The 121,896-nt window shown below is 37.9% G+C and overlaps 1 long non-coding RNA gene across 1 annotated transcript; it reads right to left on the bottom strand.

Annotated features, from left to right (window-relative positions):
- Positions 1-32,666: 32,666 nt before the first annotated feature.
- On the bottom strand, positions 32,667-117,480 carry LOC147913985 (uncharacterized). Its single transcript, XR_015555923.1, has 2 exons — positions 117,429-117,480; positions 32,667-32,862 (listed from the first exon to the last, which is right to left on the bottom strand). It is a non-coding gene; the product is annotated as an uncharacterized LOC147913985 (long non-coding RNA).
- Between the last annotated feature and the right edge of the window lie 4,416 nt (positions 117,481-121,896).

Genomic DNA, 121,896 nt, shown 5'->3' on the forward strand with positions numbered 1-121,896 from the left:
CTAATATTAAGACAGTTATAGTTCATAGATATGGGTTTTATGCCACTTAGTGGCTTATGACTGGACATGTTACTTAGGCTCTCTATCTAATGCTCCAGCTTCCTCATCATTAAGATGAAGATAATGATAACACCTGCTTCAAAGGATTTCTTTTAAAGCTAAATATGATGTGTGTAATGTACACACTGGTATTGTTACATAATAAACATTCAACAAGCATTATTATGATGATTATTAAATATGAGGTATTGAGGCTTTGAAAAGTCAATAATAACCCAATTACACACAGCTTGAATGTGTCAGAATTGCAAATCAAACACTCACTCTCTGATTCCGGGGTTTGTGAACTTAATTGCTATATTGTATCTTTCTCAAAGTCTGTGGGCTATATCTCCACAAGGAACAAATCCAGAGTTTTGGACAGAGCCAACAAGGATACCAAATTTGGGTAGTGGGTTAAATGGTGGCCCCAAAAGATATGTCCATTTCATAATTCCCAGAACTATGAATGTTACCTTATTTGGAAAAGGGGTCTTTGCAGATATAATTAAATTAAGGATCTTAAGATTAGGAGATCATCCAAGATTATCCCAAAATCCAATGACAAATGTCATCATAAGAGTGATGCAGAGGGAGATTTCACACACACACACAAAGGAGAAAGCCATGTGATGACAGAAGCAGAGATTGGAGTGATGGGGCCACAAGCCAAGTAATGCTGACAGCCACCAGAATCTGGAAGATACAAGAAACAGAATATTTTCTAGAAGCCTCTGGAGGGAACATGACCCTAGCAACATTTGATTTCAGATTTCTGGACTATAGAACTATGAAAGAATAAATTTCTGGTAATTTGTTATGACAACCCTAGGAAACTAATACATCTTTTTTCAAGATTGATGTAAATTTAAATTTAAAAATCATTTATTAATTACCTCAAGTCCCACTTCTTCCATAATCTCATCTAATAAAACTAATATATATCAGGCTTGTTTTCCTCCAACTCCTTTTTTGATGTAACTAGTATCAATGTACATGTTCCTTGATGTTTAGCTATGTGCATCACATAATTTGGCATTCAATCTTATCTCCTCATTTCGTCATAGTTAACTTTGTCTCTCTAACTGGGATGCAGGTTCCCCTGAGCTGGAACTATCTAGTAGTTTGTTTACAGCACATTATATCATATCATGAAGGTGGGTCCCATCAGCCCTCCAAAACACCTATCTTTGATTGACTAATTGTGATTGATCAAATAAATGATAGACTAAGTTCCATAAATATAAAAACAATGGGATACGCAGGAAGCAGTAGAGACTTCAAAGTCAAACAGACCTGAGTTTCAATCTTGTTTCAGCCATTTACTAACTTTGTGACCTGGTGTGAGTTACTTACATGCTGAATTGCAATTTCCTCATCTGTAAGCAATGATAACACTTACTTTCCAACCTTGTTGAAGGGAATTGCAACAATGTCATGTGTATCTACACATGGTTGTTCTTTTCTTCCCAGAATACATTCACACCTTCTTGTGATAGTAGTACCTAATTTTGTCCCATTAGGTAAGGTCCCCATGTAATGATAGTCAAGGTGCCATCTGCTTCTGATCAATGGATGGTCAAGTAACCGAAGCTAGGCTGTCAGACTTCCTTCTTGGAATTTGAATCGCAGAACCAGTGATAATTAATCCTGAAAACAAGGTTCAAAATGACACCCTAATGCATGAGCCCTGAGATAATTCATCATTTCCTGTGACCTAGAAGACAGGAACTTCCTAAATGACAGAAGCTTCATTGGTGCCTGTCCTTTCTAATACCTGGTTCTTTAGCTTTTTCTTTGATCCTAGGATTTCTTTCATAGGACTGAATTTCCTATAAGATTTTTTGTGGCTTATGTTTACCAGAAGAGTCAGTTTTTTTGCTTTTAACCAAAGATTCCTGAACGAGACATGTTTGTTCAGCTACTGGGACATTGTAGGAACCCAATAAATTGGAGCAATTATTATTGTTAGTGGTGTATTCCATGTAGAACACAGAGTCACATACAAAATAGACTGGCTGGTATAATTTGCAGTTGGTATTTCCTTCTTCTCTGTCCCTACTGGGGGTGATTTTGTGTTCCAAGGGACAATTGGCAAATGTCTGGAGACATTTGGGGTTGTCACAGCCAAAGAGCTGCTATGTAGGCATCTAGTGGGTAGAGGCCAGGGTGCTGCTGAACATCCTACAATGCAGAGGATAGGGCCTACCGCAAAAAATTATCTGGTTTAAAATGTCAGGAGGGCTAAGACAGAAACGTTGCTTTAGAGGCAGCAGGACAGCATACTGTAATTTCCAAGGAGTAAGTGGTATTATTTAGAGCAATTAATACCTGTGTTTAGAATCAATTAATTTACTCCTGGAGGCGAAAAAATGAATCAAGACAGCGATTGCCACAAAAGTTATAAATATTTTAAATTCTTTCTCAGCAATGTGCCCACCAATATCAGATCAATGTGCCTAAGCCATTTGTTGTCTTGGGTCTTTGATTTCTTGAAACGTTACATTAATCAGCAGTGTCCTTCCTCTTTTCCTTAGCTCTCACTCTGTCCTCAATTTCTTTGATTGAAGAAACCTCTCATCGTTGAATGTGCTACCACATCTCTAATGAGTCTCTGGCATCAATTGTTCTCCCTTTGGGAAATGACCTAATCAGCAAAATCAGTATATATACATAAAACCCCCCCCAAAAGGGGAGGGGATTTAGGAAAAGTCAGTTAGAGTCTCAGCCAACCAAATGATCTTTTACAATCCAAGTAATCTGTTCCCTATTTTCCTTTCTTTGTAACTATATTGCCCATAGGCAATACATGGTTTTGATAATGATGAGGGTAATGAGATGAACTTGGAGACGGGTTACAAAGTGAAGAAATAGTCAGAGAAAAATATAAGACCTTCACTTTGGAAGGGATTGATTTGGCTTGTATAATAAAGGAGCTTAATTCACTCAGCTGGTGATTGGTAACCAAAGGACCTTTATTAAAGATGAGCCTCAGGCACAAACTTCAGTTCCTGCAGTGGAGAGAAAAAGCTTTATATTTTGGGTCCTCTTGCTTGAGGATTTTTTTTTTTTTTTTGTAATTACTGTGTTATCTGGCAAACTATAGTGATCTACAATTTACATGATTAAGAAGTCCTTTAAGGGCTGTCCCTAGGGGGTTTCACAAAACTCTGCCAGTTTTAAATGAGCCACTCAATAGAGAAATACCAAATGAAATGGCAGGATAAAAATAGCTTTAAATAATATCCCAAAGCCAGGGACATCTCCCACTGAATATTTTCAATACTGGGATGCTTGCTACCTTGATTCTTTTTTTTTTTTAAAGATTTTATTTATTTTATTTTTTTCCCCCCAAAGCCCCAGTAGATAGTTGTATGTCATAGCTGCACATACTTCTAGTTGCTGTATGTGGGACTCGGCCTCAGGATGGACGGAGAAGTGGTGCCTCAATGCGCACCCGAGATCCGAACCCGGGCCACCAGCATTGCAGCGCGCACACTTAACCACCAAGCCACAGGGCCGGCCCTACCTTGATTCTTTTTAAAGCACAACTATAAACTCATTTTAATTCTCCCAAACAAAGTCCAGACTTGCGAAATGTTTGGTTATTTTCTGAGCTAACTATACCCAAATGAAAATTTATTTTAACCAAAATGATCTTTCCCTTCATAATGCTCTGTCACAAATTCAAGAATGTAAGAAAGCAGTCCCACATTTTCTGTCACTGTTAATAAGAATAGACAATGAGAAAAGAACATTTTCTGGAAATTAAACTTCATTAGAGCTACTTAAGCTGCAGTAATGTGGAGTTTATCAACGTAGTTCTCCATCCCTGTGAAGAAGAAACAGCTAGAACATTTGTCAGCATGTGGTCTTCTCAAAAAGACGGAAAGAGGAGGGTAGGGCTAACTCATTATTGCTTCTAACTGCCACTCACCTGTTGTGTGATCTTGGGAAGCAACTAAGGCTCTCTGAACCTCAGTTTCCTCATCTATAAAATGGGAATAATAATATATTAAATAATAATGCCTATCTTGTTTTCAGTCTATGGTTGTTGCTAAGTTTAAAAAGGAATGTAATGTTTGTGAAAACACCTGTAAAAGCTGTACCAAGATAAATTTTTGTAAATATTAATAGCCATGGGTGAAAAGAGGGCATATCTAGATGCGTGTTAATTCATCTATTTTCACTGAGTCATATTTCAGTTACTGTAGTCCAATTATTCTCCCATGAGAATTAAATCAATTTAGTCATTGTTTTGTGCATGTACAGATTGAACAACCAGATTACCACTGGCATGCTATCATTTTCACTGGTTGCTTTCCACTATATCATGAATTTGGGAATCAAAAATTCTAGGGTTAAATCCCAAATCTGTCACCTACCAGATACAGACATGACATAAATCAATTAAGCCTTCATTTCCTCATATGTTCATGATATTTAAATGTACAGAGTTCTGTGAGGAGGATCAAATGATGTAAAGAATGTAAAGTGCTAGCATAATAGTGAACACTGAATTCATGTTAGGGTTTTGCAGAGAAACTGCCAATATACTCAGACTTATTTCTAATTCTATTTTCTTCAACTTCCCAGTGCAGAGATAGTCCAAATGCCATAATGTTATGAATGGGCAATAAGAAAACAATGGATAATATTGATCAGTCTTGTGGCTACTAAAAAGAAAATATCAATCAATATATAAACTTGCTTGCGGGCCGGCCCTGTGGCTTAGCAGTTAAGTGTGTGCGCTTTGATGCTGGCAGCCCGGGTTCGATCCTGGGCGCGCACCGAAGCACCGCTTCTCCAGCCATGCTGAGGCCGTGTCCCACATACAGCAACTAGAAGGATGTGCAGCTATGACATACAACTATCTACTGGGGCTTTGGGGCAAAAAATAAATAAATAAATAAATAATTAAAAAAAAAAGAAAAACTTGCTTGCTAAACTCTAGTATTTGTCCTGATTGATTGCTTTCCATTTAAAATTCCTGGCCTACCAACATCCTGATTCTACTACCAGAACCCACAGTTAATTGAGCTTATAATAATAGCAAGCAACTACCAAAAAATTACTTCTTGATTAAAAAAAACAATGCCACAAATGCCCACCACAGTTGAACATATCCAAGCATTGTTCCCTGATACTTTACAAAATCAGACTAAACATAACAGCTGAGGCTCAAGAAACCCACTTTCTCCATGGAAAGATCTATTTTGGTGGAGTTTGGGGTTCTACTGCACAATGCTTGGCTTTGTTTTACTAACCACATGCTGTCTGTTGCCATCCTCTCTCTTGAGTCCACCCGCAGACACTGGAATGCTTCCATTAATGGTAAACCACCAGCATCGACGCAAGCACAGCAATAATTCCGTGGCCGGCCTGCATCTTAGGACTCTAAAGAGAAGAAATCAATAGGTCTTCAAAAAGTAATTTTTTCACAGATAAGGTTTTAACCACCAATGACATGTCTACATTGGCCATGAAAGCAAGAAGACTGAGCAAAACTCTTTTTTTCCACCTCTACATATTGTGACCAAATTAATGTTAAAGGCAAAAAAAAAAAAAAAATGTTGGTGATCTTTATTTTTTTGTCACAGGATAGATAGCAAGATGACATTGATAACATCTGGGTAACATTTGGGATGTTTAATTTCTCAAATGATTTCAGAACAATCGTCCCCATAATGCATAGAAACCTGGTCATGTTTACTACACCTGACACGCAGATAAACTTGCCAACTATCTAGATCAAAGTAAAAACTGATATTGTTATCTTTATGTGCTCCTGGTGAAAATATTTTCTGCTTTTAAGGATTTTAGGAAAAATCTAAAAGTCAGAGAATGTTTTATTTAGTGTCCTCCGTTTTCATTCTTCCCCCAAGCGGGCATAGTTATATAATCACCATAATGTTTCTCCCGTGGTTGCCAATATAAGCATCCCTCACACACACACACACTCCTCTTTCCTTTCAAAACTCAGCACAAGCCTGCATTTACTCAAACTCAACATCTCTAACATTTAGGTATAATTTACATAAAGTGAAATGAACAGGTCTTAAGTGTACAGTTCCATCAGTTTTGGTAAATGCAGACAGCCATATATTCCAAACCTCTATCAAGATATGGAATGTTTCCATCATCTCAGAAGGTCTCCTCAAGTCCCTTCTCAATCAGTTCCACCCTTCCTCCAACCAAGCCACTGTTCTGGTTTCTATCATCACGGATTAGTTTTACCTTTTCTAGGATTTCATTTAAATGTAATCATATAGTTAAGTATATAAGTAAGAACTCTTTTTGCATCTTGCTTCTTTCACTCAGCCTATGTTTTCCAGATTCACGTTGTTAGGTATATCAGAAGTTCTTCTTTTTTATTGCTAAGTAGTTTTCCATTATGTGAATATTCTTCAGTTTGTTTATCCACTTTCCTGCTGATAGACTGATTGGATATTACGAATAAAGCTGCTATGAACAGTCTTGTACTAGACTTAGTGAATCCATGACAGCACTGGTGTGGTTAGTTTTTTACCCTTTCTAGTGGGAATGTATCTCATTGTAATTTTAATGTCTTTCCCTGGTAAATATTGACATTGAGAACTTTTTCATGTGTTTATTAGCTATTCATATATATATATTTTTTTTGTGACATGCCTGTTCAAGTCTTCTGCCAAGCTCTCTCTCTCTATATGAGATATATATATAAAATGAGTCATTTGTCTTTTCATTATTGAATTTTAGGGATTCTTCATATATTATGGAAAAAGTCCTTTGTTAGATATATGTTTTGTAAATATTTTCTCCCAGTTTCTGGCTTACCTATTTATTTCCTTATTGGTATCTTTTGATGAGAAAAAGATTTTAATTTTGTTGAAGTCTAATCCATTAATTTTATCACTTCAATGATTAGTGCTTTCTGTGTTCTCTCCATGCAATCTTTGCCTAGCCCATGTTTGGGAAAATAGTCACCTATCTTTTCTTCTAAAATCCTTATGGTTTTAGCTTTTATGCTTAGGTCTATGATTATCTTGAATTAATTTTTGTGTCTTGTGTCTGCATCAGATTTGACTTACCATCACTTGCAGTAAACCCTACTTTTTACAGGGTTCACTATCTGATTGTTTGAGAACTTGGAGAGAGCACTGTTTCTACTAACTTAGTGAACCCTCCATCACATCCGCGTGCTCCTTGAACTAAAACAATTAAGATAACTTTCTGTAAGATAAGTTCCAGAAGAAACAAGTTATGTGGAAAAGGGATAATTGACTTGAGAGGAGATAGCAAGACTTACCAGGATCTAAGGCTGTGTGAAATTAAATAAGAAATATCCATCTGGGAAAATAAAGATTTCTTAAAGATGTGGTTTTGTCAGCAAATCAGAATCTTGTAAAAATTTCAAAAGTGTAAAATACTGCAAAATAGCCCAGGGCTGATTAAACCTTGGAGCATGGTAGTGTTTAAGGTTCACAGACATTGAAGTTTAGAGTTTAAAAAGAACAGAGTTATGGTGCTCTTCTATTCCCTTCTGGGAAAAACACATCTATAATGGTGTTTTAGTGTATTGTAGCCCACCATTTCTCATGCTTGAGAGTGTCTGAGAATCACAGGAGTGTGTGTAGATGTGCAGTGGTGGTAGTGGCGGCTGGTCAACAGTGAAATTCCAGTACTTCACCCCAAGAGGTTCAGATTCATAGAGAGAATTCTGGAGAGAGGTTCAAGGATCTTCATTTTGGGCTGGCCCCATGGCTTAGCGGTTAATTGCGCGCGCTCCACTACTGGCGGCCCAGGTTCGGACCCCGGGCGCGCACCGGCGCACCGCTTCTCCGGCCATGCTGAGGCCGCATCCCTCATACAGCAACTAGAAGAATGTGCAACTATGACATACAACTATCTTTGGGGGCTTTGGGGAGAAAAAAAAGGAGGAGGATTAGCAATAGATGTTAGCTCAGAGCCAGTCTTCCTCAGCAAAATGAGGAGGATTAGCAAGGATGTTAGCTCAGGGCTGATCTTCCTCACAAAAAAAAAAAAGAAAGAAAGAATCTTCATTTAACACTTTTAATCTTCATTTTAAAAGTGGGATGTGTGCTGCCACTTTTAGAAACACTACTCTAGTCACAAGGGGAAGCTCAAAACATCAGGGGCCCCACTCCATTCAGTAATTTATCCCCATTCGAAACCTCTTTCACTCCATCTTAAAGCAAAAGCCTCCCTGATACGTGTCAGATACAAATCAGAGTCCATGTAGATATATAATAGGAGCACCACTTGAGTAGGAGGAGGTTTCAGAGACAGAATTTATGCTATGGATATCAGTAGTTGAACATTTACTATTTGTTGGCACTATGCTAATCGTTTCTGATGAATAATTATTCCTATTAGATTCAAGACTTGCAACAATCCAACCAAGTGACTATCATTGTCCAATTTTAAAGATGTAGAAACCAAGTTCATGGAGATTAGAAGTGACTTCTCTAAGTCCATTTTGAAATAAGGATTTGAATCTGGATTAATCTGATTGCAAAGAGCATGCTCCTAGCCTTTGAGATAAAATGTTTCTCAAAGACATGAAGGTTATAAACAGAAATAATCAGGTCCAATTTTTATATGTATATCTTACTATTTCTAGATTTATGCAGTTTTTCTCCAGTTTTTCTCCCTACCAAATTGGTGGTTTGGGTAAGACTGGGAGCCAGATGCTGCTCCGAAAAGGGTGGCCTCCCACACCAATCAGATTCAGCTGCAAACAGAATGCTATCCCTAGCTAAGTAATGAACTTGATGTCATTGGAAATATTCAAGAAGGGCAACTTTCCAGGGCTTTCATAAGATAGAATCCTTGTCTTAATTTCAGAATAGAAACAAGTGACCTGTTTTACCTCTAAAATTTCAGTGATACTATGAACACAATTTTTAAAACAATCCAGGTGGTTTTCAGTGTTCTGGCTTAAAGCTGAGCCAATTCTTTTTCTTTTTCTTTTTTTTTTCTATCGGGAAATGATTCCTTCTAAGTGGCTCCCAAACTCTTGGATAACCTTTGCTCCAGCTGCTATGGTGAAATAAACTGCCTGCATACCAACAGTGAACATGGTGCAGTGTGGCATACCCTGAATGCGATTTTTTAACCACTGAGGACCAGTAGTCTACACTAGGCCTGTCCTTCAGTAGTTCATCAGATAAGTCAAACTGGTTCCAGTGGAAAAGAGAGAGTAACTAATGGAGAAACCCACCTTTTATGAAAAAAAGAGTTGCTTCATAGCCACCTGATGGTGTTGGCTCATTTGTTAAACACTTATTCATCTGTCTATAACAAAGGATGTAGAGGAAAGCAAGTGGACTTGAAAATCAGGTGCAGATATTAATTCAAGGATCTACTACTTGCCTGCAACTGTAATCTTGGTCAAATAATTTTGATTGATTGTATTTCAGTTTCCTTGTCTGAAGAATGAGGATAATGATGCTATTATATGACTTAAACGAAGTAAGCTGTAAAGTATCTAGCAAACTTCTTCACTTTAAAGTGTGCATTCAGGGGGGCCGGCCCAGTGGCACAAGCAGTTAAGTGTGTGCGCTCCACTGCGGCGCCCCGGAGTTCTCCAGTTCTGATCCAGGGCGCACACCGACGCATGGCTTGTCAAGCCATGCTGTGGCGGCGTCCCATATAAAGTGGAGGAAGATGGGTATGGATGTTAGCCCATGGCCAGTCTTCCTCAGCAAAAAGAGAAGGATTGGCAGATGTTAGCTCAGGGCCAATCTTCCTCACAAAAATAAATAAATAAATAAAGTGTGCATTCAGTAAATATTCATTTTCTTCCTATTCCCTTCCTACTTCCTGAAAAGGAGTTGCAGTGTTCGAATTATTCCACCTTTCATTTCTGTATTGGTTATCTATCACTGTGTAACAAATCACCCTATAACATAGTTGTATAAAACAGCACACACTTATTATCTCACAGTTTCTGTGGGTGAGGAATATGGGTGCAGATTTCATGGGTCCTTTGCCTCAAGTCCATCCCGAGACTGTGATCAAGTCGTTGGCTGTAGACTTCTCAAGGCTGAACTGGGGAAAGATTAACTTCAAAGCTCCCTTATGTGGTTGCTGGCAGGATTTAATATCTCATGGGGTGTTTGACTGAGGGCTTCAGTACCTTGCTGGCTGTTGGCTGGAGGAAGCCCTCCTGTCCTTGCCACATGGGCCTCTTCATAGGGTAGCTAACAACATGGCACTTGTTTAAGCAGAGTGAGTAAGCAAGAAGAGCAGAGAAAGAAAGAAAGATGGAAGTTACAGTCTTTTATAACCTAATCTGAACATGACATCCTATCACTTTTATCATATTCTCTTTTTTAAAAGCAAGTTACTAGGTCCAGCCCATACAGAAGAGAAGATGATTAAACATGGGCATCAATACCAAGAGGTGAGATCATTGAGATCCATTTCAGAAGCTATCTGCTATAATTTCTATGGTACTTTACGTTTTACAAAAGGTCGTCAATAACAATACTTTTTTATATATTCGTCATACTGTCATAAATGATGTTAAATCCAAATCCAGAAAGAAGATTCAGCAGTATATTTAAGGTGATACTTTACGGCTGTGGCGGAAGAAAGACTCAACCCTGGGAGGTATACTAGTTCAGTTCCAAAATGCTCTCTATAATACCACGTTGCCCCTGTACCAGCGCTTCTCAATGTTGGCTGCACAGTAGGATCCCCTAGGGAGATTTCAGAAAGCCAGTGCCAAGGCCCCAATCCAGCTTGATTGAATCAGAATCTCTGAGGGTAGAGCCTTGACAATTACCTTTATTTTTAAGTTTTCTAGTGCTGCTGATGCCAGGGACAGCTCAGAACCACTTCCAGAAAACCAATAAGGACCCCCTCTAATCCTGTCTCCATTAAGTCCTTCCTTTTAAACTCATCTCCCACCACCTCCCCTTAGAGAACCCATTCTAGTTTTCTCAATATAATCCTAAACTCTGCCATTTCCCTCCCTCCCTATATTTCCTCAGGTTTATCCCTCCATCTAAAACTTAATAAATTTAATAAAATTTAAAATTCAGGTAATTATCCTTTCATACAAGTCATGATAAATAATCTGAGCCAGAAGAATTAGGAAGGGATACGATATATTTCTGGTCTATTATATAACTTTCAAAAGGCCAGGACAAAGTTGGAATCTGGCAGAAAGCCAAAGTAAAAAGATAAAAGAATCTCTAAGGTGACTTTGATAGTACAGCAGATGATCTCCCATCACTGGATCCAGGCATGTTTCAAGTTAGTCCTGGAAAAGGTCAAAAGCATGCGTCTCAGGCCAACACCAGCTAAAACCAATATGCTCTGCAAGATTCTGAGTCACCACTGAAAAGACTAAATATACCACCAAAGACAATGAAATTCTATGAATTCAGTGAAATTTGCCAGTTAATCACTTGTTTAGTTGACATGATCATTCGTCTGGAATGGTTTCAAGTCCTATAGCGGACAGTTAATAGAGTTCACTTTGATGTAGGTTTCCCTTGTTCAAGTCTCAGTTCAACAATTAGCTGATTGCATGGCCTTAGGCAAATCATTTAACCTTCTGGGACTCTTTCTCCCCCTTTATACCATTGGGATAATAATAGTACTTGCTTCAAAAGGCTATTGTGAAAATCAAATGGGAAAATTCATGTCAAGCGATTAGCACAGTGTTTATTGTACTTAATACACCAATAAATATTAGAAATAACTACTACTTAATCTCTCTGTGCCTCCAATTCCATTTAGGTAGAATGGGCATCATAATGGGACCTCCCTCAGCAGGCCTATACGGGGCCTTCTTCAGAAGGATTATATGAGGCAGGATGTGTCTTGGCACACAATGAAGGCTATGAGAGTCTGCTGCTGCTGCTACTGTTGTTAATACTGTTCATTTAAACACATTGAGTACTTTATTTTATGCAGACTTAGAAGGTCTAGGGCCTTTCCAGATTGGGTGCACATCAGGGCCCCAAAGCTACAGTTGGATAGATATGAAGTGTGAGTCCATCTTTGAGGGATTCTCTAGATGGGGAATAATGTGGAGCCAATCCAGACATATAATCTTAAACTAGACCAATATCCAGTGTATTTTCATCTCAGTATTGGCCTTTACTGCTGAATAGACTACACACTCCCTGAGAGCAGGACCACGTCAGCCCTTTACATCTGCAGGGTGGCTAAGATTGGGGGAAAGTGGGAACTGCTTTTATCTAAGATGAGATTCACTTTTGTAAGAAAAATATATTAGTTATAATTCCTTACACATTAATTTGCATTTATTCTCATTTAATCTCAAAACAACTCTGAAAGATAGATTTGCAAAAGATGTTTCCCCTTGAATTTACAAGCAAAGAAACTGAGACTTGGAAGGGCTACAATACCACCCAAACATTCATAGGCTTATAAGTGGTCACTGTGAGACTGGAATCAACTTTTTCTAATTTTAAGACCTGTTGTCTTTCAACTATACTGTCAGATATCCTAATTTGAATCTGAACTTTTCTATCCAGTGGCTGCAACTTAACCTCTCATAATTGTCCTCAGGATGAATACATAACGTATTTGAGAGCACCTAGCTCAGGATCTGATATTACAAATGCTCTTAAATTATGAGCTAAATCTGAATCTCAGTGGCTGAAGGACAATAGGACAGACTAATATTTAGTTAAACAAAATGTTCTCGAATAGAAAGTTCCAGTTATCTATATTTCCTGATTAACCAAAGATTAACGAGAAAACCTTTTTCTCAATTTGTTTTAGGTGCTTATTTTTGTTTGTTTTATTTTTTTTTTTTTTTTTTTTTTTTTTTTTTTATTTATTTATTTATTTATTTATTTATTTTTTTATTGCAGTAACATTGGTTTATAACATTGCAAAAATTTCAGGTGTACATCATTGTACTTCTATTTCTGCATGGACTACATCATGTTCACCACCAAAATACTAATTACAACCCATCACCACACACATGTACCCAATTATCCCTTTCACCCTCCACCCTCCCCCCTTCCCCTCTGGTAACCACCAATCCAATCTCTGTCCCTATTAAGTAGTAGATATTTTTGTTTGTTTTAATAACAAGTCATCTACCTTCCTGCCTCAAGTAGTGATCTCCAGTGCTTTATTTTTTTGTCTTTAAAACTTTAAGCTTTAGTTTGGTGCTTCTGAGTGTTAGTAATTCTGCTGTCCAAAATTATACATGAAGAAGATGTAAAAGTTTGAGCTTAGTGTGAATAGGACCCAAGGTCCATCTTTTTTTTTTTTTTGTAATAATTTTCTGAAATGTGTTTGTTCAGATTGACTTTATTCAGATGCTGTGAAAAAAAAAATCCAGGCAATTAGTGGTTCAGTTTGGTTGGTTTCATACGATTAATCAAGGCTTTACTATACTGAACAGATAGAGGACGAAGGATAACATTTCAAGAAATGGTTCATTGACATTGCGTATCTTTCAACTTGGAGGATCCTGTTTTGAATTTTAGCATGTTTAGATTCCCAGCCTTGAATGAAGTTGTTTCAAAAACTCAGGGTCAATGTTCTCAATAGCAAAAACCCTCCTAGAGACTACGCAGCTATTTTGACTTTGAAAAGCAGACTAACTGATTTCGAATCTAAAACCTCAAAAATTTCGCTTGGATCCATCACTTATCTGAGTTCTAGGAATCTTCTGTTGCTGGATCCAAAGGCCAGAAATGAATGGATTCTGGTTCTTCTGTACCCAAACCATACATTAGCCGGACAGCAGGAAAATATTCTGTGGGGATTTAGTGGAAACAAGTACAGAGGGAGAGGAAAAGAAAAAAAAAAATCATAAAGCAAAAGTAGAAATAAAAGAAAAAAATGTTAAAAAGTTCTCTAAGTTCCTCTTGTACTTGAGATAAAAATGATTTGTAGTATTTTTCAAAGGGACTTCATAAACTACAGCAATTATTCTTAAAGTATAATCCTAATACCAGCAGCATCAATGTCACCTGGGAACTTGTTAGAGATGCAAATTTTCACTTCCCATTCAAGGTGTACTGAATTAGAAACTCCAGGGGTGGAGCCCAAGAATATGTGTTTTTCCAAGCCCTCCAGGTGATTCTGACACACCCTAAAGTTTGAGAACCACTAAACTAGAGAAATTTCAAATATATAAGTTATAAGTTATAAGATCATAGAGGTGTTACATCCTAGGTGTTAATTAGGACCACTGCCAAATCCTGGTTCTTGTGCTGGAATAACATTTTCCAGCAGAATTTCTCCATTGATTGAGGCATAAGCAAAATAAAGAGAAGCTGCTTAGGTGACTAGAGAAGATGACAAATCTGAATGGGGTTAATGTTAGAAGCACAGTGTCAGTGAGCAAGCTCTACTTAAAATAAAACAAAACTAGGAATCACATGAACAATCACCCCACAACAAAAACAAATATCTGACAAAAAGACAAGATCAGGAACTAAGATTTGTCCAGGGTTATCACAGATGAATTCACCTGGGCACAGACTTATTTCCAAGAGACTTTCTGTGAGGATCTAAGTCCCCACTCCAAGGCCTCTTCCTAGCAATGGTAGACAAGCCCCAGTCTGTCTTGAAATATATAGCCCTGCAATCCAAGATTTGATATTGTCGCAAGCCTTCCTAGAAGTAGCAGTTCCAGCTGGAAAATCAGAGGCCCTCCTCATAGGAGTTTATGAGCTGTGCACTACGCTTGTTGCCCTGACACTGAAGTCCTCTAAGAGCACTCAATTTACACATCTGTAAAAAATTACGATATGACCTGATTTACGTAAGCTTCACCAAACTGCAGGTAGTCCATATTGTACACAATATCCTAATTTCTTGCCCCTGCATAATCTGCAAAACACATCCCCCAGCCAACTGAAAATTCCCTGCTATCCCTACCAACCTCTCATTGGGTATGTCTAGAAATTCACATGTCCATCTGAAATGTACATATCTTCCTCTGTTCTGCCACTTCCCTACCACAACTGAAATCTATTGCCACTGTGGTAGATCATGTCTACGAAAATTCTGTTTCCCAAGGTCCCCAGTATTGTACACCCTCTGGGTGCCTTTGGGGCAAATTTGTATTTAGGGAACCTAAATCCAAAGGTGATCACTGAAGCTCTAGAAGCACTGAGACAAACCAGTGGAAGAGAAGGGGAGAGGAGAGAGAGAGGGAGAGGGGAGGGGAGAGGAGACAGGAGGAGGGGAAAGGAGAAAGGAGAAGCAATCAAGGATCTCATCATCGGAAATAAAGTTTGGGAATGGGACAAATTAAATGAAGTGCAAAAGAAACCTTAGGAGGAATTATAAAGCACACAGAGTTCAAAGAACCAGGAGAAAGTTGTGTCATGCAAGCTAAGGGAGAGGATAGTTTTAAGAGAGTTGAAATGATTGGTCAATAAAAGCATTAAACTACAGAAAATTCAAGTGGTATTACTTTTAGGAAATAAAAAAAAAGACTATCAGATTTATTGATAGCAGATACTTGATTAATCTTGCAAAAGTAATTTTTGAAGAATGATGAGTTTGGTTGGGGGTAGCAGAAATCGGTATTGAGTGCACAAAGGGGTGAAAGAGAAGTGCGAAAGTGAGTAAAACCTACTATTTCAAGAATTGTGGCAGTGAAGGGAAGGAAGAGAAGGAAAGGTGGGGGAGACTTGTAATGTAAGAAATATTTAGAAATGTTTCTAGGCTGAGAAGGAAAAAAACTTTAAAGATGGGATGATTGAGGAAGCAAGAAAGAGATGAACATCTCTGTCTCTGAAATACCAGAGAAGAAAGAAATACTACTCAGCCATAAGAAATGACGAAATCCAGCCATTTGTGACAACATGGATGGACATTGAGGGTATAATGCAAAGTGAAATAAGTCAGAGGGAGAAGGCCAAATACCGTATGATTTCCTTCATTAAGTAGTAGATAATAACAACAATAAACAAACACATAGGGACAGAGATTGGATTGGTGGTTACCAGAGGGGAAGCGGGGAGGGGGAAGGGTGAAAGGGATAATTCGGTACATGTGTGTGGTGATGGGTTGTAATTAGTATTTTGGTGGTGAACATGATGTAGTCCATGCAGAAATAGAAGTACAATGATGTACACCTGAAATTTTTGCAATGTTATAAACCAATGTTACTGCAATAAAAAAAAAATAAAAAAAATAAAAAAAAAAAAAAAGAAAGAAAGGATGGGTGTGGATCTATCCAAAAGTCCAGAGGAGTTGGGAGGGAAGTTGAGAGAGTTTGTGCCTGAAAGCCGTGATTAATTTTCTCAGCAGAGTAAACATTCTGGACAGTCTTGGCACCAATGCACACTGGAAGCTAGGGAGTTGGCGGAAATTATTTTTTAAGACACTAGACAGAAAAAAACTAATTGCCTGGCTTCATAAGGCCACAAGGATCTGACAAATATCAAAATGATTAAGAAAGGCTGGGGAGAGAGAGGGGAGGGAGATGGTTGGGGCAGGGGTGAGAGGGAGAGGCAGAAGAGAGAAAAAGAGAGGGATGAGGAAAGAGAGATAGAAGAAAGGAGAGGAGGAGAGGGAGGCGGGCTAGAAGGAGAAGAGATAAATGGGGTAGAGAAGAGAGAAGCTGCAGGAAGAAAGATACAGACACCAATTCAGAAAATTGAAATGTCTCATTTTGTGCTTAAATTCCTAGAAAGGGGAAAACCAAACAAAGACTTAAACTCTTAAATGTTCTTGTTGCCTAGCTGGCTTTCAACCAATGATAAATTCTAGGTCAGAGGTTTGGTAAAAGCTAATGCAAACCAGGGAGAGAATTTAGATCACAGAAGGAAATATATTCCCAGGCGGAAAAGTGGTGGAGTATTTCACAGGGGAAATCATGAAAAATTTTGCTTGTAGTTGCAGTGCACATTATTTATAAAGGTCAGAGGGAAAAAAAAAAACATGATAAGGTATAATTTTCCTGTCTTCTTACTACAAATAAACCCATACACAGTGAATACGTCATTCTGAGCAGATAGGAGACAGTTGCTGTGCTGCAAAGATTTGTTTTTTCTTTCATGTGCATTCCAGCCTAAAGCAGATCCCGAGGTGGTCCTAGACCATTTGACAACTGCCTTCAATTTCACGCTCTGTCCAAGGTGAAGATTGTTCTCGCAGTGGTTCCTCAGTGCCCCTGTGGGGAACTGCTTTAACTTGCCTCCTCTCTCCCAGATCACTAGCAAGAGCTTCCCTGGACAGTGATCTCAAGCCTAAAAACTTCTGGAATGGAGTCTCTCCCATCTTTCTGACATTTGGGCTGTTGTTCAGTGACTTGTAAAAGTGCTGTGAACAATTATAAGTGTTGGTTGTATTTGCAAGGTGGCCCAGTTCCATGGTATTAAACACAGGGTTACTAAGATAAGTACTTTCCTAACCATCAAACATATTCTGAACATATTATTGTGGTAAGGATTGGAGTCAACATGGTATAGTCAAAGGATCAAACTAGATGAGTTGTGAAGGCAGATATATTTAGGTTTGAATCCACTTTCTAGCTCTGTGGCCTTAGGCAATTTACTGAAATTCTCTGAGTCTCAGTTTCAGTGTCTGGAAAATGTTGCCAATAATAGTATCTATCTCAGAGAGTTGTTGTGAGGATATACATCAAATAAAAGGTTTGAGTATTGTAACGACATGAATAGTGTCCCCCAAAATTTGTGTCCATCTAGAACCTCAGAATGTGACCTTATTTGGAAATGGAGTCTTTGCAGATATAATTGAGTTAAAATAAGGTCATACTGGATTAGGGTGGGCCCTAAATCCAATGACTGGTGTCCTTATAAGAAAAGGAGAGGACACACAGAGACGAAGAGAAGAAGGCTATGTGAAGACAGAGGTGGACATTGCAATTATGCTGCTACAGGTCAAGCAATGCCTGGGGTCCCCAGAAGCTGGAAAAGACAAGGAAGCATTTTTCCCTGGAGCCCTCAGAGGGGACATGGCCCTGCCAACACCTTGATTTCAGACTTCTAGCCTCCAGAGCTGTGAGAATAAATTTTTGTTGTTTGAAGCCACCCAATTTGTGGTACTTTGTTGCAGCAGCCCTAGGAAAATAATTCAAGTGTATAGTAGGTGCTTAATGAAAGTCAGCTCTGCCTCAGGGGGAGTTTACTCTATATTCTGATGAGTACCTTGCTATCCTTGGATTGGTAACTTAATTTGGTCCCATTTTACCAGTTTTGACCCCTCCAGGTCTCAATTTCAGCCATTCATCCACTTTTCTTATTCTCCAGACCTGGGCTAAAGAGCATCCTGCATATTCTCCTGTAAGCTTTGCCAGTGGCTCTGAGTCCCACATACCTGACCCAGCCAATCCAGCTCATTCATCTATTCCACACATATTAACTAAACACTTACTATGAACCAGTCAGTATATAAAGAACCGGGTATAAAACAGTGAATAAAACAAAGTCCCTCTTCTCATAAAACATACTTTCTAGTGAAAGGAGAAAAAAAGATAAGTAGGAAAGTGAATATATAATATGTCAGATAGTGTTAAATGCTATGAAAATAAAGGCAGAATGAGAGTATGTAGAGCTGGGGCAGGGTATATATCAGTGGGTCAGAGAATGTCTCTCTGACAAGGTGGTATTTTAATATTGACCTAAATAAACCAAGAGAAGAATGCAGTCATCCTGACACCTCAGGGGTAAGGTGAAAGAGGAAATAGGGGCTTGGTCACCTACAGCCTTGTAAGCCATGACTTGGATTGGGCTTTATAATATAATATGATATGATATGATATGATATGATATGATATGATATGGTATGATACGATACGATAAGATACGATACGATACAACACAATATAATATAATATAATAAAGAAACCATTGGAGGATTCAGAGTAGAGGAGAGCATGATGTGCCTTGTATATTTAAAGGATCCCTCTAGCTACTGTTTGAAGAATAGCTTTTAAGAGGGCAAGTTGGAAGCAAGATCAGTTAGGACGTGATTGCAATAAGTCCAGGCTAAATATGACTTCTCACTTCTTTCTCACTCTTTCTCCAGAGCCGTGATAAAAGGTGGAAGTGGAAGCCTTGATAAGAAGTTACTGGAGTTTGTTTATATTTTGCAGATAAAACCAACTGGATTTTTTATTTTTTTTATTATTTATTTATTTATTTATTTGTTTTATTTATTTATTTTTTTTGTGAGGACGATCAGCCCTGAGCTAACATCCATGCCAATCCTCCTCTTTTTGCTGAGGAAGACTGGCCCTGGGCTAACATCCTGCATCTTCCTCCACTTTATAGGGGATGCCGCCACAGCATGGCCTGACAAGCGGTGCATCGGTGAGCGCCCAGGATCCGAACCCAGGCCGCCAGCAGCAGAGCACGCGCACTTAACCACTACGCCACGGAGCTGGCCCCCCAACTGGATTTTTTAATGAATTGATGTGGTTTCTAAGAGAAAGAGAAATAAGGAACGCTCCACGTGTTTTGCTGAATTAGGAAAGACTGGAGGAGAAGATGTTTGGGAGTGGAGAAAGGAAGTAGATTAAATGTGTGGAATCCAGCAAGCTGTGAATACAAAACTGATGAATTTCCCTTCCTTCCCCTGTAATCATGGCTTGGCGCTCAGCTGGTGGAATCTGAAGGTGTCAAGCAATGTTAAGGGAACTCACCTAGTTTATAAAACCTGAGAGGCTGAGCTGTGCCTTCCTAAAGCACACTGTCTTAAACATATTTTTAATTCATTAAAATTATATTATTGTGCAGCCATTGATAACATCAAATACATAATGGTCCCCCCAAAACAAAAGCACAACAGGAATCAGAGCACCTGTTTTTTCATGACTGTTTGATTCCCACCTGCATGCATGAGCTATGTCAAGTAATACTGGCAGACCATTTTAAATGAAAGCGGACCTCCCAAAACCCACCAAGCCAGACTCAGGTCTATAAAGACAGCACTTGTGGAAGTGACAGGGTCAATGTGTTGATGAATCAGAGCATCTTGGATTGCCACTGAATTCTTTTAACTGCTACTGTAAAACAATGAGGCAAAGAAACTCACTCTTGTCCAAAGTTGCCAATTCCTTTTTCCTGACAAAGCAGTCAATACGAAGAGCATAAGCAATTAGAAAATAAAACATAACCAACTCTTCTGTGGGCAAGCTGGGGAGGGAGAGGGAGAGAGGGAGGGAGATTACAGAATGTGATTTTTCACACCAACACTGTCTTTAGTGGATGATTCCTTTAACCATGAGAAATTCTTCAGGGAAGCAGGGCTACCAGTACAAGGTCCTAGGGGGTAACCTTTTATGACTCTCTCTGCAAAAAAATGGGTAGAGAACTAGGGGAGTCCTTAGAAACATATGTTCTTCAGGGAATCTTGCAAGTCTTGCTCTAAACTCTGAGCCAACACAGCTGTGATGGAGCAGAGGTCAAGACTTCACAGAAAGCCAGATGCTGCAGTGAGCACATATTGTTTTACAGACATATGTGTGTATGGATATGTGTGGTGTATAAATATATACATCGACATGTGTGTGTATACACTGGCAAACCCCCCTCCCCACTTCCCATCCTTTTAGGTAAACTGAAGGAGGAAGGGAGGATTTCCTGTGAAAACAGTGTGTAACCCTGCTCATCTGATTAATGTGTTTGGCTGGATTCAATACAACCAAATGAAAAGGAGGAGTAGGAAGAAAATTTACTGATAAGACAACTTCACAGAGGATATTCAACCTAACTCAATTCACTTCCCAAGTACTTTTTTTTGCACTATTCAATCTAACTCAGTTCAATTCCTAAATACTATATTTTTGCACTGTTAGGTGCTATGTGGGATGTAGAAATAAGTACAAGACCAGTCACTCTTACCCATTTATAAGGAACATGACCTTGGGAAAGGTGCTTAACCTCTCTGGTGAGATCATTTTGAGCGGCAGCATTCAGCTATTCTACCCTCTAACACACTAGATTCTTAGCAGAGATACCCACAGTATGATATAGTAGAAAGAGCAATGGGCTGGGATGCTACTCCCAACTCTGCCACTAGTTTGCTGTGTTACTGTGGCCAGTTCTTCTCACCCACTTCTTCTCTCCCAAAACTATCTCCTGAAAGAGGTGGTTTCTTCATTGTGAAATGAAATGATGAGATTAGAAAAAGGGTAACAAAATAACTGCCTATAAAAGAACTGAATGGGTTCCAAGTATTCCATCAAGGAGTAAGGGAGGCAGATATTCTCCTCTGTTGACTCACTGCTGCCTTGTGACAATGTGGCCTGATCAAATTTTTCAAGAAAGATTGACTCTTACTATTCTTAGATGAGATTGAACAGTCCTTAAAATATTGTACAAGATGAACACATCTGGAAGCCCAATCCTTGCCCACATGCTGCCAGCTTGTAATCTTAGGATTGGATGACTTTTAACATCTCTTGTAGTTCGAAAATGGGTGAGTGTACGGCACAGCTATCCCAATGATGCCCACCATATCTCCTGCTGCTGGCAGAAATTGAGCCTGTGAGTCCTCGGTCTCTGGACTGAGGCCTTCCAATGGTTACTTACTCCTTGGTCTAAAGCTTTTCTGAAACCAGGTTGCCTAATTGCAAGTCCAGAGGAATCTCTAGGCTGTCTCACGGCATTCACAGCTCTACAGAAGGCGGCAACACTGCCTAGAATTTACAAGAGGACATCTCCTGACCTGGCCAGTGAGTCTTCTCTCTAAGTCTCTAACTCTATACCCACTTACAAGGATTGAAGGCTTTAGCTCTGTAGGCCACATTTGCCTCTGCAGGCAAAGCCAAAAACCTACAAATGACTCAGCAGCTCTCAGATCCCATAAGATCTAGACTTTTTGTATATCAGTATTGGAAAATGAAGAAATAGAATCTATTATTATACAGCATGGATCACACACCCGGCCTGATTCAAGAAGCTTTCATACAACCCAATGCATGGAAACCACACCTAAGTAAAAGTAAAAGGAAACCATATATAAATAAAAGTAAGTAGAATATTGTCACACAAGAGAATGGTTGGATAGGGGTATAATTAGATATATGAGAGTGGCAGATATCTCCTAGAGATGATGATCAAATTTTTTCTTTACTTTTAATCAATGTATACTTCACTTAGTTCCTATCTATTACATGCCAAGCAAAACCTGTCTTTAAACACTTAAAGTCTAGAGAGACAAACCGACATTGAAAAATGAATTATAAAAAAAAATGTCAGTAATAGAATACTGGATTGGTGAGGAAAAGTGTGGTTTCATAGGATCATGTAATCTAGCTTGGATGTGGCGGCTTCGTTTAGAACGTTCTTTCCCCTTCTTTTTGTTGGCTAACTGCTACTCATTACTAAACAGAGAAACCAGTCATCCAGAGAAAGGAGAAAACAAAGCAGCTTCCAGTTACTGAGAGATGGAGAGACAGTGGATTAAGGAAGGGAGAAAGTGGATGAGCTAAAAATAGAGAGGCAACTACGGGCAAGATGGAGTGTGGTCTTCCAGAGCATGTTAAGACTTTCTTCGCAAGTCAATAGGAAGCCATTGAAGGTTTTAAGCCATTTTCAGTTTGTTGGATTTGTTCCTTTTACTCCAAGGAGACTTTCTACATAGTCCCAGTGGGAAAAGATAGTGGTTTGGTCTGGGATGATTACAACGAAAATGGAAAGAAGTGAGTGAATTTGAGAAATATTTAAATTTGCAATTTTTATATTGTCATAGACCAACCTAAACCCTAGCATGTGTTTCACAATTTGGGTTGCTTGAGTTCTTGAACTATCATATTCCATGTTCTTCCACCTTTCAATATATAATTTTCCACCGGTGGAATATTAGACAACTTAGTAGATTCTATGGCTATGGATATTAACATCTGATGGTATGTTCAAACTATTCTTCTGTATTAATGACATTTTCTTTCCTTCATTTTTTACCTCCCCAGCTACCAATTCACTGGAACCCTTGATGTGAAAAATTGAAGTGGGGGAGAATGTCTTTTTCCTTTTTATGTTGTAGTTGGTTCAACTTCAACAGCTTGGGTCCAATATCTTACAGAGTTTGTAATGATTTCTTTATTTTAATTTATTTACAACACCGCCATTAGGAGCACAAGCGAATATAATTTTGGAAAAAGCCAGGAGACAAATTGGAGAAACACATTTTTTTTCCATAATCAGAATCACCCCTCCACTTCAATGGCTACCTCTGTTACAGAGTCATGCTTAGCTTATTCTTTCCTTAGGATGAGTTAATTGCCACGAGAGCCCTCAGTTGTTCATTAATATACGATTTTTGATAAGACTGCCTCCTCCCTATTTACCTCCGACCCTTAGTAGGGTTCACAGGGCAGCTCAAGCTGTCTCCCCTTCCCAGGTGTGTGACAATCAGATGCTTTATCTACTTTTATATGCCTGAAGAAAGACTAATCACATTTATACTGCATAATCAGGCTGAGTGTTGCATTTTATATTCAGTTTTATGGCATAGAGGAAAAATTGTGAAAAACTTTGAAATGAAAAGATTACTGAGGATAGTGTCTGACAGCTTTCAGATGATCTCAATCTATCATTGTCTTTGAGCTATTCTACAATGCTATCCATTAGAGAGAACTGATAAAAAGGCAAAGGATCCATGTCCATTGAAGTGGAAATTGTATGCAGTGGAATGCAATTGATTATCGTCCTATGAATATTTAACAATTTTAGCAGTTTTGCATCTATTTGTAAATTTTTTGCAGTATCTTTGATAATTATATATTTGTATGTTCTTTGGATTCATCTTTGAACTGGTTGTAATATCTTATTAATTAATGAGTTAATTAAAATCTGTGACCTATGTTCATTTTATATAGGTATGAGTCCTTATTTTATCATTTAAAAAATTATCTTTTAACTGTGGCTATCCATTTGCGTTTCTTATTACTACTATATAAGGCTGACTTTGATTTGAACTCCAAATATTTTATAATATCTGGCTAAAACCTAACAAAACTAAAAGGAAGGGTAGTATCATATGTGGCTAAGAAGAGTTCAGGGTCACTCAGTTCCAATATATTATTGAGTTTAGTTTATTATGAATCTATTTCCCCACAAAACTCTAGAAAAGGAGTTGCAAAAACTTTCCGTAAAGGGCAGATAGTAAATATTTTCGGTTTTGCTGTCCATGCAATCTATCTTACAACTACTCAACTCTGCCATTGTAGCACAAAAGAATCCGTGAACAATATGTAAACAAATAAGCAGACTCTGGCTCAATAAAACTTTATTTACAAAAACATGCAGTGAGTCTGGATTGGGCTAAACCTGTTGTAGGATATCTATTTCTTGAATCTCATACAATCTGTTATTGAAAGAAATTAAGGTTATCTCCAATTTTTTTGCTATTACAATGATGCTGCAATGAAAACTTTTGTTCACATTCCTTAGAAGACTCAACAGAACACAGCTGGACCATAAATTCCTAGAAGTTAATTGCTTGGTCCAATTTTAAGAGCAATTGCTAAATCCCCCTCCAGAAAGGTTGCACCAATCTATATCCTAGGGGACAGATGTTAAATCATTTAAACAAAATAACATTTATTGAGTCCCCAGTATGTGCAAGTTATTTTTTGCTAGGTTCAAGGAACACAAGGATTAATATGATGTAGACCCTAGCCTATCAGAGCAGGAATTACCAAACTATGGCCCCCAGGCCAAATCCAGGTGCCTCCTGTTTTCTAAAATGTTTTTGTAAATAGGAATGAGACCCATTTAGGACATTTGACCTTCAGAATATAAGATAATAAATGTGTATGTTTTAAGCCACTAAGTTGGTATCAATAAGCTACAATGGCCATAGGAAACTAACACAGGGAATGAAGAGAAATAATGAAATTGGTGACTATTACTCCTATTATATCTAAGTTACATATGAGTTAAGGAACCATATGGCATATGCCAATTATGTGAGAGGGAAAATTCTCCTAGCAAGGGATATCACGTGCTGTATTTTATCATTCAGTGAACTTGCTTTATCTTCCAAGGGAACCCCTCCACAATTCTTATAAAATGGATGAGGCTGTTTGGTTTAAAATTCAAACTACTACTAGGGAAGGGGGCCTCTTCTTACACACTCGACCTCATTCTGTTGAAGGTTCCGAAAGAGTTTTCCAAGCCAAAGGTATGAACAAGGAGAAATGAGAATGCCCATTATTAAACTGGTTTTGGAATGGTGTCATCCCTCTTTATGAGGTTGGCAGCTTCCTTTTTCGTAAAGTAGAATGCTGAAATCATTTGAGTCCTGGGAGCTAAGGACAAACAAATTTCTGAGTCCTTTAGTGGAGGAACATTTCATTAATTTACATGTTGTCTGGTTTCCTTCTGGAGAGAAAGCATAAAGGCAATGGTTAACACCAAAATGCCTGAAATAGCTGTTAATTTGGTTGAAAACAGAAGATAAACCCCAGTCCTCCCTCCTGTTGTCTCAGCTTAAAGTTGCTACCAACAGAATAAATGAGAGAAATTTCTTACATCGTGTTCTTGGAAAAATATTTATATGAAGTAACTTGCTGAGTACTCTCCTGTTCAAGTCCAAACTCTCAGCCTGAGAGAGACCCTCCCTAATCCTGCCCATGGGTACACGTTTTATACATACACACACATCTTTCATTTATTGTAAGGTCTATCCACTTCATTTAGTACTTGTCTTTTGACTTTAAGTGTCTATTTTGGCTAATAACAGTAAGAGATTACTTTTTTTCTTTTTGCAATCCTGCTATAAAAATGCTAATTCTTGAAGCATAGTTTTGGACAACTTGGGAAGCATGGGAAATTTTTAAAAAGCAAAAAAATAACACTTTAAGAACTTTTCTTGTAGTTTTAGCACAGCTCCTTCCTAGAATATCTAGCTATCAACACCACCACCATTACCACCACTTCTATAAATTTTTTACATGATCACTCCTGTTTTGAAAATATGTGCTCCAGTCCTAAGACATTTCTCAACAGCTCTATAACCTACAACCTTCCCTCCATAATATGGTCATCCCCACCCATTGTCTAGGGTTAAGGTGTCCCAAATAAGAGTGGGTTCCTTAAGACAATTTCTCAGGATTCCAGTGGCCCAATCCTCCTAACTACTGAACTTTTACACTATAAATTCACATTTGTACTGCCTCTGAGATAATTGGATACCCCTTTTGTTTAAGTTCATCCACACATCCTACTGTAAAGGGTCCTAAATTTGCTATGCTACTGACTTGTATAACATAGCTCTAGAGGCTCCGTGTATGTCTCACCATGCCAAAGTAGAGGGTGTTTACCATTCTTTACTTATCTGCCACTTGCACAGCTCAACGTAGCAGATGATGCAAGAATGAGATTCTCTTTCTGCTCCGGTCCCCCAACTCATTAAACTGTAGCACAGCTCTCAAACATTTAACCATGTAATATATCAGCTGTGAGCCTTGCACATGGTAGATGTGCAGTAAATGTTCTCTTTGATTATTTTATCCTTCTCTATAAATTCTTTACAGTGAGAAGAGCTTCTGATCTTCTCTATATAACTTTTTTAGTTGCCATAAGAAAATCTTACCCTGCTTTAGTGGCATAACACAAATACAATGAAGGTTCATTTCTTAATCATGTGACAGTATGTAAGTGTTCGTAGTGGGCAGATGGTCTTCCATAAGGTTCAGAGACCTACAGTTGTTCTATCTTGAGACTAAGTTGTCAGATGGGGGCTCAGAATCTTCTGCATTCGCTGGGCAGGCGAGCAAGAGCAGGTGGAGAAGGGATATCCGCTTCTCAAGTAACCTGGCCTGAGCCACAGCACATCTCTTCTATTCCTTTCTATTGGCAAGAACTAGTCACTTGGCATCACCTAGATGCAAGGAAGACTGGAAAATCGAGTTGCTGGATGTGCAGCCACTTCCTAGCAACAATTCTAAATATTTAAGTGGAAGCATGGATCTTTGGTGATCAGTTAGTTTCTGCCATAGAATTCAACTTACATTTGATATAAGGATGTTTGTGTATATGCACATAAACACACATCTCACATAGGATCTTTTACATATTTTTCAACCACATGTCACTCTGGCAAAAAGCAATGTGTTTTATTTTACAGGCCACATATAAAACCTTGAAGCTCATCCAAATCTATAATTATCTGATAAACTCTTTTCCTCAATTCAGGATACAAAGTATGTTCACATCTGTTGTAGATTCAATTATTGGCCTTGATTCTTCATGCCTTTGCCATATAACTTTTTGTTCCTCTACTAGAGGAATATACTTTCCTGTGCCTTCACTTTGAGCTCAGCCATGTAACATCTTTGGCTAATAGGATGTTAGAAAACATGTCACAAGCAAGGGCTTAAAATGTACTTGTACATTTGAATATTCCCTCTGGCACCTCTACCACCGCCATTCAAAGAACATACCACAGCTAGCCTGATGGTCCAAGAAAGATGAGAGACATGTAGAACAGGGCTGTTGCAGCTGACCCAGAAATCTGCACTGAGAAGCACAGTGGCCTAGCTGAGTTCAGCCGAGATCAGCTGCATTCTAGTGATCTCATAAATCTGTGAGAATGTTTATTGCTAAATGCTACTGAAATACCATGATTATTTGTTATACAAAATTATTGTGGCAATAGCTAACTGAGATAATGTATTTCAGTTTTAAAATTTTTGCTCAAGAGCCAACATTCCCATATTATCACAAAATCACCTTTTCCCCTTCTAGAGGCATACTCCATGATGAATTTTCCAAGAACATCTGGACTTATGTGGTTTAAATGGTGATTATTTGGAAGGAAGTTGTCCTTCCAAATGCAAGGTGATGAGAGAATTGAAGAGGGAGATCAGTCCACTACGGCTATTGTTGCTTGCTGCTATTAGGTGTTGCTATAGAAGAGTGCCCCACACAATCCTATAAACATTTGTGACAGCATTGTTGGAGGATATTCCTGCACTGACCATATGATTCTTGAGGTTTGGGTTTTAAGAGTATTAATCTTTATTCATACTTACCTCCTTAGCCTCTGTCCCACAAGCATACCTCCAGTCAATGTGGCTACAACCACAGCACATTGTATTATAACTGGCATGCTCCCAAAACCGTTGTTTGAGACCAGGTCTACAATAAGCACTCTTTATGCTTTTTGGGGGCATTTTCTGCCAGCCAAGTCCACGCCAAACCACCAGAGAGCTTCTAATAATGGAGAAGATCAAGGTAAAGGAGATGCTGATAGTCATCTTCCTTGAAGTCATTGTCACCTCTGCACATTTCATCCAGCCTTCTCCAAATTCCAGCTCTGATAAGCAAACAATACTTTAAGAATTTGTCTTTTTTCAGGCCACAAAATTTTCTGCAATGCATTTATATATCTGCTCCCATTCAAGTGATTGCTACCTACTAATAAATCAGCTCCATGCTAAGATGTTATCTCCATCTATGAGCACAGAGCTGGTCAGTGTGATTCATAAAATTATATGCCATCTTCCATCACATTACATGTACTCTGTTTTAAATATTATGTAAGGGGAAATTATTCAGAGGAAAGAGCTGTAACACAGAGGGACTTAGGGTTTACGGAATGTCAGGGCTTAAGGTATCATACAGCTCACAAACTGTCAGCCAGTCAGTCTTCAGCCAAGGAGCTCGTAGATAGATTTAGCTGAGCCAGCAAATGTCTTTAGGTAGGGCATGCCTTCTTAGTTTTAAATCCTTGTCATGCCCAGTTACCTTATGGCAAACAGCTCCTCTATTTAGTAGTTTCTCCTTTCCTTGATCTGTAGGTATCTAACGACATTTGAATTCAAAATCTCTGTTACAGATCAGTACTCTCATTTCACAGATGGAGGAAGTGAGGTCCAACTTGATGATGTAGTTTATTTGATGGCTGATGGAGTCAAAGGTGAACCCCAGGCTCTGGACTCTGAGCCTCGGATTATATACTGGGATTCAAGATTCATACACATTGAAAAATGAGTTGACGAGAGTTGAGCTCAGAAGTTATTATTCTCATTCTAAAGCAAAAATCAGTGCATCCAGGTGTCAGGCAGGCTAGAGTGCAAGGATGATGAAATAGCTATGGCCAGAATAAGGGAGAACAGGCCAATGGGAAGAGGAACAAGACTCTCCGCTTCCTCCTCCAGGACTGAACAGCTGCTGAGGGATGGTAAATGTTTCCTTTCTGGAGCTAACTCTGAATTAACTAAAGGTGCCAAAAATATAGATGAGAGGAAAAATATGTAGACATTAAAACTGGCTTTCTTTGCCCAAGTAAAACAGATGGCTGGAAAAAAGTCAAAGAAGCTGGGTTGAAGACTAAATGGGTGGTCCCAGGGGAGACTGAGATGTCTTATTGACTAGTCTAAAGTTTGGAAAATAATCCAAAATCAAACAAAATTAATTTAGATTGCCCTTCCTGAGGGCTGCTATCAGACTGGCTGAATGAGGAGCTAGGGAATGAGATTGTCATTGGAGCCAGAGACTTGAAAGAAAGCAAGAAGAATAAAGAATGTGCCAAAGGAGGGAAATTAGAACAAAAAACCTAGAATACCTTGTATCAGTGATTCTTATTTGATAAGAGAAAGAGGAAAAAAATTCCTATCAGTGGCCACATTCCAAGTGAGAAAGGGAGAGAAAAGAAGAAATAAAATTCCCAAGTTTTACAGTATGCATGTTAATACCATGCATTTGGGATCTCAATGGGAGGTAGATCGAGAGAGAGGAATAGCCTGGGAATGGAGAGGAATATGGGTTAACTGGGCTTTCCTCTCGTACAGGAAAGCAGTGGTGATAGCTAATTATATAAATCTTTATGATTAAGGATTAACGAGGTATGGTCATTGATCCAAGAGGTCAGAGCTGGTAGATGAGGCAAGACTATAGAGATCTCCAAGGATCAGTAATTTTGGAGGCTGGAGTGTGGCGTGGCTAGACTGAAGAAGAGCTATAGTTTGTAGCTGGGTAGAGAAGAAGGATGAGGAGAATATGGTCTACCCTCCAGAAGGTTCTGGAGAGGGATGATTGGGTAGTCAAGATATCAGGAATCCAGACTAGTGAGCTGAGGTAAAGATCAGTGCTCCAAATCCAAATGAGAACTGGATTCATCAGAAGGGACTGGGACAGAAATCTAGATATGTAGACTGACCCCAAACTGCAGAGTTTAGAGCATAACTGCAATCTAGTGACTTCTTGTGAAAATTGGCCTATAAATATATTTCATTTAAAACAAGATTTTTTTAAATATATGAATTCTTTGCCAAGAATCGTGAGTTTTTCATATAAAAAATCTGGGGGCCGGTTCCATGGTGTGGTAGTTGATTTTGGTGCACTCTGCTTTGGCTGCCTGGGTTGGTGGGTTTGGACCCCAGGCACACACCTATGCTCATCAGCCATGCTGTGTCAGCAACCCACATACAAAGTAGAGGAAGATTGGCGCAGATGTTAGCTTAGATCTAACCTTCCTCAAGCACAAAAAAAGAGGAATATTGGCAACAAATGTTAGCTCAGGATGAATCTTCCTCAGCAAAAAAAAAAGAAAAAATCTGAACGTTGGGTTTCTCTTCAAAAATTAGAAAATAAAGCAACATTGGTCATATGATTTGCGGGGGCCCAATAAATCACACCCCTGTTTTTCTCACCCGAGTTTATGAATAAAAATTGAAAAGTGAGGAAAAAAAAAGATTAAGGAGGTGAAGATCAAACTATCTCATTTACTGCTGACAAAGTCTTAGATGCAAGATGTGGCCTAGGTGAGCAGAAACAATGGACTTCTTAATATCAAACCCCAGAAAAAGTCAGGCTTCTTCATCCAGTCACAGGCAGCACTGGACTGCTGTAGGCCTTCCCATGTAGAAGCCCGACTCCATAACACTTACACATTGAGGAGCAGACTAAAGCACGCACCTTCTCATACAGGAAAGTGCCAGAGAGAAAAAGCAAGAAAGAGGCGGGGCTATGAAGTCCAGGTCCTCCTCCAAATTTAACTAACCTGATGAGTCACTTATTTCTGGGTAGGAGTAGATGAGAGCATGGAGAGAGACCAGGAGGTCCCTCCACTTGGAGAAAGGGGAAAAGAATTTTCCTTTGCACTCCTGGGCCTAAATTCCTCATGTGGCAACAAAGCTTCTGGAACTGCCGTCACAGAGTGTAGGTCCTCCACTTCACAGCGGACCCTACTACTTCCTAATCATCTCACACCCAGCTTGCTTCACTCGTTTACATTACCTGCCTTGCCCCTCTAGTATTCGTTTGGAAACATAAGCATTGTCAAGTGTTTTCAATGTGGTCATCACACCACACAAGTGATTAGTGAAGCAAAATGGTTCCACTTTTAACCTCTTATTGTTATTGGGACCTAACGACTGGAGACTAGAGGCTACAGGTTTGTGGTCTTCAGTACAGGCAGCTGAAATGGACTGAGCCAAGCAGGGATGTATGATGTAATTACATTTAAAACTCAAAATCTACCCAAATAAGAATAATTGACTTTGCTGGAAATGGGGGCTGCAAGTATACTGGAGAAACACAAAACTTTAAGCAGAATGCAGAAGAGAAGGGGAGCAATAAAATAGAAGACTCAAAGACGCATAGCCTTCTTCACTTGCCTCCTGATGGCTCTGATCTTACTGCATTCTAATGGTCTCCATTTTGATCTCATCTATGATTGTGTTCTTTATGGCCTGCATACAGAGGGCACTCCATAAATTTTTATTAAATACATAAACAACAAATCAAGAAAGATGTCTTAAGGAAGAGGCTGTTTAGGATAAGTGATGAGGAAATGTTTTATCAAATAGGTTGTTGTTGATCTTGTATAGAGGATGCAGAGGTAGAAGTAAGTCAGATGACAGCATCTGAAACAAGCTTTAATTCCTTTGCAAACCTTCCGTGATCTTCCCACCATCTGAATCCCAGGCAAACTAATCAAATCCTCATTTGTGACATCACTGTTGCTTACACCATATAAATATTTATCATACTATGTAATTTACTATACAGAATAAACTAAATGGTGATTTGCATATTAAAAACAGACCCACTCCTCTTAAAAATTTACATTCAAGAGGGAGACAGACAATGCACAAATAAACAGATGAACATATAAAACATAGCAGGTTGTTATAAATGCTTTGAGGCAGACTAAAGGAAAATTATGAAAGAGAAATAGTGTCCTATGACCACTTTGGATGCCCTACGGAGAACAGATGCTAGGGGGAAAAGATTGGAAGCAGATAGACCAGTTAGGACACTACAAAAGATAATGGTGGCTTGGAACATGTTGACAGCAGTGGACATAGATGAGAAGTGGTGGAATTTTTTTAAAGATGTATTTTGATGGAAGAAAAATAGAATTCACTGATGGTTTGGGTATGGGTTATAAGACAAAGAGAGTGGTCAAGGATCCTAAGATATTTAGTCTGGGCAGATGGTTGAATGGAGTGCCCGATTAGTGAGCAGGGGAAGAACGTGGCTGGAGCAGGTTTGAGTGAGAGGAAACACCCTTTGGTAATTAATTGTTTTCTTCTCTGCTTCCTGCACTATATAATGGACTCATCCATGTCGGGAGTTTTGTCTTCCTTTTCTTCGTAGTCATAATACCTAGCACAGTGTTTGGCACATAGGAGGTGCTTGTTCATTTTCTTAATGTTTGATGAATGAATTAATTACTTAGAAACATAAAATAATATTTTTATTTCTTGAACTCCACAATACTGTAAGCTCCATTGGAAGCGTACTTTTATTTTATCATCACTGAATCCCCAGCATCAAAAATAAAGCCAGCACAAAATGTTGTTGAATAGGCAGATTCTCATTCTGTTCTTCCTACTGACATTTCTTGCCTCAGTATCTGGTCCTGGTTAGTCTGAAGAAAATAAAAAGCAAATTAATGTGTATTTTTGGCATATTTTTTCATCACTTGATGAAAAGTTGCTTTGGAAAACAAAATTTATACTTCTTAATACCAATTGGTAGTCATTAATACCGGCAAACCTAACGGTTTCAAATGTCAAAATCTCTCCCTGAACTTTGGGTTGTTACATGTCCTTTTCCTATCTTGCTAGAATTTCATTTAGAAAGTCACTAGAATGCCAAGGAATACTTCCAAGTACTCAAAGTGTTCTTGTGGTTTAAAAGAACAGATATCTGACTCTGTATTTAAATCTTATTAAGATGCTACACAAATTATTTATTGAACTGATTCTAATTTTCTATCGTTTAAAAATCACTTTTAAACATCCATCTTTGTCCAGGATAGTTGCCAAAGCGAGCAAACGCATCTCGGCTGGGGAACAAGCTGCCACTTCCTCCCTCAGACCCTCTTTCAACACTGGAGATTGGCTCACACATGGCGAGGAGCTAAAAGTCAGACCTGTCCTTGGATCTTCCTTTTGTTGTAGGGCAGAATTTCCTAAACTGCTTTTTCCAGAACACCACGATCTGTTGAAATAAGTTTTGGAAATTGTAATGTACTCCCTCTGAGAGATTAATAATGATTCAAAAGTGCTGTGGTTAAAAGAAACCAACTTTACATCCAGTGCTTCTCAAACCCACATGACTACAGAACGCTCTTATAACCAAGCATCATTGATAAGTTGTGAGAAACAGTAGGTTACGAAGTTTGGTTTTGTGAATGCTCTTCTAGAGATAGGCTGAGATACATAGAAGACTCTCCTTTCTCATCAGCTCAAGTGTTCTAGACTCTTTCCTTTAAGTAACTCTCCTCTGGAGAAAATGAGAACTCCAGGTTAGGCGCTGGGATCTCCACCACCCACAGAATGGGAAAGTAGGAAAAAAGCCTTGGTTTGAAAGACAGATGTTTTATTTTCTCTTAGCTCTGTCACTTGCTACTTTTGTGATTTTTCGTGTGGGTCTTTTATATTAACTGAGCCTCAGTTTTCACGTTTTAAAAACTAGGAATGATAAGTTAGACCCTACTCATCACACATGACTGCTATGAGAATTAAGTATGTATTAGAGAAATTTATAAAGTGCTACAGATTATAAAATGTAAAGTGTAATTGTAAAATTTCTAGAAAGGTTTTCTCTTTATCAACGCTGTTCAATAGAGATATAATGTGAGCCACATATATAATTTTCAATTTTCAAATAGCTACATTTAAAAAGTAAAAAGAGGTGAAATTAATTCTAACAATATATTTTATTTAGCCCAATATATCCAAAATATTAATATAAACCAAGCAACATAATCAATTTAAAAATAATGAGATATTTTACATCCTTATTTTTTGTACTAAGTCTTTGAAATTCAGTGTGTATTTTGCACTTACAGCACATCTCAGTTCAGACTAGACACACTTCAAGTGCTCAATAGTACAGTTTGCTAGTATGGCTATTAGTGCAGCTCTATACAAAATTTTTTTGTGGAAAGCCAGTGCATTTGTTCCAGTAAACTCCAGAGTAATAGTTTTTACATTACTGTATTCCTTTCTGGAGAATCCCTTTTCTTGCCCTTTACAACTTCTAGAAGGTGCCTGTATTCCTTGGCCCATGTGCCCTTTCATCTTCAAAGCCAGCAATGGTCAGCTGAGTCTCATATGACATCACTTGGCACTGACCCGTCTGCCTCTCTCTTCCACATTTAAGGACGCTTGTGATTACATTGGGCCCATCTGGATAATCCAGAGTAATCTCTCTTTTTTAAGGTCAGTTGATTAGCAACCTTAACTCCATCTGCTACCTTAATTCCCCTTTGCCATGTAATGTAACATATTCATAGGTCCCAGGGATTAAAACACGGGCATCTTTGGGAGGCCATTGTTATATATACCACATCCCTCTTGTTAAATGATATTGTGCAAATTGTCTTTCTCTGGCTCTGGTTGAAATCTCAGGCAGGTCACACAGACGTGATCACACAGATCCAGTTCCTTAGTAATTTAAGTAATTTTTTAAAATATCCCCATGAATATTTTCAACATTCCTAACTAAAATTCAATTGTAATTTCTCCTAGCTTCCCAACTAGTACTGCTACAGGCCTAGAATTCCGGAGTGGGTAGGGAGGTGAGTGTAGGGTTAACTTCAACTTGATTCTTTACTATCTCTTCCCCGTATCAATAACTGCTGTTTCCCATCTAGCCAGGCTCATGGAGGAGGGGCATTGTTTTTATGGGCTTGAACCTCTGACACTAGTGCCCTTTAATGCCATATGCAATTGCTGGCTCCTTGTTTCATTGGGTGCTTGTGTGGGCTCCTTGAAGATCCTCCGCTGGGAAACTCCATCTGCATTCCTCATGCTACAGTTGGTGCTTCCACTCAGTTAGCTGTTAGAACTCCCCTCACAGTACTAGATTTCCCACATTCTCTCCCTCTGTTGGAGTCACAAGTCAAATTGGACAGTTGACCCCAGGCTAGCTCCCTTCCATGATGGAAATGCAGCTTGCTCCCCATGCTGCCCTTGGAGCAATCCAGTCATAGCTTATGACTTTTGGACTTTCTAAGTCTGACTCATAATACTTAAGTTCACCAAACTTCAAGAAGTTGTGTGAATCACTCCAAGCGGTCTCATTAAAATTCTTTCATTGGCTTAAAGTAAGATAGGAAAACACTTCCCCCTTGGGGGATATGGAACAACAAGAAATAAAGCATTAAAACACTTTTCAAAATAGTCCCTTTTGCTTTCTTCTTCATATGTAGCCTAGAATTGGATGGTGGGATAAGACTGAACAGAACTTGTTTTGCAGTCTCTTATGGCATGAACAGGCAGTCAAGCACTCAGCTTTATAGGATGGCTCTTGGCACCTACTGAATTGCTCTTGGCCTTTCATATCTCAGTGGAAAGTAAGATATACCTATGTTATATCTATATCTACCTACTATAGTAAATCTTTATATTCGTGCAAGTATAATAGGAAATTTAAACAAATTGCTGGGACACAGACACTTCTAGTGTAGAGAACCCCACCCCAAGGATCTTTTTGGGTCCCTTGACCAAGCAAAGAGGAAGAATTTGAGTATGGGACCATAGAACATTGGAAGAAGAGTAAGGGGGATAACGATAATAAAGAGGAGGAGAACGGAAGAGTTTCTGTTCCACTCCTAACCCCTTCTCCTACTATCTTTCTTCCCTAGGATTTAGAAGGGTGTTGGCCAAAAAATGGAGGAGATATTTTGTTGAGAGAGTGTTTTTATAGACTTTAGCCCACAACAATGTTCGTCCGGGACCAAGTTGACAAATCTTGGTACAGAGTGGAAAAAAAAAAAAGCCACTTTTCTCACCTCTGCTTAAAACCTAGGACACTTGGCATTCCATATACTGGTGGCCTTATAACTGGGAAACAGCACCCCAGACATGGGCAATGTTCTCCCCACATGGGCACCAAAAGCAGTGGCAATGGGACAAGCAGACCACATCAAATCTGAATAAAAGTGGAATATTAAGTCAATCCTGCCTGCTGCTTACATGGTAAGGAGTAAGTAAATCCTACATGCTAAGGTACAAAGCTTAGTGGTACCGATGTAAAGGATTCCTGGACCCAATTCCAACATGTGTATGTGGAGGCTTCCCCACATCAACAATTAGTTCTTGGATGCCAGCAGGGTGTCTGAAAATTCAACTCAATTCTGACACCTCTATCCAGAGATAGAATCAGACTCTCCAGGTAAAGGGCTCAGTCCCACAAGACCACCCCCCTCTTCAGACGCCAGCCACAAGCCCAAGTTATTACCTGTACTTTTGATGGACTGGCTATAAATCAGAGGTTCCCACAACCCCTGCCTTGGGTTTTATTATTTTACTATAATAGCTTACAGAACTCAGGGACTTACTTACATTTACCAGTTTGTTAAAGGATATTATAATGGATACAGATGAACACCTAAATGGAAAAGATGCATAGGGCAAAGTACGAGGGTAGGGGTGCAGAGCTTCCATGCCCTCTCAGGGCACACCACTCTCCCAAACGCTCCATATGTTCACCAACCCAGAAGCTCTCCAATAAAGGACTGATGAGCTGTCCTTTTGGTTTTTATGGAGGCTACATTATGTAGTCATGATTGACTAAGTCATTGGCCATTGGCAATTGATTCAACGTCCCCTCCCCAGAAATCAGGAGGTGAGACTGAAAGTTCCAATCCTCTGATCACATGACTGGTTCTCCTGGCAACCAGCCCCAATACCTGGATGGGGTCCAAAACTAACCTTCATTAATGTAAACAAGAAAATCCAAGGGTTTTGGGAGCTGTGAGCCAGGAACTTTGGATGAAGACCACATACATATAAGAAATATATTCTTGGTCATCTGCATGACCAAATATATATTTCTTATAAATCACAATATTGCATCAGACTAAGTTAAAAAACTTTGAGTTATTGATATCAATGTAACTTCATTTGTGTCCAAAAACTGGAAAGAGTAGGAACATTTGGGGTACATAAGATTTTACAGTTTACAATGGATTATTTATATTATTTCAAGTAACTAAAGAACAGGCAGATTGTTAAGCAAGTTGGATAAAAGACAAATTATGAAACTATCACCCTTAGGCACAAAATTGTCCCACGCCTTTAACACACTGAACTGACCATGCAAGATTTGTTTCCTTTGCCCATTCAGGAGCTCTTTTCGAGGATCATATTTATATGACCCCAACTTTCAAATAGAAAAAAATTTATTGAGTAATTCAAGTATTTTAAAAATAAGAATCACTTATAACACAGAAAATCACAGGACTGAATTTTTCTGTTTTTGTCCAGATATGCAACACAACACAGCAGAAATCTGTTTTGAATCATTGTGAGCAGGGATTGCTAGACTCAGATACACTTACATCCCCCATATCTTATTTTAGCCTTCTCTTTGATAACATTTAGATCATCTGCCTACCATCCAGGAACTGAAGGGCTTGAAAGAAAACTGAGGAAGCAAAGTGAGTTTATCAAGTCTACTCGGTTTGAGGAATAAGAAGAAAGAACATGAAAAATAAAAGGAAATTGGAGAGACTGGCACATTTTTCAGCATTAAATAAACATTTTGAATGGACTGTCTTTTCCCTAATGATTAAATATTCCTAAAACCATAACTGTTCACCTCTTGTTTCTTTTGGAATGCATATCTCTCTGGATTTCTAGGCTGCTACTTCCTTCTGCCTGCTTCCTACTCTCTGACTGCTTTCTCAGTGCTGCTCCTTGACACCTCTTATTTTCTGACCTCTTATTAAATGTAGACACACTTCAAAGTTCCATGCTCTATCCTTTTGTCTTTCTTCCTAAGCAATATTTGTAGGCAGTGTCTCACACCAATGATTTCAACCATTGGATGATCCACAAAGATAAACTCAACATGTCCCATCGTGTACACACCTTCTTTATCTTGGTTTCATCATCTAACCATTTTCACAAATTAGACACCTCCAAATAGCTTTAGCTATTTCCTTTCCTTTAACTCTCCCAATCAATTAGCCAAGAAATCTTATTAATTTTATGCCTGCATTGTTTTCTGTAGCTATTTCCTCTTTTCCATCACTGCCTTCTTGCTTTACGGTACTCTACCTTTTGGACTAACTTCCTAAATATCTCCCTGCTTCTCATCACTCTCCCTTTATTAATCATCTACACCCCCTCTAATCATCTTTCAAAAATACAGATATGGTCATATGACCTGCTAATTTAAGCCTTTGCTGGCTTTCCAGCTTCTCTAATAAAAAAGCCCATGTACAAGTCTTCAAGATCCTTCACAGTTGAAAACCTAACCAGTTAATTAGTACTTCTCATCAGTACATTCATCGGTACTCTTTAGTAGTCTCACACTATTGTGCGGCTCCCACTTCAGCTTTAAACCCCTATTTACACCCCATCCCCTCAACGAAAAATGTGCCTAATACTTTAAGTCCTTCTGTGCTCCTGTTGTTCTCTTTATCTGGAATATCCTATTAGCACACAGGCAATGAATAACAATGAGAGCAACAAATACATTTACTGAGCACTTACTATTAGCAGGTACTATTCAAAGAGTTTGTCACTTATTAAATCATTTAATCCTCACTGAACCCTCTGAAGTAACATACTAAACTGATATCCAGTTTATAGGTGAGGAAACTGAGTCATAGAGTGGTTAAGTAACTTATCCAAAGTCATGGGGCTGACAAACTTTTATTGAAAGTCTAATATAAGTAAGGCTTTTCATCTCATTTCATTATTAAAGCAATGTTATGAGGTAGGAATTATTACATAAATTTCACAGGAAATTGGGGCTTGCAGATGTCTTCCTCCAAAATCTTTGCTATTTCCATAATAACATGCTTACTCTCATCTAAAGGAAAAACACAAGCTTTATTGCTAGACTGAAATTTGGGGATCTCCCACTTAATGTAGTGTTATTTTCTCTATGATGCCTTTAGCGGGCTGGCCAAATGATGATGCTAAGCAGGTTTGGGTTACACATTTTGTGATGTGCCAGCTGGAGCACAATTGGCCGGGGGAAATGGGTTTGTAAGAACAACTAAATTATGAATCCGTCTGTGACATCCAACTAGCATAGTTCTGAGAGCATCATTGGCTGAGATAAATGTTATATAATATCCAGTCTGTGGACTACATAGACAGTTTCTAATCTTTAGGTAGTGTTTCCAGATATGCTTTGGAAATCAATACCTGAGATGTTGTTTAGAGCAACTGATTTTGGATTTTAGGTTTTTCTACTTTTAAAATTATCTTCTGAGTAAAACAGTATGTTTGGTTATGAACAAGGACGTTTTGGCCATCATGCTAATGAGGGGTATTTTCTCCCCCAGTCATGCAGGGGGTTGCTCTTGCCTCTTCTAATGCATCAGCAGAGAAAACCAATCCACTCAGACATTGCACAACCCAACTTTTTCTTCTCAAGCCGGCTGCTTTTTCTGGGTCACTAAAGGTGACGTTTTGCAGTTCAGTGTCAAAGACTGAAACAGAAAAGTGAAATCACTGCTCAGATGTTGCTTTATTTAAAATTGAAAAGTTACAAATTCACCAACAATTGTTTGCCTTTTGGTCAGTAGCCAAAAATAAAATAATATATTTAGCCAAAAAAAAAAAAAGTCAATTGCAAAAGTAGTCTGGGAGATTATAGATCACAAAAGTTTTAGAAAGTGCCTCTTTCCAACATTATTGTTTGAGAACGATGTTATTGAGGGGCAGTGGGCTGTGCTCACTTTAGAAACACCCACGGTAATTGCTGGCAGATGTATCATACGATTTCCAGTCAAAATTTCAAAGCAGAGACATTTAGTTCACTCCTATGGATAACGTTCAACTTGTGCATCAATTGCATCTCTGGACACTGGTTTGTACAGTGAAAGGTGAAAAGTCCCATCAAACCACAACAAAGACTACAACTACCACTAAACCAAGCCTCTGTCTTGAAGAAGTCCTATTTCTGGTAAACCTCACCTCTATTCTTGTCACCTTTGAATCCTTCTTCTGTCTCTTCACACACACGTACCATATAAACCGTATTCAGTCCCCTTTTGTCAGTCTTGTTCCCTCTCCCTGCTCCAGAATTAGGACTTCATTATATTTTTCAATAGAATTTTTTGGGGGCAGTTATTTAAAAGTAGCTTGGATTAGAGATCCTAAAGTTCACCATTGAACATATATCTCTATTTATGTTCTTACAATTTTTCCAGCTTTGTAACAGCATTATAACAAATATAAAGAAAATATCTTAAGAAAGTTTATCTCAATCTTACTTCCAGACAACTCAGCACTTATCCTTTTTCAAATCCTCTACCAATTCTAGTCTATATAGATAACTAACTGTGCTTCCGTATAATCAGTTCACACACATAAATCTATTTTCTGTTTTTTGACTAAATATTTTTACATAACATCATATGCAGTATAAAAATTATATTAAACATTGCCATACATGGTTATGTGGTATTTATAATTTTCATTTTTAATGGTTGCATGATATTTGTGAGGTTAACATATCCTTTTTCATTTAACTACTTTATTATTGGACAATTACATTGATTTCCATTTTTGTTACTAAAAATGACAGACCATTATTCTTCATGTCTCTTTTCAATACCAGGTTAAAGAACAGGTTTCATGATATAAATTGCCAAATCCCATGTCAGACTTGTTGCATAAATGTATGTATTTTGAGAACATAAGCTATATTTAAAAAATCAATAAGATGAAATATTTTCAATGCAGTTTTAAAATTGCATATATTTTTTGTAAATTGCTCATAAATGTTTTTTTATTTAACCATTGAGGTCTTGTTTTTTATTCTAATCAATTTGTATGAATGTTTTGTATAATGAAAAACCAAAAGTTTTATTTTTTTATATAAATTCTTTATGGTATTGTTTTAGTCTTTTTCATTCTTCGCAAGTTTAAAAGTTTTGTGACTGAATCAATTGATCATTTTTAAAAACATTAGTTTGTCGCTTAAAATGTTACCCCACAAAGGAACTAATAAATACTCAAATTTATTTTCTGCTAGTTATCCCATGATTTCATTTTACTTTATACCTAACTCTTTAAGCCATTTGGAGTTTTCTTGGGGCATGTTCTGTGGTCATATTCCACAGACACAGAGAATCACATGTGGAATTTTTTTTTCCTGAGCAAAAATGGGCAGAACCAACCCCCAATAGTCTACATTTAGTAGGTCTGAGATTGAAAAAAAATATATATATATATACACACACATATACACACACAGTAAATGAATATGATTAAATATAATTATATACATGTAATTAATGTATCATTTATGATTATAATATGTTGAATATAATTGTATAAATATAATTAATATAGTTATTATTTATTATAATACATGGTCCAATTTAGAAAAGTTGCAAGCTGAGGAACAGTAAATAGAGTATAAACTAAGATTTGACTCATTTTTCCCCAAAAATTGGTGGTTTGTAATTTCTTACTTAATCAATACATTATGTAACCCTTCTATTCCCCACTGTTTTTGGTGACTGCTCTCTCAGATAGGAATATTCACTATGTAAAAGGGAGTCATAATTCTCTCTGTCTCTATCTGGAGTATGCAGATTTAGTCCTGTTCATCTCCACCCTATGCGTTCCCCCTCACGCTCCTCAGATGCGCAGACCTTGGATGGCGTGGGTCACCTATGTGTTGCACAGGTGTGTCGTGTTGCAAGAACTAACTACTGGAATGTTAGCAAGCAGAGTTTCCAAAGATAGAAAGAGCAAGGATGAAATTGTAGAAAGCAGCTAATCTGAGAAAGCTGGGTGTTGAAACACAGTGCTGGCTTATTTCATTATCCCTTAACCTGTTCCAGACACTAGCATAGCGCCTGTTCACAGTTGTCCTTTCCTTAATCCACTGGCCCTGGCTCTCTTGGACAGCATTTAATCTGGAGTAGGTGTCAAGAGAAGCCTCTCACTTGAAGAACCCACAGCCCTGACCACCTTCCCTACAGTGGCAGAGAAGGAGATTCCTAAAGCTACGTGTCTCTCAACCAGAGATCCTATTTCCCAGTCTCTCTCTCAGTTTTGCGTAGCCTAAGTTCTCACTAATGGAATGTGAGCACAAGTGATATGGGCAACTTGTGTATTACTTCCTGAAAAGGAAATCGCTTATCCTCTTATTTCGTCTCCTTCCTCTTTCACTTGGGCTAGACCATACACGTCATGGTGGGCCAGTCTCAACTACGCAGATGCGCACAATATCATAGAAGATGACATAGCAGCCTGAGTGAAGAAATCTGGGCTCCTGGATGACCTCGTGGAGCAGAGACGCTTACCTGACCCAGATACCTGCTGACATCCGGACAATCACATTTTGTTGTCTCTTTGTTAAGGTATCTTATATAGGCTCAAACTAGTATACCTGTGCTCTCTACCTTCACCCACCCTTAACCCTCCCCCATCTTCCTGGAATCTGGCCACTTTTTCTTTTAGATACTCATATGCACACACAGATGAGAGAAATATAACCTAACTCATGCTAGTGAATGATGCTACTCTCAGTGACCCTAGTTATGTCGCCATCCATCTTTCTGATGATGCCATTCTCTGTAGTTTCAAGGTGATTTACAATATCAGGGCTTATGACTCAAAGAATTATAAGACCCCCACTTAGTCCCTCAGAATGACTACTTTCAATGATTTTCAAGGTACTTCTCTGTACTTGCTCTCTCGACAAACTTGAATATTTGTCACTACTTTCCTACCTGTATAATTAAATATTTCTGGAAAATTCTTTCTGTTTGATTAATCTAAACTTTATTAAACAGATGAAGAAATTGAAGCTCAGAGAGGCTAGTAGGTGTGAAAGTTGGGTTTTCAACCAAGCCAGCCTCATCAGGTCAAGATATTCAATTGCTTTGCTTTCCCTCTACATTTCCTCTCACCCCTCCCCCCCAACACACACACATTCATTCTATTCTACTCTCTGTCAGCTGCACTTAACTTGGTTGATGTTTACTCTTTATCCTGCAACCACAACCAAGTTTTCCATTGTATCCAGAAATGTACTCTACATATTAAAATATGAATAAAGAACATCTATATTAAAATGAGTATGTGAATACTATTCATGGTTAAAGGGCATTATAAACTAGGATTTTATTTCCTTCCTTGCATATTTAATGTTATGATTCCTGGACCACCCAAAAGACAATTCGTTTTATCATCCATATCCAAAGGACTTTTTTTCTTATGCTCAACAGTTGCTAAAAATTCATGTTTACTTTGTATCTGGATTGTGACTTTTTTCAATAACTCTTTGCTCCTCCTGGAGCTCCCCATCGTCTTTTAAGAGCATTATTTGCCTTTCCCATATCTTCAGCTTTTCTGAATTTTAAATGTGCTTTCTAACTGTTGAATCCCACTTTTTTTCTTAAAATATTGCTCTCCTTTTCACAGAAAACCATCGTCCTACTCCAAACCAAATTACATGATCTGATAAGAATCATCTTGAAAACTACATTCCTTCAATGCTCCCCTAAACTGGACCTGCTAAAATTTGGATCTGATATCTTTTAACTTTTGTTTAGATCCTTGATTTTTTTTAGTCCATACTCAAGAAAATTCCTAAGACAAAGATGCATGAGAAGTAAACTACGTGAATCACGAATGCCTTTATTACATTCTCACACTTGATCAATAGTTTACGGACATAGAAATCCAAGGTTGAAAATATTTTTGCCCATAAATTTGAATAAATTCCCCCGTGACTTCCATATCCAATATTATTGATGAGAATCATAATTCTAGTCTGATTAATGTTCCTTTGGAAGTGATTTGTCATTTTAGTCTGGAAAATTTTAGGAGTTTCTTTTAATTTTTGGTGTTCTGATAATGAGAATATGCTTAGGCATTTGCGTCTTTTTTCAGTTTATTTTGCCAGGCACTGTTGCTGTCTCTCAGGAGGCTCATTTTTTTTTTTTATTGAGATATAATTGACAAATAACATTATGTTAGTTTCAGGTGTACAACATAACAATTCGATATTTGTATATATTGTGAAATGAGCACCACAATAAGCCTAGTTAACATCCATCACCACACAGAGTTAAATTTTTTTCTTGTGATGAGAACTTTTAAGATCTACTCTCTTAGCAACTTTCAAATACACAATACAGTATTGTTAACTACAGTCACGACGCCGTATATTAATTATGGCCCCATGACTTATTCATTTTATAACTGGAAGTTTGTACCTTTTTTTTTAATATATTATCCACCTTTTTTTTTTTTTTGAGGAAGATTGGCCCTGCGCTAATGTCTGTTGCCAATCTCCTCTTTTTTATTTCTTTTTTCTCCCAAAGCCCCAGTACATAGTTGTGTGTCATAGTTGCAGAGTTGTAGCTCTTCTATATGGGATGCCGCCTCAGCATGGCTTGATGAGCGGTGAGTAGGTCCACGCCCAGGATCCAAACCGGCGAACCCAGGCCACTAAAGCAGAATGCACAAACTTAACTGCTATGCCACCGGACTGGGCCCAGTACCTTTTGACCATTAGGAGGCCCATTAATAGCACGTCTTCTTACGTGGATTCTCAGTAAACAGGTCTTTTAAAGTACAGATAGAGACTGCAGTATTAGGCTTCATTGGAGAATGTACTTTAATAGAGTCAAACAGCTTCGTAACACTGCAGCTGAAATTAGGAGGACCTAGGCACAGCACTAGTGCACTGGGACAGCCTATCCCATCCCCAAGGTGTTCGAGTCTCCCCCTAGAGGACCCAAGGCGAATGCTTGCTCCATCAGGGGAATTTGTTCCTAAGTAAAAGGACAGAGTTCACCAAGGCCACTTTTATCATCACAAAGTTACCAATGACGTGAATCACTTCGTATCCTCTGGGACAGAGGAAGAGGTAGAAAGAGACCTGGAGTAACACTAAGGATTTTTCTTTGCCTAGAGAGACATATCACAAATGGGGAAGAAGTATTCCCTCCTAATAGACCTGAGGTGGGTATTTGGAATCTGAAGAAGGGTGTTCTAGTATCCTATATTAACTCTGGAAAATTCTTCTATAATTTCTTTAAGATATCTGTCACTTCCATTTTTTCCATTCTTTCTTTCTGTACCTTCTATTAATAGGATATTGACTAAAAGGATTATTCCTATTCATTCTAATATATTCTCATATATTCTTTGTCTAGTTATTGCTCCATATTCTTGGAAATTTCATTGATTTTATATTACACTCCTCTGACTGAATTTTTTTCAAGCAGCATAGTCTAAATCATTAAGATCTTTTCTCATTCTAGTGTTTCTTTTTCATAGCATTGTGTCCTTTTTTATGATGTATTTATATTTTTAAATACACCTGAGTGTTAATTTCCACCCCCATTAGAATAGCTCAGAACCTGCCTCACATATCCAAAACATACCAAACTTAAGATCATTCCACACAAGTTGGTCTTCCTCTGGTGTTTGCTAGCTTAATGAATGGCTATCAGATTGGTCTCAGTCTAGTTATCTCTGACTCACCTCTTGGATTGTCACTCTTTCAGGAACACCTTTCCTAACTTCTATATCAGTGCCTACTTCTCCATCATTGCACTTCTTAGAACATCAATTTCTCATTATCTGTGTGATGATTTGATTGGTTGTCTCTCCTACTGGAGAGACGAGGACAGAAACTACGTCTATTTTTGCTTAGCCTATATAGTGACTGCAGCATGATAGGTGTTCATTAGGTATCTGTGGAATGAATGAAAGAATGCATGCATGAATATGATACCTCATAGCTGTAAAATCTAATGAGCCAGGTGTATTAGCATGCCAAGAGAAGCTGTGTTGCAATCAAGAGTACTTAACGATTTCTTTAGAATTTTAGTTCAAATTGTCCTCTCTAGGAATCTGTATTTGAGTGCTAAATGACTTAGAAGTGGTTAGTTATTTCTATCTGTAACAAGATTCTGCATTGGAAATGAGCTGTCTTTAACTGTTATTCCAAATGCTATACCTATATAATTATCTCCTACTTCTCTTTAAAGAAGCTGACTATATGCTATTAAAAGAAAGAAACAATAATAACTAACAGATCAATATATATTCTGTCTAATGCTGAAAATGCTATGGAGAAAAATGAAACAGCACAAGAGGAACAAGAAGTGCTAGAGGACAGGTTTGTTGTTGTCGTTGTTGTGTTAGTTAGTTAGTTAGTTAGTTAGTTAGTTAGTTAGTTAGTTTTTGTATTGTGTGGTCAAGGAAAGCCCACTGCAAAGATATCATTTGTGCAGAAATCAGATGAAAGCAAGGAGCAAGAAATGTAGACAACTAGTTTAAAAGTATTTCAGGCAGATAAAAATAACAACTGCAAAGACCATGAAATAGAAGCAAGCTTGGCATGGTTGAAGAATACCAAGGAGACCAGCATGGCTGAAGCAAAATGATTAAGGGAGAAAATAACAGATGAGTTTAGAGCTGTGGCCGGAATTTGTGTCATGTGGGCCTTTGGTAAGAGTTTGGAATTTTACTCTAAATGAAATGAGAAACCACTGGACATCATACCCCATGTCAAGCACTGTTTAGCCTTGAAGATGTAACATCACATTCTTAAGGAGCTCACAATCCACTATTGGAGACAGGCATATAGTTAAAACGTTATTGTATATGATGAAGTAACATGCTAAGGCTATTTCCAGGAAGCAATTCAGACGGCCACATACCCCATCAGAGGAAGTGATATCTAAACTGAGGAAGAAGCAGAGATACAGAATCAATTTCATCTTCGTTTTTCCCTCATGGTTCTAATTATTAATGGGCCCCAACAACTGGTCTGGGACCCTTCTAATTCCTGGGTCAATCTTGGAAGGATATCCAAAGCCTATTTCACAGAGACCTAGAGGACTTAAAATATATCACTGCTACAGTGCTGGTAACCTGGTTCTCCATTGTCCTCCAACTTGCATCATTCCTATTTCCTGACCTCTGCCATCTTGGAAAAATCTATTCGATTGGGCTTTCTACAGTTTCTCTGATTAGCACTTCATTTCCCTTCTAATTCTTGTCTCTCCCATTATTTAGAAGCAGTCTTTCACTAGGGCTGTCTAGCAGTCAACGTTAAATCAGGGATATAGAAATCGCTGTAAGTATTTCAGGCAGAGAGATTAATATAGGGATTCATTTACACAATATTAGAAGGGCTAAGAAACAAAAGAGGAAAGTTAATGTTACCCAGACATCTGTAACTACAGGGAGCCTCTGCTTTCACTATAGATTGCAAGAGCTGGCATTCCCAACCACACTGTAAGAGCTCACCCTCCTGCCGCTAATCAGGAGACTATGAGTCCACACACACATCAGTGCTGCTACCAGTAGCAGAAATGACATCTACCTTCCTCAAGTCTTCTAATCCCATGTGAGTGCTTACCACTAATGTAACAGAGATATAGCTGTGAAGTCAAGTGACCAACTCATTCCTTTTTGCCAAGGACTTTTCAGGTTTTAGTAGTGAAAGTCCCACATCCCTGGAAACTTTCAGTCCCAGGCAAACTGGGCCTGTTGATATCCAATTGGCAAGGGAATCTGGGAAATATAGTTTTCAGGCTTCTAGCCCCACCAATACAAAAAGGAGTAAAGAACGGCTGCTCTGGGGCTGAGTACCAGCAGATAGTTGTTTGACTTAGTCCCTTAAAAGAAAACACGCCAGGTGACTCAGAACCAATATGTCATCCCTCCTTAAATGTGAGCATAATTTGGAACTCCTGTTGCTATGCCACTATTGGACATGCTGATAGAAAAGATTTATTGATTCAAACTGAGCTGCTATGATGATGGAACTCTGACAAAGTATAAGCCAGACTCTGAGTAATGGATTTTTGTGAGGTTATTATTACATAAGGTTTATAGCACATTGCCTGCTCAGAATAACTATCCAACAAAGGAAATTATAACTACTACTACTACTAACAACAACAGTCACTGAGACCAGTTGTCTTTACTCTGATGAGCAAAAACAGGCTGTAAAAAGTAATGAAATTGAGGCCAAGTAGAAAAATAATAATAAAAACAAATTCACTAGTTGACTTCTCTAGTTTCAAAGGATAAAGAATATATTTTGTGACCATTCCCATTTAACCTCCAAGAATGTAGTTCTAGACATTTCTAGCCGTCCTCAGAGGAGAGAGTAAACCCATCTTCCTGGTATAGTCATAGCTATGGGCTTGGCTCATTCTAAGAGCAAAGAATTGCCTTACTCTTTCTCCTGCCCAAATGCCCTTGCTATGCAAAAAAGGCAAGGAACAGTCTACTATCAAAACAGTCTAATAAAGCAAAAGGTAAGCATTGTTTTAAACATTAAAGAATTTCATGCCAGTCCTTGGTACCAATAGGAATAGTTATGGGAGCATAACTCTTGCTTGGCTATGATTCTGCTTGCATGGCTTTTAAAATATTACGTAAAATGTACTTAGCTTTGATGCTTTCATTTGGTGTTATCAAGGAAACATAGGACATTGAGACTGACTAGTAATAAAGCACTCTTTATAAAGCAGGATGGTAGACTCTAGAAATGACTGTCCCTCACTGGAGAACATATCACAATTCCAGGCCTCTTTGGTCCTCCGCACAGAGCTGTTCAGAGAAGGGTTTTCAGAGCCCAACACTCTTAGGATGACCCAGGGTTCATCTCTTAACCAGAGCTCTCATCATGAGTTCTTGGTTTACAATCCCCTATTCTGGCTGCCAGACAGGGCATTTACAGCTTTCTAACCTGAACTGACAGAGACCACATGTTTATCCATCCTGGGGCTCTGACATCTGATGCCCAGCTGTGATTATGCCAGAAGAATGGACCCCAGAGGCATCGCTCCAGTGACTTCTCCCAGGGAACAATCCCCAGGGAGAGACACAAATCCCTCACTGATCACAGGGGAGGGAGGCTCCAGGGAAAGACACCTGAGACTGGAAGGGAGCTCAGTAGGGAAATTTTTGCTGGGTGTGCACATATGATTTGGGGTTGTAGAAAGAACTAAATTGCTGCTAATGGACCATTTACTTCTCAGAGAAGACAGTAACAGGGTTGTATATTTTCTTTTTAAGACATGTTACAACTGCTCTCCATACGCCTATGTGGAATGCATATCTACATGTTCCCCTTCAGCTCTTTCACATTAATGCTCTGTTTAACTCTCCTCATTCATTCATTTATTCATCCATTCATTCATTCCCTCAATGGTGTTAAGTGCCTGGACTGTGTCAGGCACTATACTGGGGACTGGGAACACAAGAAGGAATGGAAAATACTTCTTCAAGGGGTTCTCTGTTCTCTCTCCAGTGGTGGCAGACAACAGCTAGCATATAATTAGAATGCATTTTGAAAAGCTTGTATAGAGGTTTAATATATAAAAAGTCATTATGTGGAAAATTTCCATTCTTTGACTCCCAATCCCACGGTAAATATGTGCTGGTTCTTAGACCATCAGAGACTACTAGATTTGCCTTTTGGTAAAGTGGTGGAAGACAGGGTGGGAAAAGGCACAGTTGAGAGAAGATTGTCAGACAAGAGAAAGAGTTACTTCTCAGGGACCAGACATTATATTTCTATCCCTAAAGCCAAAGGCTCGACTCTTTAGTACACTGTTCATACAGGTTTAACTTGTGGTCATCTAAATCATGACCATATCCACCACCAAAAGTTTTAGGGAATTTTTCACAAACTGTGTCAAAACCCTTTGCCTCCCTCTTGTACTTTCTCAACTGATTTAAAAAAAAAACAACCCACAAACGCTGAACTTTATCATTTTTTCCTGTGGAATTTCATCCTACTGGTTGGATTCAATCTCCAAATCTGGTGAAATCATTATGAATTTTGCTTCTGTCATCCATTATTGAACTACTCCACCCAGCTTTACGTCATCTGAAAATTTCACAAACATCCTCTCTTTTCTCTTTGCCTCTTCTATCCAATCCATCTACCACATGGCAGCCAAAGTGATCCTTCTGTAATAAAAATTTGATCTTCTCATTCCCCACCCACATGCAATTGAAATATGACTCCCCATTATGGAACTCAAGGACTTGCACAATTCGCTCCTTGTTTACTTTTTCTTCAACTGCTAACACACACCCTCTCCTACCTCCAAACATATTGAACTATTCAGAAGTTCTCAGAACTTAAGGTACACCTGCTGCCTATCTGCCCAGCTCTGCTCTTCCTTTTAGGATGCATTTGTCTCTCCAATTCCCCTTGGTAATTACCATTCATCCTTCAAGCCTCAGCCACATTGTATCTCCTCTGGGAAGCCTTCTCTGGACAAACTCACACTCACACTCCACACCCCAGGTTGGTATTCCAATCTCTGTGCTTTCATGATCATTTATACATATGCTAATATACCACTTCTAACATCAATTAACACTCAGAGCTTATCAAACTCTAATGTTCATACAAATCACATAAGAATCTTGGTGAAATGCAGATTCTGATTCCCTTGGTCTGGGATGGTGGGATCTGAAAATTTGCATTTCCAAGTTCCCAAGTCATGCTGAAGCTGCTGATCACAGACCACACTTGAGCAGGAAAAATATAATTCCTTGTATATTTCCTTTCTCAGTCATGAACTTCCTAACATTAGGGCCTGGACTTACTCATCATTGAATCTCTAGAACACAACACACATGTGAATATGTAAAACATTTTAGATGAATTGACCTTGTGTCATTATCTAACATTAATTCTTTTTGAATGTTGAACAGAGCTACCAGAAACTACCTTCGGTGTTGACTTCATTCAATTGCAACACATCGCTCAAAGTAAACCTTGGCTTTTTCATTTTTATTCAGAAACTCTGAAAAAGAATTGGTGAAAGAGAAGCTCTAGACAGCACCTTTTCTTTGATTGTTGAGGTACAGCAAAGGAGGTAAAAGCAAGTTGGCTCCAAATAATAATATTTATTTTATGATACTTGCATTACCCTTAATGCAAACCACTTTCACATATATATTTCTTTTAATGTTCATTCCCAACTGCTCTGTGAGACAAGGAGTGTACATGTTAAGGGCACACACAAACTCCAAAACCCAACTCAGTGGTTTTGATTCCTGCCTCTGCCAGTGATCTTGGGAAAGTTAAATAACAATGTTGAGCTTCTATTTCCCATCTATAAAATGAGAATAATAATAGTTTCTGCCTCATAGGGGTGTTTTGAGAATAAATATGTTAATGTACGTGAGATGCTTAGACCAGTGCCTACACGTGTTAAACATGATATAAGTATGAGCCACTATTATTCATTTATACACTCAAGATATTTCAGTGCCTGCTGTATGCCACACACTGTGGTCTGAGCTGGGTTTACAGTAATACACAAGATGAAATCACATCTACTCTCAGGGGCATACAGCCTTGGAAAAACAGACAGCAAGCAAGGAAAAAACAAATAAATCAATAGTTGCAAATTGAAATATGTGCTGCAAAGGAGCCAAACAGGGCTATGAGAGCTGGAAGGGGAAGGGGAAGCTGGTTTAAATAAGGTAGTCAGAATCAGAAAAGGATGGGACCATAAAGTTGACACTGAAGGGTGAGAAGCCAGCTAGGGATGTGCAGAAATAAGAACATTCCAGTCAAAAGAATAGCCTCTGCAAAGACTTGTGGTAGGAAAAGTATGATTACAGCCCTCTTACAGGGGATGAAAGTGAGGCTAATTGAGGTCAAGTAATTTGCCCATTGTTGAATTTCAAGCCCATTAAAGTCAAGATCACAGCTCAAATTCCTGATTAATATGGCTCTCAACATTATACCACAGCATGCTGTGGACCCCACATGGAAGGGAAAACGAGACAAGTGGCCAGCCATTTGCTCATGAGATTAGCTTAGCAGCTGCCCAGTCTCAAAGGGCCATAAATCTAATCCAGTCTTATCATCTATGTGTCAGGCTGGATAGGGGATGATATGAAAGCCCAGGTCTTCTTTAAAAAACTGTCCAAGCAAAATTGAGATATTCCTAATTTTTATTTCAATATATGTTTTTATAGTATGTTAGCCAGTATTCACTAGGTTATGCTGCAAATACTCCAAAATTACAGCGTTGATCAAAACAAAATTTTACTTCTTGCTTGCCTTACATTTTGGTGATGGCTTGGTTCCAGCTCTAGGCTGAGCAAGGGAAGAACTATGCAATAGTTCTTAAACATTCTGCAAAGAAGAGTCTCATATCACTTCTGTTCATACAGGAAAAAGTAGCCTGGCCAAAACAAGTTTCATGGCTAAGACCAACATCAAAGAGGTGGAAATTGGTGAGTATATTTAATCTTCTCCTAGAAGAGATGTACAGCAAATATACAGAACAATAGTAAAAATCTACCATCTACCACATATACTAAACAGAGACATTCAAAATCATTCTCATTTGAATTTAGAATAATTCAGTGGCTATTGAAATATCAAGATATGTGAAATGTTTATTATCAGGGTTTTGAGAGGAGTTTCTTTAAATTTAATCCACATATTTATTCAACAAACAATTATTGAATGTTGCTGTGGCCGGAACTCTACATCTATTTCCTCTTTGCTCTTAAACCTATACTCCCCTACCCTTAACCTCAAAAATGGCTATATGAAAGTCTTGTTTGCATGCTTTTTCCAACTCCACTAAGCAATTAACTCAATTCTGATACTATACCTGGAGGTAGCGTCAGATCCCACAGGTTAAGGGCTCAGTCCCACAAGACTGCCCTTCAGACACCAATTGCAAGTCCAGATTGTCACCTTTGCTTCTGAGCAACTGGCTGTACATCAGAGGTTCCCACAGCCCCCTCTTCAGATTTGCTTAATTTGCTAGAGCAGCTCACAAAACTCAGAGAAACATTTACTTATGTTTACCAGCTTGTTATAAAGAGTATCATAAAGGATACAGATGAACAGCCAGATGAACAGGGCAAGATATAGGGCAAGGTATGTGGGAAGGGGCTCAGAGCTTCCATGCTCTCTCTGGGCATGCCACTGCCCCCTATCTCCACATGTTCACCCACCTGGATGCTCTCCAAACACCATCCTTTTGTGTTTTACATAGGCATGATTGATTAAATCATTGGCTTTTGGTGATTGATTCAACCTCCAGTCCCCCTCTCCTCCCTGGAGGTCAGGTGAGTGGGACTGAAAGTTTCAATCCACTAATCACAGGGTTAGTTCCCCTGGAAATCAACCCCAATCCTTAGATGCTTTCCAAAAGTCACCTCATTAACATAAACTCAGCTGTAGTTGAAAGAGGTTTGTTATGAATAACAAGACACCTTTATCGCTCTTATCATTCTAAGAGTTTTAGGAGCTCTGAGCCAGCAAGGGGGGATGAAGACCAAACATATATTTCTTATTGTAAGTCACAATACCACAGAAAGGAAAAACTGGCAGAGGACCAAGCTAAAGAAGGTTTGCTGGCAGTATATATGTAAAGGAAAGAAAAGGAATCATATCCTTTGTCTTAGTGATAACATGGAAGAACATATGGTTAAACTTAAACAATTTTTAACACCAACATGGATAGCCTTCTCTAATTCTCTCTTTCTTCTTTCTTCCAGAATCCCTGCCCAGTATCCTCCTTAGCAGCAGAGTCCTATTTTGACCATAAGAAAAACATAAGTGTTCATGAGCCATCTCACATGAGCTAAGGGCTAAATTTTGTAAAATCTACCATAAAACTGGAAATGGTGAAAGCATCAACTACCCAAAAATACATGATTCAGAGAAGTTTGAAGGTTGTTAATAACCCTCCACAAATATATTTGGCATTAAGACGTAGAGACTGAATAAGTAACTACTTGTAGGCTGGTACCTTAGAACCCCACAGAATAATAGTCTTGGGTGTGAATCTTACACTATGGGGTAAACTTGATGAAAAAAAGAGAATCTTCTGGTTTTGTCTTATTTTTCACTTCCTAGTAATACACTGGAACTAAAGTTTACATTATTGAGATTAACCCTTTGCAGAGATTTTGACAATACAACTAATCTAAAATTCCTAAAGTTCTTCAACATATGAAATGGTACAAGTAGAACTGATATTTAGATGGGCACACTGATATTTTAAACACTATATGCCAGTAGCTAAAGTTGTGAAATATTTCCATATCTGTTAGTGAAAAGCCATACCCTGAAACTCTTCTCTGGTGGCAAACACTTGAAGACTCAGCCCTGGGTTAAAGCCTTGGTATTCGTGGTCAAGTTGGAGCAGTGGTGTAGTGAGATGATCTGGAGCTCAAAGAGAGTAGCTTGAGCCTCAGCTCTGCCACTAATTTGGGATGAAATACTTGGCAATTCCCCTAACTTCTCTATATTTCTTTTTCTTCATTTAAAAAGATTTAAAATGGCAATCATAACAACTCTGCCTACCTTTTAGGACTGAAATAACAATCAAATAAGGTTGTATGAGATACTTTATGTTAACTATGAAATAGATAACATGTAGCAGGTTTGTTACACACCAGAAATTCTACTGTTTTACATCCTTACCTGCTTTCCCCTCCACATAAGGCTATTTAGGAGAAACTATTAACATTCCTATTGTACAGATGAAGAAACTGAGATTGTGAAAGAGTACCATACCCAAGGTCACATAAATGGGGTTTGGCAGGGCTAGGGCTTAATCCAATATCACTCTGACTCTAGGATTTAGCTAGTTAGTAAAACATTAGAAGAGATATTAAGAATAGCAAGATTTTCCTACAATTTTACTTTCAAGAACCAACATAAGCATTTGGACAAAAGTAATCACGGGTGTGACCTGGATTGCCAGGTAACAATATCTCTTCAAAATCTGATCCTGGTGAAAAAAAAGTGTCAAAATTTAAAAATTCCAGTTTCTTGGTCCATAGACTATATGTCTTATGTCAGCCTCCTAAAACACATGTGATAGATCTCTTAACAAGACCAGGACACAAATGTTTTTGATCAAATTTTCCAATTTCTGTATTCCTCTGATGACAAAACATGTTACAGCCATTTTCCAGGACTTGGTAAGATCCTTCCTGGTCAAGGTGTACTGCAAGAGAAGGGCTCATCTGGCAACATCTGTGAACTTAATAGGAAGAAAGCAGACTTAAGTATTGAGCCCACATGTGTACTCCACCAGTTGGCTTGTCTCTCCATCTGGAAAAAGACTGAGGGCGTGGAAAATCTCTGACCTTGAAATAGGGTAGGAGGCAATGAACCCATGCTGACCACAGATTTCAGACAACCATGTTAAAACAAACCAGGAAGAATGGCAGAGAATTCTAGGCAAAGGCTAGCTTAGTCTATAATTTATCTTTGAGAAAAAGTTTCACCATTATGACCACCTCAAGAATGTAATGAAATCTGCTTTTAGGTTTTGTACTTTTTCCCACACTCCATAATACATGCTACCCCAGTCTTCTTCCCCTATGGAGGGGCACCCAGAGTTCTCATACTCTTCCCCCTACTTCTATCTAAATCTATTCTTAAGAAAGGATGTGATAAACTCATTCCCTGGGGGGAAATTACTTAAAAAGTTTCATGGCGCTCTTCCTCTCAGAGATGTTTACATTTTAATGGGCAAGACAGCTGCTAGTATAGAATCATCAGCCAAAGAAGTAAGTGATGTGAATAGTAGGGTTATAGATTCCTGACTAATGGAACTGAAATCACATTTATGTTGTATGGCCCCATCCAACCTATTTTACTCTTTGCTACCTCATAGAGGGTTTCTGAAAGTAAATATCAAGCTTACAAAATAAAGAAAAGTGAAAAGGAAGGCCTGAACACATAAAACACACACTTCAAAATATCTGTATCTGAACACATAAAACACTTCAAAATATCTGTATTTGACTCAGTGTTTAAATTCCCTTTTCTTTTTCCTTCCTGCTTCTCCCAAAGATGAACCTCAAATATTGACTTATACATGAAGCCTCTCCTGACTTGAACTGAAGCCTGCTTGTCTTCTGTGCTCCTGTAGTGCTATATATGTTTTATCACCTTGTAATTACAGTCAAGCGTTGCTCAACAGTGGGGCTATGTTCTCAGAAATGTGTCGTTAGGCGATTTTGTCATTGTGTGAACATCATAGAGTGTACTTACACAAACCTAGATGGTATAGCCTACTACACACTAGGCTATATGGTACTAATCTCATGGGACCACCATTGTATATGCCATCCATAGTTGACCGAAACATCATTATGCAGCGCATGACTGTATTTGTTTAAATATCTGCCCATTCATTTGTGAGGTCCTGAAGGACAAGAATCAGACTTTTTCATTTCTAAATGCCTGGTTACTAGCTCATACCTTACACATCGAAAGCACTTAGCAAACATTAAGAGAACGATAAGGGGCTGTGCACTGGAAATAAGCACAAAGGTTTGTCTGTCTTCCTTAGTTTCAAAAATGCATTTGAATTAGTTGCCAATATTTAACAACTGGGATATTTCATATGAAAATCTATATTCTCAATTTTTCTTTTCAAACAATTCTGACAACATTGTGCTCAATAACATACAATAAACTCAACAAGTCTAATACAAGCTGAAGCTTATATTACCATCTTCCCTCACTCTTTGAAGAAAAGAACTTAGAATTATTATTTTTTTATCTTGGAACAGAGAAGTTATTCTAACTATAACATGAAAGCATAAGCCATACAAGAAAATATTGATAAAGTTGATCAAAAACCTCTTATATATAAAAACTAGTGAAAAGAAAAGTTAAAAATAAATATCACAAAGTCTGAGAGGAAAAGAAAGTGTATGCATTTGCAAGAGGTTAATTTCTCCAAAACATGTAGGGTTTCCACAAAGCAGTAAGAAAATCATCAATCACTGTACCCCTCCAAAATGGTCTGCCCTTTTTAGATGGGGCATGTGCTTTCTTTCTTAAATCCAGCTTGCTTTATTTATTAATTTTAATGACTTGATCTTTGTAGACATTTGATTTTTCCACTTTTGCCATAAGTCTATTGTGGGAGATTTGTATTGTGTCAGTTTAGCTAAGCTGGGACTACAATTCCCAGAATTCCCCCTCCTGCATGTTTCGGAGTTAGGTTTTGGCAATAGAGAAATTTGCATGAGATTTGGGAGGCTGAAGCACCAAACATCTATGTTTCCACTTGAAAGGTGGGTGTTGGGTCAAGCACTGCTGCAGCTCACTAGCAGGTCTGCTGGCTCACCTTGTTGAGCCAGAACTGCAGCTCCCCAGAGCCTATTGGCTCTCATCCTGCAGCATTCCAGATCCTGTACTAGGTTCACGTGAGCTGTGTGGTGACTCTACTAGCTCTTGAAATTGGAGGCTGGTTGTTGATGAGTGACCAACGTAGGTTCCAATCTGTCCTCAAGAGTTCCAGCCTATCTTCTCAGATTTCAGTTACTTCTCCCACAGCTCATATCCATCTTTCATCCCTGATCACCAACTCTAGTGACCTCAGGCTATAGCCCCTGAAACTGGGATAAGAGACATACTTAAACATAAACTATTTAACCAGGTATCATGATTGCATAAGCCAGCCCTGGTGGTGTAGTGGTTAAGACTCAGTGCTCTTACACCACGGCCTGGGTTCCTTTCCCAGTCAAAGAACCACTCTACCCATATGTTGTCTGTCAGTTGTCATCCTATGATGGCTACATGTTGCTGTGATACTGAAAGTTATAACACTGTTATTTCAAATACTAGCAGGGTCACCCATGATGGACAGGTTTCAGTAGAGCTTCCAGACTAAAACAGACTAGGGGGAAAGTCCTGGCCACCTACTTTGGAAAAATAGTTGGCTATGAAAACCTATGAGTAGCAGTGGAGTATTGTCTGATATAGCACCAGAAGAGGAGGGAATGGTGCAAAAAGACCAGGCAGGGTTCTGCTCTGCTGTACACATGGTCATAGGAGTCAGAATCGACTTGAGGGCACTAACAACAACGATTGCATAAAGTCAGACCCCAATAATAAATCACAATGGTTCTGCTTCTGTAATAGAGCCCTGATTGATACATCTCTCATGATTCTAAATCAGTGTTATTGATCATGATAGTCAGAGGCCTTCTCTAAAAATTTATCAAAAAGATCCCCCACTTTCTAATTCAAACATAGAACAATCACGATAACAGTGGGAACAACTAACATGTACAATCACATTATTATTTACAACGCAATTTCACATTTACTGTCCCATTTAATGCTCAAAAATATCCTCCATGGCGTTTTAAACTATCTTAGGTTGACAGATGAGGAAACTGAGACTTCGAAAGTCAAAGTGACTTGCCCAAAGTTACACAGCTAGTGAGCCATCACCAAAGTCAAACACTGAAGGCAGTTGGCCAAGTTTTACGGTCTTAAATCTAGATGGAGAATTTTCCATCATCCCTTTCCCAGCTGTGTAACCACGGGTGTATGTATCTTATAGGATTGTTGTAAAAATTAAATGAAATAACACATGTAAAGTATTTAGAAAGGTACCTTGAATATAATAATGACCCAACAAATATTAACTATTATTATCAGTTGCGGTAATCTTAATAGTAAAGGAAGAAATTCATCATATAAATTAATCATTAAAGACATATTTTAAATAGATAAAGACTAGAAGAAAGCAGAGAGGAGTCAACTTACTTGCTATGTCATCATGGACAAGTTGTTAAATTTCTGGAATCCTTGTTTTCATGATCTGTCAATGAGAATGATGCTATCAACCTACTGACCTACCATCCTGGTTCTTGGTCATCCACACCCACACTTCCCTTCCTTTTCCTTCTTTCTAATCTTGCTTTAATCCCCTTTCTCCTACAGTAATTACTGACACTCTTTTCCTTTCCTTCTGGGACCCCAAGCCAATGCTGTCAGAGCCATCTTCTAGTATTTCCCCCAGCACCCTCAGTTTATCCTTCTTCCCTCTCACAAGATTGCCGGGGAACTTTTTCTCTTTTCTTTTCTTTTTTGTAAACATATATTTAACATGTCCTCCTCTAATCATCTCAGTAAGCTAACATTTCCAGGCACCTCCACCCTGTTGTAGTCACCAAGGTGGCAATAACTCTTTCTGATCCCTCCACAAGACCACAACGATAAAGCTCAGCTTGGAGAAATAGGATGAGCATCTGGCAGTGGCTTTGACAGTGCCCATAGTTCTGCCCTTGGCGCCCTTTGCTCTTAATTTTCACATTGACATTTCTGTATTTTTGCCTCATACTAAATTACGTCCAGATACAATTGCTATGACTGTTAATTCTCATAACAATGCTGATAATGCGTCACAAGACAAAAAGAACACTTCATCTACCCTATAGTAGTTCAGCCTAGCCAACTTTCTCCCAGTTCAGCCCATCTTCCAGAACACCTTCAAACTCTGCTGGAACCCATTAGAGCCCCATCCAATCTCATACCCCCCTGCTTCCAAATCCCACACCTGTTGCATTGGGCCATCTTTTATGTTGACATTTAGGGTTTTTTTTTTTTTTCTTTTTCAATGAATTCCATTTTTGCTTTGTGTAGTGTAAGGCCTTCTGTTTCCAATAGATTTCCTTTTGTTAATCATCTACTTCAAAATATTCTCTTCAGCTTTCACTTAATTTCCTTTCATCTTCTCATTCATAAATCTCAAAGCTGTTTTACATTAGTTATTTTGAAAGTATAATCCAGTCCACTTCCTTTGTCAATGTGCTTTCAGTGTAGCCAGCACTGGCTCCACCCTTTCTTATGATGAAGGCTTTCCTCCTAATGCAAATATATACGTGTAGATTTTTAAGACTATAGACATTTCTAAGACTCCATATAACTGAAATCTAATTAATATATTTGGAGAAATTTGGGGTAGTGTCTGAGTTTATTTAAAAATTGCAGAAACAGGTAATATGCTCAAATTCGCTTAAATTATAGTTATTTTATCCCTCTTGTCTCCTATTAGATTCATTTCATCAACAAACATTTATTGAAAATCTGCTCTATGTTATGCACCATGCTGGGCACAAGTCATTGCATGTGGAGCAAAACAGACATAATCCTTCCCCTGATACTACTTACAATTCAATGTCAGAGACTGATGATAACTAAATAAGCAAATAAATAATAAATTGTATTAGTCCCTTATAAAATGGGTTAGATTCTGTTGCAGGAAGAAAAAAACAACAGGAAGATATTAGGGGTTAAAGCAACAAGGACATTTATCACTCTCACTATGGGTCCTTAGTGGGTTGGCTGGGGATCTGCTCTTTATCACTTACTCTTTGGGACTCAGGCCAGCAGAGCAGCCATCACTATGTATGTTTCTTATCTCTGTAGCAAAGGGAAAGAGAAAATAGTGAATCACCCTCTGGTTCTAAAATCTTTCTCCCAAAACTAACTCACATCTCTTCTGCTCACATTTCATTGGTCAAGGTGAGTCATGTGTGTGTGGAGGGGGTTGGGGGGGTTCTGATAGTAAGAGAAATGCAATCTTATCACATGCCAGAAGGAGGATAAATGCAAAGCTTGCGAAGAGCTCTAAAGAATACCACAAGAAGGGACTATATCTTAAACTGTCTGTTAGAATGCTTTGACTATAAGTAACAGAAAACCAAACTCAGCTTGTCTGAAATAATAAGGAAATGCATTTTCCCACAAAAGAAGAAGTCTAATAATAGGGCAGACTCCAGCATGGACTGATTTAATGGCTCAATAGTGTCATCCAGAACCCAGGTTATTTTCATAACTTGGATCTACCATCTTCAATAAGTTGGCTTTGTCCTCAAGCTCTTAGTCTCAAAACAGATTCAGCTCTTCCCAGATAACACAGTGAAGCAAGAAAATGTGTAAATGAAGAATATAAGAGGGTGATCTCTTCCTATGTCTCCTTAAGAGTGAGGAAACCCTGTGAAACCCCTAATTTTCTGCCACATCCCATTGGGTCTTATGCTTGTTCCCAATTCAATCCTTGTCAAGGAGAATGAGATTGCTCTGATTGGCTTAGATCTATCATTTGGAGATGAATGGACGTTGGGGAATTTACCACTCTTTGAATTCCCTATGCCTGACATGCCCTTTGGAACATACCAGGCTTTCATAAATGCTTGCTAAATCATGCATAAATAAATAAGTGGATGACAATCAAAGACATTTCATTTTGGACTGCCTTCCATGATCCCCCCTATAACTTTGACTCTGAGGTTATGTTCTTAGCATATAACTCAGGGGGTGCTTTTTAGTTTTCTAAGCCTGTCATAACAAAGTACTACAAACTGGGTAGCTTAAACAACAAAAATTGTTTGAAATCAAGGTATCAGCAGGCTTGGTTCCTTCCGAGGGCTGTGAGTGAATGACCTGTTCCAGGCCTCTCCCCTTGGCTGATAGACAGCTGTCTTCACGTTCAAATGGCCTTTGCCCTGTATGCGTGCCTGTGTCTAAATTTTCCTCTTTTATAAGGACACCGATCATATTGGATTAGAGGCCCACCCCTACGACCTCAATTCGATTTAACTAATTACATCTGCAACTATGCTATTTCCATATAAGTTTATATTCTGAAGTGCTAGGGGTTAGGACTTCAAGATAGGAATTTTGGAGGGGCTACAATTCAACCCATAGCATGGGCTATAACAAGCAGCCATAGGAAACTGACATTTACTATCGGGTGTACTTTTAATATTTTCCCTTATGATTTATCTCAAGAAAAATTTGTTTTATTTTTTAATGCCAGTGTAAACTTCTATATTTCCTCAGCAACTTATATCTATACTTTTATCTTATTAACACTGTGAACTTTATAACTGACTCCATGTCTCTTTTGCTGCAAAATCTCTTCTTATATATTTCTGTATATAATAATCTCTGCTTGCTTCATTTTACTTCAACGTTTTTATCTTTATCTCGATGTCTTTACCTGTTTTTATCCTTTTATCATTTTTTAAATAACTCAATTTCAAAATGAGTAGGCAAAAAAGGAAGGAAGGAGATAAAAACAGAAGAAGGAGGGAGAAAAGGAAGGAAGAAGGAAAAATATTAATCATCAGAATTTAGAACTTCTAGGATTATATGAATAATAGCTTTTTATAAAACATCAGCATTATTTTTTTCAGGTTTAGCAATATTCTAAATAAGTCTATGATTTTTCCATTATCTGCAATAAATAGATTGGCTTAAGATATAAAAATTTAAGAAAGATTCAGGAAAAATACAGTAAACTATTGATTCAAATCAATGGATAAAAGTGAAATGAAATGGTGACATTCTAATTATGGTGTATTCACAAAAGATAGCTTTTGTCCTTCCAAGTCCCTACAGTATCTTGAAACAGGACAGTGACGTTTTAGCAAATAGAGATTGATTGAAGACTATTTTAATGAATACAGGAATAATTTTTAGTTAAAATATTAAACTAATTTTCTAGTGAAGGTTAAAGTGTTTAGAAAGTAGATTCTTTTAAATTGCAATAAGAAGAACCGCTAATATTTATTGAACACTTTCTGCATGCCAGCAAATATATACTAAGCATTCTATTTACCACATTTCATATAAGCCTCACAACAAGCCTATTATATATGTGTTACAATTATTACCATTTTACAGATAAGGATATAAGGCTCAACTAGTTAATTTTCTTCCCAAAGTCACTGAACTAGAAAAGGGCAAAGTTGCGAATAGACTTGAATCTGTCTGACCTCAAAGCCCATGCTCTTAAAATCATACTACTCTCCCAAATGAAAGGTCATCTTCTTTTAAGGTTTTTATTATTCTTCTTTATTATTCTTCTAAATTACCATACGTTTTTATTAAGTATATCTTTTATAATATCCTTGGAAGCTCATAACTAAGTAAAGTGGAGATGATTTAGGAACAGCAAGCTTGGTGAAAAAAATCATTATATTTTCTACATATTTTATTATTATAAGAAAAATAATAAACAAAATATTAAGGAAAATATTAAAGTTATAAAAAAACCTTCAAATAAAATATTTTTAAATTGTTAAATAAGAAATGAGTTTAATTTGTTAACGTTTTTTATAGTAGGTTTATGCTTAATATGATATTAGTTTATCTATTGCTGTGTAACAGATTATCCCAAAACTTAGCTACTTAAAACAACAAAACACTTATTATTGCACAATTTCTGTGGTCAGAAATCCAGGCTTTGCAAAGCTGCTTATCCCTGGCTCAAGGTGTCTCATGAGGTTGCAGTCAAGCTGTCAACCAGGGCTGCAGTCTCATCTGAAGTACTGTCTGGGAGAACATCATATATGTGGTTGTTGGCAAGATATATTTCCTCACAGGTTGTTGGACTATGATCCTCAGTTCTTCAGTGGATGTTGGTGAGAAGCCTCCCTCAGTTGTTTTCCCAACAGGCCTCTCTATAGGGAAGCTCACAAGAAGACAGCCAACTTCCCTCAAAGGAAGCAAATAAGAAAGAGAGGACGGCCAAGATGCAAATTAGTCATTTGCAACCTCATCTCAAAAGTGACATCTCATCTTTTTGCTGCATTCTATTCCTTAGTGGTGCGTCGATAAGTCCAGCCCACACTCTACAGGTGGGGAGTAGATAAGGATGTGAATAACAGCAGGTGAGGATCATTGGGGGCCATGTTAGAGGCTGCCTATCACAATGGCTCTATGCCACTCGTGATCAAAGCCTCACTAATTATAATCTTCGCAATAGTCATCACTGTTCACCCAAGTAGGTAATAAAAATTTTTAAATCAATTTTGTAACTATTCAAAGGTTTATAGCACTTGAAATTACATTTCAAGATTCTAATAGTTGTTTTAGTTTATTGACAAGTGAAATGTCAAAAACTTTTGTGATATTTCAAATGAACTTTGACACCAAACTTTTTCCTCATTTTTTTTAAACATTGATAAATCTTGGACTTGCAAAATGTGCATGAATTGCTCAAATGAGAATGGATGCTACTAAATGGGAACATCAGCTGCAACACACAGCAGGAGCCAATGTATGAGAAGGAAAATATTTGTAGCTGCCTCATGGAGCCTCACCCATCAGAAGCTCCTGGCTGAATTCACAGCCCACTTCAGCCAGCCATACTGTGGTCTATGCACCACATTCCTGGGCTGCCTAGGACACGAAATTCTCCAGCAGCTCCGGGATCTCTCATTCCCAGTGGGCAGTAGCCATTCTGCAGCTTGCTGCTGGAATATGTCCAGGAAGCAAAGCACTTACTTGACTATGTTCTACACTAGTGTTTCTCTAAATTTATTGTGCATCCAAATCATCCAGTCATCTTGTTGAAATCCAGATTCTGATTAAGTAAATCCAGCATGGGGCCTGAGATTCTGTATTTTGGTGCAAGCTCCCAGGTGATGCTGATGCTGGTGAGTAGCAAGTCTCTATACAACAAAGTTGAATACTCAAGACCACTCATTGCTCATCATCTTTTTTGCTGCCACTGGGCACAATGGGGGAAGTACTGCCAGAATCCACTCCTCAAGACTACAGTCTGAGGGTATGGTAGAGACCATAGTTGTTCTACCTCAAAACCCTTGCCTCTCTTTTACTGGTTCTGTTCCCTTCCTCCTACTTCTACGAGCTTTGCTTCTTAGGGCTAGCACCCCACAGCTTTATTCAGAGTATTACCCCTGAGTTGCTTGTGCTGCTTCACCCACACTCTCCTCACGTACAGAGAACCAGTGGTGCTTGGTAATTTGTGTCCCTCTGGAGCAGCCTGTAGCCAATGACTGACTATTGCAGGAGTAGGAAAGCTCATCTTCCACACTTCAAGGTGGGACAAAATCTGAGGTGTCCTTTATGCTCCAGAGCTCCCTGCAGAATCAGGCTGTGTCTGAGACTTCACTGGAAATTTCTACCTGCTCAGCTTCTTTCCCTTCTCTATCCTGCTTCCTCCACTCTCTTGCAGGTTTCTCCTGGGAGTACTTCCTCATTAAATGACTTACATACAAATTCTTGTCTCAGGTATACCCTGAAGAAGGATGCTTGCTGCTTCAGGAAACTGACCTGCTCACCCTAGGCCCTGCCTTCTTCCCTAAGATCCAAGGACATCAATATCTATGGCACGCATGTAACTGGCATACTCTTTGGGAAGCTCTGGGCTAGAGAACCAATTTTGTGTAAATACACGGTGTGGTAAGAATCATGGGACACCTAAAGTTTGCAGTCTCAGTCCTGTTCGCTAATCAACAATGCAAAATATCCACCTGCTCCTGAATTTGTAGGCCCCATGTTATTGACACCCATGGCACAGAACCACCACATCCTCATCTGTAATTTTAGAAAGAAAAAAATGTATGACAGATGTAAAATTATTTGTAGACTCTTCCAAGTCGCTTTTGCCAATGATTTCTACTTTTTTCAGGAAACAATTTTAGTTGGCATACGTCCTCTAGCCTTTGCAGTTTGGCCTACAGTGTGTGAACAAGGATGGTGAAGACATTAACTTTATTTAAAGTAGTTGCATTTTACTTTAAAGTCAAAACAGGAAGTCCTTGATTTTGCTGACAGACTTTTGGTGTTTGAATTCTATTTAAAGTGAATTATGAAAAATGCCTATGTTGGGGAAAAAGCTACAAATAGCTTCTTCAGGCTTGTGTAACAGACTAACATCTCATTATTCCAATATAAGTTTGTTCCAACTAGAGGATAATTCAAAGCAACTGTTACTTCTCTTAAATGCCTTGTTATCTTTAATAAAAATAGCTGAACCTTAGTTCATTGAGATTCACTTATTTTTATTTCCTGCTTCTCTAATTCACTAGGTTTCACCATAAAAAAAGCTCTTCAAATAGAGCTAAGAATTATGATAACTAAAAATCAACAATAGACTGAGAGCTATAGCTTAAACATAACTAGATTTTCCCCACTTTGAGTAAGCAGCATAGGACCCATGCCGTTCTCTGCTGCAGGTTTTAATAATAGTAGTTAACTTTGGTGTTTCTTTCTGCAGTTAATAAAACTACTTCCCAACAAGACTGAACTTAGCTTTTCCACATTTAGCTGCAGCTGTTTTTCATATGGTGGTGTTCCAGAAAGGATCTGCAGTCTCCCAGCCCCATGAGAAGGTGGGCAGAGTATGAGAATCTTCTGTCTTCCACCATTTCCGTTCCTGGAACACTCAAAACGAAATGATAAGTAGTTTTGTCCTTAAGAAAATTCTTTCTCCCATCTTTTTCCTCTGTCTAAGCAGTTTAAACACTCAGCAATCCATTTTTTTGGCTACTCATCTCTCTTGAGGGGAATGAATGCTAAGAAATATTTTCTGTTATATTCAGGCTTTTATTATAGCAATGTGACAGAGGCAGTGACAGAAGGCAATCACTTCTTTCACTCAATAGATATTTGTCCAATGCCTATCATGAGTCTTTAGGCTAACATGGAGGGAATAGAGATGAACAAGTCAAATTCCTCCATTTGACAAGTTCAGGATTTTGTTGGGGTAATAGAAAAATTAGCCAGTATTTTCAAAACAATGAGATAAATTATTTAAAAGAAATATATGTGATTTGAGCACAGAGTTTAAGTAACTTGCCCAAGTCACATATTTTAAAAAGTGACAAACCAAGAACTTGAACCCAGTAACATTACACTCCCAAGCCTGTGCTTTTTCCAGCACTATTTCACACTGCTTTTCTATTAAGTAATTAATCTCACTGTTTTGCAAGTCCTGGCTTATTTTTCAAGTGGAAAAATTTTAGCCTCGTTCATCTCTGTGTCCTCTGTGTGTCTTAGTTTCCAAATCTCGGAAATAAGAATAAGACCATAGTACCTTGATTTTAAAGTATCATTGATTTAAAAACTCCCTGTTTAATAGTAGGTTGTAAGGAGGAGGAAAAACACATAATAGGCATCTTATAAACGGTAGCTCTTATTGCCATTACTGTTACTGAATTAACAGTAGGATAGTACTTAGATGTGAGGAAGGAGTTTAACTATCTGACCCGTAAGATAAGCTCTACAGTAGAGGTAATATTGAAGCTGACTCTTCAAGATTTACTAATCACTCTGGCTGGGAAGATGGCAGCATAGGAGAATTCTGAACTCACCTCCTCCCACAGACACAACAAAGGTACAACTACCCTTGGAACAACTACTCCTGAAAGAGAACTGGAAACTGGATAAAAAGAACCCCCACAACAAGGGATAGTGCTGCCTGAAGTGGAAGAGGCAGAAATACCTTTCTGGAGAGAAAAACACTACCTTCGAGCCACAGTGCTTCATGGCTTGGAGGAATCTTAAGGTATGAAGCTCTCCCTGGAGGAGCAGGGGATCTAAGTGGGAGAGCTCTGCCACAATAAGCAGCTTTTGAACTCAGCGCAACTGAGATGAGTGTCATAATATCTGGCTGTACTGGCTATTAACAACAACAGGGAATAGCCCCAGAAAACCTATCCAACATAAGAGAAAGAAAAGCCTGCTCTTAAAGGGCCTATGCACAAATTCACCTGTTTGGGAAAGCAACACAAAATCACCAGAAAGAAAATGCATAGTCCTTTGGTGAAAAGATAATCACTTGATAGGCTCTGGGTACATCTCAGGGAGGCAAGAGGCGGCTGGGATCACCTCCCCAGGGATTGAGACATTGGCAGCAGCCAATATTGTAACCTAATACAGGCATGCTGACACAGATACTGGCAGATGCCGTTGGAGTTCTTCCCCTAGCCTGTTAGTGCATGGGTTTGCCCCACCCACTAGAACACCAATCTAATCCATCTCAGCCAGGGCAGGCAGCACACCCTAAGGATGGGTCCCACCCACCAGCAAGACCTTGAGCAACTTGGGGGCCTCCACAGGCAGGGTGTGTGAGACCTCTGCAGCGGGGTGAGTGGGTCTGCCTTTGCGGGACAGGGTGGGTGTGAAGGGTGGGCCTGCACTGGCAGAGCATGGGGCCTCTGCAGCAGGATGAGTAGGTCCGCTTCAGTGGGGCGGGGTGTGCACATGGGGCAGGGCTGTGTGGACAGGGTGTGTGGGCCAGTGGGTGTTGGAGCTTGTCAGCTGCAGCAGACTTGTGCTTCTCAAAGAACCATATGGGGGATCTGCCCCACCTTCCAATGCCTGAAACTATTGGGTGTTGCTCTGCCTAGGGCTGGCTCCACCCGGCTGCACTACTGAGAGAGCTGACAACAGCCTTGCAGGCCAGAGGCCGATAGCAATTCTAAGCCCCTGAGCCTAGCAATGACCCATGCTGAAAGCCTACTCACTTAACAGAAAAATTGCAGCAAGAATGTGCTATCAGACCTTGCAGCCAACTATGCTGGGGCTCTTCCAGCCCCATAAAGTGACTGAAGGGACCATAGCAGCTGCACTCAGCTGAGCCTTACAACCAGCCAGCCAGGGGGATAGCCTAGCCTTCCTGTGCACCTCCAGGAAGAGGAACCCCACAACAACAGAAGGACACACTTAGCCAACACAGGGGACACTCCTGGAACATTTGGAACTGGTGATGAGTGGGAAGCATATTGCTGGGCCTCATAAGGCATCTCTTATATAAGGCCACTTCTCCAAGTTGGAAGAACGTAGCTGATATACCCAACACATAGATATAAGTACAGAGAAATAGGCAAAATGAAGAGACAAAGGAATATGTTCCAAATAAGGGAATAGGACAAATCCTCAGAAAAAGAACTAAATGAAACAGAGATAAACAATCTACCTGACAAAGGCAACAAACTAATAGTCATAAGGATGCTCACTGATCTTGAGAGAAGAATGGGTGAATTCAGGGAGAACGTCAACAAAGAATTGAAAAATATAAAAAAGAACCAATCAGAACTTCAAGATATAATAACAGAAATGAAAAATTCACTAGAGGGGCTCAATAGCAGAGTAGATGATACAGAAAAACGGATCAGTGAACTGGACGAAAGACTAGAGGAAATCACCCAAGCTGAACAGATAGAAGAAAAAAGAATTAAAAAGAATGAGGACAGTCTAAGGGACCTCTGAAACAACACCAAGCACATTAACATCCATATTATAGGCGTCCCAGAAGGAGAAGAGAGAGAGAAAGGGGCAGAGAATTTATTTGAAGAAATAATAGCTGAAAACTTTCCTAACCTAAGGAAGGAAACAGACATCCAGGTACAGAAAGCACAGAGAGCACCAAACAAGATGAACCCAAAGAGGCCCACACCAAGACACATTAGAATTAAAACGTCAAGAACTAGAGACAAAGTAAGAATCCTAAAAGCTGCAAGAGAAAGATAACAAATTACATACATAGAAAACCCCATAAGGCTATCAGCTGACTTCTCAGCAGAAACCTTACAGGCTAGAAGGGAGCGGCACAATATATTTAAAGTGCTAAAAGGAAAAAACCTATAGCCAAGAATACTCTACACAGCAAGGTTATGACTCAGAATGGAAGAAGAGCTAAAGAGTTTTCTAGATAAGCAAAAACTAAAGGAGTTTATCATCAATGAACCAGTCTTACAAGAAATGCTAAAGGGACTTATTTAAGTGGAAAAGAAAAGACCACAAATAGGAATAAGAAAATTATCAAAAAATAAAAATAAAATCACTGGTAAAGGCAAATATACAGTAAAAGTAGCAGATCAACCACCTATGAAGCTAATATGAAGGTCAAAAGACAAAAGCATTAAAATTTTATATTTCCAAGATAAGAGGTTAATTGATACACATACACAAAAAAGAGGTTAAATATGATATCAAAAACATAAAATGTGGGAGGAGGGGGGTAAAAGAGTAGAGCTTTTAGCAAGAGGTCAAACTTAAGAGACTATCAACTTAACAGAGATTGCTATTTACAAAGTTTATTGTATACTAACCTCATGGTAATCACAAACCAGAAACCTATAATAAGTACACAAAAAATTAAGAGAAATGACCCCAAACATAAAACTAAAGAAAGCCATCAAACCACAAGAGATGAGAGCAAGAGAAGAAGAAAGGAACAGAGAAGAACTACTAAAACACCCAGAAAAAAAGTAACAAAATGGCAATAAGTACATACTTATCAATAGCTACTTTAAACATCAATGGACTAAATTTTCCAATCAAAAGATATAGGGTGGCTGATTGAATAAAAAAAACAAGACCCAAAAAATGCTCCTCACAGGAGACACACTTCAGACCTAAAGTCACTCACAAACTGAAGGTGAAGGGATGGATAAAGATACTCCATGCAAATGCCAATGAAAAGAAAGCTGGGGTAGCAATACTTATATCAGACAAAATAGACTTTAAAACAAAAACTATAACAAGAATCAAAGAAGGGCACTACATAGTGATACAGAGAAAAATCGAACAAAAAGATATAACACTCATAAATATCTATTCACCCAACATAAGAGCACTTAATTATATAAAGCAATTATTAACAGACATCTGCATGATGTAATCTATGCAGAAATAGAAGTAGACTAACAATAATAGTAGGGGGCTTTAACACTCCAGTTACATCAATGGATAGATCATCCAAACAGAAGATCAAAAAGGAAACATTCTGTCCCAAAACCACAGAATACACATTCTTTTCAAATGCACATGGAACATTCTCCAGGATAAATCACATATTAGGCCACAAAACGTCTCCATAAATTTAATAAGATTGAAAGAATACCAAGCATCTTTTCTGACCACAACAGTATGAAACTAGAAATGAACTACAGGAAGAAAAATGGAAAAGCCATAAATATATGGAGATTAAACAAAACGCCACTGAACAACAATTGGGTCAATGAAGAAATCAAAGGAGAAGTCAAAAAATACCTGGAGACAAATGAAAATGAAAATAAAACATGCCAAAATTTATGGGATACAGCAAAAGCGGTTTTAAGAGGGAAGTTTATAGCAATACAGGCCTACCTCAACAAACAGGAAAAATCTCAAATAAACAATCCAACAGTGCACCTAAAGGAACTGGAAAAAGAAGAACAAACAAAGCCCAAAATCAGATGGAAGGAAATATTAAAAATCAGAGCAGGAATAGATGAAATAGACACTAAAATTAAAAAAAGGAAAAATCAGAGAAACTGAAAGCTGGTTCTTTGAAAAGATAAACAAAATTGACAAACCTTTAGCTAGACTCGCCAAGAAAAAAAGAGAGAAGGTTCAAATCAATAAAATCAGAAAGGAAAGAGGAGAAATTACAATGGACACCTCAGAAATATAAAAGTTTATATGAGAATAATATGAAAAGCTATATGCCAACAAATTGGATAATCTAGAAGAAATAGATAAATTCTTAGAATGAAACAACCTTCCAAAACTGAATCAAGAAGAAATAGAGAACTTGAATAGACCAATCCCCAGTAAGGAAATCAAAACAGTAATCAAACACCTTCCCAAAAATAAAAATCCAGGATCAGACGGCTTCTCTGGTGAATTCTACCAAAAATTCAATGAGGACATAATACCTATCCTGGTCAAACTCTTCCAAAAAATTGAAGAGAAGAGGAAGTTTCCTAACTCATTCTACCGGGCCAACATTACCCTGATACCAAAACCAGACAAGGACAACACAAAAACGAAAATTATAGGCCAATATCACTGATGAACATCAATGCAAAAGTCCTCAACAAAATACTGGCAAATCGAATACAACAATACATTAAAAAGATCATATCCAGCCATTTGTGACAACATGGATGGACATTGAGGGTATTATGCAAAGTGAAATAAGTCAGAGGGAGAAGGTCAAATACCGTCTGATTTCCTTCATTAAGTAGTAGATAATAACAACAATAAACAAACACATAGAGACAGAGATTGGATTGGTGGTTACCAGAGGGGAAGGGGGGAGGGAGGAGGGCAAAAGGGATAATTTGGCACATGTGTGTGGTCATGGGTTGTAATTAGTATTTGGGTGGTGAACATGATGTAATCTATGCAGAAATAGAAGTATAATGATGTACACCTGAAATTTATACAATGTTATAAACCAATGTTACTGCAATAAACAAAAAATTTAAAAAAAGATCATACACCATGATCAAGTGGGATTTATTCCAGGCATGCAGGGATGGTTCAGCCTCTGTAAATGAATCAATGTGATACACCATGTTAACAAAATGAAGAGTAAAAATCACTGATCATCTCCATAATTGCAGAGAAAGGATTTGACAAGATACAGCATCCATTTATGATAAAAACTCTGAATAAAATGGCTATAGAAGGAAAGTGCCTTAACATAAGAAAGGCCTTATATGACACACGCACAGCTGATATCATACTCAATGGAGAAAAACTGAAAGCTCCTCTAGGAACAGGAACCAAACAAGAATGCCCACTTTTGCCACTCTTATTTAACATAGTATTAGAAGTGCTAGCCAGAGCAGTCAGGTAAGAAAAAGAAATAAAAGGGATCCAAATTGGAAAGGAAGAAGTGAAACTGTCACTATTTGCAGATGACATGATTTTATATATAGAAAACCCTAAAGCATCCATCAAAACACTTTTAGAAATAATAAATGAATATGGTAAAGTTGCAGGATACAAAATCAACATACAAAAATCAATTGCATTTCTATGCACTAAGAACAAAGTAGCAGAAAGAGAATTTAAGAATACAATCCCATTTACAATAGCAACAAAAAGAATAAAGTACCTAGGAATAAATTTAACCAAAGAGGTGAAAGACTTATACACTTAAAACTGTAAAATATTGTTGAAGGAAATTGAAGAATTCACAAAGAAATGGAAAGATATTCTGTGTTCTTGGATTGGAAGGATCAACATAGTTAAAATGTCCATACTTCCTAAAGCAATCGATAGACTTAATGCAATCCCTACCAAAGTTCCAATGACATTTTTCATAGAAATAGAACAAAGAATTCTAAAATTTATATGGAACAACAAAAGAACCCAAATAGCCAAAGGAATCCTGAGAAAAAAGAACACAACTGGAGGTATCACACTCCCTGATTTCAAAATATAGTACAAAGCTATAGTAACCAAAACAGCATGATACTGGCACAAAAACAGATACACGGATCAATGGAACAGAATAAAAAGCCCAGAAATAAACCCACACATGTACAGACAGGGAGCCAAGAACATACAATGGAGAGAGGAAAGTCTCTTCAATAAATGGCGTTGGCAAAACTGGACAGCCACATGCACAAGAATGCAAGTAGACCGTTACCTTACACCATACACAAAAATTAACTCAACATGGATTAAAGACTTGAATGTAAGACCTGAAACCATGGAACTTCTAGAAGAAAACATAGGCAGTACTCTCTTTTGACATTGGCCTTAGCAACATATTTTCAAGTACCATGTCTAACCTGGCATGGGAAACAATAGAAAAAATAAACAAATAGGACTACATCAAACTAAAAGGCTTCTGCACAGCAAAGGAAACCATCAACAAAACGAAAAGACAACCTAACAATTGGGAGAAGATATTTGCAAACCATATATCTGATAAGGGGTTAGTATCCAAAATATATAAAGAACTCATACATCTCAACAACAAAAAAAACAAACAACCCAATCAAAAAATGGGCAAAAGACCTAAACAGACATTTCTCCAAAGAAGACATACAGATGGCCAACAGACAAATGAAAAAATGTTCAACATCACTAATTATTAGGGAAATACAGATCAAAACTACAATGAGATATCATCTCACACCTGTCAGAATGGCTATAATTAACAAGACGAGAAATAACAAGTGTTGGACAGGATGTGGAGAAAAGGGAACTCCCCTACAGTGCTGGCAGGAGTGTAAACTGGTACAGCTACTATGGAAAACAGTATGGAGATTCCTCAAAAAATTAAGAACAGAACTACCATATGATCCAGCTATTCCACTGCTGGGTATTCATCCAAAGAACATGAAAACACAAATGCATAAAGATACATGCACCCCTATATTCACTGCGGCATTATTCACAATAGCCAAGACTTGGAAACAACCTAAGTGCCTATCAAGGGAAGAAAGGATAAAGAAGGTGTGGTATATATACACAATGGAATACTACTCTGCCATAAAAAATGATGAAATCTTGCCATTTGCAACAACATGGATGGACCTTGAGGATATTATGCTAAGTGAAATAAGTCAGCTGGAGAAAGTCAAATACCATATGATCTCACTCATACATAGAAATAAAAACAACAAACAAACAAACACATAGGTACAGAGACTAGATTGGTGATTGCCAGAGGGGAAGAGGAGAAGGAGAAGGGCGAAAGGAGTAACTGGACACATGGGTGTGGTGATGTATGATAATGAGTCTTTGGGTGGTGAACATGATATAGTTTACACATAAATCAAAATATAATGATGCACACCTGATATTTATATAATGTTATAAACCAATGTTACCTTGATAAAAAAAATGAAAAAAAAGATTTAGTAATCAAGTAGATAAGGAATGGAAGTGCATTTGAAGCAAAGGGAACAATAGACACAAAGACACAGTGGTATGTTGTTTTCTAGGAATCTGAAATAGTTTGCCATGGCTAGATTGCAAGGCATGCATGCAAAAGCGATGGCAGACACAGCTGGAGCTGTAAGCAGGGCAAGGTCAGAAAAGTCCTTGAATCGCCCTTGGATGGCATGACATAGAATTTGGTGTCCCAAACGAAAAATGAACATACGGAGAAGAATACCTGAAATTAAACTTCTCTACAAATTTAATTTGTTGCCATTGAGAAAGAAAATTAATTTCTTCATTTCATTTCCCAGATGGAGACATCTTAAGAGTTCTATAGTTTCAAAACTTTTAGCAATATGGTAATTCCCCAGCAAACTATCTTCCACTTCTAGTGTGTTTAAGAAGTCACGAAGCCCTTTTTTGATCAGAAGCTCATTTGATTCTGTGGGATGGATAGAACAGAGTATATTATAACTTATTTCTGAAGACCCTGATGCTGAGCAGAAGACTGAATGACTCACCCAAGATCTCACAGCTAGCATGGTGGCAGACTGAGGCTCGCGTCCATGTCTTTGGATTTTAGATCAGAAGCCAATCAAGCCTCTTTGGAAAGAACTCTCCTGGGTCATTGTCATATTAGAATTAGGCTGGTCCATTCCCTCTTATTTAGCAAGACTAAATTCTTATAATATTAATCTTTGAGTTTTCTTTTCCTTTGTTTTTTTCCCAATACTTTTCCCCTGGTCATTCAGACTCATTAACCTTACCATGGTGAAGGTAGGATTTTAGAGCAAGAATTTTAAAAATCTAAGAAAGCCTTAATGTTTCTTCATATTTTTACCCTTCAAAACTTTTTTTTACCCTTCAAAATATTTTACCCTTATTTTGAAGGGTAAAAATACCAAATAAAATATAGACTATAATAATAAAATTGGAAATGAAATGAAAAAAGAACCAGCCAATTCATTCCCCTATTCCTACATCTGTACTCAAGGGAAACTGTTTGTGATCTATATGGCAATGTCACCAGGGCCAGCATCTTAGGACTGCCAACCAGGCTGAGTGGCCAGGCCCAAGGTGACACACAGACATTTTTGCTCATTCAAGGAAGTATCCTATGTCACCCAAAAGAAGAAGCCAAATTAGAGTGGCTTCATTGTAATAGGGTGTGGAGCATCTGTCAACTGCCCTCTTTAGTTGCCAATGAATCATCCTGAAGAAGGAAATCCACCAGGCCCTGGGGCTTTCCTGAACTCCATTAGAACTGACCATAGCTCTCTGTCAATGGTCCAGGACAATATGAATGTCATACCCTGGAGTTGCATGATGCTGTGGAACTGGCCCAGAAGGAAAGGTTCCCTACCTTCATCCAGCTAAATTTAAAAAAGAATTTTTCAACCTTAACACCCAGGAGATGATGTGGAGGGGATGTGCAATGTAAAGTTCAGTTCTGGAAACTGGCAGGGACTGGAGAATGGTGAAACTCAACCCCAGTACAGTTTTTAAATTCAATATGGTTATTAAATTTTTCAGATATTTATGTCTTCACTCTATAATATGATTATGAAATACTTTCTGGCTAAGACTAATCTTACATTTTGTGTCTAATACCACTTCTAGAAACTAGATGTCTAAAAATATTGATTAATTGATAAGAGGGTGAGTTTTTCAAAGTCATTTATATAGTAATTGATTGCACTGTCAAATTTTTGATTTGGAATTTCTGACCTTTTTAAAAGAGTTTCTCCTAAAGCTCATATTAATTCATGAAAGGAGTTAAGAATTGGTAGATATTACACACTATTTTTACATCACCGGAATTATTATAACTTTTAAAAACAGGCACATGCATTTTTGTCCTTAGCATTTTCCCCAGGGTCAGGGTTAAAGGTAAATGGGAAAAGCACTGGGCTAGGAATCCTTGAGATAACATCTTTATGGAGTCTTTCTTGACCCAGCTACACTCACAAGGAGAAAATGTCCTTCTCAATGCTCCCATTTTACCCTGTTGGTATTTCTATCACAGTTACTATAACATAACTCTTCCCTGCTTACATATTTCACTCTCTCTAGAGAAGGAGTTCTCAACCAGGAGACATTTAGCAATGAGTGGAGATATTTTTGGTTGTCACAACTTGCAGGGGTGGGAGTCAGGAGGTTGGGGATGATATTGACATCTGGTAGGTAGAGGTCAGAGATTCTGCTAAACATACAATGCACAGGACAGGCAACAACACAACAAAAAACTATCTGGCCCAAAATGTCAATAATTCTGAGTTGAGACCTCTTTCTAGAGTATAAATCTCTTGAAGTCAGGGATCGTGGCTTATTTACCTTTCATCTTAAATGCATGGAATAAAATAATTTATCAATAGTGTATTATTAAGCTAATACAATAAATACTATTGTAAAGAGAACCTCCATCAGGTTGTCTCAAGGGCTGTTTCTTCATCATGAGCCAGGTACCTGACATTTTTGTTTCTCTTTTGCAGACTCTAGAGTTTTATTTATCTTCCAAAGAAAAGCAACAATAAATGCGTATTAAGTGCTTACTTATGTGCAGGCACTGTCTCAGGCCAGGGATCAAGCATGAATAGAAAAAAAAATTCCTGCTCAACTCTTCCTGCCCTATCTCCAAATAGGGCCACAACACTATTAATGATTTGTAAAAGCTTTTTAAAAATTATTAATTTAAGTTGTTTTTTTCTTCTAACTATTACAGAGAAGAACAGGCATAGTTTGTTGGATACAGTCTTAGGAAAACTTCAGATGAAAGAACTTAGATATCAGTGGGACCAGACCTGCCTTCATGTAGATCCCTTCCTCAACTCCCCGGAGTTTTACTTTTAACTTCTTTTGTTACCTATTTTTGCATATGGGAGGGAAGGTTATTATTTCCATGCAGGTGAGAAGGCTTCCACAAGAGAGTATACTAGAGTGGCCATCACGGGCCACAAAGAGCCAAAGTAGACCTTGAGGATAAAAACATAACTGGGGCCATATTGTAAATGACATACCCATTGGGCCCAACCCTGTGGTCAGTGAAGGGTTGTTGAAGACCTATAGTTCACTCTGGAGCTGGCAATCTGGTCCTTTGTTCGTATATTGGTGTAATTCTAAAATTAATTTTCCCAGTGAGAGGTGTTTCATTGATTTGAGCAGCTCTCTCCAACAGAACTTTCTGCAATGATAGAAATGATCTATAACATACCTTCCGTGGAGGGAACTGAGAAGTTACCTGGCAAAGGGTACACTTTGAGAAGAGGTTAAGAATAAGAGCCAACAATCAAATCTACCTCAATGTCCTAGACTATGGTATCCAACTAGCCACCTATGGCTATCAAGCACTTGAAATGGTGCTGAGGAACTGGATTTCTAATTTTATTTCATTTTAATTAATTTAAATTTAAACACATTTATGACTAGCAGCTCTGGTACTAGGCAATGCAAGCCCAGAAAAATCTATTCTCTAGATTAGCATGGTCTAATAGAAATCTAAAGAGTACCACATATGTAATTTTAAGTTTTCTGTTAGCCATATTAAAAAAGAAAAAAGTGAATAAAGTAAACAAAATGTATTTTATTTAACCTAATTTATGCAAAATAGTATCATTTTAATATTTAATACACAATTATTAATGAGATAATTTGCATTATTTTATTGAACTAAGTCTTCAAAATCTGGTATATATTTTACACTTAGCACATCTCAATCTGGATGCTAAGTCTCCATTGGTTTACGTGAAACAGTCCTACAAAAACAATAAAGTTGTGCTTAATAGAGAACTATTTTTAAATACTGCTTCCATTTTTAAACATAAACATACATTAATTAAAATGAAATAACTAAAAATTTCCTTCTTGGGTCACACTGACCCCATTTCAAGCACTCAATAGCTGCATGTGCCTTGTGGATATCCTAGCGGACCATGAAGCTCCAGAAAAATAAAACACTAACAAAATTTAGATGAAATATAAAATGAGTTGATCTTGCAGTGAGACCAAGACAAGTGTGATGAAAAGGTATCACTATTCAGATTTAGATGCTGGGATTTCCTACCAGAACAAAACTGGAAAATGAAACAACTTGCAGAAATGGAATTTCCCCATTTCCTGTGCACTTCTTCATTCTCTAACTTATTCTTTCAGAGACTGCAATATTTCCAGCTTGTGAATTTGGCCCGTACTTCTCCCCATGTTCTTCCTGCCCTGGCTAAGAAAAACCTTTTTATAAATGCAGAGCTTCAGGGATTCAGCCCAGCTTGTGTTAAATCCTCGCACTGCATTCTGCTTCACCACTGTGTCCTCTGGACAGCTCTCCCCTGCCTCCATGGAGCCATAACTATTTTGGCTCATCTTACTAGCATCTCCTTCCCTCTGGGTTCAGCTGGATAAGCAGCTGTTAAGAAGTACAAAAGAGTACTATACACTCCAGATCCATCTTCCTCCTCTCTCCATTCCCTGGCTAAGAAAGACCATACATGAGCAACTCTGTTCAAAGGGAAATAGGTCTGAAAGCAATTTCCAGGTTCCCATATCCAATTTTCTTCCCATCTTACTCTCCTGAGTATTAATGAAGAACTGTTTGAAATGTCAGAGGGGAAGACAGGATGTTACCTCTAAAAGGGCACCCTATCCCTCTGAGGTCGAAGAAATTAAAGAGTCTCTAATACATGCAGTCCACATCTTGTGAAGGTCATCCACATCCAGATGCAAAGAAGGCCCCAAAAGGATGTGAAAACTTTCATTAGGGAACCATTGCCAATTGTTCCTTGGAATATCTTTCCTTGGAAATAAGAGACTGGCCCCCAGACACTTGCTGTTAGTTGGCCAACTGGCACAATCTAAATTTTCTACTCTATTTATGGACAGTCTAACCTTGTCATATGTCGCAAGGACTTTCAGTAGGGCATTCTTTTTCTTAATGTACCCCAGGTGCAGAAGGTTTAATCAATCATTTTCCTCACTTCATAATATTTTATTATCTTTGGTTCAGGCAAGTCCCACTCATTTATTTATTTATATGTTCATTCATTCATTCATTTCACAATGTATGTCCTTTTATCCTCTTTTCTCACTCCTAAATCTCTTTCCTACAGAGGCAACCATTATAGGCCATTTAATATCTTCTCTTTTTTTTAATATATTATACAAGATTTATACTTTTTGTATGCATGTATTTTTTAATTATATAATTTATGTTGCTCATTTTATTTTATATTATTTATTCCATTTCTTAGTTTTTCACTAAGTTTTTTTTCTATATGTTGAAGATCCCTCAATCTTGCTATGTATACAACTTACCTGTTGCTTCCAATTGTTGCACAATATCTACGGTGTGCATCCACCATAATTTATCAATCTGCTGTCCAAGTGAGGGATAATTAAGCTGTGTCTAAACCCCATCACCATATATAATTCTGCAATGGACTTCCTGACACCGTGTTCCTTTATTTAACTATGTGAGAATTTCTTTGGGATATTGACATGGGGGAGAGGGCAGTCTTGTGTATTTGGCTTAGCATTTTTACCATGACATCTCTCACTCCAGAGGCCAGAGAACCAATATTATGGTTCTACAAGCTGCTAAATATATTCATCCCAATTATGTATTCAGGCACTAGGAAAATAACCATAGGCTGAGCCTATGGACAAACTGGACCTAATGTGAGATGTACCTAATCCCATATTCCATTTATCATTTGGCGTCCCAATACCCTCACTCAAATAGTAAGGCCATGATGGCATTCTGGGTCCTTGGGGGCAGTGTCAGTTGTATTAAACAGCCCTCAAGTGGCCTGGGTATTGCCTTACCCCATGGTAGAGTTACTTTGATAAATAGTTCAGGTACTTTTGAGGAAGGATTGGTGGAATATTTATTTTATATGCTCGTAGTGACATTCCAGGCTGCTTGCTAGAATCAATGGGCTCTAAATTTGAGAACGGGCTCCAAATTAGAAGCTAGGTGAGAAATCACAATTTTCCATTTTAGTGGCTAACAGCAGCCTTCTGCTTGCTTGATTTGGTTTTTCCAGTTACATAAGTCAATCATTCCTCCCACCCATTATTTGTCCCTAGGAACAACACAATTTATTTAGAATTGTGTGTCACCACCTTCCCTCTGATATTAAGTACTGGCACCTAGCCTCTACTCTTCCAGAGTCTTAGCATCTCCATTTCCATTAGAGAGTCAAGTTCCAAAGCAGCATCCGCTTGGCTAATTCTGACTATGAGAGAGAGAAAGAAAGAAAGAGAGAGGGAGAATATTCTGGATTCACAGGGGAGCATAGTCAGGTGGCAGGTTGTCTCATCTCACAAAGTAAATAAAGTAAATATACTCAAATATTCCCAATTCTCCGAGCCTTTGGATCCCACAGAGTATTGCCAAGGCAGTTTCAACATCTCCAACTAATTTGCTGTAGATCTAGATTATTGTTATGTCCAAGCTTTAACGAGACAATCTAGCAAAGTATTAGGACCAGCTCTAGTCATATTTGCCAAGGTGTTAAAGCTATAGTCATGGGAAAGTGTCCCTAAACCAACAAACTCTTACCTACCTGGCTTTATATTCTGTCCACTCTGTATTAGTTTCCTAGGGCTGCTGTAACTAAGTACCACAAACTAGGTAGCTTAAAATAATAGAAATTTATTCCCTCACAGTTCTGGAGTCTAGAAGTCTGAAATCAAGACATTGGCATGGCATGCAGTCTCTGAAAGCTATAGGGGAGGATCCTTCCTTGCTTCTTCCTAGCTTCTGATGATTGGCAGCAATCCTGAGGCTTGTAGATACATCACTCCAATCTCTGTCTCATTGTCACATGGCATTCGCCCTGTGTGTCTCTGTGTCCCTATGTCTTCACACTGCTGTCTTATAAGAATATGAGTCATTGTATCTAGGGTAAACCAATATGATCTCTTCATAACTTGATTACCTCTGAAAAGTCCCTATTTACAAATAAGGTCACATTCACAGGTACCAGGGTTTAGAACTTCAGTGTATCTTTTTAGTGGACACAATTCAACCCACAACATGCTCTGTCCCAACTCTAGTCCAATATCTTCAATATCTGCTCTCTTATGTAGTCTTCTGTTTGATGTTGATACATAATTGCCAGGTCCTGCAACTCTTTTAATAAGAAAGCTATTTCCTTCCAGTACAGGAACTGTACTTTCCTACTCATGCTAGATTGAGATCATCCTTAGTTATTTATCTGGAGGCAAAGAGGAGAGGCAGGGGCAGATATTAAGGACAAGCATCATCTTGTAAAGCATTTATCCAGGGAGAGATTTTACATAAATGAAAGGCTATCTTAACAAGGAGGAGAGGGTCACTTCTGTCATCCCAAAAGATTCAGGAGAGTCTGGGAGTTCAAATATGCTCAAATGGCTAAAGAAAACCATGAACAAAGAGCTAACATAAACCAGGAGAAATAGAGACTATCAATTAATATAAATCATAGAAAGGAAACATATAATTCTGGAGCTGAAAAGTAAAATAACAGAACTGAAAAATTCTTTAGAGGGATTTAACACCAGATTTGAGCAGGCAGAAAAAAGAATCAGCAAACTTAAATGAAGATATGATCTAGTCTAAGGAGAAGAAAGAAAAAATAATAAAGAAAATAGAGTCTAAGAGACATTGGGAAACCATAAAGTGTACCAATATAAGCATAATGGGAATCCCAGAAGGAGAGGAGAGAGAGAAAGAGGCAGAAAGAATATCTGAAGAAATAATGGCTGAAAACCTCCAAATTTGATAAAAGACATTATTCTACATATTCAAGAAGATCAACGAACTCTAAGAAGAAAAAATGCAAATAGATCCACACTGAGACACATTATAATCAAATTGCCAAAAGTCAAGGACAAAGAGAGAATCTTGAAAACATTCTAGAATAGAGCCTCTGTTCTGTGAATAGGATCTGGGTGGAGGAATGGAGGGCCCATCCTCTTGGCTGCACTAACCAGGAATTTAGTCTCTTCAACTTGGAGGTGGAAGGGGTGAGAAACGCTGGCAGCTTGCCTTTCCTATTGAGGTACTGTAAGCATTGATTGGTAGTGGAGGGGAGTGGGAACCCCTATTCTTGGCTTCATTCACCCAGAGTGGAGCTTCTCTCAAGCTGCACTAGAGAGGGGGATGGAGAAGGAGCAGACTGTGGCTCCAATGCCACAGACTCTCACGGTTCTTACTGCAAGTTAGTAGATTTTCTTGAATAAATGTTGCTTCCTTAAGACAATTTAGAGAGACTTTAAATGGTTGGGGGTTTTTAAATAGTTTTTGCCAGGTTTGCTTGCTTCTCTGGGGAGTGAGTCCACGGAGCTCCTCATGCTGTCTTGTGGAATTGGAACTCACCAATGTGCCACTTTTTAACCATTCTGAGATATCTTAAGAAAATCTCAGTGACCAGTCCAGAACGGTCATGTAGTAGCTTTGCACTAAAAAATGATTCACTGTCGAGTTTGTAGAATATAATAGTACTTTCAGGACTTTTTAAAATGTTAATTATCCCATAGCTAGTTGAGGATGAAGCCACACCTTGTCACCACTGCTGGTGCCCTCTGTAAAAACACAGATATTTGTGTCAAAGCCACTGCCTCTCACTGCTCCCAAACTTGTATTTTCTACATCCTCACTGTTCCTGGCTACTCAGTGTTTACAAAAAAGGAAAATATCCCTCCTTCCTCACTCTAGACCACACTTTGTCACTGAAGTGGGCCCTGAAGGAAAAATACTTGTATTCCCTGTGTAACACAAAGCCCCTCAACAACATCCCTCTATACTCTGTCTGATGCCCCCACTTTCCACATACATAGACCTGACTCCATGGAGCTGGACCTGGAAACCAGTCTCTTAGACAGGTATCACTGGATCCTCAAAATATTAAATCCTCCCTCTTTGCCTTTGCACACACAAAATCCTAATAAAAATCTTTACAGAAATCTGCTCATGATGGCTTCCTGCATTGGTTTATTAAATATGCATATTTTTGCCTGTCTCCCAATAGAAACTCAAGCTTTCCCTAAAGCAAAAGTTGGTAAACTATGGCCTATGGGCCAAATCTGGCCTACTACCTGTTTTGAGACAGCCCATGAGTTAAGAAAGGTTTTTACAGATGAACATTTGTAATCAACTTGATAATAGGGAATGCTAACTTTGAAGCCTAATTAAGTGAAATGTTATCCCTCCAAATATAATTCTATTCTTTTCACTAATAGACATATTACAAAGAAATTATACTTTACTATTATTGTTATATTTTGAATTGTACCACTAAAAATTTTGTAGAAATGTGCTTTCTTTCTTGTTATATAACATCATATGTATTATTCTTAATTTGTCCTGTTGGCCCACAAAGTTTAACATATTTACTACCTGTCTCTTTAAAGAAAAAGTTTGCCAACTGCTATCCTAATCGATGCCCAAGAGAATCTGAGTTTGAAGAATGCTAGAGAAGAGTACAAAAGGTGTGAAAATTGACACACTTCCATGCAGGGTATGGTATCCAGGGGAAAAACACTGTGAGAGCTAGTGACAAATCCACAAGGCCCAATAGCACAGCCACAGATTTGCAGCAGATGTGGTCAATTTACTCCTTTCCTGACCAGATGGAGACTATAAAGTTGGAAGCAAGGCAACCTTCTTTGTACCAGTTCTTTACACTGTCAACACATAAACTCCAAAAATGGCAGGCACCTTGCTTTCTTCAGGGCAAAACACTTTCAATGAATTTTTATTAGCTTAATTCTCACCCATATGCATGGCCAACCCACCCTCCAATATTTTTTATGCTCCAACCACCTGCACAGTAGCATGATATATTTATGTCAGAGGCAACACACATGGTAGAAGTTTTGGAAGATAAGAAATAGGAACTTAAGGATTCATCCTGCCACTTAACTACTAAGTGGCCTAATCTATTAAGGGAATTCATCCTCCAAGCCTTCAGTTTTCTTCTCTATGAAATGGAAATCATAATATGTAGCTACTTCCAAGGCTGACATTTAAAACCTTTAATAACCAATATGGTGTGAGGCATTGATCAATAAGAAAGTATGTTGGCCATGAAAAGTGGCTAAGCCATACAAGCCAGACTTATTTACAAGTTGCATGGGCACTAAATGATAAATTGTGTGTCATGTCCTCAGCACACAGCCTAAAACATAGTAAGTGCTTCATGATTTTTACAATCATTGCAATGACACAATTCTTTCTCTTCTTCCTTAAAAATGATTTCCTAACTTATTTGTCAAAATGCACTGTATTTCCTATAAAATGATGTATTCACAGTGTCAGATCTCCTATTTCTTTATTTTTATATAATTTCATACAATGAGGAAATGGGCTTTCTTGAAATAAATATCTAGAAGGTGATCCTCAAGGTTGGCATAATTAGGAAACATTATCCTTTTGGCCACAACCCTAAGAACCATAACGGGCAATGAGATTCCTGCTAGAAGCAAATTAAGCTAAAGACTCATAGGTCTTAAAAAGTAGCTAATTTACAAGAAAGGGCTGTGGCAAATTTAACAGGCTTTACTCAAGCTCAGACCATGTGGAGAAAATCCTCAGGCAGGAAAGCTTCCATTATTTCTCCCTGGTTTTGATTTGTATACTTTAAGTGTTTTCTTGGTTGAAATCAAAATATAGAATATTTATTAGCATCAGTGATTAGAAGAAAGATCAAATAAGATCAGCAAAGCTCTACATTTTGATTAGGTCCGTCATGATATGGAACAGAAATGATTTATTGACTATATATGTAACATGCCAGTCAATATTCTAACTTCTTTACACATATTAACTCATATAATCCTTACAACTCTATCAGATAGCGTATTGGACACCTTTTAATCACCACGTCACATTGTCTTGGTCTCTCCTGTCCAATATTCCACCACAACGATAGCAATTAGCCCTGGCTGGATTTCCATTAGCTGCAGGTTGTACAACTCATAGCATCTAGCTTCATGCCACCTACCTTAGTCAGTTCAGGCTGCCATAACAAAACACCACAGACTGGGTGGCTTATAAACAACAGAAATTTCTCACAGTCCTGGAGGCTGAGAAGTCTGATCAAGGCTATCTAGTGAAGGCCTGCTTCCTGATTCATAGACAGGCATCTTCTTGCTGTGTCCTCACATGATAGCAGAAGATAGGGAGCTCTCTGGGGTCTCTTTTTTGAGGGCAGTAATCCCATTCATGAGGGTTCTATCCTCATGAGCTATTCATCTCCCAAAGGCTCTACTTCCAAATACTATTACATTGACAGGTTAGGATTTCAACATATGAATTTTGGGGAGACACAAACATTTAGTCCATAGTACCACCCATTCCATTTGTTCTTTTATCTCCAACCCCAAGATGTCTTTTGATGCCCCAGAGTAGGAGACCATGGTAACCAGCTCAATGTCTACATATGCAACCCAGAGATAAAAAGGAGTTAACCCCTAGGCAAGTCTTTATTCAATGAGGATCAGGAGCTGATGGATTAATTTTTTCCCAAAGATGGACAATCTGGAAATGTTTTTTCTTATGGATTCTTATATAGCACTGCAGAATTAAGTAACCAGTAGCATGTAGCAATGGCCAAGTCAATAATATATCTTTGTATTGGCTCTACCTTCTTCTCTGCTTCACTACTCTGTCCCTTATTCCTCCTCCCTGAAGGAGGGAATACTCACCAAAAATATACTCACTCATCTCACTAGTAAGACTTTTTCTCAGGATCAGCTTTCTGGGGAACTTGGTAATAATCCAGTGAGTACCAAGAGTGGACCTAGACAATAAACTCTCAAGATGGAATTTTGGAGCCTCATCACTCACCAGTCAGATGGCAATAAGATCCCTATTTCTACTGGTAATTGAGGTGAGGATTACCATTGGAATTCTATAATAGAATTAGAATTACTAAGACTTTTACCTGTTGTTACTTTGGATAAGGTGCAGGTAGAAGGTAAGGCATTGGGTTATATGGTGGCTGTGGCATGTTAATTGTATGTGGAGCCAATGATAATTATAATAATTGTAGAACAGGCTGGTTTTATTTGTTAGAAGTCTTGAAAAAAGCAAATAGGATCATAACAGCCAGTTTCAACTCAGGGCATGCTGTAAAAGCCGTAGATCCCCTATGGAAGCTTGAAAAAGACCCTAATCTCCTGCAGCTGCAAGGCAGGTTGTGCTGAAAATCAGGCCCCTGATCTAATTGTGAGGGGACAGAGCTTTAAAGAAGATTAAATGCAAGCCTCAACAGATCTCTCACGTCAAAGTCAGGGACCTGGTAGGAAAAAGTGCAACTGTGTGACCTAGGAGAGGGACATTTAAAGGATAAGCCTGAGACTTTTTTTTTTTTTGTAAAATCGGATTTATTAAAGTATAATTTACAAACAATAAATTCACCCCTTTTAGGTGTACAGTTCAATGAGTTTTGACAAATTAGCACACACACACAACCACTACCACACTCAAGATACAAAATATTTTCATCATCCTAAAAATTTCCCCCTTGAGGTCAATCCCCTCCCCCACCCCAGCCTCTGGCAACCACTGATCTGTTTTCTATCCCTATAGTTTCACTTTTTCTAGAATGTTATATAAATGGAAATATACAGTATGAGGGGCTTTATGTCTGTATTCTTTCATTTAACATAATACTTTTTCTTTTTTTTTTTTTTTGGTGAGGAGGAATGGCCCTGAGCTAACATCTATTGCCAATCTTCCTCTTTTTGCTTGAGGAAGATTGTCCCTGAGCTAACATCTGTGCCAATCTTCCTCTATTTGGTATGTGGGACACTGCCACAGAATGGCTTGATGAGCGGTATATAGATTCGCGCCCAGGATTGGAACACATGAGCCCCCGGCTAGGGAAGCAGAGTGCGCAAACTTAACCACTAAGCCACTAGGCCAGCCCCTAGCATAATACTTTTAAGATTCATCCTTTTTGTTGCACATATTAATAGTTTGTTCCTTTTAATTGCTAAATAGCATTCTATTGCATATATCACAATTTGTTTATGCACTCATCTGAGCCTAAGAATCTTGAACCCCCAGATTTCCCTGGACCATCCATGTCAACAAGAGCAGTCCCCTCCCTCTTGCCAGGGAATAGTTCCCCCTTACCTGGAGACCCTGTACTATTAAGTGGTCACACAGACCAAGCAGGGAATTATAGCCCCTGCTTTAGGAGGAAATATCATACACACCAAAGGAGTAATAGAATCTGGGTGTGTGAGACAGAATACTTCCCCCCCAAAATGTTCATGCCAGCCTGGTTGTCTACTGGTTAAAATTCAGCTCTCTCACCACTTCAGCCAAGGTTTGTTTCTCAGTCAGGGAACCGCACCACTCGTCGGTCGGTTGTCATACAGTGGCAGCTGTATGTTGCTGTGATGCTGAAAGTTATGCCACTGGTATTTCAAATATCAGCAGGGTCACCCATGGTGGACACGTTTCAGTGGAGCTGACAGACTAGGAAGAAGGACCTGGCCACCCACTTCTGAAAAAACTAGCCATGAAAACCCTTGTGAATAGCAGCAGACCATTGTCTGATATAGAGCTGGAAGGGGAGAGGATGGCACAAAAAAACCTGGCAGAGTTCTGCTCTGCCGTACACAGGGTGGCTAGGAGTTGGAATCAATTTGACAGCATTAACAACAAAGAATGTTCATCCCCTAACCCCTGAGACCTGGGAGTATTACATGCCAAAAGGACTTGACGATGTGATTAAGATTAAGAACCTTAAAATGGGAAGATTTCCTCAGATTAGCCTAATGTAATCGCATGAGGAAAAGAAAGGCAGAAGGCAAGGTCAGAGAGATGTGACCAGAGAAAGACTCAACTCACTTCTTCTGGCTGTGAAGAAGCAGGAACAGGGCTACCAGCCAAGGAATGTGGCAGCCTCTGGAAGCTGGAAACAGTCCTTATCTTACAGCCAGTAAGAAAATGTGGACCTCAGTCCTACAACTGCAAGTCGCTGAATTCCACAAACAACCCAAATGAGCAGGAAATAGATTCTCTCCTACAGCCTCCAGGAGGGAACTCAATCTGCAGACAACTTGATTTTAGTCCAATGAGACCCATACTGACTTTGAGCTACAAAAGTGTGACTAAAGTTGTGTTGTTTTAAGTCACTAAATTTGTGGTTATTTGTTACAGCAGCAATAAAAAAACTAATATTCTGTGTCATGTATATTAGCAGGAATTGGAGGAACAGAGTATTATAAGAGTGTGTTTTGAGGGTGTTGGAATGGAGAGTGGGGCAGAAAATAAGGCTTGGGGATGTACTGACATTAGAGAACTCATACATGACTTAGAGTCACTATTCTGGCAGAGATATCTGAAGTCTATCCTAAAATTCTCCCATGATCACTCCTTGAAATTTGACATGGCAATGGCCAAGTAGATGACAAGACTTCTTGGCACAGTCTTGAGAAAGGGTTAGAAAGCTAGGAAGTAGGAATATCAGAAAGAGTTTATTTGTGAAACAAGAAGGGATCAGAGGACACTACCTTCACTAAAACAATAAGAAACTCACCAGTGAAGGGTACACCAACAGCTTCGAGAAGTTTGATAGTGGCTCTCTTCTTGTAAGGTAGGGTAGAAGCTGAGAGATCTTGACCATGGGCATAATTGGATTCTGCAACAGCAGAGGCCAAGTGGCATACTTAAACTTCAGTTAAAGTTAACTGAATATAGTTTTAATAATGTACAGTAAACCAGATTAGTTTGCAGGAACCTACAGAATCTGGCAATGGCTAGTGTTTCATGGTGCCCCAAGGGCAAGATAGAAGGACAACCGACTACTATGTTACTCAACTTTTACAAAAAAAAAAATAAATAAGTAAATAACCGAAGTCATATGAATAAGGGCCTGATGTTAGCAAGCACAATGAAAAATTGCAATTCCTTCAGATTCTTTGACATAAGATTTTTCAGATTTCGACACAATGAAAAATTCTGATTCTTCATCCAGTTTCCAGATTTAAGCCAATTCACAGGCTGAGCCAATTATTGAAGGGGCTAAAGGATCCTGAAATGCCACAGAATAACATATGGCAAATATTCTCTTAATCCTTCCCCAAAAGTGACCCATGTCCATTTGCCAAGGTAACCATGTACCGCAGAAGGGACATATTGGTGAGTCAGATATTTCAATAACTGTTACATGCAGTGTCTGAGTTGACATTGATTCCAAGTGAACCAAAACATCACCATGTTCCCCTTGCTAGAAAAGGAATTTATGAAGCCAGATGATAAGTGGAGTCTTGTCCAGATCTGTCTTACACTGTTCTAATGGATCCACAGAACCATCCTGCAGTTATCTCCCTGGTCAAGTGTATAACTAGGATAAATACACTTAGTAAGCAGAAAAACCTTCACTTCAGTTCTCTGCTCTGTAGATTAAAGTCGTTATGGTAGGAAGGACCAAGCAGAAGCTTCTGAAAAAGTCCTCTCACCCCTAGTCCAGATAGATAATCAGAAAGAATACTTCATCCTGGGAGGAACTGCCTCTAATGCCACCATCAAAGATTTATACAGGGAATTAGACAAAATGTAGGAGTGATGGTCTCCACTGTATCCCCATTCAATTCACCTGTCTCATCTCTGCAAAAGCCATATGAATTGTCATAGATGATGGTCAACTATCATAATCTTAATCAGGTGGTAGTCCCAATCTCAGCTCCTGTGCCGGATGTGGTACTTGGTATGCCCTACTAATCTGGTGAATGTGTTCTTCTTGAAACCCACAAGTAGGGAGGATAATAGCAATTTGCTTTTCCATAGAGAGGAAAACAGTAATATTCACTGTTTTGCCATGGGCTATGCTAATGCTGCTGTGCTCTACCACAAAATAGTTCACAGTAACCTTAATTGTCTTAACAGTTCGCAGAATACCACACTAGTGTGTAAATCCCTGCTAAAATACAAATCAAATCGTTGCATCTTACACTTTTTACCATTAAGAAAAATGGATCACTTAAGATTTTTGAGGCAACATGTACTATACTTGGGAGTATTTTTAGACCCATTCACTGGGCTGCCTACTACTCAGCCATAAGAAACGATGAAATCCAGCCATTTGTGACAACATGGATGGACACTGAGGGTATTATGCAAAGTGAAATAAGTCAGAGGGAGAAGGTCAAATACCTTATGACTTCCTTCATTAAGTAGTAGATAATAACAACAATAAACAAACACATAGAGACAGAGATTGGATTGGTGGTTACCAGAGGGGAAGGGGGAAGGGAGGAGGGCGAAAGGGATAATTCGGCACATGTGTGTGGTGATGGGTTGTAATTAGTATTTGGGTGGTGAACATGATGTAATCTATGCAGAAATAGGAGTATAATGATGTACACCTGAAATTTATACAATGTTATAAACCAATGTTACTGCAATAAACAAAAAATTAAAAAATAAATAAATAAATAAAATCCACCGCCTGTTTCAAGTGGGATCTGAAGTACCAAAGAGAGTTTTCTTCTTTTAAAAAATCTTCTCCATAAAGGTACTTATGCCTCCTCTTCTATTTTCAGTATATCTGTCTCTCTCTCTCTTTCTCTCTGCTTCTCTCACACAGGTCAATTTTTTCATATATTTACTTTTTTTTCAAAGAACGATTCTGTTTTCAAATTATTAATTTATGCTGTTATATTTAATAATTCTTTTAATCTATTTCGTTTAGTTTTATTTATTAATTCTTTTATTTGCTTCTAAAAATGAAAGCTTAATTCATTCATTTTAAGTCTTTATTAGTTTTCATTAAATGCAATTAAGGACATTAATTTTCCTGAGTGCCACTTTGACTGCATCCTGTTAGTTTGCATTGTTATTCATTTCTGAATAGTCTGTGATTTCAGTTTTAATTTCCTCTTAAACTCAAAAATTGAGAGGAGGTCGACATGTCTTTGTTGTTAATTTTCTAAATAATTGAGTTCTATTTATCGATTGAGTTCTTATCTTTTGTTGCTAATATACAGAATCGTTAAATTTTTGTAATGAAATATGGATTATACAATCTCATATTTTTAAAATATTCTTCAATTTTCTTTGTGACCTCATAACAGGCAACTTTAAAACTATTGGTGTTTCAAAACCAAATATATTCTCTTTATTGGGTAAAATAAAATTAAATCAAGTTTCTAGAATGATTCATCCATCTTCTTTATATCTTTACATGTTCTTTTTATTTTTGCCTATTTAATTCATTGGTTTCTGAGACAAGTATGGTAAAACCTTCCACTATAATATGTGTGTGGATTTTTCTATTGCTTATATATCTAATAGCTTTTACTATATATATTATATGTGTGTGTGTGTGTTTCTTCTATTACTTATATTTCTAATATGTATTTCTTCTAAATAAGATGGATAAATGCTTCTGGTGGATTGCAAATTTTATCTATATAAATTATTGCTTTATCTATGTAATATTTTTCACTTTGATTTCTATTTTGTCACCTACACTGCCATTGTTTTTGTTAACATTTTCACAAAGTATTCACCACATTATTTCTCACTTTGTATCGTTTTATTTTTCTTTTGGATATGTGCCTTCTAAATAGAATTTAACTGAATTTGATACATTTGTTTACCTAATACAAGAATCTTGAATCGATAATTTAATCTTCTCCTTTGTCCTTTATGCTACTCAACTAACCTATTAAGTTTTTATTTCATCACTTATGTTTTTCATTATGAAGACTGATGATTCCTTTTATGAGAAGCCATTTTTGTTTGCTTTTAAGAACAGGTTACTCTCTCAAATATTTATAAGACTGTTATTTATACCTACTTTTGTATTTTCTTCCACTTTCTATGCTAAATCTTTTCCACGAGGAGATAGTGCTTCTGTTAAATTTACTCCACTTTTATGTCTTGGTGCTCTGCAAAGGTTTGGTAATTTTTATTCATCAGGAATTGAGTGTTTACTTTGCACAATATTGTAACTAGAGTGTATTTCTATGACCTAAGTCAGAATCCCTCTTTCCCAGGAAGATAGTCCAGAGCCTGAATGCAGGAGTCCTACCTCTGAGTATTGTGCAGGGAATGAGAAAATGGCATGTGATAACTTGGCACGTAAAACTTAGTTTCTAGTTCCCTGTGTGAGCTATAAGTTTCCTGGTGTGCTACCTTTATTTCTGAGGCCAACAAGCCTACTTTGGCAATCTCATACGTTGGAACTACTGCCTTCATCTCTATCCCACCCTGCGCAGCTATTTCACTGTTTCCACTGAACAACTCTTTCTGCCATATAACAGAACATGGCCAACAACTCCTGAATATTCATTTCCTCTAGAAAGCAGTTAGACTAAACTAGAACCTCCCATTTCCAACCTGATAAAGGTTTTTATTTGTTGATCTTGGGTAAGGTAGCTACCCATGCACCCATGATTTGAGGTCAGGGAGTCAAGTTGTACTGCCATGATGGCTCCCAGAGTAACTGGGAGAGTATAGGGGGAGAGTGGGAAGAGTATAGGGGGAGAGTGGGAAGGGAAAATTACTGGGGGAATTTCTCAGAAACAGGGCAAGTGATAACAGAGAGAAAACAAATACCAAGTACTTTGTACAGGATAGACATTTAGTGATTGAATGCAAGAAGAAAGGAGGTTAAAAGTAGCAAAATAACAAAATGGTTACATAAACTAGAAGGAACAATGCCAAGCGGGCTTGTACATGGTTCAACAGCTGCATAAACGCGAACCATAGAATGCATTACAATCTAACATGTACATAACTTTTACAGCTCCAAAAGCATCAAATGATGCCTGCTTTCCATCTGGACCATGTAGTATTTATGCATATATTTATATATAGTTTATTCTCAACCTACTTCAAAAAGATTTTGTGTTGGCTTACCATGAAAGACAAACACATAATCGGATTATTCAACAGTAGAAACAGACAACACCATAGACTCGAAGGGAAAATAAACTGATCAGAAACAGAAGTTATAGCTATCATGACTGAGCATTAAACCTGGCTCTGGGCTTCTTGACACCCAAAGAAAAAGGTACTCAGAGTCTGAATAATGAGAGATGCTAGTTCATCATGAGAGACAAAAATTTTCCTGGGAATAAATTTATCATATCCTTATTCAAAAGACAATAAAAAATATAAAGGGCAACCACGAAACAGATGCAGATGCAGAAGGATTCTTTATATGAATATTTTCCTGTAAACCATAAGTTAAAAAATCAGAGTTTAACATTGAGGCCTTATCCAGATAAGTCATCTCTTTAGAAGGCTAAGACATGTGGTCTTGGTATGTATACCCTCTTGGACTTGAATTTTATACCTACCTCCTGCACATTGTTAATTTCCACTCATCTGCTTATATTTATTGTGGGTGTTGCCTCCTTCTCAAAGCATGCCTTAATTACCTTTTTGTCTCCTGTGCTGAGTTTGGTGTTTTTCCATATACTGCATGGCACCACTGTTTACCTTTACCATACCTTTACCTTTACCCATACATGCCTTTATCATAGTATGCCTTTATGATATCATAATTTTCCTGCTGCTAGAGTCAATGCTTGTTGAAGGCAAGACTATGCTTTATTCATCTTTATATCCCAAATGTCTGATATATTATCTGTGTTAAGGTAAATATTTTCAATATTTGTTAAATAAGTGAAATAGGAAAATAATTAATGTTTATGTCACTTGATATAATTTTATTGTTTATATTCCCTATAGTTGTAGGTAGGGATCCTATCTGTATGTCTATCTTTCTCTAATTCCAATGCTCCCAATCATAATTCTGACAGAACCTTAAGATACGACTAAATTTTTTGACTTGCTTACTTTGAGAAAAGCTACATGACTTGTATGTTACATGTTTTTATTTTATGAGGACAGTGGGACATGTCACTTCTGGGGAATCTTCAGACAGGGTCAAGATTTTCCTCAAGAAATAAATTTGGATTTGTCCATAACAGCTATCGTTATGGATATTATTATTGTATTATTAGTATCGTTATAGATACTATTTATTGAGTGCTTACTATCCTCAGTTATTCCCTAATTGATATCATTGAGTCCTATGGTTTTAAAAGTCATCTGGATACTGATGACTCCCAAATTTTATCACCAGGCCCAACCCAATCTTCATAAGCATTTTTATTCATCCAGTTGCTCACATCAACCATCTTGGAGTCATTCTTGATTACTCTCTTTCCCTTATACTCTGAATACATACTATTACCAAATACCAAGGAGTGTGATCACTGGATGGTATGATAAGAGTATGTTTAGTTTTGTAAGAAACTGACAAACTACCTTCCAAAGGGGTTGTACCATTTTGCATTCCCACCAGCAATGAATGAGAATTCCTGTTGCTCTACATCCTCACTAGCATCTAAAAGGTGTTTAGTGGTATCTCATTGTTGTTTTAATTTGCATTTCCCTGATGACATATGATGTGGAATATCTTTTCATATGTTAATTGCCACCTATATATCTTCTTTGGTGAGGTGTCTGTTCAGGTCTCTGGCCCATTTTTTAAATTGGATTGTTTGTTTTCTTACAAAGAGTTTAAGAGTTCTTTGTATATTTTGGATAACAGTTCTTTATCAGATATTTCTCTTGCAAATATTTTCTCATTAATGAGTATCGCTCCACGAAAAAAATGAGAGTACTAAATTTATTAGGCCATTAGTTTCTCTCTTTACTCAAGATTAAATAAAAGCAAATGTTTAATTCTTTCTTGCATAAAAATCCATTCTGGTCACCAGACCAGATGAGTAAGTGGTCTTCCTCACAAGGTTATCCCAGGGCCCAAGTCCTTTCTTTCTTGTTCTCTGATTCTCTAGGGTATCATCTTTGTATGTTCAAAGATTGTTCAGGCTGGCCCTGTGGCCTAGTGGTAAGTTCAGCATGTTTTGCCTTGGTGGCCGGGGTTCAGCTCCCAGGTGGGAACCTACACAACCCATCAGCAGCCATGCTGTGGCGGCAACCCACATACAAAATAGAGGAAGATTGGCAACAGATGTTAGCTCAGGGCAAATCTTCCTCAGCAAAAAAAAAGATAGTTCACCCGCACTGTGCCCATATTCCAACTTGTAGGAAAAAGGAGGGAAAAGCAGAACACAGATAGGTTCCTTTTAAGCTAATAATGTGAAAGTTATATATATCACCTCTGCTCACATCTCACTGGCCATAACTTAGTTACACGGCCACATCTAATCTCAACAAAGACTAGGAAATGTAGTTTATGGTTAGCCAGTCATATGTCCAATTAAAATTTGGTAGCATGGAAAGGGACCTAATACTAAAAATAAAAAGAAAATGGATTTTAGAGAAGAATTATGAGACACCACACCACAGGTAGAAATAAAGAAGCAATTTTCACAAATAACAGAACACACAAAATTGTGGGTTCTGTAAGTTTAAATCCGTTTTAATGCGGTATCGAAATATTGAAAGTTATTGGGAGAGGCAGTGTATAACAATATAATATTTATCATATTTTTTAAACCCAGAGTTTCTTAAACTATGGTTCATTCTAGGTAAAGGGAACAAGTGACAATTGTATGAGGTCTATGGATACCTATATATTTCATTTTAATAGTTATTCTTTTATTTATTGGCTACCTTATTGTTATGGCAAGCTATCCCAGCTTTTCATTTATAACAATGATATAAAGTTTCATTTAAAAATAAATTTAAACAAAAGCAGAGAATCACATTTAAAGAAAAATATCTAGTAAATTATAATATAGACATGAAATTCAGGTGACAAAAATTACTAAAGTGGTATACAAATGACTTAATCTATACTCCTTTAATAAACATAAATATTTCATTCTCTCTTTATTAATATTTCCAAATAAATTAAATATGCTAAAAGCAAGTGAATTATAGTTTAGTTCAAGTATTTTCATATTTTCAAACTGTTCATATACCTCCGCATTCTGAAATTCTAATGCCTCCCCATAATGAGATATAGCACCTCACTGAGAATCGTGCGGTAGTGGAAAAAACACTGAGAAATGTTAGTGTTGAGCTCCTTCCCTCAAACTACCATTTACTGGTTTATGACACTCTGAGCCTCAGTTCTGTCATCTGTAGCATGCAATATTAATACCTGACCTAACCTCCCAGATTTAAAAAGGAAACTATTCGGCTAAAATTAAGTATAAAAGGATCTGCAACTATAAGGGATCCATTCAGCAACAGTAACAACAATCCCAGTCTCAGTAATGCCATTTTAGTCAAAGTGTACTCACTGTGAGTTAGACCACTGTCATGGTGAAAAGCCAACAATGAAGGGCAAGAAAAGGAACAGCCATAGGAACCTATGGTCAAGGCAGTAGGAATCTGGTTCAGAAAAAGATGGTTCTTCTTTATTGGCACCAATGGAAAATTTCACTAACTTCAAGTGCAAAATCAACCCAAACAATACAAAGACATATTATCGAGTATTAGCTTACCTCTTTAGAGAAATAGTCTGGGAGATATAGTGTTTTCATTTCTTTTAAGATAGTTATGTTGCTAGTGTATACTATGCAATATAGCATTTTATAAATTGTTATTCTAAATAGTATCTAAATTTATTACTTACAACATACATATACATACACACAATCTTTCAGGTATTTCCTCTTTTATGAGAAATATGTCATTTTTCTCTACTATAGAGAAGAGGAAATTAACTCTCAGAGTTCAAATACCTTGTCTAGGATCATACATCTACAACAAGGCAACACTTGAAATCTACACCACATTTATAGACACTCAATATATGTTTATTTGATAAATGAATGAATGAATATATAAATAAGTTAAATATTGAGAAAACTGAGAAATTCCAGCTCCTAATATTAACATCTATTTTACATCATCATTTTGTTGTTCCATTTTCATTGAGTCACAATGTCATAAAGTAGTAAAAAGGAACAAAAAATGGTAACTTATATTGTAAGGGCATTTGCTGATGGCTTAGGCTCTAATTATACCAAATTTATAGTTTCAAAATTATTTTCTAATTTCTATTTTCTGCCCTAGAATGACTACTTACACTATTACAAGTTGCCCTCCAGGAGAACACTGCCTACTGCACTGCCAATATTCCTATCACATTTAACCCACAGACTCTTATAGGATCAAAAACAGAATGGTCAAATTAAGCAACATGAATGATGTAAAGGCTGTTTTATGGATTACTTAAAAGTATTTATGACTATAAATGTTTCTACTCTTTGATCTGTGATTTTTTATTCATAGGTCTCCACTCTTAAGATCTCCACGGTTTCTTCCAACAAGGAAGCCCAAGTCTGTGGTGATGAATAATGTGAAAGAGCTCTGTTTTTAATTCAGGATCCTCCCTGCATGGAGCTTTCAGATCATGTACACAGAACTCGGCAGCCAATGAGATTTACTTTTCTAAGAAAAGAGGTGATATGTGGAAATAGCTCAGCACTAGCTGTGTTTTCTCTATCTCAACTCACCTATGGTCATACAATTCCAGAGATAGTTGCTATGGCCACTTGGCAGGATGGAAATTATCAGAATGATGTGCAAGATTAGATGGAGATGGCAGTGAATTTATCCTAAATTTGAGCGACTTTTGGTGTTCTTCAAATTTTATTTCTGGATCTTATGTGTGTATATCCTATTAGATTTCTGTTGTACCCTACTCAATTGACTCTCAAAGTAGTCAGAAGATTTCAGTGCAAATATTCCTATTACTTCCTCCATGATGCTTAGAATTTGGTCTCTGCTCACCTCTAGGTGCCATGGAGGTGGAGATGTACTCCAATAACTTTCTGGAAGCTTCTCATTTGGAGCTGATTGAATGGTCAAATTACTTTTCATATTAGGCAGCCCTATCAGTGATCAACTCCACTACTACCTTTCCATTAAGACCACATCTGACAAAGAATTCGAACTTCTTTCTGAATGTACATAACTAGAGAAATCCAGCCTTGATCGAAAAATCTATAATTAAAAGAATGTCAAAAGAACAAAGCACCAAGAGAAAGATATAAAATTAAGGCATGTGGCCAGGAAGTTGCTGCCTCATTTACTGCTCCCTGTAGCAGGAGTACTATTCAACCTATTACCAATCAAGAGTGGCTTTGAGGGTGGATTGTGTTTTCTGAACACAATTTGGTAAAAAAGATGATCCTGGGCAATGGCACCAAGACAATAGCATTTAGTGCACTGAGAGTGCGTGTACTGTGCCATTTTTTTAAATTACAAACACAAGATCAGTCACCAAGCCAGTAGTCATCCCATTCCATTTGCATCACACAGAAAGTCTGAGATGCTTCAGCAATTTTGTCCTAACAAGTCCAAGTGGCAAGTCAGCAATAGGTTGTTTGCAAATTGGCACATACTTTCCTGGGAGACAGTAGTAAATAGCAGCTCAAAACAGCGCTCTTAACTTCACTGCTGAGATTTGCTTCCTGCTTTCACCTAGTTATGTGTGACTATAACTCTCAGTTGACTCCTGTTTGAAATGGGGACAGTGAAAGTTCCCATCTCAGATGGTTGTTGTGAAGATTAAATGAAGTAAGGAATGTAAAGTGCATGGTATACAGAAGACACTCACTAAATGCTGGCTTTTAGTTGGAGTTCTTGGAAATATTAGAGGCTTTACTTGAAATCGTGAGTCTTGTTTCTTAGAAAAACACTGTAGTTTGTCGACAGCCACTAAAATCATGTCTTCTGGTCAAGCCTTCCATATTTGACCTCATCATTCAAAAATGCACAAAACTTTCTTATGTTTCTGTTCCACTGAATGCATTTCTTTCCATATTATTTCTCATCAACCATTCTCAAAATAACATCTTTAAATAAAATCAATCTCTGACAGTTCTAGCATTTTCCTACATCCTACAAATGACTGGATGGAAGACTTGTGTCGCTGTGAACAACTTCCCAACTTTTTCTAAACATTTTGTGCTCATCTAAACCCCTTGCAGGTGATATTACCTCATCCTCACATGTTGCTTCTAACTTGTTCAATACCCTGCTTGCAGAGTCAACCTCACACGAGGATTCTAAATTTGTATTTTGTTCTAGGAGCTGCTCTTCATTTTTATACTGACGTGAAGCAGCATGCCATAGGCACCGCAGAGGACAGTGCAAGCCTGACCGGCTGGCCTTGAAAGCACGACTCCTGGAAGTTAAACAGAGCTCATAGACCCTGCTGTGATCAGTCCCATTCCTCCAGCCCCTGACAGACAGAAAAATCTGCTCATTTTTCACGCTTCTTCCACACGTACAAACATAGTCACACTGCCTTAAATCAAATCAATCAAATGTTAATTTGTTGCAAGTTATGTCTAACTCAATGCAACAAATTGCTACTTCGCAGATGACCAGATCCACTCATTCTCCTTTTATTCAGAGTCTTTTAATATTCTGGTGCCTGGTATTTGAAGTTAATAAACTTTTATTGTATGCGAGCCATCTACATAAAGGGTGGTCATTTTATATCAGGGCTCATTCTATGTGATGTGGTTTGCAATGAGGCTGTTTTCAATAAGATGACTTTTATATTCCCAACCATATGTGTCCAGATGATCATGAGAACAGGACACGTGAGGAGAGCTGGAAATGTGTTTGACTTGGGAGGCCAAACTTCTAACACATCACGGTGGTCTACTCTCTAAAGCATATATATATATAGATAGATAGATATATGAAATGTGTGTATGAAAGAAATCAAAACTAGACCACACTGCTTTTTTTAATTTTTTAAATGCAATACAGAATTTGCCAAATATAAAGAATACCAGACAAATTACCACACTAAACAGGAAGTAGTTAAACATCGATATCAGACTTCACTATTCCTAAGATCCACTGAGCATTTCTCACCCAGGCATCTCTCACAGCTCATCTCCCATATGCCTGAATCTTCTGCCCTGTGCAGAAGTCACTCTTCACTCCATCTCCAGAAACCCCTTCTTCCTTCCTGAGTCCTCCAAACTGCTGTAGCCCAGGGCTTCCAGGGGAGAATATTAATAGTCATGTTCCCTTATTATTTGAAGCAGTTTAGCTCAGCATTTTCTCAAATTCTACCTCCAAAATTAGGCCTGAGCTTTTCTGAGCATATTTCTAGAGTAAATTATCACATACATGATCAAGCTTGCTTTTTTTTCTTACTCAAATTAGGAGTAAAAAGGTCACTAGCTTAAGATGTAAGTTCAGCAACAATAGTCATAAATTGTCCATATCAGGCATTAAACATGGTGCTTTAATTTTCTATTGCTGTATAACTAATTAACACAAGTAGCAGCTAAAAACATCGTGCATTCACTATCTTGCAATTTCTGTAGGTCAGAAGGCTGGGCTAGTACAACTGAGTTCTCTGCTCAGTCTCACAAGTCTGACATCAAGGTGTGGGCCAGGTTGGGTTTTCTTCTAAGGCTCAAGTCTTGTTCTAAGCTCATTCAGGTTGTTGGCAGAATCTGGTTCCTTGTAGCTGTAGGTTTGAGATCCCCATTTTCTTGCTGGCTGTCAGCCAGGGGTTGCTTCCTGCTCCTAGAAGCCACCTTCAGTTGCCAGCCATGTGACCCTATCACAGTGGGGCAGCTTACTTCTACAAAGCCAGCAAGAAAATCTCTTTCACTTGGAATCTTTCTGACTTATTTTAAGATATAACCTGATTGGGTCAAGCCCATCCAGGATAACCTCTCTTGATTAACTCAGAGTCAACTGAGTAGGGACCTTAATTACATCTGCAAATCCCTTTACCTTTGCCATATAGTGTAGCCTAATCACAGGAGTGATGTTGTATCTTATTCGCAGGTCCTGCCAACAATCCAGGGGAGAGGCTTGTACACCAGAGGGAAGAATCTTTGAGGCTAGTTTAAAATTCTTTCTACCATGCATAGCATTCACGCTAAGAGAGCCTTCAGAAAGACATAGTTCATTTCAGCTATACCTATAAACATACTCTAAGGTGCAAACTCAAAATACTCCCTGTAATTGCAAAAATTCACTGTGCTGTCCTTTTCATTCTTCCTTCAGACATGCTGTTTCATCTTTTTAAAAGAGCCTTTTTCTTAACCCCTGCTCCCAATTTAGCTGACTATTTCATATTCCTCGAGATCCAAGTCATTCATCTTAAAAAACATTAATTAAAACCTACCATGAGTCAAGCTCTGGAGATACAAACTCCCTCACGGAGTTACATTCTAGTAGGAGACAGAGAGAGAGAACTATAGGACATCTGGTTTTAAGGTGGCAGAATAAAGACATTTCCAAACATCATATCCCTCCACCCATCAAGGCAAAACAAAGAGAACAAGAAAGAAAAACACAAGTTTCTTCTTTAATGAACTCTTGATAGCTGAGGTCATAGGAATGTGGTAAAGGACTTAAAAGAGCAGAGAAAGGTCAAACCTAAGGACCCACAGACAGGGACACAAATGAGAAGTCAACTGTTTGCCCACATAATCCTGGAGAAATTCTGGGATGTAAGGCACCAGATATTCATAAAACAGAAAAAAAAATAGTTCAAAAATCTGCATAATGGGAAATTATACACCAAAACTCCCCAGCTCCACTCCAAAGAATTGAGTCCAATTGGAAAGATATGGGGATTATAATATGTGGAATAATTGAACCAGAGAGGCACTAAACTTGGAAACACAAGACAGAGAGGAGAGTAAGGGTGAGAACCTAGATTTTAAAGATGGGAATAATAAAGACTACATATTGAACAAGGAGACAACGAGCTCACACCTAGGTACAGAACATAGGCAATCAAACTTACTATCACTGAGCCTCTCCAGCCCATTGTCAGAAGATTGGAGGAAGTGTCTTCCCTCAGTGAACCAACCCTGAGGGAAGGCCTAGTTTGCTGGAGAGGGTGGGGGCAGTTCTACAGAGAAACAGGCAAATTCACTCCGATACCCTTACCATTCAACCAGCCCCACTGACACTCACATTTTAATACCTCACTCTTATGTAAGAATAAGTAGCTACAGCTTGGTATTTCCAACACTTGGAATAGTCCCTGGTATACAAAGAGCATGCAATAGCTATTTGTTGAATGGATGAATGAACTAACTAATGGATTTCATAGCCCTGTAAAATTGCCATACTAACTTCTACATCATAAAATAAAACATTTAAAAAAGAGAACAGCCAAGGATTACCAAATTGTTGAGAAAAGACTTCAACATAAGAAAGGTTAAAAAAAAAAGGATTAAAAGGAAGTTGAAGGAAACAAAGACAATGCCAGGGCAGAACACTTAAAGTGAGATAAGAGAAGACAGTGGATCTGCAAGTAAGAACACGACATCATAAAAAATGAATAATCAGAGAATAAGAATTAGCCCTGCAAATTAAAAAGCAAAATTATCAAAACTTAAAATCAGAAAAAAAAAGGATAGAAGACAATGACAAGAAAATATTCCAGAGAGTAGAACAAAATGGTGAAGATATCAAAGATAAGAAAGGATAATTCAAGGATCAATCCAGAAAGTCCAACATCCAACTAACAAGAGCCCAAGAAATGAAGTGTGAAATAAACATTTCCCTAAAGACAAAAATAGTCCACCAAATTTTTAGGAAAAAAGAATCTACACTAAGGCACATCATCTTGAAACTTCACAATATCAAAACTTTAGAAAAAATTGTAAACAAAAAGGTCACCTATGAAGAATCAGGTGTCAGAATGTCTTAAGACTTCTCAAAGAAATATTAGCTACAATATAATTCGAAAATGTTTGATATTCTAAAGCCAATGTGATTTTTAACTTGAGAATTCTAAAATCGGCCAAAGTATCCTTCAAGGGTGAAATCAGAATAAAGACATTTTTAGATATGCTCCAAAATATTGCCTCCTACAAAACCTTTCTTGGGAAGTTACTAAAGAAGTTGTTTAATAACACAAGGCAATAAAATCAAGAAAGAGAACAACATGGGATGCCTGATTTCCAACATGGTATCCCACAAGTTTCCTCAAAACAAAGGGTTAATTTTCCATCCAAAGCGGTATGACAGTAAGTCATATGACTATTGGACCTACCTTATACCTCCTCACCCAAAAGCAGTTGCCTAACAGAACAACAGAATGGCCTACTAAATTCTCAACCAAGATGTGGGCTCAGGTGCAGCATCATCCAGGATGCAGGATGTACACTAAAGCAAAGGCCAATATAGCTGTTGTGTCCTAGCCATTAAAATACATGTGTCTGAGACCCAAACTGTGGAAGTAAGATTGACCTCTCCCACCATCAGTCACTAGGACTCCACTGAATTAGACGTTCTTATTCCTGGATCAGGGATGCAGGTTTGGGGAAGCTTCTTACAGCTAAGACTATCACCTGGTGACCCAGGGGTAGGAAAAAGGTAGCTTGTTCCACTAACCTCCTCTATTACGTCTTTCGTGGAGATCTCAGCCAACTACTACCGTCAAGTCCTGCCACAGATTGAACTCTTTTAGATCCTGCCTTTAATTCTTTTGGATATATACCCAGAAGTAAAATTGCTGGATCACATAGTAATTCTATTTTTATTTGCTTGAGAAACAGCCATATTGTTTTCCATAGTGGCTGCACTATTTTACCTTCCCACCAACAGTGCACAAGGGTTCCAGTTTCTCCACATCTATGCCAATACTTATTATTTTCTGTTTTGTTCAGTTTATTTTTTGATAATTGACATCTTAACTGGTGTGAGGTATTTTCTCATTGTGATCTTGATTTTATTTGCATTTCCCTAATGATTAATGATGTTAAGTATATTTTCATGTGCTTATTGGTCATTTGTGTATCATCCTTGAATAAATGTCTATTCAAGCCCTTTGCCCATTTTTTAATTGCGTTAGTTTTTTGTTGTTGTTGTTGAGTTGTAGGAGTTCTTTATATATTCTGGTTATTAACACCTTATCAGATATATGATTTGCAAATATTTTCTCCCATTCCATAGGCTGCCTTCTTACTCTGTTGATTGGGTCCTTTGATAGACAGAAGTTTTTAATTTTGATGTAGTCCAGTTTGTCTATTTTTAGTTTTATTGCCTGTGCTTCAACTTATTTCTTTTTAAAACCACTTAAATCTAATACTTTGCTACAATTAAAACTAGTTTGTAAAATTTGGTCAATGGTACATTGTGAAAGCTTTATCAGGGGACATCAAAAAAGAGGAGAGGAGTATTTCAATCACACTGCAAGGAACAGATGGGTGCTCAGGGATGATTATCCCAAAGGGGCAAAAGTGGTCCTGAATTTTAAAGGATGAAATATAATAAAGGAAATAAAATTCCATAATAATAATGAAAAAAACTAACACTCATTTAGTATTATATTGGAGGCATTATGCTAAGGATTTTTTATATATATATATGTTTTTTTCTCTTTTAATCTTTCCAATGACTCCATGAAGCAAGCATTATGGTACTCAGATGAGAAAACTAAAGCTCAGAGCAGTTAAGTCACTTGCCCAAATTCTCCCAGATGGTAACTAGCAGAGCTGAGAAATGAAACAGTCTAATGTGAGGACAAAACATGACAAAACACACGCTCATAGCTATGCTGTCTTCTTCAATACAAGAATTTGTATAAAGGATTCCAGGCAGAGGGAACAAGATGAGACAAGCACAGAGGTATGATACAACACTTTGCATTGGAGAAGTTGTAGGAAGTTTAAAGAGCTGGATAGAATGCCAATGAGAGGAAATGAGGCTGAGATCCTAACAGAGTGCCCTGTGTCTAGGGAAGGCCTTTAAATGTATGAGTGCAAACTATAGGCGCCATTAGAGGATTTAAGAAAAGAAAAATGATCTAGTAAATTTGCCTTTAGCAAGAATCATTCTGACCACCATAAGAAAATGGACTGGAAGGTGGACAGACTGGAACACAAAAACCATTAAGGAAGCAGTTGCAATAATGGTGCAGAGAATCCTGATTTAAGGAAAGGACAGTGGACTAGAAATAAGATACTTATTTCTGCGAGTCTGAGATGTGAATGAGGTAGAATCAGCAGGATTCAGTGCCCAAATGGATATGGTAAATGAGTCAGAGAAAAGGGATGAAGCAGTGGTGTGCTGGTAAGTGTTTAACAACCTGCTCTCCAGGAAAAAAAAATAGCAATACCCTCGTTTGTATATTTGTCAATGTCCATGGTATAAATACTAAATGTGAGTAATTCCATCATAGAGATACAATAGAAGTAAATCACCTCAAGGGCATAGATAATAGCAAAATGTAGTAGAATAATTAGGAAGTGATGAGTTTTGAGTATTTATTACTTTTGTTTTTAATATAGTTTCTTCAGTTGTAAGTTTATGTGATTTGATTTTTTGATAACAGCAGTGTTTAGCAGCTGGCTCACAAAATTCCTGAAAATCTAACCTTGGCTCTCTTGAGTAAGTGTAAGCAGATGCCAGCACACAATGGGACACACTGAAGATTCTGGCTGAGGGGTCATCTCCTCCAGGAAGTCTCCTTTAATTGCACTCAAGTAAGTAGAGAAGTCCTTCTCCGTGCTCCCATGGAACCTTGTGAGGAGTTTCATTGCTTATTTCACACCAAATTTTAATGGCTGATTTGTCTTATCTCTTCTCAGTGGTGACATTCTAGTGCTTAGGAAATCAGAGTCAACTTTTTCCAAAATACTTCTGTGCCAGACACAATTTGGCCCTGAAGTACAAAGATAAATAAGAGATAGTCCTTATCTTCAAGAAGCTCATCATCCAGGAAGAGAGACAGACAGTAAATATCACTACAATCCCCTTGTGTTAAGAACTGTGATAGAGGTAAACACGAGGTGCAAAGGAGGCACAGATGAGTGCCAGCTGACCCAAACCAACAGTCGGACAATCAGAGAAAGGATCCTGGGCGTGCTGACATCCAATGCTCCTGATTCTCTCTACACATTCAGTTTTAAACTTTTACCAAAAGAACAAAACTTTGACTTTAACAGCAGCCAAAAAGCATTAGAACTAAAGCACTAGCGCCAATTTTAGAGTCAATGGACAGAACCTCTCCAAGTATTTTTTCACTTTTAAGATACTATATATTTAAAACAGTCCAGATTTCCAGGTATAATTTTTCTTTCCCTTCAGGTTTCCAAAAGGAACTGTTTGCTTGAATAAGGAAAAGGCTTCTGAATTCTCTAAATACAGGAGTGAGTAGAAAGAGGGGGTGTTAATCCTCTCCCCAGTCTCAGTACACATCATCAGGCCCTAATGGAAACAAATTTGTAGGAAACTCTCTTCTAAGTCTAAGAAGTTTTCTGGTCCTCCTTCTGTAGATAGGGGCATGAAGTAGCTGGACTCCCACCTTGGGCAGGGATGCTTTGGGGTAATTGAATCACCACTGTCACTGTTCCAGTCAGCCTCAGCCAACACCCAGCTGCTAATGGCCTGAGCAGGATTGTCACACCAGTGGCTGGTCTGCAAAATCTCAGCACTAAAGTGAAATGTCATTGGTCTTTGCGAGTAAGACCTCTTCGGAGATTACAGACAATGAGCCACTGTCTTTCCTAAGTATCCAACCTGGGAATTTTGAAGTGTTCAAAAAACATTTACTGCTTCTGATTTTTTGCATGTGTTCATTTTACCCATATGAACAGAGACCATCTTTCCAGAAAGATTGTGAAGTCGAAAGGTAGTAGGACATCATTGTTACCAAATAAATCAATTTCTGGATTTTGAAATCATGAGGTCTATTTTAAATTTCTCAACTAGGTTTAAGCTCTAGGGCTGCCATTTAACTAGTTACCTAAACTCAAAAAAATATCTTTTAAGTTCTTTAAATCTCTTCCCCTATCTATTAAATGGGAATCATAGTCTCTGCCTTACACGACTTATAAAGATTAAATGAGATACTTTTACTTTTTCTTCTTTTTGGTGAGGAAGATTGGCCCTGAGCTAACATCTGTTGCCAATCTTCCTCTTTTTGCTTGAGGAAGATTGTCACTGAGCTAACATCTGTGCCAATCTTCCTCTATTTCATATGTGGGCTGCCGCCACAGCATGCCTTGATGAGCGGTGTGTAGGAAGGGGTCTGGGACCAAACCAGCAAACCCTGGGCCACTGAAGCAGAGCGCACAAACTTAACCACTATGGCACAGAGCTGGCCCCTAAGTGAGATACTTTTGAATGAATGAATGAATGTTTCAAAGAGTCTGGGACTAGTATTGGCTAAACTAGAAAACACAATGTAAATATAATGTATTATTTCCATTAATATTATTATTAATGCTAATAAGTGGTAATTATTCATATATAGGTTCTTTAAAAAGTTTCACACAATTATAAATTAAATTAGGATGTTGATATAAAAGCCAGAACACATAAAAACAGCATTTACATCATAAAACTTTAGAGTAAAAATTTTTTAAAATCATGAATGGAGCCAAGAGAAGATAACCAGTATGTACACAAAACCAGTATATATATTATGCAGTATATATAGAAAAATTATATTTCTCTATATAAAATAATATAAATAGATATAAAGTTCAATATATAATAATCATAGAAATAAAAATTGTTAATAAACAAAAATATTCAAGTTCTTTTGTAATCATAGAAATGATGATAGTGAAATATAGAGGGTTTTATTTATCATTTTGGCAAAAGTTGAAAAACTAATAATACACTAGGCAGCAGATGTGGGAAGGAAAGATATTCTCACAACCTGTTCATAGGAACAAATTAGTACAGCTTTTCTCAAGGGCAATTTGGTAAAATATATAGCAAAATTTAAATGTGCATATCCTGGGACAGATGAAGTCAATTTCTAGAAATTATCTTAAGAAAACAATTACACTAAACAAGATGTATGTAAGACATTCATTATAGCATTGTTTAAAATACAGAAAAATCGGAGTCAGTAAATAGTAGAGTGCATAAATATAGCACTAGTTATATAAATTATAGTATAGTTTATAGTTCACTTAATAAAATATGCAGCTGTTACAAGCATTCATATGCTTCTATATTTATTGGAATTTATGATATATTAAGATGTTCCTGGTATATTATGGTATATTCATGACATATTAACAAAAATAGTTTGAAACTATATGCAGAGTTTAATTAAATTTTTGTAATATAGCATAATAGACAAGATGTTACCCATGGTAAGAATAATAGTTGATATTATTAAATTATTTTTCAATAAGCCTGTATTATTTTTATTATAATAAAAAAAAGATTGTTCATTTTGAAGGGGTAATTTTTTTCCTCTCTCTTCTGTTTACCTAATTGAAATAAATAACATTTTACCTTTATGGTAAATTGCCTTTTCCTCTCCTGCTCCAATCCTTTCTCTGGCTGCCTCTTGCATTCGCTGTTCAGTGATACTATGATCCAATGTCACCACAATTAGTCTTCATCTTAGCACTTGTGACATCACAAAGTCAGGACTATCCTGAGTTGAGATCATAGTGACCCTAAAAGAGAAATCCCTATATATAAAATACTATCTCCTTAACCAGTTTGTGGAAGAAAAAGAAGGTGGAGGAAAAGAAGAAAAATTAAAAGGAGAAAAATACAAAGCTGTTTATATGAAACCTGATGACATGTTATCTTATTTTATCGATCGAAATGGCCAGTAGTGTGGGTTAATGGGGTCAGTACATGCATGTGTTCCCATGTAATAAGTATTTGTGTCTTAAAGAAAAGCACATTTGGAAAACAAGACAATTTTCCAGGAATGGGCGTATCCTATCAGTTACCAGTTTGGGACTCACCTGTAGAAAGTCCTTGCTTTAGGAACACAGATAAGATTAACACATAACAATTAGCTCAAGTGGTCCATTGAGACAGACAGAAGAAATGTGAATATTTGTTCATACACTAAGCAGAGAAAGAATATGTAGTAAAAGGGGAGGATGTGAACTAATTCTAAATACTTTCATTGATGTGTTCTGGAAATCCATTTCCTCTTTTCTCCATCTACACACTCTCCTTTGAGTATTTCGCTTACTCTCATTGCTTCAATTCTTAACTAAGAAATAGGTTTATACACAATTATCGATAACAAGATGAAACCACTGCAATACATGTAGTAAGAACGAAGGAGTTGAAAAGAGAAAAAGGTTGTGTTCAATGGTGGAATCTAAGAAGGGGCATTATCGCTGGTCACTTAGAAATGGGAAGGATTTCCTAACCTGGTCAGAAATGGGGATGATATGACAAATGTATAACGTGTAGAGCATATGGAAAGATAACGAGAAGAAAAAATTGAAAAAGTTAAAAGAAGCCCAATAAATTAGTTTAACTAAAGTAAAAAATATGTGTTATGAAATAGGAGGAGATGACGTCAGAAAAATAAACTAGGGCCGGATTTATGGGAGTCTCAAACGCCTAGTTAAGAATCTGAGACAATAAAAACATAAAACATTTTAATCGTAATATCATATTGATATTTTTCTCTGCTTGCATTTTCTCCTTGATTTAATCATACAATTGTTTCTGATATTGTTCTTGCATAAGATGGTGGTTATTATATTTTTTGAAAAGTGAAAAAAAAAAACATCATTAATTCAACAAGAAAAATGCTGTCACTTTTAATCTCCTTAATTATACAGGTTGAAAAGCATTACTAGAAGATTTGGCAACATTTGGAAAAACGACCATTCAGAGTTAGAGAAGTAAGTCCAAAGGATACACGATTTTCAGGGAAATTTCCCAAATCTTTCCAGTAAGAATGGACATGGCCCATTCTTCATCCAGGCATGTTGACAATTAACGTCACAATCCATTTGCAATAGGAGTAAATTTTCAGGGGTAGAATAGATTGTTAGTGAAGGCTTAATGACCAGAGGTCTCAGAAAACTTGGCAACAAAATGCTGAGTACTCTTGCTGAGTCTGGAGAAGAAAAGCTTTAATTAGTGGTTATCAAAGCACAAAGTACAGGGTCAGCACGGCTACTTAGCCAATGTCTCTTGGAAGTAAAACTATTATTGGGCTGCTGATTCCCCACACATCCCTGCAAACAGGTGACCGTGCTTCCCATGGTAATTTGCACTGCTTTCTCCCCCTCTTGTGTGATGAATAGTCTGCCAAGTGAAAGGAGACCTGCCAACATTCTAAACTTGAATATGGACACACACTTCTCAAAACTTACATGGCTTAAAGTACCCACTACCACAGCATGCTGATCCTAAACCAATCTGACTCTGTGTTGAAATGGGCCAAAATTGCTCCTACGTTCTACTTTGAAATTGTTGCCATTTTTTTGAGGCTCAAAAAATTTTGTTTCACTTAATCTGACTTCTGGCCCAAGACGATTTTGCTATTCTCCTTCCAGATAGGTTATTCCTCGCTAGATAGGCAACTCTGTAGGATCACTGGGATGGGAGTAGGAGCAAAAGTACTCCATGAAGAATGAATTGGGTACACACTGTGCTGATAGGGTTGGCTAATTCTCCTTGCTCCAAATATTCTCCATTAGCTAGAAATTTCATCACTGGAAATTAATTTACTTGAGTCTTAAAGTTTTCCACTCTTTAGGATACACCTACTAAAATGCAAATAGCCCCGAAAGCACTACATCTCACGCTTTATCAGCTGGCCCCTTCAGGGGAATGGGATACAGGCTGGCTAACTGGTTTGGAGCAGGGAGGTAAGTAGAAAAGAAAGAGATATTAAAAGAAGTAGCAGAACAACAAAGACATAATTCTCCTTCTCAAGATTTTGTGTGAGGATGGGAGGAATGCACTATTACTTCTAATTTAATCTTCTCTCCCTTAGTGATTCAGACTCCTAATGTTCTTTGAGTTCTAATAACCTAGCCTCACCTGAAGAGAACCCTATTAAAAGCTACAAGAGGGCCAGCCCCGGTGACCTAGTGGTTAAGTTCAGTGTGCTCCACTTCGGCAGCCCAGGTTTGGTTCCTGGGTGCAGACCTACACCACTTGTCAGTGGCCATGCTGTGGTGGCGGCTCACATACAAAAAGGAAAATTGGCAACAGATGTTAGCTCAGGGTGAATCTTCTTCAGCAAAAAAAAAAAAGCAACAAGAACACACAGTGGCGGGAAGAAAATCAGGACATATTTGAAGCACATTTAGGTTCGAGTCAAATAATTGGAAACGTCCACGTAACTTTCTCAGAGTTAAGTTGGGACTGAAGTACAGGGAGGCACAAAATGCCATGTGTGATCACTATGTGTGTTAGTTTTCCTGGAGACATAGGATTTCATTTTTGGGAGATAAATGCCCAGGAGTTCAATTGCTGAGTCCTATGGTAAGCGTAGGCTTCGTTTTTTAAGAAACATTGATACTATTTTCCACAATGCTTGTACCGTTTTACTCTGCCACTAGCAACATGAGAGATTCAGTTTCTCTGCATCCTAGGCAGAATTTGGTATTGTCATTATTTTTTATTTTAGCTATTTGATAGGTACATAGTGATATCTCATCCTCGTGCTGTTACTCCCCATTTCCCTAATGGCTAGTGATGGTGAAATGTCTTTTCATGTGCTTATTTGTCATCTGGATATCCACTTTGGTGAAACATCTCTCCGTATCTTTTGCCCATTTTCTAATTAGAGTGTTTGGTTATTTTAATGTTCAGTTTTGAGAGTTCTTTATGCATTCTAGAGATAACTCCTTTGTTGGATATGTAGTTTGAAAATATTTTCTCTAGATCTGCAGCTTATCTTTTCATCCTCTTAGTGGGGTCTTTCTCAGATCAAAAAAATTTTAATTTTGGTGAAGTCAATTTATTGATTTTTTACATTTATGGATCATGCTTTACATTTTACGGTTAAATTTAATCCATTTTGGGTAAATTTTTGTATCAAGTGCGAGGTGTAGGTTGAGGTTCATTTTTTTCCCTATAGATATCCAATTACTCCAGTGAAACTACCTGGGCCTTGTGATTTCTACTCTGGGAGACTTTTAATTATGAACCCAATTTCCTTCATTGGTATAGGGCTATTCAAATAATCTATTTCATATTGAATTAGTTGTAGTTTGTACTTTTCAAGGAATTGGTCCATTTCACTGAAGTTGTCAAATTTATGTGCATGGAGTTGTTCATAGGATTCCCTTAATATCCTTTCAACGCCTGAAGGATCAGTAGTGATATCCCCTGTTTCATTCCACATTTATCTCTTATCCTTTTGTTCTTTGTCAGTTTTTCTAGAAGTTTGTCTATTTTATTGACCTTTTCAAAGAACCAGCTTTTTGTTTCTTTGATTTTCTCTATTGTTCTCCTGTTTTCAACTTAATTGATTTCTGCTTTTATATTTATTATTAATTCCTCTGGGTTTATTTTATTGTTTTTTTCCCTGGTTTCTTTTTTTTTCTTGGGAGCTTAGATTATTGATTTAAGACTTTCTTTTTTCTAATGTAAGTATTTAGCAGTGTAAACTTTTCTCTCAGCTCTGCTTTAGCTGTGTCTTACAAATTGTAATATGTTTTATTTTTATTTTAATTCATTTCAATGTTTTTTTAAATTTCTTTTGAGACTTTCTCTTTGACTCATTTTACCTGTGATCTTTCTGTTATTCTTTTCTACTTTGATTCCATTGTGGTTACAGAACACACTCCATATGATTTAAATTATTTTAAATTTGATGAGATTTTTCTTTTTTTATGACCCAGGATATGTTCTATGTCAGTATATCTCCTATGGGCACTTGAAAAAAACATGCATTCTGCTGTTGCCATGTGCAGTGTTCTATAAATGTCAAATTGATCCTGTTGGTTGATGGTGTTGTTGAGTTCGTCTGTATTCTTGCTGATTTTCTGTCTAGTTGCTATCAGTTGTTGAGGGAAAAATTATTGTCTCCAACTATAACTGTTGGTTTGTCTATTCCTCCATGCAATTCTATCAGTTTTTGCTTCACATATTTTTTCACATATTTCAAATATTATTTGGTGCATAAACATTTAGGATTTCTATGTCATCTTGTGTGGAATATCTCTTCTATTATTATGTAATGTCCCTCTCTGTCCCTGGTAATTTCTTTGCTCTGAAGTCTACTTTATCTGATATTAATATTGTCCCTCCTACTTTCTTTTGATTAATGTTTGTATGATGTATCTTTTCTATCCTTTTATTTTCACATTATTATGAATTATTATATTATATTTGAAGTGAGTGTCTTATAGAGAGGATATAATTGGGTCCTTTTTTTATCCACTCTACCAATGTCTCTCTTTTAACTTGTATATTTAGACCATTTACGTTTAATGTATTGGTATGTTATAGCTTAAGTCTGCCATTTTATTTTTTTTTCTTGTGTCTGTTTTTTCTCTATTTCTTTTTCTTGCTTTCCTGTAGGTTATTTGAACATGTTTTAGAATTCCATTTTAATTTTTCCACCTTCTTCTTTGCATAGCTTTTTTTTTTGGTGGTGGCTCTAGGTATTATATTCATAACTTATCAAAGTCTACTGGTGTCAACATTTGGCCAGGCTCCCCACTAGGTCTCTGCTGATACCTCCTGAGAGGTAGGAGAAGGAGCTCCTCAGTACCACTGCATAAGTAACCTTCACTTTCATTGGCAGGCAGAGGGGGAGAGGATGGCCTTGTTAGTGCTGAGTAGTGGTGAAAGTCCTGACTCTCCATGAAAACTCTGACTCCACACTTGTGGGCAGGGAGAAGAGTGCCTTGTTACTTTATGTGGGGGTGGAAATCGAGGCTTCCTGTGTGGTCTGCATTGATAGGGGGCCCTCATTAGAGGTGAGCAGTAGTGAAAGTCAGGACTTGCTCTACACTCAGCCGTCTCTGATACCACCTCGGTGGTGGAGGTGGTGGGGAATGGGGAGCGGGCAAGGGGATTGGGGCATATCCTTACATCCTGGCAAGAATAGAAGTCTACACTCTTCATTTGACCTTTACCCACAGGACTAGGTTGGAGACAGTTTTTTCTGTGGTGTTTGGCTGGAATAGAATAGTTATTATCTACCGACTATTGTCAATTTTTTATCTTGCTAGAACATCCCTTTCCAGGTCCTTTGGCTAAGGAAAAAAGGTTTCTGTTAGGGTTTTGTTTTGTTTTGGTGTCTGTGCCCATTGGCATTTCTGAGTTGCTGGCTTCTCCAGTATCCAATATACAGTCTGGGATATACAAGGCAAAAAGGAAGCAACCTTGTCATTCCTGGGGTCCTGAGGTCCTCAGCTGCTCAGCCCCCTTCTCTTCAACTTTCAGTCTTCTTGTGTGTGTTTTACGCATATCAGCCAGGGTTTTTAGTTGTACTTAGTGGGAAGAATAGAGGAAAGTGTGTCTCCTCTACCTTTACAGAAATAGAGGTCTAATTGTTATTTTTAAATGTATGAATAAATATTTAAAAATTTCTGTTTTAATTTCTAATATGGTAAACATCAATAGATATGTCCCACATAAATAAAAGTTTTTTGAGGTCCTTGTAAATGTTTTAAGTGTAAGGGGATCCTGACTTCAAAAAATTAGGGATCCACTATTTAAAAAGATTTCTACTGAAAAGTGTCCAGTGTTTTAACCACAGATAACTCATTGGGATGCATGAAGGGAGTGGTCTCCATGGAAATGTGGAAGAAGAAACCAAAGCTAGTATTTCTTTTCCCAATGCTCTGAGAACAATCTGCGATACATAGGGTGACCACATGTCCTGCTTTGTCTGGGAAAGTCTAGGTTTACACCTGTTTTCCAGGCATAATTATTAATAACAATCCCTTTCATTCTCAGACGTATCCTGCTTTGTGTGATAAATTATATTGTCACCAAGATTGTACAGTACAATCAAGGTTGCGCCACCATTCCTCTTTACTCTGTTTCAGAAAAAAATTCTTAAACTTCAACTTTCAAATACTTTAGGATACAAAGTAAAATTTAATATTTAATTTTTAAACCACACGTTGAAGCTAACACTTCTGCCAGGCAAGCTGAGTCTTAACATGTCCATTTGCCTCATTATGGCTGCCAAGACAGGACAAGTAATTCCCCTCCTTGAGTCTCTCTCTAAGCCTTGCTCAAAGATGGAGAGTTTTCTACAAGTTTTTCATCTTGCCTTAAGCTTTGAGCTAAGTGTGTCCCCTTAAGTTTATTGCTAGGACCAACTCCAGCAGCCATAAAATCTGGAAGAACTTCTCAGATCCATGGCAATGTTTCAGCCATCTTTTCTCACTGTTACTGCTAGCTCATCTTGACCATCAAGGAAATCAAGAAAGAAAAAAGAAAATCTCAGCTATGATGGAAATACTAGACAAAGTTTTTGCATTTGCATGGCCAGTCCTAGAGACAAAGCCATTTCATTCTTTATCCATTGATTAAAAAAAAAACATTTATTGGCAACCTACTATATGCGCTTATCTTAAATTATATAATCACAGACTGGCTTATAAATGAAGCTAAAAATACTCATTTCCTTCAAAATATTCTTTTCAAATATAGTTTTTAGAAGAAGCCAAACATAATTTTTCATCTCAACATACCCTGGCATATCTTCTATACACTAATTTCACTATGAACAAAATATACTTTAAAAGAACAAAACAAACAAAAATCTCATATTTAATGTTAAGAATCCATGTGGCAATCACTTTGAAAAGTTATTTGAGAGGGAAATATATTCCTATGGAAAATATGAAATTGAAAATGGTCTCATTACTGCATAGACTCTTATCAAACACCCATACATTGAGTTATTGAATCAATTCCTAGACAGTCTCACAGACATAGGATTTCCTTCTCAGTCAGCAAATTTGAACTCTAAAAAGAAAATGGGAGTCTAATTTTTATAATTTAACAAAAGAACAATGTCTTCAAGCTTATGTCCATCTGTTGTGAAAGACAAATCTCTCATTTCAGAGATCTAAAACTAGGGCAAGCCCTGAAAAATAATTTAAAATGGCCCTAGGTCTCCCAACCCCTATCACATGCAGAACATACCACTGCTAGGCAGTGCTGTGACACAAGATGGGCCTGAGAGATGCAGAAGAGGAGGCTAATATACTCTTACCAATAGAGCATACTAGCCATAAGAGAAGAACAAGGTCTGATGGGCAATACTGATTATACTATCAATAAATACCACCAATATTAGGAATATATTTGCCAATTTAGGCAAAATAGTAACATAGGAAAAATTTTTCTCTGTGGTGTGGTTAACTTAGCTTTCCTCTTTTATGAACCATCTTTTTCTTCCTCTACATGCCCATAATTTGATTTATTCCTAGGGAACTTCCTTATAGCTATCAATCAATTCCTAGAAATTATTGAGGGTAATATGTGACAAATAAGCCAACACTCATCCCTCTAGAGCCCAAGTCTGACATCACAGCATTCTTTTCTATAGAGCTCAGACTTAGCCTCAGAATCCTCTACAACACAGTAGTCAAGAATCTCTCTATCAGTTGCTCTGGGTTGACAGAAGAACCCTATTTTCCATCTCTGCCCTAAGGTATGAGTTTAACCACATAAAAATATTTATACTTCTAGCCTAGGTCTCCTTAACTACTCATAATCATATGCTCATATCTCTCACTTCTTTCCCTCTCTTACTTCTTCTCCCCCTCCCACCTTATCTCAACATACTTCTTTTTCATTAAAGTCTACCAATTTTTTCTGACTGACTTCAAAACATAGCACCTCCACAGAGCCTTCCCAGATATTCCAATCAAAGAAATCCAGTATCCTGGATTTATTATAACCAAAGCCCAAGTTTGCAGAAATTTGCCTTTCAATGTTGTACTCAAATATGTACATCCTCATCAGCCAAATGGAGATGAGAACATGTGACCTGGTGGATGAGTGCACATAAACGTATGAAAAATATGAGTATATAACACATGCTATTAAAAACAAATGAAGCATTCTGTACAAGAACAGTGAAATCTTGGAGTCACTTGACTGCTTACCTGTACAGTTCCAGAGCAGGAGAAACAGTAGACTATTGAAGTAATGTACACAAAAATAGGAAAGATGACAGACCCTAAAAAAAAGGTGCAAAGACAGCACTTATAATATTAATCAAAACATAAAATGCTTACAAAAATATTAAGAAAATAGACAAAGCCTATAAAAAAGACACCTCTAAAATTTTACTGAGGCTATAAAAGAACAAAAGAATTAGAAACATTTCTTATTATTTCAAGACATTGCAGGCTCCTTAATAAGAAAACTGCTATAAAGATGTCACCTCTTCTAAAATTAGTTTGTGGTCTTAACACAATTCTGAACAAATTACCAATGGAGTTTTTTGAGAAAGGGTAAGTAATTTGGTGAAATCATTTTAAAGTTAAGCTAGGAGAATAAATTGAAGTGATTAAGAAAAATTTGAAAAAGAAGAGTAATATAATGTTTAATATTAAAGACAGATTACTTCTCTCTATTACTGAAAACATTGATGTAATGATAATAGTGCATAACAACAGTAATAATAGTTGTTGAGGGGCCGGCCCCATGGTGTAGTAGTGGTTAATTTCAGCACACTCCACTTCAGCAGCCCAGGGTCATGGGTTCCATCCCGGGCACGGACCTACACCACTAGTCAGCCATGCTGTGGCGGTGACCCACATATAAAGTGGGGGAAGATTGGCATGGATGTCAGCTCAAGGCTAATCTTCCTCAAGCAAAAAAAGAGGAAGATTGCCAACAGATGTTAGCTTAGGGCTAATCTTCCTCAGCAAAAATAATAATAATAATAATAGTTATTGGGGGACTATTATTAGACTGGCTTTGGAATAAATACTTTGCAACATTATTTAACTTCCACACAAGCCTCTGTTGAAGACAATATTATGCCTGTTTTACAAATGGCTAGGTTAAGTCATTGGCCAGAGTTTGCATATAGAGGTAGCATAGCCTGTTGGATAGGTGCATAGACTCTGGAGCCAAGGAAGTCTGTATTCCCATCTCAAATGTATCCCTTGCTAGCTGTGGGACTTTGAGCTTGTGATTTAACTTCCTGAAACTTCAATTCCCAATCTGCAATTGGATGATAATAATAGCTATCTTATAAGGGTAGTATATGAATGAAACAATAAAAATATGCTTAACAGAGTCCTCATCACATAGTTGATACTCAATAAATGCAAGCTTAAAAATGCTAAAATAAAAACACATGGTGGGACAGGTACTGAAATGCAATAGTAATAGCTAAGATATAGTGTGCATTTATGACACTCTGGGCACTCTTTTTAGTGTTTCCCATGTATAAATTCATGTTAATTACCCTAACAATATTAGATGTTTTCACTATTATTGTCTCCATTTTAGAGATTATGAAACACAGAGAGATATTATATTATTTGCCAAAGGCATACAGTTAAGCTGAGGCAGAGCTGTGATTAAGCACAACTGGTGCTCTTAGCCACCACAGTCTATAGCACTTCCTCACATAACGGTAATACGGATGTGAGACATAGAAGGAGCTGGATGGAGCAGGAAAGACTGAATACAGGCTGTGCTTAGGATACCATTAAATAGCCTAGGCTCAAGTTGATGAGGACTTAGACAAAAACAGAAACAACAGATTTAAAAGGGAGGGAACTAGTATGGCACCTTTATTTAAGGGGAAAAAAACATAACAAGACTGAAAAAGCAACTAGTGTAGATGAGAGAAGAGTCCAATTTCCACGTTTGAAAAATGGGAGAGAGATAATGTTCCTGGTCAAGATAGTTGGAAGACAGAAGGAAAAACAGACTTAAAAGAACCTCTGCCCCAACTGGCCAAACTGTATACTCTATAAAAAGTCAACAGCAGTGTTTTATTTAACGTTTACTATGGATCATGGGCAATTTAGCAGCAATAAAATCCCCTCAATTAAAACTTTGATAAATAAAGGGAAATTTCACACGAAGACAACACAATAAATACAGACAACAAAGCAATGAATTATGGGAAGTTCTTGTTTTAGCTTATCCAAGCCAAAGTCCTATTTTTGCATAACTTGCATACAGACAAGTTTTGCAATTCTTTGGGAAAATTAGGGGAAAACCAAATATAACTGCTTAATATTTTAAAGAGCCAGTTCTTAAGAAATAATGCTCAGAGTTTTGTGAAATTTAGGCTATTTAAGAGACTTTAAAATTCTCAAAATCTAGAGTTCTTTTATTGATTAATACAACCTATAAAATGTCTGGGAATATTGTGGAATGACAGCATTCCCAGGTATATTATATTAACTAGAAAGTTTCCTATATAGGCATCATTATCAAAGTCATCCTTAAAAGCCAAAATCACCTTTTTTCCAGTCCTTCTCACCTCTTCTCCTACTCTTATGTGAATACATGGGGACACACTGGCTTATTCTCCATAAGACAGGGGAAGACGTTATCTGAAATATGTCTTTGGCATGTACTGATTTATTCTGACAATGAGAAAGATGTTCCCTCCTTCTCATAGAGTCTCACCCCTAAATTAGAATGGTATCACCAGCTTGTCGGCCTGAAAGTTGGAACTCTAACTTCTTCAAGGAGAAGAGACCATGATTTAAAAAGGCATTCTGGTGTTGCAGGCAGAGGAAGAGGCAGTGTTGGCTACCAACTGCCAACTGGTGCTTAAAAAAAAAATCTCGTCACAACAGAACACAAAACAAACTCTCGTCAACTTCACTCCCAATACTGCCATCATCAACAAGCCAGTGTTCCACACAGCCCTCAGACTACCTTGAGAGTTCTCAAATTCTTTTCCCTTGAAAAGTTGTCTTTAGAAGACGATAGAGGGCCGGCCCCGTGGCTTAGCGGTTAAGTGCGCACGCTCCGCTACTGGCGGCCCAGGTTCGGATCCCGGGCGCGCACCAATACACCGCTTCTCCAGCCACGCTGAGGCTGCGTCCCACATACAGCAACTAGAAGGATGTGCAACTATGACATACAACTATCCACTGGGGCTTTGGGGGAAAAAAGGAGGAGGACTGGCAATAGATGTTAGCTCAGAGCTGGTCTTCCTCAGCAAAAAGAGGAGGATTAGCACGGATGTTAGCTCAGGGCTGATCTTCCTCACAAAAAAAATTAAAAAAAAAAAGAAAGAAAACGATAGAGACAACACTATGGAAAAATCTCATGGTATGGGAACAAATGACCTAACTTTTGAGGCCTGGTTTATCTGACCAAGTCACTTAAACCCTCTGAGCTTCCACTACTTCATCTATAAAATAGAGGATTAGGTGAAGAGGCTCTAAAAACTAAGCACTATGGTAATGCTGTTATTTGACTGCTATTCCACCTCAACGCGAATTAAAACATTTTAGACGAGAGAAGGAGAATCCAGAAGGAGAGCTCTGACTGGACTCTCTGAAGTTGATGCTGGACCTCATGCCTTTCTCTCTTGGAATGACCCTACCTTCAGCCAAAATTATAATAACACACAACAGCTCACCATTACTGTTGTTGCTGCTGCTATTTTTCTGGACTACTTCAACATTCTGAACTCTTCTTTTCTTGCTCTTTTCTTCTTTCTTTAAATATGTCTGGAGTATCCTATATGAGCAATCACAAATGTTAGCCACTAGTGACAGAGAGGCACATATAATGGACATAGGACTGGTCCACGTGGAACCTAGGATCTAAGACTAGTTGATTCCTCCAAGCATCGCACAAGGTCATCATACCATAACAGAGCTGATGTTCAAGGATGCAAATTTGAGAGGAATTCTTACCAAAATTCATAGACTCATAGATGCGTAGAGACTGGAAGAGATTTCTAGACTTCAATTATTCTAATTTCATATAAAAACATTCGAATCACTGACAGATGGTTACTCAGCCTCTCTTTGAGCACTTCCAGTGATATGGTACTCCTTCCCCCACAGAACAATCCACTCCACATCTTCAGTACTATATAATAAATAACACATAATATCTCTTTTCTCCAAAGGGTACAGGAAAATCCTTTTTAAAAGGGCTAGCATGCCCCTGGCAGGACATTTTGTAATGTCCTCCCCAAGTGATTATTTGGGGAGGTCATTTGATGACCCTGATAATTAAAAACACATAGCTTGAAATTATTAATATCTTGTATTGACACAATAAATATTTCAAGTATAACAAATATCTTAAGAAAGGATTTCCTTTGTGGTGTACAGCAGTTCAGGTTTGAAGTTTGTTGTTTGAGGAGAGAGAAGGCAGACAGGTTTTAAGTGTTTTGTTTTAATTGTATTGATTGAAAAAGAGTGCGTTTAAAATATGTAAATATAATGCGTCTCTAAGAAAAGGTGGGAAATGGAACATATTTATCTACTTTTGCTGTCTTCCATAACACCATTAAAATGATGGTAAAGGATTTTTTTAAGACATAAATCCATAAGGATGAGGAGAAATAACAGAGGAGAAAATGATAATAAAATATTAGAAGATGGAAAGTAGATAGATTAGTAGTAAATG

The sequence above is a fragment of the Ceratotherium simum genome, chromosome 23 (assembly GCF_057802395.1).
Source record: "Ceratotherium simum simum isolate JZ-2026a chromosome 23, ASM5780239v1, whole genome shotgun sequence".
Classification (NCBI taxonomy): domain Eukaryota; kingdom Metazoa; phylum Chordata; class Mammalia; order Perissodactyla; family Rhinocerotidae; genus Ceratotherium; species Ceratotherium simum.